Below are 141,467 nucleotides of genomic sequence, written 5' to 3' on the forward strand. Positions count from 1 at the left end.
AACTAATACATTGTTGATGCCGCCGCCGGAAACAGCATACCTTTTTGTATAATTGTGTAATTGCTGTAAAAAAGGATTCGTATTACTTAATAAATATAAAAAAAAACATATATTGATATGAAGCAGGTAAAGTTTCACAAGAGTGCACACACTGAAATGTCTCGCCTGCTTTATTGACCATTAATTTTATGTCGAAAGTCTTAAAGATAAAGGTTTTACTAAAAGCATCACATTAACATAATATTTTTAAAGATCTATGGCAATGAAGTCAAGGTCAGATAAATTATGTCAGACAGAAATAAACACCTTACACACAAGATATAGGCCCTTTTGCTTATGGTAATTGAAAAACAGACCAAAACACAAAACGTTAACATTGAAACCATGAAAATGAGGTCAAGGTAAGATTTTACCTGCCAGACAGACAAGTGCACCTTACAATTATTCCATACACCAAATATAGCTGACCTATTGCTGTTAGAATTTGGGAAAAGACGAAAACACAAAAACATAACATTGACCAATGAACCAAAAACATTAGGCCAAGGTCGAATGATACCAGCCAGACAGACATGTACAACTACAATCAATACATACACCAAATATAGTTGACCTATTGCATATTGTACTTAAAAACAGACCAAAACACAAAAACTTAACATTGACCAATGAATCATTAAAATGAGGTCAAGGTCAGATGAAACCGGCCCGACTGACATGTATCCATTACAATCATTCCATACATCACATATAGTTGACCTACTGCTTATAGTATTTGAGAGATGGACCTAATCACGTAACTTTAACATTGATCACTGATTCATGAAATGAGGTCGAGGCCAGGTGAACCCTGCCTGACGGACATGTAGAAGATGCAAGGAACCCATATACCAAATATAGTTATCCTATTACTCATAATAAAAGAGATATTCACATGACCAAAAAATATCCATTTTTTTTTTCAATCAGACGCTGAATCATGAAAACGAGGTCAAGGACAAGGGGCACATGACAGACAGAAACTTCGTAACATAAGGTATCTCCATACAAGATATGAAGCATTCAGGTCTTCTACCTTCTGAAATATATGCTTTCTACAAATAGTTTATGCTGCCGCCGCCGGGTAGCAATACCCATGTCTCGCGTAACAAAAATGATGAATGATTGGTCATTGATGTTTAATGCCACTTTCAGTACTTTTGAATATTATGGCAGCCAAGTTTTATTGATGGGGAATACGGAGTGCCGAAAAGAACCACAAAAATCAGGAGGAAGACTGGCAATCCTAGTCAATTAACATTGGAGTCAAATGCATTTGTCATGTACTGGTTCGAAGTCAAAGTTAATAAGCTAGTGATACTGTAGATGGACTACTTAGACCACTAGGCCACCATGGGTCAAAACGACAAAATATTTGTAACCTTGTGATGAAAAACTGCAAAATCATTTTTTTATGTTTTTATATACCTTACTTATATTTAATAGCAATTCTCTGTAACCACCAACCAAGTTGCGGCACGCATAGTCTCGGATTTTTTGGAAATTTTGTTTGTTGGTAGCTATCGACAAACATAACAGAAATAGATTTACAGTAAAATTACTTATGTCGTCGTTGCCATGGTTACGGGTTCCCTTTGATTTGGCTCAAAATTACATTTTTTATGTAGAAAAATTACCATTTCCAGGCAGTAATCATGCGCACATTTCAATTTTGATGAATATTGTAACATTTGTTCATTAAAATATAATATTTAATCAGTTAGATAAAAGATAAAATAATAATTTTGATGAAAAGAGAGAAGGTGGTAACACTGATCATTTTTGTTGATTAAAGTTTTTATCTATTATAATATTTTTGATATCAGACAAAAAACGCAAAAAAAATGATAAAAATCGTCATTTGAGGCCCTGCACTCATAATACCATGAATTTCAGTAGAAATGGGTCCCTACCTAAATTTTAAGCTACAAATCAATCTATCAGTCAGATCTCCGACACAAACAAGTCAGAACTGAATATTGCTTCCATGGGTCAGAAATAAACAATGAATTTATTCAAATAAGCGTTTAAAACAGATAATCAAATATAACCAAAAAAAACCATCAAAACTGTATGCAATTTCCCATAGTGGGCAAATAAAAAATGCAGGATCCACATTGACAGTAGTGTATTAAAAAAAAACATTCTCATTGTATTATTATTTCTAATGCAGCAGCATATGCACATCAATATTTCCAGTCAGGTATGCCCAAATTCAATACACCTAGGTTTCATTGTTGAGGAACCACAAGGGTGATTGGAGAATAGAAGCATGGTCACTCTTGGTCTCCTTCCAACCAGCATTAAAACCCTTGCTAAAGTGGGGCGTCTGTTGGATTGTGCAGGATGTATAAATTCACAGCCACATCATGTTAGAATTGGGATGTTAAATTTGATGCCTGGTGTAAAGAGAGTGCAAGCATTAAGAACCTTTGCAACAACTCTTTGAGGTGTTCTTAAGTCGCCTGTTGCAAGGCTAAATTTGTGTCCATACCTCACTTACCTTCATTTTCAGTGGCAGTCCAAATATTCAGCCAATTGACTAGAAAAAAATCTATGTGAATTGAACTTCTGATGTGGTCACTAATAACATTGAAAATGATTATTCTGTCTAGGCAAAACATCTTGCCCAAAAGCCTAACCCCAATCAAAGAAATAAATTGGTAGTCCTCTTCACAAATTTTCTTTTCTGTCATGTTCTTGAAGATTCGAAGGACTCGCTTAAAATAATATTTGATCTCTTGTGGAGAGTTGTCTCTTTGGCATGTATACCACATTTTTTTATTTTTTTTATTTGTAATCAAATCCTTATTCTTTTTTCAACCTTGAAATTGAATTTGCCATATACCGGTAATTTACTATTCTGGATTAAACATGTGTTCTTTAAAGGGATTACTAATCTAAAGAAAACTGCATGTTTAAATATTTTTTATTTTTTTTATTTTTGTCCCAATGAAACCGAAAATACATTGTTACTAGGCAGTTTTCCGATATAGATAAATGGTTGTTAGGCACCTTTTCAATATAAATGAATGGTTGCTAGGCACTTTTTCACTATAGATGAATGATTGCTTAGGACTTATGTGATGACATCCCCCTGACCTTTTAGGTAATGTCTATGTAATAGTTTATATAATTATGAATCAAAACATGTATGGTTTCTTGGTACTTTTGTATCAAATACGAGTGGTTGCTAAGCACTTTTGACATGACATTAACTTACTGTTGATCTGTAAATAAAGTAGTGGTTTCAAACGCCCTGAACATTTTCCTCATGTATTGTATGTTTCTTTCTATTATCTTTTCTTACAAAATAAAATTAATATACACAAGGTCAGAGGTCAAGGTCGCCAATTGAAGGTCATTTAATTGTTAATAGTTTTCACACTAAAGTCATTCAATAATTATTAATTTTTTGGGGTTATGATAATAACATGGTCAAATTTCAGACGTAAAGAGGCGAAAATGACACATTCTGGTTTTCATAGCATACAACCTAGCACATATGTATGACATTGCTGTTTTGTTTGTTAAGTATCAAGTTCAAAAAAATATTAACAAATATCATTCAATAAAAACTGGTTTTGCTTCAGAATGACTGCGAAGTAGTTGTTTTTTCAATGCTAAATTTCTCATAATGTACGGGAGAACTCAATGACTTTGTGCCATGGCAACCGTTGCCTAGCAACATTTTGGTTGGCATTTTTCCTACTTTTTCACTTGATTTCATAGTAAGGCTAAGTTTCAGGAAAATCGGTGACTATGAGCGCCGACCCCTATATGAAATGGTTGGTGGTTACAGAGAATTGTTCTTAAAATAAGGGAGTTTTCATTGTATTCAAGAAGGCAAATTATAGGCATTTTGCATGAACTAATTACACACTTTAGCATCCACACCCATTTACATTGAAGTTATTAATGTAAACTAACACTGTTGTTTAGTAATAATTTATAACTAAAGGTTTGGGTTCAGGTCGCTAGGGTGGTTGCTTAGGGAACCTAAAAGGGAAATTTTTGGTATTTTGTAAAATAATTTTGAACTTATTAAAATATCTCATAAACTATGACAAATAAAGGGTGAAGTTAATTGGAAAATGTTGCCCGTTCAATGACCTTAAGTTTAATCTCAAGGTAAAAGGTTATTGATGACTTTGACCTTTTACCTTGAGAAATTTTTATAAGGTTTTGTCAGAAATGGTTACAAATATACCCATACCTTGAATAGAAAAAAATGTTCAGAACGATTATTGCTTTAATTTGGAAACAGGGTTAAATGCAAGAGGTCAAGGTCATGTCAAAAATTCTTAGCAACGATCCTTACTTGATATAAAAGTACCTAGCAACCATACATATTTGGGTTCAGACTAATGTAAACTGTCATATAGATCCTTACCGAAAGGTGAGGGATCAATATCGTTACCAAAGACTTAAGTAGCTATTCTAATATAGTTGGAAAACGGCAATCATCAATGTTTTGATCCCTTGTGACAAAATTCCTCTTTGAAACTGCATAATCAAATGTTATTAAACTTAACAACAGTAATAATGCATAACTCGTATTCAGTTACCACCTGATAGACGTTATGACTGGTACAGATACAAATGGAAGACTGAAATTAAAACGATAATTCTTGGCTAAATTTATCGGTATATTATGGTCGGTAGGTGTTGATCTATCTTAAAATTTTCAGAACAGAGATTAAATGTCCTCTTTAAGCAAATTTTACAGTTATTGTACTTGAAAACTATTTAAATAGAAAATCACAAAAATACTTTAAAAAACTTTAAACGACGACTTTATCCAGTTTGTTGGCCTGGCCTATACTATACTATAATATAGAATAAAGGACACTGTTCTATAAAAATATGATTCTGCGTTTTTGCTAGAAATGGTATTCTAATTTTATTGTATCAATTTTACGCAAACATACTTTTTGACTTTTGCTAAAACTTGCGGTCGATAAAGAGAAACTGTACACAGCTAAAACAGTCAGCAAACACAAGATGTTGAAAAACTATAAAACACAGAGAGAGTTGAAACTTTAAACATCAAAGTCAATCAGCTATATGAGATCTTCAGACATGTCAACATGATCAAAATCAGTTTGTCTACTCCTTTGTAGAAATGTTGCCCTTCAGTGACAATTTTCTCTGATTTAAGTGTTTTAATGAAAGCAATATTAGATAGAGTAAATTTGTAATAAGGAACAATGTTCAACAAAATCAGATCTACAAATAAGTCAATTGACAATAGACACATATTGCCATTCAAAGTCAATAATTATCAAAAAAAAATGTTTTAGTAAACGCGTAACTATAACAAGTAAGAATAGGCAGATACCTATATTTTGGCATTGCACAAGGTCATGTTTTTCTCTGATTGTTAATGACGTCTTTACACTAAATCCATTGGATGTTGGTTGTTATTGTTCTTATGTTGTGCTGTTACACACTCTCCCAGGTTAGGGAACGGTTGAGCGCTCACAAACATGTTTAACCCCGTCACATTCTGTATGTGCCTGTCCCACGTCAGGAGCCTGTAGTTCAGTGGTTGTCAATGGTTCATGTCTGTCATATTTGTTTTGTTATAAATTATCACTTTATATATATAGACAGCTGTCAACCTGATCTATCAAAGACGACAAATTTTGAATAGTCAGGGAGAAACAAGATATAAACTGACTTGGCTTGGTATATACAAGGAGTTCATATAACCTCCTTGGTATATACATGTACATGTATCAAATAAGGTAAACACGTATAAATTCAAGTAAAATTAATATTTTAATACAACATAAAAATAGAAAAGTGTAAAAAAATGTTTTTAATATATTTGAAAAAATAATTGTGTTTGTGATTGGCCATGAAAAAAGACATGTTTTCTGAAGTCTTGGCAAAAAAAACAGAATAGACTTGGGGCACAAATCCCTGCCCCACCCCAGGGAAGCAAATTGCTCCCTTAGGAATAATAGAGCTTGAAGATGTTGAAGAAAAAGATCAGATACAATTATTCTTACATAAGAATTGTACACAATTTTCCACCAGCAAAAGATGCAGGTTATACTGTTTCACCGAGGAGATGGATGAGGAAGAAGAAGAGCTTCCCCAAAAAAATTTACAGAAGAAGTAAACGAGCATAACAAGCCAGTGAAGACCAAGATTTTATTAACAACTGTTGAAGCTTTTTTTGTTATTAAATGTTTTACATTTGAACTGTTATTAAATTATCTATACCATGCTTTTAGTTTATGATTATTTGTTACTAAAGAAAATCAATTTCTGATTACCAAAGCAAATATTTAATGATTATGTGATTATATTGGCAAACAAGAATATGTCCATAGTACACGCGGATGCCCCACTCGCACTATCATTTTCTATGTTCACTGGACCTTGAAATTGGGGTCAAACTCTAATTTGGCATTCAAATTATAAAGATCATATCATAGGGAACATGTGTACCAAGTTTCAAGTTGATTGGACTTCAACTTCATCAAAACTGACTATACCTTGACCAAAAACTTTAACTCGGCATGAAGGAAGCGGGACAGACTGACGGACGGACGGACAGACAGACGAATGAACGGACGCACAGACCAGAAAACATAATGCCCCTACTACTATCGTAGGTGGGGCATTAAAATCGGTGATTATGTGATTTCTGGGACCCCCATGAGGGGACTCATAAATTAGGCCGTTAGTTTTCTCAATTGAATTGATGCGTGACCCCCTCTATAGATCACTTTCAAACATGTATGTTAAAGCTATATTTATGCATCGTAAGTGTTAACTTGAGCAAAGTTGACAGTTGCAACGTTTGATAAACAAGTGAAAGTTAAATGGTCAAGATTTAACGACCTATGGTATCGAACATCAGTGCCAGATATTAATGGTGTTGTGGTTTCTACATATTAATGAGTTATAGTAGGCTTTGGGATTTGCTGATTTGTAACAATAAATTTTATGCACATGTCATTTTGACAAATCAGATAAACAAAAATGTCCGTTTCAAAAACTGAAAATAAAACAAATAAAATAAAGACTGTTTGTTAATATTCCCAGGAAATAATCATATTCTTAATAATAAAAAAATATATTATATACTTTTTTAAATAAGGAAATAGATTTAACAATTGCATGTTAATCTTTCATGAGGTCTTCAAAAAATATGTTATGCAAAAGAAAAAAATACAAATACACAAAACAATTAACTCTAGATTTTTACACTGAATAAGCATACAATGGATTCTGTAAACATTGGAAAGTTAGGAAAAGAGTGTATTTGATCTTACGTTCGGGTATTTGTTTAAGCAATTATATATCAATATAAGAATTAAGATTGAAAATACATAATATACTGAGACCAACATTCTTTTGATAAATATATCTGAATTTATGAAATTGTGTTTTAAAATTAAAAATTATTATGAAATGCGGTTCCTTCAACCAACATACGTAATAAATCTCAAGACTTTAAACCGTTTTTGCTAACTAAATAAATGTTTGTGCCTATAATTCAGAATTTTATCAGTGTTTCGGGATTTTTTGCTTAACATTGTTTAAGCATGCAGGTCCCTTTTCAAAAGTCTCCCAACTACTACCTCGCAAGGTATTCTTGTTGGCATGCGTTTATATGCTTTTTTGACCTCGTGTGACTCAATTTAATTAATGAAATCTTTTGTATCTCGAATGTAAAAGTTAAGCCTCTTCAATAATGGTTTTATAATTAGATCAAGAAATCTCTCAATGCGTCTCGTGGGAGAGTTACACTTATTGATAATTGGTCGGTAAGGAACATGTAATGTCTCCTACTATCTGACCAGTTCGCAATGCCTCATTAATTGTCTAGATTTATTTTATGAATTTTTGAAAGAAGGTACATGTGTCCATGTTTTGAATCATTATCATTCTTTAAGAAAGTATACGTCTGGGAATGGACACATGTCCATTGGACACATTCCCTTTTTATTTTCATCTCACTTTATAATTAACACCACTCTCATATTGTCATGATTTACAATAATTTAAAAAGAAAATATCATCCTCCACACACATGGCCATGAAAGCATTGTGAATTAATAAATAACATAAAAAAGTTCTAAGGTTAACGTATTGTCTTCTTTTTTTTTTTACAAGCAACTTGTTTCATATGTTTTCATGTTGGGGCCTTTTATAGCCGACTATACAGTATGGGTTTTTCTCATTGTTGAATGCCGTTGCTTATATCCACTCCATTTCTTTTTATGCCCCCTACGTACAATGTAGCGGTGGGGGCATTACGTTTTACCCTTAACTGAGTTGGTTTCCGTTCTCTAACTTAAGTTTGCCTCAAACAAATGTTATGAAACTTATACACAATGCTTATTACCACAAAATACAGATCAAGTTTGAAATTAGTGGCGTCACTTTAACCGTTCTAGAGTTATCCCACTTTTCAAATGAAAATTGATGAATTTTTCATTTCCATTCTCTAACTTTAGTTTTCCTCAACCAAATGGCATGAGGCTTATACACAATGCTTATTACCACAAAACAAAGATCAAGTTAGAATTTTGGTTGTGTAACGTTTACTGTTCTAGAGTTATGCCCCTTTACAAACATAAAAGTTTCCGTTCTCTTACTTAAGTTTGCCTCAACCATATATTATGAAACTCATACACAACACCTATTACCACAAAAGTCAGATCAATTACAAATTTGGGTAGTGTCACTTTTACCGTTCTTCAGTTATGTCCCTTTAAAACTTTATATGATATGCAAGCAGGGGCATCAAGTGTGTCCCATGGACACATTCCCTTTTTATTTTCATCTCACTTTATAATTAACACCACTCTCATATTGTCATGATTTACAATAATTTAAAAAGAAAATATCATCCTCCACACACATGGTCATGAATGCACTGTGAATTAATAAATAGCAAAAAAAAGTTCTAAGGTTCAAGTATTGTCTTTTTTTTTTAAAAAAGCAACTTGTTTCATATTTTTCATGTTGGGGCCTTTTATAACCGACTATACAGTATGGGTTTTTCTCATTGTTGAAGGCCGTTGCTTATATCCACTCCATTTAATCTTTGGTGGATAGTTTTCTCATTGGCAATTATACCACATATATCTCCTTATTAAGATCTTTATATTAATTGTCATATTAATCAGAATCGACTCATTATGCAAGTTTTTGCTCTCATTTGAAATAACAATATTTCTTTAATTTAGAAAAACAGACAGTTAAAAACAAATTATGGAATCGTATAAAATGCTCGGACGGCAAATATAAAAATGACATTGATTCAATACTATCATAGCGGGTTAAATTTTACTCCGAGTTGTTTAGCATTGAGGGTTGGGATGAAAATAGCGCAGAAAAACTTCCGGATGTATTGACAGGTAGCGGACGGATGATGATAGACAAAATATAGAACGACAAATTGACTTTAATGAATTGACAAATGTTGGCTTAAAAAGTGAGTCCATTTATCAGTCAAATACAGAATTAAAAATAAAATCAAACTTTCTCTTGATACTATTTCTTGGTATTGAAGATTAGCTTCTGTCCAAGTTTCATAAAATTCTATGAAGGTTTACAAATTTAATCCCAAACTGTCTGTAAACGTTAACTGTAAAAAACTAAGTCCATCTATCAGAAAAAAACTGAAAATGAAAATACTTTTTCAAAAGTTTGCTTTTGACATTATCTCCTGATCATAAAAAAGCTTCTGTCAAAGTTTCATAAAATTCTATGAAGGTTTGACAAAGTAATTGATGTGTAACAAACTTTAACACCAGACTGTATCTACTTCTTAATTATAAAATAAATAGGTCCATTTATCAGTAAAATACGAAAAAATGAAAATAAATATTTTAAAATTTTGCCATGGATACTGTATTTTGGTTATAAACAAGCTCCTGTCTAATTTTCATAAAATTCCATGAAGGTTAGACAAAGTTATTGATGTCTAAAATAAAAAAATTAACCACAGACTGAATCTAAATATTGACCCAGACGACGGAATCTAGGATTTCTATGCCTCGCTTTCGCAATGTCCTAGGCTCGACAAAAAACAATTAATACCTATTTTGGGATACGGGGTTGAAATGAGGGGTATACCTAATGAGTGTGAAAAAGAAATAAACTCACTTTTCTTGGATTTTGTTTGGGTCTCTAAAGTCAGCCTTGTCGACAGAAAAGTCTGTTGTCTAGATGAAATTTTAGGGGGGATGAAAATAATCAGTTTGGAAAGTTTCATAAAAAGAAAACATATAAAATTAGTTGATAGAATTTTAGAAAGTCCAACACAAAGTTAGAATGCAATTGCCAAATACTGGCTAAAACACTTTGACAAAAAATTGGTATTGAATATTTCATATGTTCCTGCAAAGATCTAAATAGAATTAATATTAAGTATATGTATAGTGTTTTCGATAAAATTAAGTATTTGGAAAGGTCGGAAGTCCAAAGCGTAATTTCATTAAAAATCAGCATATTGGAACCAAACTTTAACTTGATCTGTAACTTATCGTAGTAGACTCACATACTAAAAATCAGATCAATATATGAAGGTGTTTAGAAAAAAGTCTGTATAACTGTTATTTTCACTAATTTTCGAAGTCCAAAGCCTGTAATTTCGGTAAAAGTCAGCGGAGCGGAACCAAACATAAACTGTTTCCGTTCCATATGACAGACATGAACAAGAGGCACATTTAGAACTTGTGTATTGTTAATACATCTTCATTTACCAACAATCCCCATTATTGATATAAGTTAATTTTATAGTTTATATTTTATACATAATTATATTACTTTTTTATTATATTATTTTACTCACAACAGGGTTATGTTCTTCTCATATATTTCATGATGGTATGATTCTAAACCCCTAACGGGAGGGATTGTACCTGATTTTCATATGATGAAGACATAATCTTTCAATCAGTTTAATTGAGGTCTGGAGCTGGCATGCCAGTAACTGCTAGTAGTCCTTTGTTAATTTATGTATCATTGTCATTTTGCTTAGTTTCTTTTGTTACCTATTCTGACATCGAACTTGGACTTCTTTTAAACTGAGTTTTACTGTGCGTATTGCTATGTGTTTCTTTATTCTACATTGGCTAGAGGTATAGGGGAGGGTTGAGATCTCACAAAACATGTTTAACCCGCCGCATTTTTGCGCCTGTCCCAAGTCAGGAGCCTCTGGCCTTTGTTAGTCTTGTATGTTTTTTAATTTTAGTTCATTTATATGTTTTGGAGTTGAGTGTGACGTCCATTTTCACTGAACTAGTACACAATTTTATTTAGGGGCCAGCTGAGGACCACCTCCAGGTGCAGGATTTTCTCGCTGTGTTGAAGACCCATTGGTGGCCTTCGGCTGTTGCCTGCTCTTTGGTCGGGTTGTTGTCTCTTTGACATATTCCCAGATTCCCCGTTTCCATTCTCAATTTTAATATTTCTAAGTAAAACGAATAATTTGCACACTGTACAATATTAATCACTCCTGTTATACACATGAAACAAAATAATTCTTTTGATGAACAAATTAAAGACTTTTATTCGCATAGTATCGAAAAACAAAAAGCATTTAAATAAATTAAAAATAAAATTAGCTAGTAGTCTATGATATTTAAAAAAAAATGAAGGAAAATAAAATTGAGAATGGAAATGGGGAATATGTCAAAGAGACAACAACCCGACCAAAGAGCAGACAACAGCCGAAGGCCACCAATGGATCTTCAACCTGACAACCTGAGACCAAGAGATTGTATTATTCATGTAGGTCCCAGGTGCGACAAATTGTCATTAAATAAATAAATAAACTATACAAAAAAAAGAAACTTCACTTTGTAAAGGCATAGAATAGACTGAGTCATGCTATTGTTTTAGAGACTACATTTTATAATGGCATTGCAAAAAATTAGTTATCATGCTTTTGTTTTAGGAACTACATTTTGCAGTGGCGTCCTATGAATTTGGTTCTATACTATTGTTTTAAAAGCTTCACTTTTTAATGATTTTTTCTCCCTTTCTGCGTTCGGGGTTCTATTTATAGAACTATAATAGATAGAGATATACTTTCAGAAAACAGATCAAGGAGAAAAGAGTTAAATACGTTGACATTACTGTAATTGTCATCAATTTTTTTGCCATTCTTGAACATTTTAATAGGTAAAGAGAGGCAATATACAGCTTGAACGAGCTTAAAGATAAGATTTACCAATGGGTTAACATTGCTGAAATTGTGAATCAACTTTCTTTATCAGTTATTGCCAGAAAAGAATTATGTTAGCTAAATTTTGAGATTTTACAATTTTTGCCAAAGGGACTTTTTCGATAGAAATAATGGACCACAACTAACTAAGCACCCTTATCATGGTTTTATTTACTTAAGTCATTTAGATTAGACTTTGAATACGTCAATTGCAGATGCTTATTAATGATGAAAGTTTTTGCCAGAGGAGCAATAGCAATGATGAAGATGAACATCAAGTAAATTGCAGGGAGTTGTACTTAAAAATGAGATGAGTCCTAGTCTTATTGGTTTCATTTTTTGGAACTACTCTGAATAATCATGTGACAAGTTACTAAAAATAAACTTGAATGAAATGAAGTGTAGGAGTCTGTTACTCAGTGGTTGTCATTGATTGCTGTCTGTTATATTTTTTTCTTGTTTCTGGTTTTATCATATATCAGGCTGTTGTTTTTTGGTTGTTTTGAAAAATTTTACCTTTTTTCATTTTGAGGCTTTTGTAAGCTAACTATTCGGTATGGTTTTTCTGATTTTTGAAGGCCCTACAATGACCTATAATCACTAATAACTACAACATATTGATGGATAGTTGTCTCCTTGGCAAGTATATCCCATTTCCTTTATACATGTATTGACATTGACATTGCTAATGAAAAGCAAAATTTGACTTTTTTGCAAAACAGATTCTTATAATTAACAAAATAAAAAATTAAATATATCATGAAAATTCTTTAGCAAACTTAACTCTATCTTTGTAATTCAAAACATATAATGAAGGACCAGTACGTAATATCCGTGCACTCCCTAAACACTCATTGTCTTTATAAAACACTGCATACTGTCCAGCTGCAATAGATCTCATTGGCTGAGCAAGGGATACAATTAAACTGTTCCCGCCACTTAACGTTAATGTACAGGGACTAACTGGATGGACATGTTGATATCTAAAACCGACATCGCACATCTGGTTCTGAATAAGATCACGAGGAGGTTTATGAATCCAATGAACTGGTTCAGTAAATAATGTCTCAAAAAATAATGCTGGATGATCTGTTCCTTTTGCCTGAAAGAAAAGAATTAATTTTCATTCAATATTTCCATGTAAACTGATCAATTCATGTATATATGTAGATAGTAATATAGATACATATCCGGTTTTCTACCCATTGATATTGTAAAATATCAGCCACAAGCTACAATGTCAACCTTTTTTTTGCGAGTGAGCACTGCGAAACGATAAAAAACATTGTGTTGAGAGGCTGATATTTTACGATATCTTTATGTAGAAAACCAAATAATCTGTTTATCAATTTATTACTAGTCTTTTCCCTCTCCCTTTTGACAGTTTAACTCTTAACGAAAGTATGCTTGATAATGTCTTTTCACACATTGTAATGTTGCTGATAACTTCTCTTCAGACACTGTGACGTTACTGATAAGTATATAATGTCCGCACACATCTCAAAGCCATGATACGAGTATTACGGAATAACTGAGCAGGGTGATATAGAAGACAGGAAGGACGATAGGGATGTTCCTAAATAAATTTTATAGGGGAAGCAGGGAGCCATTTCTGTTAAAATTTAACGAGGGTGATTAATTTACAAAGATAGCTTGAACAATCATAGGAAAACTCATTTAAATTTTATACAAAGCAGGGTAAAATAAAAAGTGCCACAGACCCCCCTTCTCGTAAATTTATTTCTGGAACAGCCCCAAAAAACCATTAATTCAAATGAAATAACGCTTCGGTCTCCACCCCTTAAAAAATTTACAGCGTGACATGTAATGTCAATATTGCAATATCATCACATTAAGACAGCACTACCATAATGGAGTTTATCTCAGCATCATACTTAAAATAAACTAATAATGAAAGAAGAAAAAAAGATGAAGGTTTGATAGAGTTATTGAAGTCTAAAAAACTTTAACTTTAGACTACATCTTAATGATAACTAAAATAAATGGGGAATGCGTCCATGGGACACAGATGATGCCACCACTTGCATATAACATTATAAAGGGATATAACTCAAGAACTTTAAAAGTGACACTACCCAAATTTGTACTTGATCTGAGTTTTGTGGTAATTAGCATTGTGCATAAGTTTCATAACATTTGGTTGAGGCAAACTAAAGTAAGAGAACAGAAACAAATATTTCAGGAATTTTTCCATTTGTAAAGGGGCATAACTCTAGAACGGTAAAAGTGACGCCACCAAAATTCACTCTTGATCTGTGTTTTGTGGTAATAAGCATTGTGTATAAGTTTCATAACATTTGGTAGAGGCAAACTTAAGTTAGAGAACGGAAACCAATTTTGGGACGTACGTACGTACGTAAGAACGTACAAGGGTAAAACTTAATGCCCCCTCCGCTACGGCGGGGGCATAAAAAACCCCAAAAAGTCCATTAATAGTTGAATACGGAAAATGAGAAAATACATTTGATCCTGAAACTGTGTTCATCATGAAAAAGCTTGTCCAAGTTCCATGAAATTCCATAAAGGTTTAATAAAATTAAAGATGTCTGAAAAAAGACCTTTACTACACACTGAACCTATACTTTGATGCAGACAACAATGACGTAATGTACAGTAGGATCACAATTTCTTAAATCCTCATTTTCCTAACAGGCGAGAACAAAAAATCAAAGCAAATGGGTTGGTATGTATAACACCTTTTCAACATTATACCAATCTGACAATACCAGATATCAATGGGAAAATATAATATACCAAGTATCAATGGGAAAATATAATATAAAACTTATGACCTCATATGATCTTAACCTCTAGTGTCCAAAGTTAGCCAAAAAAAAATGGTTTTAAGGCAAAACCCTTCATCCTTACAAAGTTTCTTGCTCATTCAATTATCCACAAAATAGAATCTTGACTGGTAACTGGAACACTATTTCTTGAAATGTCTTACCACATAAACAGTCTGTGAATCTGTATCTAAAGAGGACACAAAGTATGCTTTATCAAGTCCAGACAGATGTGTTCGTTGTCCTATTGTCCAATAATGTGCTCCTGTTAAATATAAAGTGAAAAAAGGTAGCATTAATTTAAGCAGGATTTTATCTAATTTAAAAATTTTATTAATAAAGTCATTTTTAAAAGTTCTTGCCCACTCAAACCATTATGACTGGGCTACTAACTGTAACTTTGCAACTGCCCAGCATGTCCAGTTCTTAAGCTCTTAAACTATTTTTTACGATGTTTTTTGTTTAGTCAAAGACTTTAGTAGAACTCTCACAGCCAGACAGGGGATAGTACACACCCTAAAAAGCATTAAAATCTATAGTCCACATTTTGGTTGAAATGAAACTTTTAGATTCAGCTCATCTTATTGACACCAAATTTTTTTTTATTTGCATCCATTACCATACAGCTTCTTAAGGCATTGGGCAGTGTTATGAACGTTTAATTATACTTCGATAATTTATTTTGGCCGAAAATATTGTTCCCTGCAAATTTGACAGTTTCCTATTTTGCATAAGAAATTCCCCCAACTTGTTGCATTCAAACGCTTGTTATTCTTCATACATTTCATTAGTAACTGCATTTACCTGCTTTATATTCCTAAATCGGTGTTAAGACAGAAATAGTGCATACTTTTCACATACTCCAATGTTTATGTACACGCTAATTTCAATACACAATAAAATGCTTCGCTGGGCGAAGCTTGATACGACCGCAGAGGTCGAACCCTGAACAGTTGGGGCAAGTATGGACACAACATTCAAGCTTGATACAGCACTGAATTTGGATTGTGATTAAATATTTGACACAGCATAGGTTTCTGACACAGAATGAATGTGGTCTAAGAAATTAAAAATTTTTAATTTACCTATTCAAACCATATCATTATTATTTGCTTTTATATATAAATCAGAAATAACCAATTTAAAATGGAAAATTTTAAAGGAAAAAAAAAGGAAAAAAAGGAAAAAAAAATCCCTCCCCCAAATTTTTTTAAACCCCTTATGATTCATCACCCCCAAACTCAATCCATGCCTTCCCTTTGTGGTATGGTACCTTGCAGTACAATTTTAGAGAGATCCATATACTTGAACACAAGTTATTGTCTGGACACTAGAAAAATGTTTGTTTTTAGGCCCCTTTTTGGCCCCAAATTCCTAAACTTTTAGGGCAATTACCCCCAAACTCAAACCAAGCTTTCCCTTTGTGATATGGAACCTTGTGGTACAATTTCATAAAGATCCATACACTTACACACAAATAATGGTCCTGAAACTTGAAAAATGCTTGTTTTTTGCCCCTTTTTTGCCCCTAATTCCTAAAATTTTCAGCAATTACCCCAAAAGAAAATCTCAGACTTCCCTTTGTGGTATGGTACCTTGCAGTACAATTTCAGAGAGATCCATACACTTGAACACAAGTTATTGGCTGGAAACTAGAAAAATGCTTATTTTTGGCTCCATTTTGGCCCCTTATTCCTAAATGTTCTGGGCAATTACCCCCGAACTCAATTCCAGCTTTCCCTTTGTGATATGGAACCTTGTAGTACAATTTCAGAAAGATCCATACACTTACACACAAGTTATTGTCATGAAACTAGAAAAATGCTTGTTTTTTGCCCCTTTTTGGCCCCTAATTCCTAAAATTTGGAGGCAATTACCCCCAAAATAAATCCCAGCATTCCCTTTGTGATATGGAACCTTGTGGTACAATGTCAGAGAGATCCATACACTAACACACAAGTTATGTCTGGAAGTTACAAAAATGCTTATTTTTGGCCCCTAATTCCTTAACTGTTGGTACCATAACCCCCAAAATCAATCCCAACCTTCCTTTTGTGGTATTGAAACTTATGGTAAAATTTCATAGAGATCCATTTACTTAAACTAAAGTTATTGTGCGAAAACCAGTGTGTCTTTGGACGACGACGACGCCATTGTCATACCAATATACGACCGCAAAATTTTTTTGCGGTCATATAGAAATAACCTTGAACGTTAGCGACCTATTTTCTTAAACGCAAGGATAGGTGTGCTAAGTCGTATAAAAAGGGGATTTCGAACTGTCAAAACGAATTTGAACACAGCTTTACAGATAACTATATGTAAATACTTCACACACAAAAATTACAGAAAACCGTTAAATATTGTACTTTATTTTTTGTAATGATCTTATAATAATATAATTTCTATTCCCTAAAGATAGTTTAGTTGTTATTTTACAAGAAAATACTGGCAAAGCCAAAGGGTCTTATTCATTGATTCGATTTAAAAACTATTGTTGTTCAAATAAAAGGCAACAATTATTACAGGCGGCAACAGTCCTCCCCTCCCCATGTTTTTGTTGTTAAGTATTCAATTAAATAATTACACATGAGTCTAATTGTTTAGGATTATTCCTAGCCTCCAACATGTAAAAATTTTTTGCCAAAATGAAAGATAACAACATTTAACAGAAGCCAAATACCAACCTTTATGGGTGCCAACAATTTTATCAGTTTCAACATCTACAAAATTTCCTGGCTTTTGTTCTATATACTGTAAAATAAGGCACTAATTTGTTATTTCAAATATGTATTACAATTTTCAGCATAAATGTCATAAAGCAAAGATTGGATCTGATTTTTTTTAAATCTTTTAGCTATTTTCTCTAAAGTTTTTTGTCCAAACAATTAGAAAATCTTGGTAGACTATTTTAATTTTTGTTTTGATGCTTCCCTGTATCAATCAGGGATCTGTAAAAATAAAAATTAAAAAATATCCCTCAGCAGACACGTATCTGGACTATAAAGTTCCAAACATACTACATGTATTGTCGAATCATTTATTTTTTTGGGGTTCCAATTTTTATGGATCGAGGAAAACTTGCATTTTGTGGATATTTGATTTTGTGGTTTTGCCAAAGTCTGTATACAAGCCTATATAAAATTTGTAATTTCTTATACATTCAAATTTGTGATTCACCTGTACCCACGAAATCCACAAAAATTGGTATCCAACAAATAGGAATGAATCCACCGTACTGTTTTAAATAAAAAATGTGGGATATAGATCAATATATGAGACAGAACCTAAACATACAAATAACCAAAAGACATCTAGAGATGTCAACTTACAATTTTCAACAAAAGACATGTATACATGAATATACAATATGTCAAGTTCTAAATTGTCTCATGTAAAAAAAAAAGATTTTATAACGCTACTGTTGACATCTTGAAAATCAAATGACCTGAGAATTTTCTCAGCAGACAAACTACTTAGACATCTTCGCCACCGAGGCCCCCAAATATCCTTTCAAAAGTGAGTTCTACTGTTAGCCATTAATGGCAGAGGACAAGTTTTGTCTCTCAAGACAGGTGTACAAATTGGTTAATAATTGGTTAATAATTCAACATATTCTATTTATAGCAATGAAGGTATTCCAGGTTTCCTGATTGATATAAAAATAAGAAGATATGGTAGGTTTGATAAAAACAATATTCAAAGATCTTATTACAGAGATATTACAAAAATATCTTATTCATAATAGAGATATTACAAAAAGATCTTATTGCAGAGAATTTACACAAAGATCTTATTACAGAGATTTTACACAAAGATCTTATTACAGAGATTTTACACAAAGATCTTATTACAGAGATAAATTTAATCTACCTTTACAAAGTTTGTCTTGTCCCTGGATTGGCTTAAGTTAGAGGAGAGGGTTTGGCGCAAAAAAAAAACTAGTTTAACACGCCACATTCTTTATGTGCCTGTCCCAAGTCAGGAGCCTGTTATTTAGTGGTTGTTGTTTGTTGCTGTATATCATATTTGTTTGTGTTCATTGTTTTGTACATAAATCAGACCATTAGTTTTCTTGTTTGAAATGGTTTGACATTTGTCATTTTTTGGGGCCTTTTATAGCTGGCTATGCTGTATGGGTTTTGCTCATTGTTGTAGGCCATACAGTAACCTATATATAGTTGTAAACTTCTATGTCATTTGGTTTCTGGTGGAGAATTGTGTCATTGGCAATCAAATCACATCTTATTTTTTTATATTAACATATATTAATCAAAACAGTTTTCTAAGTGTCAAATTAAGATCAGAATGACATTACTGATACTTCCTTTACTATGACAATGCTATATTCCCCTAGGTACAAGTACATCCTTGCACTAAGTTATATGATTGTAGGTCATTTGATATTCTAGATGTGAACTTTGACATACAAACTTAATATGAGTCAATGTAGCATGAAAAGTAGGTCAGAGTGACCAAATTTTTGTACTGGATATTGCTATATTCCCTTACTTTGTTATGATTAACTTATAATAAAAGAGACAGATTCCCATCCACAGAACTACAAATGTACAATATGGTAGGATTGCCAATTCCATATACACTAAAATTATGCAATCAGAAACAGTCACTTGCTTGAAGTAATTTTTTCAGCTTACCTCTTCTACAAAAGACTGAAAATTTCTCTTGCCTATGAAACATATACCCATACTCTGTAATAAAAAGTATTAAATGTTTAGTATTGTATTTTTCATAGAATTAAACCTTTTTACTTGTGTTACCTTGATTCATAATTGGATATAAACTATGAAAGAAACTCATAAAGGGAACAAAAGATTGAAGGACTTTCAAATTAAGTTTGTGAGTGGTTGCTGGAAAAGTCAGCTACTGTGATGATATTCATTGGTAATCAGTATTCTTAGTATTGCCCATCACTGAACAGTTGCTCTTTGGTCGGATTGTTGTCTCTTTGACATATTCCCCATTTCCATTCTCAATTTTATTCATTTTTGATATGTATCTTTGGATATTCATATAATCTCACTACTCCATCTATTTCATAAATTCAACTGTTGTTACATATCTATTTTTCTACTTTTATCATAACTTTGTATTAACTTTTATTTACTTCTTATATTATGTCAGAGATATGTAGTTCAAGAAATATGGAACAATTAACAAATTAATTCGACTTTTTTTTTATGAATTTGGATGAAAAACAAAACAAGAGTGCACACACTGAAATGTTTTGCTGATAACATGTTCCCATTACAATCACTTTATATCCCAAATATTGTTGACTATTACTTATAATATCAGCAAAACATGATCAGAGAAACTGACTTGTGCACAAAAAATTAACTAAACTTGAATTTGAGTCAAGTGAACCCTGTCAGATAGACATTTACACGCCACAATCATTCTGAAAAGCAAAAATAGTAGACCTATGACTTTTAGAATGAGAGAAACTGATCTTATCACGAAAAGTCAAAAATCAGAAAGTCAACACAAATAAGTTAATTTTTTATCTCAATGTGTGGACAATAGTGAAGTTACCTGTATACCAAATGTCTTTTCAGTGATTATCATTCCAATTTTTCTACTGTAAATCTGAAATAATTTATTGTTTTCTAAAATAACATCAGTTTATTTAGGCCATCACCACTTGTTTATCATTACTTACTTCTTTTTTCTTGGCAATTCTATCCAATCCAATTGACTCTGCTATCTTTTTGACGTCTTTTTTAAGTATATCACCAAGTGGAAAAACCGATTTCTGTAATGCTCTTTGTGGTATCTGAGACAGGAAAAGTGTTTGGTCTTTCCACTGATCTAATGGTAACATTAATTTTATACCTAGTTGGAGCAGGAAAATAAGTTCTATTAAATTTACAAAACCTTTGATTAACTTGAATAATTTTACACACAATCATTTTGTGTTCAAACTAAATCCACAAGTTGATAAGAACAATTGTTTATGTGTTCAATAATTTTCTTGTCACTTTTAGTTAGGTTTGAATTTAACCATGAGCTACTGAGAAAAGTGTAAATAAAAAAAGAATTGGGGTGTACATTAGTAAGAGCAACCTGCAAATTTTTTTAAGATGAGAAGCATTGAAATTTCTAATGATTGACATCGATTAGATAACCTCAAATCAATTATCATATTATAGAAGGTCTGAAAGAAAATGTGGAGGGGGTAAAAATTTTCCTGTCCAGGTCAAAACCTGAGGACTTTTTTCTTCTGATTCAACCAAGTCTGGATAGGAAAGAGTCATGTTCTATTACATTTATGAAAGACAACTCAGATATAATTGATGAGACCAGTTTAAAAAGTTTATAGCTTCTTTTTGGTTCTCATCTAATTTTTATATATTCTGTCGTATCGAGGTTGGAAGAGGACTCTTATATGTTTTAAGAACTGGTGTGTACTGAGAAGGTCAGTTCTTGCATATTTCAACTTTTTAGTTTGTTTTTTTTTTGTTCTCCAGCTGGTCAATGAATTGTTTCTTTCAGGCAAACCAGAATACTTACAGTAAAAAATGAAATTGAATATGTGAATCCAAAATATCTTTAATACGAATGATATATATCTTTGTCATGTTTGCTAGCTTAATCAATATGTCAAGGACTTAATATTACCAAATGCTTTTAATAACTTCAATTTGACCATAAAAATATACCTTCACTGGTATCAGGATTTTCTAAGTTTTCAAACACACTTGTTTTGACATAATGTCCTGTTGCTATGGCATCAGCTCCAATGTTATTTATAGCATGATCAAAGAAGTATTTAAACTTTATGTGCTTGTTGCAGAGTATATCTGGATTTGGTGTGTAACCATTCTCATAACCTTTTATCAAAGTACTGAAAAAAACAAGAACATGCAAGCAATAAGATAGTGTTACCAGATATTTTGAGAAATGATCAGATTTCATGTATGGACACCTTAAGAGTTTACTTCCATAATCATAATTATTAGAAATTTTCCACATTGTTTTTGCATTGCAACTGACAAGTGACATTGTCAAATACCTCCAGGTAAGTGCATGAAATGCCTATTTTCCATTATTATGAAAATTGTTCTCAATAACACAAGAATTTTTTTTTTAATTTACATTCAAATTCAATGTTATATATATAACTGTCAAAACATTTTATTGAACTCCTGACCCTATAAACTTAAGAGTAATTATAAATAAAATTTACTCATTCTGACACTGCCCTTAAGGCCTTTGTGAAATCGACTCACAGTGCTAATTATCTAATTGCCATGTTTATAAAATGTATCTTCTTTCTTCTTGTTATCAATAATTTCCAATATAATAAGTAAAACTGTGAGCTACTGCTCACTGATGATACCCCTGCCGAAATATTTCGGTGAAAAGGAAGTTGTTAAGTGATGAATCTAAAAACTCATCACACAGTGTAACGTACTTATATAAACCCTGAAACCAAATTTCAGAAATCCTTGTCAAGTAGTTCTTGAGAAAAATGTGACGAAAGTTTTCAACTTGGCTATCATGTGTAAAATAATACAAGTGTTCGGTAAACAGGAAGTTGTTGAGTGTTAAATCTGAAAATGCATCACACAGTGTAACTTACTTATATAAACCCTGAAACCAAATTTCAGAAATCCTTGTCAAGTAGTTCCTGAGAAAAATGCAACGAAAATATTCATGGGACGGACGGATGGACTGGCGGAAGGACAGGCAGAGGTAAAACAGTATACCCCCCTTTTTTAAAGCGGGGTATAATAAATATATTCTACTGATGTTTACAATATGTTCTTATGTTGTGCTGTTATACCACTCTCCCAGGTGAGGGGAGGGTTGAGCACTCATAAATATGTTTAACACATTTTTTATGTGTCTGTCCCAAAACAGGAGCCTGTTATTCAGCAGTTTTATTATAAATTAAAATCAAAATTGCAAACATGTAGCAGAAAAAAAAACCCTTCACCACCCCCTTCTATCCTATTGTATTCTAATTCTAAATGGGGCCTCGGTGGCCAAGTGGTCTAAGTAGTTGAACTACTGTATCACTAGCCAGTCAACACTGAGGTTGTGAGTTCAATTCCCGCACGGGGCATGTTCACTTTACTGACATCTTAATTGACTAGGATTGTTAGTTTTCCTACCGAAGGTTGGTGGTTCTCTCTGGGCACTCCAGCTTCCTCCACCAATAAAAACTGACCGCAACGAAATAGCATAATAGTGTTGAAGGTGGCGTTAAACACCAATCAATCAATCATTCTAATTCTAAATGACATTTTTTTTTCTAAAATACCTAAAAACTTCATTCCAATACTCTTTAACAAAATTGACATCATGTAATGGGATCTTCAGACGGTCACAGACATACTGTGCATCTTCTCTGTCAGCATCAGACGAACACTTTCCTTTTTCATCAGCAATGTCCCAGTTCTTCATAAATAATCCAACAACCTCATGTCCTGAAATATAATAAAATAAATGATAATCAAATTACTATGAAAGAAAAAATGAATATCTGTCTAACTGAACAAATTGTATACCCGCTACACCTCCACTCAAAGAGTACATGGTACAATGCAATGCACTTGTCTGTCTCTACCTTGTCTTGTCCTGTCTTGTCTGGTCCATCCAAAGTTTTGGCTTCTTATTACTCAGCTCATGTATTTAAAAAAAAGATTTGATATGTGGTCATGTACTTTATTATGTTGAGTAACAGTTATCAAACAGGGAAAGTGATTTTCAGATATGGTAACGCAGTCACTTTCTTTCAAAACATAGCTTTGAATTCTCATTATACCTACTATTATAAATCATTTAAAATAAATGGGGAATGTGTCCATGGGTCACAGATGATGCCCCCGTTTCCATATCATATAAAGTTATAAAGGGACACAACTGAAGAACGATATAAGTGACACTACCCAAATTTGAACTTGATGTGAGTTTTGTGGTTATAAGCATTGTGTATAAGTTTCATAACATTTGGTTGAGGCTAACTTAAGTTAGAGAACGGAAACGAAAAATTCAGCAATTTTTCCATTTGTAAAGGGACATAACTCTAGAATTGTAAAAGTTACACCACCAAAATTCAAACTTGAGCTGTATTTTGTGGTTATAAGCATTGTGTATAAGTTTCATAACATTTAATTGAGGCTAACTTAAGTAAGAGAACGGAAACGAAAAATTTAGCAATTTTTCCCTTTGTAAAGGGGCATAACTCTAGAACGATTGAAGCGACGCCACCAAAAGTCAAACTTGATCTGTGTTTTGTGGGAATAAGCATGGTGTATAAGTTTCATAACATTTGGTTGAGGCAAACTAAAATTAGATAACTGAAAAGAAAAATTCAGCAATTTTTCCATTTGTAAAGAGGCATTACTCTAGAACGGTTAAAGTGATGACACCAAAATTCAAACTTGATCTGTATTTTGGGGTAATAAGCATTTTGTATGAGTTTCATAACATTTGGTTGAGGCAAACTAAAGTTAGAGAACAAAAACAAACTTTGGGACGTACGTACAGACGGACAAGGATAAAATTTAATGCCCCCTCCGCTATGGCGGAGGCATAAAAACTTTGTCTTATCTTTCTCAGTTTCTGTATTATAAAAAAAATAATTATTTGATATTTCATCAGAAACTTTATTATATCAATTTGTTTCACATGCAACTCCTTGTAATGGCTTAAAATTCAACATGATCGACTCCCTAATATATACCATGTCTTCAAATTTTAGACATCAATGACTGAGACAGCTAGTTAAAAACACACATTTACTTTGTTTTAAGAGAAGAACAAGAATAAAAAGAGAAAGAAGTAATAACAAGTGGGCAATAAAAAACCATGAGTCGAAAAAAACAGATAACACCTATATATATAGCTAGCTTGCATGGCCAAAAAAAGAAAATGATGAAAAGACACATGTACACAAGCCCACAAAACATTACACTGAAACCCTAGAATTGAACAACATAAACACCAAAAAATAAAGGAGAGGCGGGAATCTCAGGTGCTCCAGAAGGTTAGGCAGTTCTTGCTACATTAGTGTCATAAAATAATAATCAAATAAAGCAACATAAATACAAGTATATTGGTGAGTCTTTTTACTGAAATAAACTCAAAATATGATATTTTAGTGATAATTAGATTATTCATATTATTTATTTCAACTTAATAACTCAACAAGATGATATTTTCTTAAGAATTTTTTTTTTTAAGAACAGAAACCAATTTTTGGATGAACGTATGGACAAGGGTAAACCTTAATGCCCTAAAATATGTTCAGCTTTTACTTCCTTGTAAACAGCTGGTTAACAGGAGTGGGCCGAGTTTGTAGAAAATGGAGAGTTTTGGTATAATGTTGGGTCGAATTGGTCTGTGGCGAGTTGACATGGATTCTTTAAAACTGGACAAGCTCAAGTATGATGACACACCTCTTTTTTTAAGCATATATGCTGCTACTGAACTATCAACTCCTCCTGACATTCCACACACAATTTTTTTTAACCCTGTTCTCATCTTTTACTTATTTTTGGCACGTTTAGTGATTAACATGTGTTTAACCTCACAGTCACATGGAAAGGTGTTTGACGTTTGTTCGAAAATGAAAATGAAACGAACAATTTCATTGGATACCTTATTTTCCAGCCTTGAAAATAGCCAGTCAAAATTGTTGTTTCAATTTGCTGACCTCTTGAACCTGGAAAAGTAAATATGGACGTCCACGAAAACAACAGACCAAAACAAATGTGTTTGGTGTGATTGTATGGTCAAAGTTTAATGTTATTGACTATGACTTCGTCATCAAATGAAACAGTTTCAAAAGAAGACATTCACGCATTGTTAGAACATAGTGTCAAAAACACGCATAAAGTGAAAGATGGAGACATCAAGGTCTGAATCAGGATGTTTATATTGTCTATTATTGATATACAGGAAATAAAAAAAATCATTTCGATTTTAAGCAGGGATTTATATATATAAAGCTTAGAAGGGTTCTTCATGGAATTACTGTTGTTCTTTGTGGAGTGACAGTCGCTGATTATATTATACTTAACTGCTTAAAAGCCCAAACAAATAGACGTATTTACACTTGTATCCTATGCAAATTTGACCGCTTCTTAAAATCACACAAGTTCCCGTAAAATTTGACATCACTATTTAAAAAAATTTGACGTTATAATTTAAAAGTGGTTGTTGCTTGACGTCAGAAGGTTATTCGGAGCAGATCTAAGGTCATTAGGAGACAAAATTCAGCTAAATACCAAAAGTGTAAATACGTTTATACAGATCCTGTGCCCATTTTTTGCCCCCTGGCCCTTCGCAATGCGTTGACGGGGGACTTAAAAATACTGGGTATCCATCTGTCCATCCGGTCTTATTAGCGCACTCACATGTACAATTCTTGGCAGAATTTTATAAAACTTAAATCATAGGTTGATATCAGCAATGTCTTGGACGAGTTTGAAAGTCAGTGCCAATGAATTATTTAAAAAAGAGTCTTGCCCCTTGGAAACATTTATTATATGGAAAATTGCATTGTTAGCGCTTTCATGTGTACAATTCTTGCCAGATTTTTATGAAACTTATATCATAGGTTTCTATCACTAATGTCTCGGACAAGTTCGAAAATCAGTGCTGATCAATTATTTTTAAAAGAGTTATGCCCCTTTAAACATCATTTATATGGAAAGTTGCATCTTTAGCGCTCTCATTTGTACAGTGCTTGCCAGAATTTGATAAAACTTATATCAAAAGGTTTATATTAGCAATGTTTCAGTTGTGAGTGCTCTCATGTATACAGTTCTTGCTAGATTTTCATGAAATTGATATTATAGGTTTTTATCAGCAATTTCTTGGATGAGTTCAAAAATCTGTGCAGATCATTTTTTTTTAAAAAGAGTTAAGCCCTTTGGAAATATTAATTATATCGAAAATTGCATCATTAGCACTCTCATGTGTACAATTCTTGTCAGAATTTTATGAATTTTAAATCATAGGTTTATATATATATCAGCAATGCTTTTGACAATATTGAAAATAAGTGCTGATCAAATAAATTAAAAGAGTTATGCCCCTTGGAAATATTAATTATATCGGAAATCACATTGAATTTGCTCTGAAGCATTCATTTCTCTTAGATATTTATGAACAATTTTAAAGAAGAAAAAAAAAGTATTTTATAGTAAATGCCCTTGTGCCTTGGATAGATAAAATATGTGCAACGAGGGGGACATTGGAACTCTGTTCTTTTATTTGCTTGCAAGGATTTTACAACTCTCTGTTCTACTTTATACCTAGCGATGTTTTTCAGTGCAGGATACTTCTGGTTCTTCTATATCAGACTCTAATTCTTCCTCCATTGGTTCGAAGAATGGAAGTTGACGTCTCTCCCTTCTAATGTGATGTCTGCAATTGTAAAAAATTATATAATGTCTTGGTCTTCCCAGTCATATGCAACTATTCCAGTCATAATTACGTTCGATAACTCTGCATGTTACTGGTTTAATTAGGATTATGTAAAATTTACTAGTTACCCGATGAATGATTTAAAGAAAATTGAAAAATATAGTTATTTCACCTCGGTTAATATCCATTCGAGGTCTTCTTTTATAAATATAAAATAATATCTTAATGAATTTCATTGAGAATCTGACAACACTAATCAACATAGGTATTGTCAAAACATACATCTACATAGGTATTGTCAAAACTTACATCGTGATTAGGTGCCATGTTTGTTTTCTTTGATTACGTTGATGTTATGACTTAATATCTCCTTAGTCTAGCTATGTCCTTGGCTATCATTATAGTGACAATGACGTGTCATATTTAATTGCAATATAAACAGTGAAATTAAATTGAATTATTTGCATGGACAAAATAAGTGTCGAACATCGTCTACGTTTGAAAATTATTTGGTCGCCATTTTTTTTAATTTTTATAAAAAAAACAACAGCTGTATCAGCTTTATCAAAAGGAACCAATGTTTGATTCTATGCAGCTTTAAGGTAAGACAATGACTGAAAACGCGAGCATCCAACAGTTATTTGATTTTCATTGTAACAATCTTACAAAATATATTTTTACCAAGTCGGCCCACGCTGTCAATGTGGTCGCCATCTTGAAAAAAATACCCGATTTTCTGAAAATAGCTAATTTTCAAATCAATTTGGAAGGGACGTAATAAAAAATTAAACTATTGCATGTACGATATTTCAAATATTTATGAATACAGTACATATTTCCACAATTTTTCCATCTGTTTTGTTTAAATCGCAATTTTAGGTTTAACACGACTGAAAATCCAATATTTATCGGAGTTGGGTGATTTAACAGTGTGAATTATCGAGGCAACAAGATCAATTTTCAAAAGCATTTGGAAGGGAGAAGACCAAAATTTAAACTTTTCCAAAAGGCATAAATATATTTCTAAATATATGAGGAATTACTATATATTTCCACACTTTTTTTATCATGAACTGCATTTCTATACATTTTACTTGGGCATGATACGGGTGATGTGTGACGTCGCCAATGTCACGTGATGACTGCTATAGTTGGATATGATTTGTTTAATCTGTTCTTAAAGGTGTTAAAAGTTGGGGTCATTACAATTTTGTCCAATATTTGACCACTCTCAGAGCAGGCCTGGGGTAATGGTAATTTGTAATTGTAATGCATTGTAATTATATTACATTTTTTTGATGTAATGCAAAGTAATTTGTAATGCACATTTTCTGCATTACAATTACATGTAATGTAATGATAACTTTAGTTAAAAATCAATGTAATGCCTCCATTACTGTACATTACTTTTCATTACAAATTGGTAAAATACATAAAATTGAAGAATATAGTAAAATAAAAATATTAACAAAAACAAAAGAAAATATTGAATAACATTATTATCACAGTTAATTACTGTATTAAATCATTATAGATAGTTTGCCCTTAAAAAATCTTCTAAAAATAATTATTAAACAAAACTATATAGATGAATGGACAAAATATGAAGATGAAATTTTTTATTAATTCTATACCCACCTTACATGTATTTCAATGAAAGATTGAATATTTCAATCAACATTTTTACACCAAACTGTGGTTGTTATTTTACCTAATTAATATCAAAATGTTTTTATTGCAATCAAATCTTCTCAACTTATGTTTGTCCTCACAGAGCCCTTAGGCATTTAACAAGATAATCCTTTAATTGCACATTTAATATATCCCTTTTAAACCCCTAATGATGTCTTAATGATTAAGTGATCAATGTTAGAAACAAAATTATATGATTATTTAGCACATACTTACAACTTCTCGTCCAATCAAATTGCTTATATTTGCCTTCTAATTTTCATAGTACATACTTTTCCTGTGTACTAAGTAACTACGCATGAATGACCACAAGGGTAAGATTTCATTGTATCGTAATCAAGATATTTAAAACAAAAATTGCCACTGGCTATTTTGAAATAAAATGCTGTGTTCCAAATTAAATTAAATAGTTTGTAATTAGTTTTCACGTTGATTTTTAAATATTCTGCTATTAAAATCTTTGGATCTAAAAATTGTTTTTGACAATTGCAAATTTTATTATTTAAATAAAGGGTAATACATATGGTTCTTTATACCTTGATTAGAGTACAACGATATCTTAAAATTATGATAATGTATCATCCATGCAATTACTTTGTACACAGAAAAGTGTGTACTATGAAACCTTGTGCAGGAAAATTAAAGCAACTTGGTGATAATTTTTTAAACTTTCTTAAAGAAGGTGATCTATTTCATCATGAATTAATTGATTTATTGATTATTGGTTGCTTAATGTCCAGTTGCAAATATTTCATGCATGTTCAGGACGATGTCATGAATTGAAAAACTGTGATTATGTCTGAAGATAATGTGCCACCTATATATACATATAAACATATTCTGATAAATCTTTTACATGTATAGTAAAACACCGCTTTATATCAGTATACATACTTACACCAGTCGCTACCATCTTTTCATTCTGGAGTGAAGGGCCTTTTGAAATCACATATTTTACAATAATACTAGTGAGTAGATTTACAAAACTTCGTTAATGAGCTCCTTTTTACAAACACCTGTGATACAAGTAGTCAGCCAAAATAAACTATCAATAGACCAATTAAAAGATTACTCGAGTTGTAAATATGTGCTAAATTGGATAGTCTATGAAAAGGTATATACTATGAAATTAAGAGCTCGGGGCAAGCCCCTCGCTCTAAATTTCATAGTATATACCTTTCCATAGACTAACCTAGACTTATTTTTCAAGTATTTGAAGTCTATGTCAATAACACTGTATATATATGTACATATACCCCGGTCATATTTATCAATTTCTTATAAAAATCTGTTTTTTAAATGTTTTTATATTGAAAAAGTAATGTGTAATGTAATGCATTACACAGGCAAAGTAATTGTAATGTAATGCATTACATGTGAGAAAAAATGTAATTGTAATTGTAATGGAAGAATCACAAATTAATTGTAATGTAATGGCCCCAGGCCTGTCTCAGAGCAAACAAATTCTTCCTTAACGTTAACGATGTGACTGGCTCTCTGAGGATAAAGATTTAGTGAGTAACCTCTGATGCTCGATCTGGCTAATAGACATATCGTGTCAGATCCTCTGGGTTTATCATATGAATGATAAACACCTTCAAAAAATTGTAGGCAGGGATTTCATTAATCACAAAAGAGATTAGACAAAAATTTATCTGAATAGACGTATTAGGTCTTGATTAGGGATTCTGAGGGCGGCCAAATCAGAAAATCACTCCATATTGGGGTTTCTTTGGCTGATGTTATAATTACCAGAACAGATAGAAGAACAGAGTTTTGTCAGATACTTGTTAGGAAAACAGTTGACACATGATTTTAATCAGATTGGTCCCCAAAAAATGATGAATGTTTCGATTAATTCTAAATGTAGTTCAAGTAATTATGGGGGCCTCGGTGGCCTAGTGGTCTAAGTAGTAACTACTGTAATCACTAGCCAGTCAACACTGAGGTTGTGAGTTCGAACCCCGCTCGTGCAGGTGCACTCGAATCCAATCTTAATTGATTGTCAGTTTTCCTATCGAAGGTCGGTGGTTTTCTCAGGGCACTCCGGCTTCCTCCACCAATAAAAACTGGCCGCCACGAAATAGCCCAAAAGCGGTGCTTAAAAGTGGCGTTAAAACACCAAAAAATCAAAATCAAATCAAATCAAGTAATTATGACATCTCAGAAGGATATTTTTTATTTCATTCCAGGAAGGCGTTTAGCAAAATTATTTTAAAGCTGCATGTACATGACATTATAATCGATTTTGAACTAAGAAGGCTTCTTACAAAAAATATAAAAGCCTTGCCATAAAACTTATCAAAGAAATAGTGTTTTGTGTCGTTAGGTTAGACTATGAATTCGATTTTCCACTGACTGATTTGGTCAAATTTTTAATAATATTGACCAATTTCTAAAACCAAGTAACAAAGTTGTCACTAAATTGTAAATTGCAAAATGTCCATAATGTATGCAGGAATTTCTGTATTGTAGTGTAAATTGGGACAAGACTTGGAGAAAACAAGGCTTCTCCTGATTTTTTAAAAATTTTGGATAATAAATTGTTCTTTATCATGTTTATTAAGTTTTGATTTTTTATCATAAAATCAAGATACATATGTTCATGATGTTTTTTATTCACACATTTACATTCTATGTATCTTAAGATTATTACAAAATGTTTCAAATTTATGGATTTATTTTAATGGATAAAATTACTTTATACTTTGTACATGCTATAAGCTACATGTAGCTCCAGCATAAAAAAAAATTCTGTGGTGATCCCTGTTGATTATGCATGAACTATTTTTCCCTGACCATTAATTAAAAAAAAATCAATGGTCGTTGGATATGGTTGAAATTTATGTAACTTAGCTTTGGATGGTAATTGTTCATCCATCGATTATTTCTCCAAATTACCTCAAGGAGTCAATCACTAATTAAACAGTTTTGTCTTTTTGCAGGGAGATTTCATCATGGAAAAGTGTCTGTTGTTGTTTTCTAAAGATTACAAATATTCTGTAAGTATTTTATAAACTCAATGATTAGACAAATTACATATAAATTGTCATTAAGATGGATGTTTTCATATTCAAGTCCGATTTTGTTTTTAAACTAGTTTGTAGGATATAACTATGGTAATATAAGTGTTTGATTTGTCCCAACTTCTCATAAAACAGAAAGTCGGTCATTACACTTGCTATTTCCTAACAACCTTTCTGTAGCAATTGGCTGAATTTCATCAGCTGGTCAGTTTGAAGAAATGAATTCAAACTGCAACGCAACTAGAAACTTTTCTTTAACCAATTGGTATTGTGAAAAAGTTAAGACTGATAAAAATAACTCCAGAACCTTTTCCCTCTTGAAAAAATTTTAAACTGCTTTTAAAACTTAAAAAATTTTCATGTATGCTTACACATACATAAAACGACAGCACACATGTTCAATGTACATGTATATATATGTGAATAAAAGGACACTCGTATTGGTTACGGTATTGAACCTCAATGAGGCAGCAACAAATAAAGGTTTTAAAATGGTTCACCATACAACTTTTAACAATGGACAAGTGTCATATCCACTTGCATACATCTTAGTTTCTCTATTTTTCTTTTAGTAATGAAACTTCTGTTCGAAGTTGTAAGTTCTCCTGCTCCAAATAAACTACAAGTTTTGCATGAATTTAATAAAGATGATTGAAGACTCAGGGCTTGACATCAACATCAAGCAGCTAAAACCAAAATATGACAAATATTTTACAGAGACAGTGACGACCTCTAATGTATATGATTTTTAGTTCTGCATTATCTATGTTTCAGGTGATAACTAATTTTAGCGGAGAACTGTGCGGACATTATCCTTCCAAAATCATATTATTAGAATACCAGTTAACTGAAGGTGACCAGAAAAAAGATAATTTTCATGGGTAAGACCATTAAATACACAGACAACTTTAACAGAATAAAAAAAACCAATGAAACATTATATTCCTAAATTGTATCACATTGATATGAAAATAACACTTTATTAGATGCATGCGTCCTATACACATGTCTGGATTTACCATTATATTTTAATGTTACAGTTTTAAAAATATAGTATGTTGTTGCTTATTTCAGTTCTAAAAATTAAGAATTACATGGGGTCACCATGCTTGATTAATATATCCCGCTGCAATTGCAGCTGGGGTATATGGATTTATTCTTATCCCTTGATCTGGAAGAAATTGGTTGACCTTTGTGGAAGGGCTGCTACGAATGATTCCGACAACAAAGATAAACTTATCATTAACCATTTTGTAGATAATTAAGTGCAGTTTTATGACTTACAAAATGTAACATGTTTTTAGTAAGATAGACAACTGTGGAATCAAAATTTAGTGAAAGTTCTCAACTAAGTGTCATTTCTGACTTATGCAAGATTGATACCTTTTCTCGTTTGAATTGTTTCACATTTGTCATTTTTTATAGCTGATTATGCAATATGGGTTTTATTCATTGTTGAAGGCCATAAGGTGACCTATAGTTGTTAATTTCTGTGTCATTTGGTCTCTTGCGGAGAGTTGTCTCATTGGCAATCAGAACCACATCTTTTTATTCTTGTATCCAAGGGTTATCATACAATCTTCAACAATTCCTTATACTCATAATAGTGTTGAAAACTGATAATAGATAAAAACTAATTGTCAGAAAGTTGCACATTTTTTTTTACCCTTAAAATCAAGATTTTAAAAAATATTCTGCTATTTGAATTTTTCAGAGTTGAGAGTGTATATGACACAACTCAGATGAGAGAATTAATTAAACAAGCAAGATATGCCAGATGTAGATCTAGATTTGCTGTGCCTGTTATTATGTATGAGGGAAAGGTATGTCATAGATGTAGATCTACATTTGATGTGCCTGTTATTATGTATGAAGGAAAGGTATGTCATAGATGTAGATCTAGATTTGCCGTGCCTGTTATTATGTATGAAGGAAAGGTATGTCATAGATGTAGATCTAGATTTGCTGTGCCTGTTATTATGTATGAAGGAAAGGTATGTCATAGATGTAGATCTAGATTTGCTGTGCCTGTTATTATGTTTGAGGGAAAGGTATGTCATAGATGTAGATCTAGATTTACTGTGCCTGTTATTATGTATGAAGGAAAGGTATGTCATAGATGTAGATCTAGATTTGCTGTGCCTGTTATTATGTATGAGGGAAAGGTATGTCATAGATGTAGATCTAGATTTGCTGTGCCTGTTATTATGTATGAAGGAAAGGTATGTCATATATGTAGATCTAGATTTGCTGTGCCTGTTATTATGTATGAAGGAAAGGTATGTCATAGATGTAGATCTAGATTTGCTGTGCCTGTTATTATGTATGAAGGAAAGGTATGTCATAGATGTAGATCTAGATTTGCTGTGCCTGTTATTATGTATGAAGGAAAGGTATGTCATAGATGTAGATCTAGATTTGCCGTGCCTGTTATTATGTATGAAGGAAAGGTATGTCATAGATGTAGATCTAGATTTGCTGTGCCTGTTATTATGTATGAAGGAAAGGTATGTCATAGATGTAGATCTAGATTTGCTGTGCCTGTTATTATGTTTGAGGGAAAGGTATGTCATAGATGTAGATCTAGATTTACTGTGCCTGTTATTATGTATGAAGGAAAGGTATGTCATAGATGTAGATCTAGATTTGCTGTGCCTGTTATTATGTATGAGGGAAAGGTATGTCATAGATGTAGATCTAGATTTGCTGTGCCTGTTATTATGTATGAAGGAAAGGTATGTCATATATGTAGATCTAGATTTGCTGTGCCTGTTATTATGTATGAAGGAAAGGTATGTCATAGATGTAGATCTAGATTTGCTGTGCCTGTTATTATGTATGAAGGAAAGGTATGTCATAAGAAATTTAAAATAGATGTCCAAATACATTTGTTCTTACATTATTTCACTTTATTTACAAAGTAGGTCAGATATTAGTCACTTGAAATGCATTAATAAAACATATAGCCATTACAAATAGTTCATAATGTATATACTTCAAAATTGAAAATGGTTTACTATTTAATTCATTGTAGTTTGCTTCAGAAGGGTAACCTATTTTCATAAAATATGAAGCCTCATGTAAGTACAGGCTAAAAACAACAAAGCACAGAGATTTCATTCATATTGTCTAATTGTTTTCTGTTTTATCAAAGATTGCTTTAGATGATGATTGGTAATATCCATTTCATCCTTTGATAGCAGTAAATCAAATCCAATGGCAAGGCACCATATCAAGATGTAAAATATGCAGGCAATACAAAATTTTCATCTTACCTTGCATCAATTCCAAGCCCCCTCTTATCCAAGCATTACAAGATAGCACTTGATACAAAGTACTTTAGCTATCTAATAAAATAATTATTTATGTATTTCAGCATGTATGTAGATCTGCTACATTGGCTAGTGGTGCAGAGATGTATGGTAGATCCGGTTTAGATTTCCTCTTCTCAGGTACTCGTATGTTACAGATATCACCTGAAGCTCATGATTTGAGGAAGACATTTTTATACGACCGCAAAAAAATTTTGTGGTCGTATATTGGTATGACGTTGGCGTCGTCGTCCGAAGACACATTGGTTTTCGCACTCTAACTTTAGTTTAAGTGAATGGATCTTTTTGAAATTTGACCATAAGGTTAAATACCACAAAAGGAAGGTTGGGATTGATTTTGGGGGTTATGGTACCAACAGTTAAGGAATTAGGGGCCAAAAAGGGGCCAAAAATAAGCATTTTCTAGTTTCCAGACAATTACTGTGGAACGGTGTATGGATCTCTCTGAAATTATACTACAAGTTTCCATACCACAAAGGGATGGTTAGGATTTGCTTTGGGGGGTTATGGCTCAAACCGTTTAGGAATTAGGGGCAAAAAAGGGGGAAAAACAAGGTTGTCCTGGTTAATGGACAAATACTTTAGTACAAAACATAATTTAAAGCAGTGTAAGGGAGATAAATCAAATACATCATTGAAATTATCTCCCTTACACTGCTTTTAAATTATGTATAAAGTAATGGTTAATGAACAATAAAGATAATTTAAAACAGTGTAAGGGAGGTAATCCAAATACAACGTTTTGATTACTTCCCTTACACTGCTTTTAAATTATGTTTAAAGAAATACATATTTATAAAGGAAGACCAGTAAAAATATCTGCAAATGTTGCATCTTTTTTTTTTATAAAAAAATCCATATGAAAGATTTGACACTATATTTTTAATTCTATTATAAAATAGATTAAGTTAGCACTATGGTAAATTTAAATGGGTAATTATGGTTGCCAACTCCATTGGAAATTTGAATTGAGATTATGACCATATCTTGAGGGAAAGAATTTTTTTGGGGAAAAAAGGGGGGGGGGGATAAAAAGAAATTGTGGGGGGTCAATTTTTTCTCATTTCAGATTTCAGAAATTAAAAAGAATTATTCTTCAAATATTATTTTTTTTTCAAATTTCAAATATTGAAAAAATTCAAGAAGTAATCTTTAATTGCACAGTATGGCGCATTAGATTTGTAAAATCTTTGATCACATTTATTTATTTGTTATGCCGAATCTAACAGTGTATTTAGATTTTTAATTTTGGGTCCAGTTTTCAAATTGGTCTACATTAAGGTCCAAAGGGTCCAAAATTAAACTTTGTTTGATTTTAGCAAAAATTGAATACATGAGGTTCTTTGATATGCTGAATCTAAACATGTATTTAGATTTTTGATTTTTGGCCCAGTTTTCAAGTTGGTCCAAATTGGGGTCCAAAATTAAACTTTGTTTGATTTCAACAAAAATTGAATATATGGGGTTCTTTGATATGCTGAATCTAAACATGTATTTAGATTTTTTATTTGTGGACCCCGTTATCAAATTGGTTCATATTGAGGTCAAAAGGGTCCAAAATTAAACTTTGTTTGATTTCATCTAAAATTGAATTATTGGGGTTCTTTGATATTCCAAATCTAACCGTGTATTTAGATTTTTAATTTTGGGTCCTGTTTTTTAAATTGGTCTACATTAAGGTCCAAAGGGTCCAAAATTAAACTTAGTTTGATTTTAACAAAAATTGAATTCTTGGGGTTCTTTGATATGCTGAATCTAAACATGTGTTTAGATTCTTGATTATGGGCCCAGTTTTCAAGTTGGTCCAAGATAGGGTCCAGTATTTAAACTTTGTTTGATTTCAACAAAAATTGAATATATGGGGTTCTTTGATATGCTGAATCTAAACATGTATTTAGATTTTTGATTATGGGCCCAGTTTTCAAGTTGGTCCAAATTGGGGTCCAAAATTAAACTTTGTTTGATAGTAACAAAAATTGAATATATGAGGTTCTTTGATATGCTGAATCTAACCATGTATTTAGATTTTTTATTTGTGGGCCCCGCTATCAAATTGGTTCATATTGAGGTCAAAAGGGTCTAAAATAAAACTTTGTTTGATTTCATCAAAAATTGAATTATTGGGGTTCTTTGATATGCCAAATCTAACCGTGTTTTTAGATTTTTAATTTGGGTCCCATTTTTTAAAATTGGTCTTCATTGAGGTCCAAAGGGTCCAAAATTAAACTTAGTTTGATTTTAACAAAAATTGAATTCTTGGGGTTCTTTGATATGCTTAATCTAAACATGTGTTTAGATTTTTGATTATGGGCCCAGTTTTCAAGTTGGTCCAAGATAGGGTCCAGTATTTAAACTTTGTTTGATTTCAACAAAAATTGAATATATGGGGTTCTTTGATATGCTGAATCTAAACATGTATTTAGATTTTTGATTATGGGCCCAGTTTTCAAGTTGGTCCAAATTGGGGTCCAAAATTAAACTTTGTTTGATTTCAACAAAAATTGAATATATGAGGTTCTTTGATATGCTGAATCTAACCATGTATTTAGATTTTTTATTTGTGGGCCTCGCTATCAAATTGGTTCATATTGAGGTCAAAAGGGTCTAAAATTAAACTTTGTTTGATTTCATCAAAAATTGAATTATTGGGGTTCTTTGATATGCCAAATCTAACCGTGTTTTTAGATTTTTAATTTGGGTCCCATTTTTTAAAATTGGTCTTCATTGAGGTCCAAAGGGTCCAAAATTAAACTTAGTTTGATTTTAACAAAAATTGAATTCTTAGGGTTCTTTGATATGCTAAATCTAAACATGTGATTAGATTTTTGATTATGGGCCCAGTTTTCAAGTTTGTCCAAGTTGGGGTCCAAAATTAAACTTTTTTTTATTTCAACAAAAATTGAATATATGGGGTTCTTTGATATGCTGAATCTAACCATGAATTTAGATTTTTTTTTTGTGGGCCCCGCTATCAAATTGGTTCATATTGAGGTCAAAAGGGTCTAAAATTAAACTTTGTTTGATTTCATCAAAAATTGAATTATTGGGGTTCTTTGATATTCCAAATCTAACTGTGTATTTAGATTTTTAATTTTAAGTCCCGTTTTTTAAATTGGTCTACATTAAGGTCCAAAGGGTCCAAAATTAAACTTAGTTTGATTTTAGCAAAAATTGAATTATTGGGGTTCTTTGATATGCTGAATCTAAACATGTGTTTAGATTTTTGATTATGGGCCCAGTTTTCAAGTTTGTCCAAGTTGGGGTCCAAAATTAAACTTTGTTTGATTTCAACAAAAATTGAAAATATGGGGTTCTTTGATATGCTGAATCTAACCATGTATTTTGATTTTGGACATTGGACCATAATAGGTAAATTAAAAAAATTCAAGTTCTTAGACCACATTCTTTCTGTGTCAGAAACCTATGCTGTGTCAAATATTTAATAACAATCCAAATTCAGAGCTGTATCAAGCTTGAATGTTGTGTCCATACTTGCCCCAACTGTTCAGGGTTCGACCTCTGCGGTCGTATCAAGCTGCGCCCCAGCGAAGCATTTTATTAAGAATGCATCAACATGAATAGTTCCATGAGTATATTACCTTTAGTAAAAAAAGAAAATAGCACTATGGTTATTCTTATATGAATTAAGAAGATGTGTGGTATATGTTAAAGAGACAGCAACTCAAAAACACAATCAATCCCATAAAAAAACCTAAAGGCCAACAAATAGTCTTTAACAATAGACTCGTGTCTGTACGTTATATCAAGCTATAAATACCACAAGTATAAAAAAGTTTGAATTAAATTTAACAAAGACTTATCAAATATCTGCCATCAACACCAAATTCTCTAAAAGACAAAAACATTAAGTTAGAAAACAACCACTGTTGAGGTTCTCTTGTATTAGTCCTAACAGTATGATAATTTCAGGTGGGCACAATATTTATCATCCAGAAAAATTTAAGATTTATGAAAAATTCTTATTTAGCAACATTCTATTGCTTTTAAGCAAGAAAAGTGTAATTATGTTTATTTTTTTAAAGGGAATTTTACACAGAATTAAATGGCTTGTAAAAGTTTTCATTTGTCATGCTTTGTGATACTTTCAGCATATAAAATTAAACTCTTAGGATTATAAATATTGTAGGTCCTGAGGCAAGCTTAGGGCCCATGTCTAGTCCAGAGGAGGAAGAACCAGAGCTGCAGATGTTTGACAGACTACGTGGACAAGATAAGAAGTTATTAAAAAATCTCTCTGTAAAATACATCTGTGATTTAATGGTAGAAAAGAAAAAAGTCAAATTTGGAATGAAGTAAGAGTTCATGATTAATTTATTTGGTCACTGTAAAACAAAATGATGAGAGCACATGAATTACAGTGAAAACACCTCAACCTAGCCCTTATTTTCTTGCAAATAGTCCAGTTTAAATTTTACAAGGAGCTGGGGTTTTTTTTTATTGAAAATAGACTTAATCAGGCAGAAATTATGTAAATATATTTTGAAGCTACCTCAAGCTATTTATGTGACAATATTTTGTAAGTCTTGAGATCTGTAGTAAGAATATACTTCTATTAAGCAATTTAGTGTATATTTTTACAGATTGTAAATATGAATAGAACTAGAACACGCCAGCAACATCGCGGGTCCATGACTGAATTAAACTACCTACGCATTATTTTCAGCCTGGAATTTTAGTATTTGTATTGTCATTTGATAAAGTCATGCTGATTATAAGGTGCACAGTTTTCTCTGCTTCCAAATCTTTCTATTTGAATCGGTCCTGGTTTTCTTACTACAACTGGAAAATACTTGTATTTTTTTGGTCAATGATTAAATTTAGTGGTGTCAATCCCTGTATAATGACGATGTCCTATATTAGTTATATATAAAGTTGAATTCTTTGATTCGTCATTTTTTATACACCCGTTTACGGGACGTATTATGGTATACTGTTGACCGTCCGTCTGTCCCTCCGTTGTCAACATGTCTGACATTAATTCAAAAACTCTTTCTCCAATATGCATGATACTTTGGTGAATTGTTTATATCTATTGACGTGAGCTCCCTTTCGTTTTTTATAAATTTCAGATTTACCATTTCTGAGTTTTGGGGTTTTATTCATTAAAAAAGGGGGGATTTTCCAGTTTTCGGACGATAGCTCAAAAACAATTTCACCAATTTGCAAGAAACTTTGGTGAATTGTTTATTTCTATCGACATGAGCTCCCTTTTGATTTTTATAAAAATTTCAGACCATATGTTTCCGATTAAAGGGGGATTTTCCAGTTTTCGGACAATAATTCAAAAATGCTTTCAGCATTTTTTATGAAACTTTTGTAAATTGTTTATATCTATTTTTGTAAGCTCCCTTTTGATTTTTATAAATTTTCAATTTCACATTTCCGAGTTATAAGATTTTATTTGTTTATAGTCTGACATCAGATTTACTAAGTATTGCGCAACAGCACAGTGTATTGCACAACAGCAAGAAATCTTTCATATAACCAATTTCAAGTTCTTTGACTACATTTATTCAGAAACCTATAATATATCAAATATTATATTACAATTCAAATTCAGACCTGTATCAAGCTTGAATATTGTGTCCATTTTTGCCCCAACTGTTCAGGGTTGGACCTCTGCGGGCGTATCCAGCTTCGCTCAGCGAAGCAGTTTATTACGTCATGCCGGCTAACAAATTGGACCTCATTATTTTAGTAGTATGGATATAAATCAGTTATAACAAAACAGCAAGTTTGTATTTGCTATGTGACCCCCATCCAATATTTCATTGTAATATGTATTGGTACCTGTGAAAAGAGATTAAAATGTCTACCATAGTAAATAATTAAAAATTTGAAGGAATTGCATTGAGTTAACCTATCATGACTATTGTTGGGATACTATATGTTCTTATTATCAACAATTATTATTATTAACAATTATCAATGAATAAATTATTCCAAAAAATTATATGGTCCTTCTCTGGCTGCAAAGTGTACATTTCTTATATGTGATATAAATCAAGATAATGTACTTTCAGCGTTACTTCATCAGAAAAAGTGGACAAAGAGAACAGATATGCAGATTTCCATATTTTAACCACACCATATCCAGGTATCTGATAGCTGAATTCACTCATACCAATTTGATAAATAAATTTCATAATGCTTCTGCTGTTAGTCTCCTTTTGCATTATTGTGTTTGTTACTTATCATGAATACAGTAGTTATGTCAGTATCATAATGCTAGTCGCCTCTCTGTGCTGAGGTAAAATGCCATTTGTTCCTGTCTCCTGTTGTATTTAACTATATTTTTTTTATTGGCGAATCTTGAAAAATCAAGAGCATCTGGTAATTCATATATATGCATGATCAAATTTATGTAATTTCCAATGGTATGACAACTTTTCACTCAATTTTGTTCAATTTGAGTACTTATTTGACTAAAGTCAAAAGAAATTGGATTCCAAGTCTACTCTAACATCACGAAATGCTATTTCTTAATTTTTGGCAAAGCAATAAAATGTTTTGGGGATGGTGATCAAACATTGTGTAGGTCGGGAAGCAGACAACAATTTTTGGTCATAACCTGTTCAGATTTCACAGATTTAACAACTAAAGAATTTTTCTTTTATATCCGTATACAAGTGTTCAATTTAGTTTCTGGTTATACAGTTATTCATTTAGAAAGTTTCCATATCAATACACACAATACAAACTTTGTTGCTAGAATATGTATGTTGGAGTCGTACCATAATCCTATATGGTTGAAAATTATTAACTAATGACATGTCCATTTGTAAGCTTTATTGGGACTTTTTCTCTTCGAATAATGTGTCAGTTCTAGTTTCCTTTTAGTTAAGTGATTACTCTCTTACAAGTATCCTATCTGATATAAAAGTACATTTCAGGTTGTGAATTCTTCAAGGAATGGAAGGATAACAGCTATACAGGGGAGACAATGATGTTTGACTGGAGTCAGGTTGGTATAAAACATCAATCTTGTAATGGGGCCTGGGTAGCCAAGTGGTCTAAGTAGTTCCTCTACTGTATCACTAGCCTATCAACAATGATGTCGTGAGTTTGAACCCGAACGGGGTAGGGGCGTTTAACTCCAATCTTTATTGACTTGGATTGTCAGTTTTCCTGCTGAAGGTCAGTGGTTATCTCTGGGCACTCCATATTGCTCCACCGAAAAAATATGGCTGCCGTGATATTGCCAATAATGCTGAAAAAGGTATTTAACACAAACAATCAATCATTCTATTCTGGTATATTTATACAGGAATCTTAACTAGTGCATTACAAGTTACTAAAACTGAATATGAGGTCATTTAAAATAAAGAACAATGAGACAACTATCCTTCAAGATCAAGGGACAAAGATGTGAACAATTACATGTCACCTTATGGCGTTCAACAATAAGCAAAACCCACACAACAAAATTATAGTAATCTATACAAGGCCCAAGAATGAGAAAATCTGAAACAGTTCTGAAGAGAAAACCAAGGGCCGATTCATAATACAACAAAAAATGAAAAATTGTCATGACAGAAACAACAACGACGAACACTGGATTACAGGCTCCTGGATTTGGACAGGCATATAAAAAATTATATATATGTAGGGTTAAATATTTTTTTAAGCTAACTCAAACCCTCTTATTACCATTGAGATTGTGGCGTAACAACACAATATAGCTGATTATAAGATGTTATTTTTTGTACAGATTTTCATGGATTGAGAAAAAATTATATCGTGGATATTTGATTTTGTGGTTTTGTCAAAAGTCTGCATACAAGCCTATAGAAAATTTGTACCTTGAAGAACATTGAAATTCCTTGTTCACTTATATCCACGAATTCCTTGAAAATTGGTGTCCCAGATAATAATGAATCCACAATATTCTGCAAAAAGAATGTATGACCTATTCCAGTGTGTTTTATTTTGATTATAGGATTTTGTGGATGCAGTGTTAGATGTACCAAATGATCCATTGTTTGCACAGTTAGGTTTAGATTGGACAAAGTACAGAGTAAATATTTTTTTTCATTAAGATTACTATAGTATGACAGGGATCACCACAACCTATTTAAGGATGGCGGTGCACCACGCTAAAATTTCTAGCACCACGTTAAAATTCCCAGCACCACGCTTATTTTATTGTCCGCCACACTTGAAAGTTCAATAGATTGAAGTTAAATTTCAGATATCCCTAATCCAATTATCATGTCAGTGGCAATTAAGAAGTCGAATTATTGTTAATTGCCTCAAGGGATGTACACTGACAGCTGATTATATTATTTACATGGTCTCGCGTGGTTGAACAAGGTAACAACCAATGAACAATCATGACCCAGTTTCTTCAATTTGAAAAGTAAAACTTGTTTGCAAACTACAGTTATTTTATAGATGCATATGTTTGACTATATCTTAAATGGAATGTTTATATCCTAACTAGATTAATAAAAGCAGTAATCCAAAAAACATTCGGATTCCCTGACCACATGGTCCTTTTGTTGACAACAATGTCACATGATCTCTTTTGGCGGGGAAAATACTGGGGAATACCTAAATAACAGACAAACATTGTCTGGTTATTTTTAGACAGTTAGATCTGGTATAGGAGTTTCCTTATCTTAAAACTCATTTAAAGTAAGAAAAAAGTAAAACTGGATATATAATTCCTTTACATAATTGTATTGGAAAAGAGGGGAGTTAATTTAATAAAATTCTACATAACACATATGATTTTATAAACTGCTAGATAGGCTTAATTTGGTTGAAATGACTGAAATTCTGTGACTGAATGTTTTTTTTGTTATTACTTTCTTTATCTTTTTAGACCTTTTTACCATGTGGTTTTCCATAAGACAATTTAGATAAAATTTGTCAGAATATTCCTGCAATCTGGGAAGCCACATCAGTTGTTTACTCTCCCTGTTTAATATGTTCCTGCAAGTGTGGTGACCACTAATAGGACCAACTACAAAATCTGTGTGAGACCCCCTTTCCAAATTAGCTATATATATGACAAATACATGTAAGGCATATAAATAAAAATTCATGCACAAGGAATCAATTCGACTACACAACACAAAATCTCTGATTTGATGAACTTTCTCCCCAACCCTTGATTTTCATTCTGTGGTGAACCCTGTATGATAAACAATTGTATTGATCTATATAGTAATTGTCATAGCTTTTTGTCTGTGGAGAACCTGTTTATTTTTGGTAGGTTATTGATATAAGATAATTTAAGAATAAATGTGTGTATTTATATTCTTGCTTATGATTAATTCTTAGCCAATATAGACTCTCACCTATCAGTTCATTATTTTTTATGCCCCCATCGTTAAGTTTTACCCTTGTCCGTCTGTACGTCCTAAAATTGGTTTCTGTTCTCTAACTTAAGTTTGCCTCAACCAAATGTTATGAAACTTATACACAATGCTTATTACCACAAAACACAGATCAAGTTTGAATATTGGTGGCGTCACTTTTATCATTCTAGAGTTATGGCCCTTTACAAATGAAAATTCTCTAGCTTTAGTTCGAATTTTGGGCGCGTCACTTTAACCGTTCTAGAGTTGTGCCCCTTTACACATGGAAAAAATGCTGAATTTTTCGTTTCCATTCTCTAACTTGAGTTTGCCTCTACCAAATGTTATGAAACTTATACACAATGCTTATTACCACAAAACTCAGATCAAGTACAAATTTGGGTAGCTTCACCTTTACCGTTCTTGAGTTATGTACCTTTATAAAGTTATATGCAAGCGACGGCATCATCTGGACACATTTTCCCATTTATTTGATAAATTACATGGTTCTGTTGTTCTCAAGATCATTTCTTCATGGGTCAAAATTAAAATATGACATTAAATTTTTCTAATTTTGAGTTTTGTGCCTCGGTTATGGTCCATTGACTTGGGAACTTTTGCATAGTGATTATGGTTGTTTTAAGGAACGCACTAATGCTAAGTCAGTGACATCTAGAATGCAGTTGTTCAAGCATTGGCACATCCCATTATCAAGGAGATTATTATTAAATTCCGTTTTTTTGTCATGGTCCATTGACTTTGAAAGTCATGCATTGTTTACATGTTAATTGGTGCTAGATAAACATTTGCATTATACTATAAAATAAAATAACATATACAGAGACATTTCTATGTGTCAACAGTTTATGAAGTGTAGTTTTTTATTTCAACATATGATTTTTAAGTTTGTTTAAATTACCTGATTTAAATGTTTGATAATATATGTTGGTAATTAAATTGCAAAATAAGGACATATACTGAAGTTTTCTTTTCTTTTTTGGCAGAACTGGGATATTATGCAATTAACACAGAATTATTTATTATTACTGTTACATATTTTAAAAGAAGGTAAGTATACTTTTTCGTGTTTATAACCTTATGAAAACTATAGTATCCTTTTTTGTTTACCAGGTTGACTACTGTATAAGTTTTTTTTTAATTGTTCAAAAACAAGCAAAATAAAGTTAACAACCATATATCACTGTACAGCCTTCAACAATGAGCAAAACCCATAATGCATAACAAGCATAATTGTCTTTAATAATTGATAAAAATGCTGATTTCTTGTTATGGTTATTAATTTTTTTTCTAAGATGAATAGTAGATGTAAATGCATGAGGAAATCAATAGCAACCAAGTCATATTAGATATTTGATTTGTTATCTGTTAGTCTTTTGAATTAGCCTAATTCACATATTTGATTTATACAAAATAAGTTCAATCACATGGTTTATAATGTCAAGTTGCCAACATTGACATCAATTATTCTTCTTGTTTCAAAAATTATATCAACATTTTACTTCATAGGATATGATGAGGGCCTGTTCAATTCCATCACTTCAACTACGATATGTGATATACAGATTTAAAAGCCTTAATCTTGCATGATACTTATATGATCTTCTATTTTTAGGAGACAGTGGTTTATTAGTACATTGTATATCTGGCTGGGACAGAACTCCAATGTTCATATCACTCCTGCGTCTTTCATTATGGGCTGATGGAATTATTCATGCTTCCCTCACGCCCACGGAAATATTATACCTCACACTTGCCTATGATTGGTACTTGTTTGGGTGAGTAAGAGAGTGAGATATGTACTATTAGTATAGGAGTGTTCATTTGACTTTTTTGTATATTTATTTGTCTTAATTCCCTGAATGTAGGTTAGAGATGTGGACATCTGAAATTCAAAGTAGTAATATTTCAATTAAATAAGGTGAAAGATATTAAAAAAAAAATATAAGCATTTAACAACTTCAATTTTTGTAGAAAAATTAAGATACCATATTTTTCATATAAAATGCATGACTTTTGACTATTTTTATGCCCCTGTCGTAGCGGAGGGGGCACTTAGTTTTACCCTTGTCCGTCTGTACGTACGTATGTACGTACGTCCCGAAATTGGTTTCTGTTCTCTAACTTGAGTTTGCCTCAACCAAATGTTATGAAACTTATACACAATGCTTATTACCACAAAACACAGATCAAGTTTGAATTTTGGTGGCGTCACTTCAACCGTTCTAGAGTTATGCCCCTTTATAAATGGAAAAATTGCAAAGTTTTTAGTTTCCGTTCTCTTACTTAAGTTTGCCTCAACCAAATGTTATGAACCTTATACTCAATGCTTATTACCACAAAACACAGATCAAATTTGAATTTTTGTGGCGTCACTTAAATAGTTCTAGAGTTATGCCCCTTTATAAGTGGAAAAATTTGCTAAATTTTTAGTTTCCGTTCTCTAACTTTAGTTTGCCTCAAAAAAATGTTATGAAACTTATACACAATGCTTATAAACACAAAACACAGATCAAGTTTGAATTTTGGTGGCGTCACTTTAACCGTTCTAGAGTTATGCCCCTTTATAAATGGAAAAATTGCTAAATTTTTATTTTCTTCTAGATATCAAGTAATTTTTAAAATTGGAGTTATCTTCCTTTGTCCATGATTATAGTTGAATCAAGTACAATCAATGCTTTATACAATGCAATGTTTAATTTTGACTTCCACTGATAAAACACAGATCAAGTTGAATTTGGGTAGTCACTTTAACCGTTACTGAGTAATGCCCCTTTATAAATTGAAAGATTGCAAAATTTTTAGTTTCCATTCTGTAACTTAAGTTTGCCCCAACCAAACATTATGAAACCTATACACAATATTTATTACCACAATACTAAGATCAAGTACACATTTCAGTGTTCTCCATTTTTCACTAAGGTAAGGTGGGTGTTTTGAAAAAAACACTTGCAACTGGTCGTATTATTTTTTTTATACTTTTCCAACCAGGTTTTTTTACTGTGGGTGTTGTCACAAAAAGAATGGTTAGTATTGTATTCACATTTTATGAAATTAAATATCAAATGGCTTTTGCAGGACTCCCTCCTCCTGCCAAGTTTCTGTCCTGTTCCTTGTTTTAGTGCTGTATTTTTGGCACACAGAACAGTAACATCCTTCTTCTGTGATGATTAGCCATTTGAAGTCCTGTTCATATTTCTCAGCTTGGGAACAACCCCTCAATGTAATGACTATCCCTTTTATGAAGGGTACTTTTCAAGAGATACAAATGAGCACATATTTATTTCATTTACAGAAAATTTTTCCAAAGAACTATACATCTATTTAGTATTGTACGGTCAAAACATGTCCAAGAATTTTGTAATAATCCTGGACTTATATCTACTTTATCATTAAAAATAAAGGGACCCTCTTTGAGAAAAGTTGTTCCAAATATTATATAACTGTACAATGTCTCATGTTTGTTGCTTAGAGTTATACTATCATAAATTATTGTTAATTGTAAATGTCCCCGTGGGACCCTGATTGGAATAACAAAATATTTGATTTGAATCGATTTTATAACCTTTTAAGTTAAAAAATCTTAGTTTTTCTTTTTTCTTTTCTTCAACAGTAAGACGACCTCTGGTCTCTCATTTAAGGAATATCCCTCATAATTTAGAGGGATTGTTCCAAAACCTGCCAGTTTACATTCTCGATCGCTCGTGTGCCTTTTCCGTTGTTTTGATACTTTTTTTTCAATTTTAACAATTTCAATACAACTATCCGTTTTAGTTGACTTATTTTGCCTAGAATTTTCCTTATCACCATCGTCATCTACCTTTTTCTTCCCCCGATTAATAAAAGAAAACATTGAAATTTGACGATCCGCCATTTTTGTCAATGAAAACAAATTAGCGAGGCGCGATTAGTATTTAAATTTTTACGGTGCGGAACCAAAAAAAAATCCAGAATTTGAAAAATAAAAGCCGACCACCTCCTAAAATGGAAAGGTGGTCGGCTTTCAAAAGAAGGTGGTCGGCACACCCGGCTTAAATGCCGAATGGAAAACACTGCATTTTTTGTTTCCGTTTTCTAACTTTATTTCTTGTCAGATTGTTTTGTGAAAATAGTTTCAGATCTTTAGAAGGAATGACAAGAACTTGAGAATATTTTATCAGATTTTCTTATTATGTAGCTTTCAAATGAATAAGAAATTCAGAGATTATTAGGTAGAAAAATGTCTGGCTAGGAAAAAATCAGAGAGTTTGCAAATTTAAGAGTTCACAGAAAATTTACATATGTGTAGTAAAAATCCATTAGATTTATTTTTGTGCATCAACTGTATTTACTCCTCATTTTTGTAGTTAAATTTTTGAAAATTTTGTCAAGCATAAGAAATTTTAAAGAATGCTTTTATTTCCAGACACAATCTTCCAGACAGGGTCCATAAAGGAGAAGAGGTAAGAATGATACGTTGTCCTTTAAAAATATTTATTTTATATCGGTTAAGAATTATCTTCTCTAATTGAATAACAAGGGGCCGCATGACATGCTTTATTCTTTTGTAAAAAAAATCCATCGGTCTAACAGAAAAAAAATGGACCAGAAAACCGGTTGTTAACGGACTTTTACATGTTAATGACCAGTGGGGCATGGTTTCTCTGTTTAGAGTGATGTCCCTTTAATAAAAGCAATTGCGATTCAGATGTTTGGAACATGGCTGAACTGGAAGGCACGTCTGCTACAGACAACTCAAATGATTGTTTTGCCGTACTTTCCGATGCTGATAGAGACTCAGCAACAAGAATCATAAAATTATAGAAAACTTTATTTTGTATTCATATACTGAAAAATTGCACTTAAATGAATGGCAGTGACCTATAGTTATCACTATGACTGGCCTTCACTCTTTCCTATAGAAATGGAAATCGTACAATAATTCGAGTTTGCTTTGAACAATTTGAATTTATGAGAATTTTTAAAAGCATGGTTCCTCAATGAAATAAACATAATAGTTATTGAAGAACTGGACATTATCGTGATACATGGACTGCCCGTAGGAAAATAATAGAATACAAATTTATAATGTCTTCCAAAAATATTGGAAGTGAAATTGCTCTGAGTTGAAATATGAAGCTACTACTGTATGCTCTAGAAGTCATTTTCCAAAACCTTGGATATATTTATGCCTTGCTAAAGATAGAAAGGTGTGATTAAGTTTTCCAGTCTTTGCATCCATTCATCCATTCTGTTTCAGGGGTTCAGGTACAAATTTTGGTTTAAGGTAATTTACCATGAATTTGTGGGCACATCAACTTTAAACTTAGTTCAAATATTCATTTTGATATGAAGTTTTGAAGAAGAAAAAAACATATTCCAAACGATGGTTTTGAACCAGATTTGGCAGTTCACCAAACATTGAAATGGGATAGGTTGAGCGGGGCATGGAGTCATATGGACATTTATTATTGTTTAATAATAAAAACAACCAAAGTATGAAATTGACATAATTCCAACCTTTAATGGTTTTCCCATGCCTTCAAATAACAAAAAGCGATTAAATAACAACACAATAGTAACAACTTTGTGTTTATGTTAGTCAGTTTTATTATTATATTCAATTACTATGTGACTCTAAGATTTGTATAAAATGTAGAATTTCAGTTTTCACACTATGTTCCTTATTTAAGCTCATTTATACATTAAAAAAAAGTTAAGTCATTATAGGCTGATTTGATGAGTCTTAATATATAGTTAAAAATTGTGTTAAATATTTCAAAACAAACTTCAGATGGTTTCAACATAAAAGATAGTGTTTATTTCAAAACAAAACTTAAATCAGTTTCAACATCAAAATGTATGTATGAGATATTTACTTTCTGTTTCATAAAGGAGATGAGGTAGGAATTGTCCATTAAAATATATATTTGAAATGTTATTTGAAAACTGACCTTTTGGGTATCTTACAGTGACCTATAGTTGTTTAGATCCTAGCCCTTTTGTCTCTGCTGGATATTTGTCTCATTGACAATAAAATAACATCTCCTTACTTTTATACTCATAGGTAAAAATCAAAGTAAGAAGATGTGGTATGATTGTCAATGAGACAACTATCCATCAGAGACCAATTGATTAAGATGTAAGCAACTAACTACTCCACTAAAACAAGAAAAAATAGATAATCATGTTTTTTTATATATATCTAGTTTGTTAAACCAAATATTTCCACTACATACTTATTCCTTTTTCAGACTGGGTATTTATCTGTTAGTAGCTTAACATAAACAAATGACACCATTGGTTTTCTCTATTTCAGATTTTATTTTTCTGTTTTAATTTTCTGACTCACATTGCATCAGATGATTTTTCTGCAGTCAAGAAAAGGTAATCAACAGAACTGTTTGATATGAGTATGTGTATTTTTGTCGAGCCTGCGACTGTTGTCGCAGAAAGCATGACATAGGGATAGTGATCCGGAGGCGGAGGCGGCGGCAGCGGTGTTAGCTAACTTCTTAAAAGCTTTATATTTTAGAAGATGGTTCAGTTACTACTCGAAAAAAAAGTTAAGATTTTTTGTAATGTTAATTTCTCTCTTATTATGAGTAATAGGATAACTATATTTGGTATGTGCGTACCTTGCAAGGTCCTCATGCCCGTCAGACAGTTTTCACTTGACCTCGACCTCGTTTCATGGATCAGTGAAGAAGGTTAAGTTTTGGTGGTCAAGTCCATATCTCAGATACTAGAAGCAATAGGTCTAGCATATTCGGTGTATGGAAGGACTGTAAGGTGTACATGTCCAACTGGCAGGTGTCATCTGACCTTGACCTCATTTTCATGGTTCAGTGGTTATAGTTAAGTTTTTGTGTTTTGGTCTGTTTTTCTTATACTGTATGCAATAGGTCTACTATATTTGGTGCATGGAATGATTGTAAGGTGTACATGTCAGTCTTGCAGGTTTTATTTGACCTTGACCTCATTTTCACGGTTCATTGCTCAGGGTTAAGTTTTTGTGTTTTGGTCTGTTTTTATATGACCGCAAAAATTAAAAAATTTTTGGTCGTATATTGGTATGACGCTGGCGTCGTCGTTCGTTGTCGTCGTCGTCCTGCGTCGTCCGAAGACACATTGGTTTTCGCACTCTAACTTTAGTTTAAGTGAATGGATCTCCATGAAATTTTACCATAAGGTTCAATACCACAAAAGGAAGGTTGGGAATGATTTTGGGGGTTATGGTACCAACAGTTAAGGAATTAGGGGCCAAAAAGGGGCCAAAAATAAGCATTTTTGTAACTTCCAGACAATAACTTGTGTGTAAGTGTATGGATCTCTCTGACATTGTACCACAAGGTTCCATATCACAAAGGGAAGGCTGTAATTGATTTTGGGGGTAATTGCCTCAAAATTTTAGAAATTAGGGGCCACAAAAGGGGCAAAAAACAAGCATTTTTCTAGTTTCATGACAATAACTTGTGTGTGAGTGTTTGGATATTTCTGAAATTGTACTACAAGGTTCCATATCACAAAGGGAAAGCTGGGTTTGAGTTTTGGGGTAATTGCCCGAAACGTTTAGGAATTGGGGGCCAAAAAGGGGCCAAAAATAAGCATTTTTCTAGTTTCCAGACAATAACTTGTGTTCAAGTGTATGGATCTCTCTGAAATTGTACTGCAAGGTACCATACCACAAAGGGAAGGCTGGGATTGAGTTTGGGGGTGATGAATCATAAGGGGGTTCAAAAAATTTGGGGGGGGGGGATTTTTTTTTTTTTCTTTTTTTTTCTTTTTTTCCTTTTTTTTTTCTTTTAAAATTTTCCATTTTAAGTTGGTTATTTCTGATTTATATTTAAAAGCAAATAATAATGATATGGTAGGAGATACACACCAAACAGGATGTGTAAATTATTATATTATAAGTATTGTGCAATAGCAAGAAATTTTCAATTGCACAGTATTGCACAATAGCAAGAAATCTTCAATTGCACAGTATTGCTCAATAGCAAGAAATCTTCAATTGCAGAGTATGCGCAATAGCAAGAAATATACAATAGCACAATATTGCGCAATAGCAAGAAATTGTCAATTGTACAGTATTGCGCAATAGCAAGAAATATTCAATTGCACAGTATTGTGCAAAAGAAGATACTTCGTATAAATTGCTTATTTCTTGATCAATTTCAATGGGGTTTTATTCTTGAATTCTTGGGGTTCTTTAATATGATGAATCTAACCCTGTATTAAGTTTTTGGATTTTGGGCCCCGTTTGTAAATTGGTCCACATTGAGGTCCTAAGGGTCCAAAATTTGACTTTGTTTGATTTCATCAAAAATTGAATTATTGGGGTTCTTTGATATGCCGAATCTAACCGTGTATTTAGATTCTTAATTTTTGGTTCCGTTTTCAAATTGGTCTACATTAGGGTCCAAAGGGTCCAAAATTAAACTTAGTTTGATTTTAACAAAAATTGAATTTTTAGGGTTCTTTGATATGCTGAATCTAAACATGTATTTAGATTTTTGATTATGGGCCCAGTTTTCAAGTTGGTCCAAATCGGGGTCCAAAATTAAACTTTGTTTGATTTCAACAAAAATTGAATATATGGGGTTCTTTGATATGCTGAATCTAACCATGTATTTAGATTTTTGATTTTTGGGCCCCGTTATCAACTTTGTCCACATTGAGGTCAAAAGGGTCCAAAATTAATCTTTGTTTGATTTCATCAAAAATTGATTTCTTGGGGTTCTTTGATATGCTGAATCTAACCATGTATTTAGATTTTGGATATTGGACCATAATAGGTGAATGTCCAATTTAAAATTTTTAAGTTCTTAGACCACATTCATTCTGTGTCAGAAACCTATGCTGTGTCAAATATTTAATCACAATCCAAATTCAGAGCTGTATCAAGCTTGAATGTTGTGTCCATACTTGCCCCAACTGTTCAGGGTTCGACCTCTGCGGTCGTATCAAGCTGCGCCCTGCGGAGCATTTTAACCTAATACTATAAGCAATAGGTCAACTATATTTGTTGTATGGAAGGATTGCAAGCTGTACATGTCTGCCTGGCATGGTTCATCTGACCTTGACCTCATTTTCATGGTTCATTGGTCAATGTTTAGTTTTCTTGGTTAAGTCTGTATCTTAGAAACTATAAACAATAGGTCAACTATATTTAGTGTATTGAATGATTGTAAGGTGTACATGTATTTCTTTGTTTGGTTTATATGACCTTGACCTCATTTTCTTGGATCATGTCAAGTGTATGTGATAGTTGTAGTAAAGCTTTATATTTAGGATCATCAACATAATATCAATGATTAGTAAAGAAGGCAAGACATTTCAGCGTGTGCACTCTTGTTATATTTTCAATTCCCTTTTGTTAAGAAAATAAATTGATGAATAAATGTTTCTCAAATAAACTTTTTCTAAGAAAGCTTGGCAAATTCATTAAACAAAAGATATCCCTTAACCAAAGAACACACACAATTTAGATTTAGTATAACCTGAGTTGGTACAAGAACTATCTAGGAAGGGATATTTTAATATAATATAAATAACTCATGTTTCATTTAAATGTAAATACTGCAAATTTTAGATAGACCTTACACTAAAAGGTTTTGATTGAAATGGGAGGGGGGCAGGGGTATTATCTGTTTCCTGAAGTTGACATGTATTGTTGATTATTTTACTTTCAAACTTTTTTGATCTGAGCATCACTGGTTAGTCTTGTGTGGACGAAATGCGCGTCTTTCATATTAAATTTTAATCCTGGTACCTTTTGTTATGTTTTCCCATTTATTTGTATTGTAGTCCTGTCATGTAATGTTGTCATTTTAATGTTATATTTAACATTGCCATAAAAGCGGGAGGTTTGGCTAGCCACAAAACCAGGTTCAACCCACCATTTTTTTCTTAAAATGTCCTGTACCAAGTCAGGAAAATGGCCATTGTTATATTATAGTTCGTTTCTGTGTGTGTTACATTTTAATGTTGTGTTTCTGTTGTGTCGTAGTTCTCCTCTTATATTTGATGTGTTTCCCTCAGTTTTAGTTTGTAACCCTGATTTGTTTTTTTCTCAATCGATTTATGAATTTCGAACAGGGGTATACTACTGTTGCCTTTATTTACATATATCCATTTAATCAATTTCTTTTTATACCTTCAGAGAACCAAAACATGTTTCTAGGAATGTTTCAAGACACAATTCAGAGTGCAATATAGAGGGTGTTTTATTAGGTAAACTTAGAATTTTAGAAAATGTTTTATTACAGAAAAGCTGAAACTTTTACCATTGCTTTAAAGTCTTAAGTTTGTTATTAGGTCATTTGAATGAGAACCACTTATGCTAAGGGCATAAGATACAGAAAAGATCTCTTATTGATTCTTCCTTAAAATTTGGACCAAAAAGTTCAAAATTCAAAGGATCAGAATTGTTTTTCTAGTATTTTTAAAAAGTTATTTCAATTTTTACAGTAAAAATGAAATTTTAAGTATCATTAAATGTAAATATTTAAGGGTTGTATTTATAATTTCAGATAATGATCCTCGACGACTAAGTTATCGAGGTAGTAACACAAGTATAAGTAGCATTGGAAGCAGTAGTATAGAGGGCGCTCCTACATTTTTCTCAACCAATGAATCTGATGACGATTCGGTCAAAACAAATGGGTTTGTAGAAAGAGTTCATTCTGATGCATAAAGTTTGTTTCTTGTTAGAATACTTTGTTAATAGTATTGACATTTCTAAACAAAGTAATGTATTTAAGATATTTACTTAGCCAAAGCAAAAACATTAAAACAAATATGCTACCATCCCACTGACACCGAAAGATTTTTTAAAGAAAGTATGCCATTGACAAAATCATATTTGAATGGCAGTAATGCTTTATTTAATATGAAAAAAAATTTTGCTGTTGATGAGTTAAACAATATGCTTTCATCTCAGATTAGATTCCCCTCAATGGAGACAAAAATTGTGTATTTGCCATAGAAATCTCAAAACTAATGTAACAACTAAACTAAAACAATTAACTTCCTTGTAGGATCTTAGTTACACGTAGACATATCTCATGCATGATTTTTATGATAGCTGTCCTTTATTTATTATTTTAAACAAACTCTTTCTGACATGATATTTTCTGGTGAAATATAACACGCATTTGTGTTCAGTGGGATGTGCGTCACTTTAATTTTTAGCATGGTTTGTATAAAATCATATGTTGATCATTATTTTCTTCGTTATAGTTGATATAACAGATGCTTGATTATGCTTTTGCTTGTGTTATTAAGTGGAAATTTTGTAGAATACTGATATTTCACTGATAATTTTCTTCCAAAATACAAAAAAGATCTAGTTATTACTATTGTAAAATTCAATTTTAAGATTCTAAATTTATGAAGCAGTAAAGATTCTCATTATTTGTTTTATTAATGTAGTCTACTCTTAATTTTTGGAAAAACTACAGTTATGCAAACGAAATTGGTCCTTAGCAAAAATAATTGCAGTGTGAGTCAATATATGTATAAAATTGTTAATCCCTCTGGTTTTAAAGTTATTAAACTAGTATTACATTAATTTTCCTTACAGAATCTCCACTTTGTACTAATGTATAGCATATTTTTCTAGGAATCCTAGTATGATGATTGGTCCACAATCAAGACATAAATTGCCTGTAGAAAGTCCCATCCATTTTAACATCAGTCATTACAACAATACACCATCATCATCTAGTCCAATGGCAGTACCAAATAATCTCAGAAAATACTCAACCATGTCAACAGGCTCTCCTGCATGTGGAAGGTGTGTTTACTGTGAGACAGACTTGAGCTCTAGTTAAAAAAATTATTGCAATGGTTATCCTCCATTAATTGAAAACAAAAATCATCAGACTTTCCAATATATTCAGAGCTGCAGCGACCAAGCATAAAAAATTAGAGCGCGGAGATTTAATTTAGATTAGATTGCAGACTTTCAAAATCATTGATATCTGATGTAATTGGAATGTTACATAATATGTAAATAGGTTATGTTTATTTGTGAATTCTATTTTAAGAGATACAGTAAATTTCTTTTTGAAAAGAAAATATGATCTGTTTTACTTAACATTTTACAACAAAGGTGTGGAAGATATTTCTTTATGTTTACCTACAAATTATATGAGGCTTTATTATTGTTATTGATGTCTTGCAAGAGTTTGATTCTTATAAAAATTAGAAATTTGCATTATTTTTTGAGAAAGGGGTCAGTGCAGGTTTTATAGTGTTTTCATTTCATTACTCCTTTGGATTTGAAAGAAAATTTACAAAGATTTCTAATCTTTTATTGACAATATTTATGAAAGTCAAATAATCAGAAATGGGAGACTTTTTTTGTTAACTTCTACCTTTTTGTAACTAAATGTTGGGGCATGACATATTTGAGCTCCGCCATTTAGTTTTTTCTTCATTTTACCACAATTCCTTGATCTGTTTATAAGTATTGACTTTTAGGTAAACGCTGTAATTATAAATATAATTCCTAGGAGAAGATGGTCTCAGCCATATGATACTTGATCAGCCAATTGTATTCATAAAAGCTACCTTTTTTTTCTCACTTTTGATGTGGTCCAAACCCCATTTTCATTACAAATTCATATTACATCAGCTATTCCATGGTCATCACCTCAATATAAAACATTTTAAAATGTTCTGCATGGGGGTAAATAGTTAACAATCAGTAAACTAAAACTGCTCAATCAAAATGTATGTTTAATTTGAGCACTTTGAACATTGACAAAAATGTTTCATTATAAAAGATCACAATTGTAACATGAACCATAATCAGAAATGACAGATTTCCAGAATTTACCAAACATGACCTTATAAGGCTTTTCATAGTCAATCTTCATTTCCATCATCTATTTATTAGTATTGTTTTACTCAGGAAAAAATTATTTCTGAGTCATAGCTAAGCTAAAGTAATTATTATATGATATATATTCTCTAAACTGAAAGGAAATGCAGTAGTAAGCCAATCCCATATAAATTGGCAAAATGAAAATAATTAATGGTACATTTTAAGAAAAATAAACTAAATTCATTATCCATAAATAATTGAGAATCACAGACACCAAGAACTTTTATGTAAGTAATTTAGGAGAAAAAGATTTTAAAGCTGATACAATGACCTGGAATTGAAACATCTTATCATTTTTACATCTGGCAAAGTTTGGTTCTTTTGCAGCTGAGCATAGTCAGGATTTCGCAAGCCAAGCTTATTTATTTCTAAGGCCAGCTTTCATAGAAAGAAAACTAGTGTTTTCTTGTTTCATTTCTGCAGCAAACATAGAAGGGGCTTTACTTATATTAAGTGTATACTTGGCTTAAGATTGTTATATTGTACTGAATATACAGTTTTTATGGCCATGTCTATTTCTATATCTATTGGCTCAAATATCATCATGTGCTTGATTTCTAGTCTTATATCTATAATAGTCATCCAACCTTTTTTTTACTGCAGTTAACCTTTGGGGTGATAGAGATTTAAAAATGTATTATTCTCCCCAATTGTTTTACCTATTCATAACATAATTTGAAATGCATTATTCTCATTGTCAAATGTTTTTTTCACATGAACAACATAACTTGTACCTGTTATAGTTGGCAAGTAGTATCCAGTACAGGCAGTCTGAGGGGACTTGTATCATCACATGATTCTCCATTGTCAGACAGTAACAGTAGTGGTGGTCATGGTTCAAGTCGGCCGAGCTCGTAAGTTTGTCACATGACTCCCTTATTAGATAGCAATAGTTATGGCTTTGATTCCAGTTAACTAAACATTGAGTTTCTTTTTATACGACCGCAAAAAAATTTTGTGGTCGTATATTGGTATGACGTTGGCGTCGTCGTCGTCGTCGTCGTCCGGCGTCGTCGTCCGAATACATATTGGTTTTCGCACTCTAACTTTAGTTTAAGTGAATGGATCTTTTTGAAATTTGACCATAAGGTTAAATACCACAAAAGGAAGGTTGGGATTGATTTTGGGGGTTATGGTACCAACAGTTAAGGAATTAGGGGCCAAAAAGGGGCCAAAAATGAGCATTTTCTAGTTTCCAGACAATAACTGTGGAACGGTGTATGGATCTCTCTGAAATTATACTACAAGTTTCCATACCACAAAGGGATGGTTAGGATTTGCTTTGGGGGGTTATGGCTCAAACCGTTTAGGAATTAGGGGCAAAAAAGGGGGAAAAACAAGGTTGTCCTGGTTAATGGACAAATACTTTAGTACAAAACATAATTTAAAGCAGTGTAAGGGAGATAAATCAAATACATCATTGAAATTATCTCCCTTACACTGCTTTTAAATTATGTATAAAGTAATGGTTAATGAACAATAAAGATAATCTAAAACAGTGTAAGGGAGGTAATCCAAATACAACGTTTTGGTTACTTCCCTTACACTGCTTTTAAATTATGTTTAAAGAAATGCATATTTATAAAGGAAGACCAGTAAAAATATCTGCAAATGTTTTCATCTTTTTTTTTTACAAAAAAATCCATATGAAAGATTTGACACTATATTTTTATTAATTCTATTATAAAATAGATTAAGTTAGCACTATGGTAAATTTAAATGGGTAATTATGGTTACCAACTCCATTGGAAATTTGAATTGAGATTATGACCATATCTTGAGGGAAAGAATTTTTTTTGGGGAAAAAGGGGGGGGGGATAAAAAGAAATTGTGGGGGGCCAATTTTTTCTCATTTCAGATTTCAGAAATTAAAAAGAATTATTCTTCAAATATTATTTTTTTTTCAAATTTCAAATATTGAAAAATTTCAAGAAGTAATCTTTAATTGCACAGTATGGCGCATTAGATTTGTGAAATCTTTGATCACATTTATTTATTTGTTATGCCGAATCTAACAGTGTATTTAGATTTTTAATTTTGGGTCCAGTTTTCAAATTGGTCTACATTAATGTCCAAAGGGTCCAAAATTAAACTTTGTTTGATTTTAGCAAAAATTGAATATATGAGGTTCTTTGATATGCTGAATCTAAACATGTATTTAGATTTTTGATTTTTGGCCCAGTTTTCAAGTTGGTCCAAATTGGGGTCCAAAATTAAACTTTGTTTGATTTCAACAAAAATTGAATATATGGGGTTCTTTGATATGCTGAATCTAACCATGTATTTAGATTTTTTATTTGTGGACCCCGTTATCTAATTGGTTCATATTGAGGTCAAAAGGGTCCAAAATTAAACTTTGTTTGATTTCATCCAAAATTGAATTATTGGGGTTCTTTGATATTCCAAATCTAACCGTGTATTTAGGTTTTTAATTTTGGGTCCTGTTTTTTTAAATTGGTCTACATTGAGGTCCAAAGGGTCCAAAATTAAACTTAGTTTGATTTTGACAAAAATTGAATTCTTGGGGTTCTTTGATTTGCTGAATCTAAACATGTGTTTAGATTTTTGATTATGGGCCCAGTTTTCAAGTTGGTCCAAGATAGGGTCCAGTATTTAAACTTTGTTTGATTTCAACAAAAATTGAATATATGGGGTTCTTTGATATGCTGAATCTAAACATGTATTTAGATTTTTTATTATGGGCCCAGTTTTCAAGTTGGTCCAAATTGGGGTCCAAAATTAAACTTTGTTTGATTTCAACAAAAATTGAATATATGAGGTTCTTTGATATGCTGAATCTAACCATGTATTTAGATTTTTTATTTGTAGGCCCCTCTATCAAATTGGTTCATATTGAGGTCAAAAGGGTCCAAAATTAAACTTTGTTTGATTTCATCAAAAATTGAATTATTGGGGTTCTTTGATATTCCAAATCTAACCGTGTATTTAGATTTTTAATTTTAAGTCCCGTTTTTTAAATTGGTCTACATTAAGGTCCAAAGGGTCCAAAATTAAACTTAGTTTGATTTTAGCAAAAATTGAATTCTTGGGGTTCTTTGATATGCTGAATCTAAACATGTGTTTAGATTTTTGATTATGGGCCCAGTTTTCAAGTTTGTCCAAGTTGGGGTCCAAAATTAAACTTTGTTTGATTTTAACAAAAATTGAATATATGGGGTTCTTTGATATGCTGAATCTAACCATGTATTTTGATTTTGGACATTGGACCATAATAGGTAAATTAAAAAAAATTCAAGTTCTTAGACCACATTCTTTCTGTGTCAGAAACCTATGCTGTGTCAAATATTTAATAACAATCCAAATTCAGAGCTGTATCAAGCTTGAATGTTGTGTCCATACTTGCCCCAACTGTTCAGGGTTCGACCTCTGCGGTCGTATCAAGCTGCGCCCCAGCGAAGCATTTTATTTATATTTATATAAAACTTCATTAACAGGATGGTCAAAATAAAGGATTTAACACAAGACTACAAATATAAGCCTAAAATTTTATAAATTAACATTTTACTTTAAAGGCATATTTTTACTAAGATGTAACCAAAAGTATTGAATATATCTCTGTCTGTCTGTCTGTTCATCTGTCTGTCTGTATGTCCATCAGTCCTGTTCTTGTCATTGCAACTCTTCTGAAACCAAACAACAGAATTTCATGAAACTTTGTAGTTACCGGGTATTAAGGACATGCTATGTAGATGTGCATATCCATATAAAATTATTTGATTTTTTTTCTAGGAGTTATGCCCTTTTGAACTTAAAATTTTGGCATAAATATACTACTGCAACAGAATTTTATGAAACTTTGTAGATAATAAGGACATAATATGAGATTTTGTTTGCTCTGTAACAATGTAGGGGTGAATGGGTATGTGAGCATGTTAACCAAGGTTCTTTAATTGGAGTTATTATTGTTATTTTTATTAGCAATATTGGTAACATTTGACAGAGTTTAGAAATGTTAAAATTGTGAAAAGAATAAAGAATTGTATTTGATTTGATTTCCAAACATAAACTTATATAACAGATTTTAATGATATGAACTATGTTTTACAGTTTATAGTCTGAAATAATTGCATTTGATGGGACTATTAAGAGTCATTTTTAAACTGAACTTTATGACAGAAGACCCATCTACAATTTTCCAATTGTGAATTTTCCTTTACTTGTAGTACCTGCATTTGTCAGTTGATACATATTCAAGAGTTTATTTTTACTATCAGGATATCCTAGACGGTTTTGCCTTACAAGAAAGATGCTTCCTGATATTATACTAAATCATTTTATCCTGTGTAACAGAATTTTTGTTTTTTGTTTTGTTTTGTTTTAGATGTCAAGAAGCCACAGAGACTGTAATCCCAGAAAGCCAAAGGTGGAACAAACTTGACTCTGTTAGAAGAATATTTCATAATGCATATACAAACAAAATCATTGCTTCCAACGGCAAAAAGGGAGGCATATCAAATTTGTTGGACCAGTTCGCTGAAAAAGTTGGATTTAAGTCTGGGAAAACTTGAAACCATAGACAATGATAAGACAATTTACAACAAAACCAATTGTGATAAAAAAGAAAATAATATATAAAATTTAAAGGGAGTAATGTGTGTTGGTTTTATTTTTATTTTGCTTCACAATCAGAATAGCCAATTTGATTTTTAGCTCACCTGACCTGAAAGGTCAAGTGAGCTTTTCTCATCACTTTGCGTCCGTCGTCCGTCGTCCGTCGTCCGTAAACTTTTACAAAAATCTTCTCCTCTGAAACTACTGGGTCAAATTTAACCAAACTTGGTCACAATCATCATTGGGGTATCTAGTTTTAAAAATGTGTCCGGTGATCCGGTCAACCAACCAAGATGGCCGCCATGGCTAAAAATAGAACATAGGGGTAAAATGTAGATTTTGGCTTATATCTCTGAAACCAAAGCATTTAGAGCAAATCTGACATGGGGTAAAATTGTTTATCAGGTCAAGATCTATCTGCCCTGAAATTTTCAGATGAATCTGACAACCCGTTGTTGGGTTGCTGCCCCTGAATTGGTAATTTTAAGGAAATTTTGCCGTTTTTGGTTATTATCTTGAATATTATTATAGATAGAGATAAACTGTAAACAGCAATAATGTTTAGCAGAGTAAGATCTACAATTAAGTCAACTTGACCAAAATGGTCAGTTGACCCCTTAAGGAGTTATTGCCCTTTATAATCAATTTTTAACCATTTTTCGTAAATTTTTGTAATCTTTTACAAAAATCTTCTCCTCTGAAACTACTAAGACAAATTTAACCAAACTTGTCCACAATCATCATTAGGGTATATAGTTTAAAAAATGTGTCCGATGACCCCGCCCACGAACTAAGATGGCCGACATGGCTAAAAAATAGTACATAGGGTAAAATGCAGTTTTTGGCTCATATCTCTGAAACCAAAGCATTTAGAGCAAATTTGACAGGGGTAAAATTGTTTATCAGGTCAAGATCTATCTGCCCTGAAATTTTCAGACCAATCAGGCAAATCGTTGTTTGGTTGCTGCCCCTGAATTGGTAATTTTAATGAAATTTGTCGTTTTTGGTTATTATCTTGAATATTATTATATATAGAGATAAACTGTAAACAGCAATAATGTTCAGCAAAGTAAGATCTACAATTAAGTCAACTTGACCAAAATGGTCAGTTGACCCCTTAAGGAGTTATTGCCCTTTGTAGTCAATTTTTAACCATTTTTCGTAAATTTTTGTAATCTTTTACAAAAATCTTCTCCTCTGAAACTACTAAGACAAATTTAACCAAACTTTTACACAATCATCATTAGGGTATAAAGTTTAAAAAATGTGTCCGATGACCCCGCCCGCGAACCAAGATGGCCGACATGGCTAAAAATAGAACATAGGGGTAAAATGTAGATTTTGGCTTATATCTCTGAAACCAAAGCATTTAGAGTAAATCTGACATTGGGTAAAACTGATTATCAGGTCAAGATCTATCTGCCCTGAAATTTTCAGACCAATCAGGCAACACGTTGTTGGGTTGCTGCCCCTGAATTGGTAATTTTAAGAAAATTTTGCAGCTTTTGGTTATTATCTTGAATATTATTATAGATAGAGATAAACTGTAAACAGCAATAATGTACAGTAAAGTAAGATCTACAAATAAGTCAACATGACCAAAATTGTCAATTGACCCCTTAAGGAGTTATTGCCCTTTATAGTCAATTTTTTACAATTTTTTCATAAATTTTGTAAATTTTTGTAAATTTTTACAAAATATTTTCCACTATAACTACTGGGCCAAGTTCATTATAGATAGAGATAATTGTAAGCAGCAAGAATGTTCAGTAAAGTAAGATCTACAAACACATCACCATCACCAAAACACAATTTTGTCATGAATCCATCTTTGTCCTTTGTTTAATATGCACATATACCAAGGTGAGCGACACAGGCTCTTTAGAGCCTCTAGTTATTTTCTTTCCCATCATTGATCTATTTGCGAAGAATGGAAATTGATAAAAAAAAAAGAAAAGTATGTCATTATCTTATAACAATATTATGTAATTTCTGCCTCATATTTTCTTTTAAAAAATGACAAAAAATTATTAAGCTTAATTCTATGATATAGCTAACGTAAGATCAGAATGTTCTAGGGAAATTTGAATCTAGCATCATATTGCAGCAACTACTGTTTTTGAAGATAAAAGATTTAACCAGATTATTTATCAGTGGTTGATAAAAAAAAAAAAAGCTTTTAGATAAATCTAAAACATAGGATGAGCCAGCCAGGTGTAATGTGTCAATCATGATGATCTAAATATTATATAACTGTGTTTTACAATATGACAAGAAACCAGTAGTATATACCATTGATATATCACTATTAATGTCTCGTAGAAGAACTTGAATGTGAGGCATAAGAATTGAAGTCTTGCAATCATGAAATGTAGGTTATGGTGACCTAGTTTTATGGAATACATTCATTGAACAAGTAAATTGAAGCTGCAGTGAAATGTCATGTAGAAGAACCTGAATGTGAGGCATAAGAATTGAAGTCTTTCAATCATGAAATGTAGGTTATGATGACCTAGTTTTATGGAATACATTCATTGAACAAGTAAAGTAAAGCAGTGAAATGTCAACTAATTCAATTAAATACAGATGCTCTTAGTAAGTTTCTGTAATATGGACCTAAGTACAAAATTTTAACCAAATGTGAAATACAGCACAAAATTATTACTGAATGAACTGTTTTGTACTGTCTCAATATGTTGTAACCATTAACAAATACACATCTCATATACAAATGAACCCTTCTTGAAAGATTTTTTAATAATACTTGCAGCCGGATATTTAGACATATAGTCTCTCTGAATACAGTCCTTGGATGGTGTTAACTTCCCACTAACACCATACACCAATACACCATTCACCATACACCATTACACCATACACTCTGTGCCATTACATCATACACGTTACACCTTTGCACCATACACCTTACACATTACACCATAATGCAATTTAATTTCAAAGAAAGCGTGCGACTACAAAATTATTTATTTATTTTAAAAAACGAATTTTGATCACAATATTGTAAATTAATTAATGTATAAAATCAAAAATCTGTTCTTTAATATTTTGCATAGTTTTAAATGTCGTACACCATTCATTCACACCATTCCCGATCATCCTTACACCATACACCAAAGCACCATACATCATTACACCATACACGTTTTTTGGGAAGTTTACACCATCCAAGGGCTGTAATACATTTAGACCCTTGGTAATATTATTTATCCACTAGATTTTAGTTTTGACAACTCGGACGTCAAAATTCGAAAGCTGTTATTATTTGTTTTTTAATATTGAGTTTCTTTGAGATATCTTCATGCCAAAGCATTACTCAAGGCAATTATATCACCGAATTTTCCGACCAGTGGATTTTTATCAATGGCATTTTGTGTGTTAAAAATTTGGAAATCAATCCTTTTATCAAAAACACTGCAGGTATCCGGAATATATTTCTTGGAGGTTAATGCATAATTCAATATTCAACAGCATTACACGCTGATATAGTATTTTGAATGCTTAGATCAGTCAAATTTTCAAAATTTATATTGAAACACATGAAAATATTTTCTCATCAATTCTTCGAAAAGGCTTCTGAATTTTCATATATTTGATGTAAAATTATTAGTGTTATCAAAAGGAATATTTTTACTTGACCGGTTGCTAGGATAATCTTTTGACTGATTAACCGGTTTACCAGTATGCAAGTTAATGTTAAGAGAAAATGTACCCGTAAAGGTTACCGGGGGAAAGAAATATGGTCACTTTTGGTCTTCTTCTAACTTGCAGTAAAATACTTGCCAAAGAGGGGCGTCCGTTTGACTGTGTGGAATGTATGAATTCGCAGCCACGTCTGGTCAGAATTAAAAGTCCTCGTGTAGAGAATATTTCGAGCTCTCCAGACTTTTAAAGTCTTTTAATTTCTGTCCCCTTCAAAAATACCCTCATTTTCCAGTAGCATTCAAAATGTCGGACCCATATTGCAGGACCTGCCTATTGCATTAATTGTTAACTTGTTCTAATCTTGAACATGGTGTATGGTTATATAATACAGTCGAACCTCGTTATGTCGAAGTTGAAGGGACAGGACCAAAGTATTCGACTTATCCAAGGTTCGACTCATCCGAGGTCGAGTGTGTCGTCATAAATTGTGAATGCATGAAATACGGTATGAGATTTGTGTAAACTAGATACTTTGAACAGCATACCTTTTTTCGATATGGCACTTTATGATTGTGTGTTCAATCTCCATATTTTTTGGTCATTCATAATAATTAAACACACAAGTACAGATACAAATCATGAACAAAAAAAAATCAATAGTAAACACAATTATTCCATATTGATAAATCTTTAGTAGGTTTTTCTGTATGAATGGGATTTTGAATAAATAAGCATATTCACCTGCGGAAAAAGTATATTAACCGCGCAAAACGTCGCATGCTTTTACGTACATAATTTTGGTAAAAAAACGTTTGATGTACAATTGGTTTTTGTAAATAATTGCCATTACATACATTTCTCTCGGAATATGGAATAAAACAATTACTGTCTTCTGTTTTGGTAAATATATGGTTTAAATGACTTTTGAAAAACTGATATTCACTTCGGCCCTTGGCCTCAGTAATTATCAGTTTTTCAAAAGTCAATAAAACCACATATTTACCTCATCAAAAGACAGTAATTGTATAGTATTTACAAAGGTCAGTAACTATGAACATGCATGAAATATTTTCCACTGGTCATTACGCAAACAAACAATCAACCAACCAATCAAAGAAATATCTGCGGTGTTTTACCATGGTGTATAGTTATATAATACATGTATGTTTAATGTATAAAGTTTATCGTCACGCCTTGCCTTTAAACATTTTGTATAGTTCATGTCAGCCTGGTACTGGACTATTATTAGTCCACCAGGGTTTTCGATATCACAAACTTGTCAAAACATTTAATATTCTATACAAAGCACAAACATTTCGTCATTCACCTCAAAAGCTAACCAAACCTTTAAACAGACTTATGCAGAAGGGATATAGTTACGATACTGTTGTCAGGTCATTAAAGATGGCATTTTTTTTAATTAAACATTGATTCACTCATATGGTCTTTGCATCGAAATAAACACATTTATTCTAAAACCAGTAGTTGGCATGATACTGGTTATGTTTTTCTTGTATATTTTATGATGGTATGATACTAAACCCCTAACAGGAGGGATTGTACTTGATATTCATATGATGAAGACATAATCTTTCAATCAGTTTTGTTGAGGTCTGGAGCTGGCATGTCAGTAACTGCTAGTAGTCCTTTGTTAATTTATGTTATCATTGTCAATTTGCTTATAGTTTCTTCTGTTACTAATTTTAACATCGGACTCGGACTTCTTTAACTGAGATTTACTGTGCGTATTGCTGTGTGTTTGTTTATTCTACATTGACTAGAGTTATAAGAGATATCACAAAAAAAGTTTAACCCCGTCGCATTTTTGCGCCTGTCCCAAGTCAGGAACCTCTGGCCATATTAGTCTTGTATGTTTTTTTTTAATTTCGGTTCATTTAGATGTTTCGGAGTTTAGTGTGACGTCCATTTTCTATGAATTAGTACACATTTTTGTTTAGGGGCCAGATGAAGCCCGCCTCGATCCGGGTGCGGCATTTTCTCGCTGTAATGAAGACCCATCGGTGGCCTTGGCCTGTTGGTGCTTTTTGGTCGGGTTGTTGTCTCTTTGACACATTCCCCGTTTCCATTCTCATTTTTACTGTATACTAAATTTACATTTCACTATTTTTTGTATCCGCATTTCGTTTGAAATATGATCGAGCCTTGGAAGTGGATGTTATGCACCATTTTTATATTTACATTCACTCGATATTAAGGTAAAATAAGATGAAATAAACATATAAATTGTAAAATTTTATCATCTTACAACTGTTCAATGTATAAGGGTCTGGGTAGGGTTTACCGAATAGAGAATAATGGATAAAAGTGCAGAACAAGACCAAAAAATATAAAGAAGAGAGAAACATCGACAAAAAAATAAAGAATAGAAAATAATGGGCAAAAATATATTGAATAGAGAAACATTTCCTAAAGAATAGAGAATTGAAAGACCCCCTTTTTTGTTAAAAAAATGTCCGATTAACCGTTTAATGATTTTGGTATTCGATATTTGGCCCCTCGACGGTTTTAAAACCGAATAATTATCGTTGGCAACACTAAAAATTATGGTTGCTCTGGTCGTATGGATACATAAGCAAGCTCAATCAGAAGATGGTCATGTCAGCATTTGACTTCAATTTATAAATCTGAATAATGATGTTCTGATATTACCAATAACTGTCTTGTCCTGTGGTATTTAAGACCTTAAGAAACACTTTGTCCTGGGGTTTTTAAGACCTTAAGAAGCAAATTCAGAAAATGTTTTTCCTACACGATATGAATAAAAATTAGAAATCGCAGAATGAAGTCAATCACAAGCACTTGGGCACTGTGTTGTTTCAATGTTTTAGCAAAACTATCATATTTTTCTCACTTTTAGTTACATAATTTAAAGTTTATGATTTTAGCCTTACGTTTGTGTAGTACGTTATATGTAAAAGTCGGTTGTCAGAGCTCCCGTATATTCAGAGCTAATTTTTATACGACCGCAAAAAAAATTTTGTGGTCGTATATTGGTATGACGTTGGCGTCGTCGTCGTAATCGTCGTCGTCGTCGTCCGGCGTCGTCGTCGTCGTCCGAAGACACATTATTTTTCGCACTCTTACTTTAGTTTAAGTGAATGGATCTCAATGAAATTTTACCATAAGGTTCAATACCACAAAAGGAAGGTGGGGATTGATTTTGGGGGTTATGGTACCAACAGTGAAGGAATTAGGGGCCAAAAAGGGGCCAAAAATAAGCATTTTTGTAACTTCCAGACATAACTTGTGTGAAAGTGTATGGATCTCTCTGACATTGTACCACAAGGTTCCATATCACAAAGGGAATGCTGGGATTGATTTTGGGGGTAATTGCCTCCAAATTTTAGGAATTAGGGGCCAAAAAGGGGCAAAAAACAAGCATTTTTCTAGTTTCATGACAATAACTTGTGTGTAAGTGTATGGATCTCTCTGACATTGTATCACAAGGTTCCATATCACAAAGGGAATGCTGGGATTGATTTTGGGGGTAATTGCCTCCAAATTTTAGGAATTAGGGGCAAAAAAGGGGCAAAAAACAAACATTTTTCTAGTTTCATGACAATAACTTGTGTGTAAGTGTATGGATCTTTATGAAATTGTACTACAAGGTTCCATGTCATAAAGGGAAAGCTGGAATTGAGTTTGGGGGTAATTGCCCAAAAAGTTTAGGAATAAGGGGCCAAAAAGGGGCCAAAAATAAGCATTTTTCTAGTTTCCAGACAATAAATTGTGTTCAAGTGTATGGATCTCTCTGAAATTGTACTGCAAGGTACCATACCACAAAGGGAATGCTGGGATTGATTTTGGGGGTAATTCCCTCAAAATTTTAAATATTAGGCGCCATAAAAGGGCAAAAAAACAAACATTTTTCTAGTTTCATGACAATAACTTGTGTGTAAGTGTATGGATCTTTATGAAATTGTACTGCAAGGTTCCATATCACAAAGGGAAAGCTGGGTTTGAGTTTGGGGGTAATTGCCCTAAACGTTTAGGAATTTGGGGCCAAAAAGGGGCAAAAAAAACAAGCATTTTTCTAGTTTCCAGACAATAACTTGTGTTCAAGTGTATGGATCTCTCTGAAATTGTACTGCAAGGTACCATACCACAAAGAAATGCTGGGATTGAGTTTGGGGTGATGAATCATAAGGGGGTTCAAAAAATTTGGGGGGGGGGGGGGGGGGGGGTTTCCTTTTTTTTCTTTAAAATTTTCCATTTTAAATTGGTTATTTCTGATTTATATATAAAAGCAAATAATAATGATATGGTTTGAATAGGTAAATTAAAAAAATTTAAGTTCTTAGACCACTTTCATTCTGTGTCAGAAACCTATGCTGTGTCAAATATTTAATTACAATCCAAATTCAGTGCTGTATCAAGCTTGAATGTTGTGTCCATACTTGCCCCAACTGTTCAGGGTTCGACCTCTGCGGTCGTATCAAGCTGCGCCCCAGCGGAGCATTTTATTGGTTTATAATATAAAGATAAGATGTGGTATAATTGCCGATGAGACAACTCTCCACCAGAGACCAAATGACATAGCAGTTATTAACAACAATAGGTTACCGTATGGCCTTCAACAATGAGCAAAAACCATACCCAATAGTCAGCTGTAAAAGGCCCCGAAATGGCAAATGTAAAACAATTCAAAAGAGAAAACTAACGGCCTGATTTATGTAAAACTAGAGGCTCTCAAGAGCCTGTGTCGCTCACCTGACTTTACTTTGGTTTTAGATATCATGTAAAGATAGATAAAAATCATAACAGATACCCAAATAATGATTGAGGCCAAATTTGGTTTAATATTGGTCCCGTTATTTAATAAAATATCCTGGTGGCCATCTTGAACAGTAAATTAGCAACAAAGAAGCAACACTTGGTCAGCACCTCATAAGGAACATTCATGCCATGTTTTGTTTCATTCCATTCAGTTGTTCTCTAAAAGAAGACATTTGTATGTATTTCCCGTAGGGTCCTATGTTAAACTAAGTCACCCACTGGCGGCCATCTTGGATGATGGATCGGCTGCAAAGTAACAACACTTGGTCAGCACCTCATAAGGAACATTCATGCCATGTTTTGTTTCATTCCATTCAGTGGTTCTCTAGAAGAAGTTCAAAATGTAAAAAGTTAACGACGACGACGGACGACAAGTGATGAGAAAAGCTCACTCGGCCCTTTGGGCCAGGTGAGCTAAAAACAATGAACGAAATACAAATATGATATACAGAAAGGAACGACAACCACTGAAATACAGGCTCCTGACTTGGGATAGGCACATACAGAATGTGGCGGGGTTAAACATGTTTACGAGCGCCCAACCTTTGTAACAATACAACATATAAACAAACTATAAAAATCAGTTGAAAAGAGCTTAACTCACCAGATCGATACAAAGCAGAAAAACAAGTAACAAAAACACAGACCGGACGTGGCAGGGCATTCGTACATCACTACAACGACAACGAAAAAAAGACACTAAGTACAGATCTGAGAGTAATCGCAGTTACTGACAGCGTAGTTCAAAGCCAATAACAACAACTGATTTTTACATTTTATGTATGTTTCACGAGAATCCGTTAGTTTGATTGGTTAACAATCGCGCGTCATTCAAAAGCTAACCTTTATATCAAAATGAAATGTTACATTCGTGTTGACACGTGCTTCCACAAAAAAGTGCACAGGTACTGAAATAAAAGAAAAACTTGATAAAATGAGTTTTCTTGGTCTTAGCATAAAAATGTAATTATAAGAAATAAATGCTTCTTTTAGTAATTTGAAAGGGTTGTAAAAGTGTTGATCGTGCACACATTTTTAGAATGAAGCGCTTTCGTGCTTCATACAAAATGTGCTTCGGTCAACACTTTTACACCCCAATAAAATTACAAAAAGAAGCATTCATTAACACAGTCACATCCAGAATCCAATGGATTAAGTGTAAAGACGTCATTAACAGTCACTGTAGCTGGGACTATTATACTAACGGTAATTAGAACAGATCCAACAAGATAAGGCGATACGATTGTCGAGTGGCAAGTCCCGTCAATGCGATAATCCAGTCATTTCCGACATGGTCAGTATATTTAGTTCCTTGTAAAGTTATGTAACTTCAGCATATTTTGGGTACCAGTCACAAACTGTGACAAAAAAAGACTCGTCTTTTCCACAATTTTCAGATGCGTACGTTTTATGACCAAATGAGGAAGTGCCGAGAGAAGACGGCGGAGTTCCCGTTTTTCTTCTCATGTAGTAAGCATACAGAGGAAAGAAATTACCTATTAAATTTGATCTCAAATACATATATAAAGTGTTGTTGTGTAACCCTGACAGAATAATATGGCTATAAATAATGATGATATTCATTAACTTGCTTGTCTTGCTCAGTTATTCAGAAAAAATATTACTATACAATACTACGACTACAGTATGTTGTTATTGGTGTAATTTTCCATCTTGTCAGAGAGACTTTCAATTTCATTTATTTCATTTATTATGATACAATTTGTCAAGTGTTTTTATTGTTCTCATGACATATGTCGATTGTATAAACAATTATAATTGCATAAATGTAGCAATACCCTAAATATCTATCAAATATGTATCAGAGACATATATACATATATGTATGTATGTCTCTGTATGTATTACTCCGATGCAGTCTCTGCTGCACACAAGGATTTTTATAACAAAAATCATTGTGGGTCCAAGGTGTTTATCCTTGTCTATCGTCCTTGTATTGTATGAACTGTCATCCTTAAGTTGTGTTTTTATGTAGTCGATTCCAAAGCTCTTAAATAGCTTTTTTTAGGATAGGCATGTTGAATAGCATTTAAGAAAAGAAAAGGGCCTCGGAAAAATAAGCAAATTAAGATATTTTTGTCAATGATACTTGTTTGTCCTATTCTTTAAAATCATTAATATGTACTTTTTAAATAAAATCAAACCAACCACTATACAAATCCTTGATCAAACTTTTGATTTGGTTTAATTTGACCTGGGACCTTATATGTTATGTACACAATAACGAATTTGTATGATATCATGTCTCCGTCAGATTTGCAGATTTGACTTTTCTTTTTGTGACGTAGTGGCGGGAAAATAGAGTTAGCTCCACCTTGCTATTCGAATGCTTCTAGGGTCTCCCTTCAAGTAGGAGAAAGGACCAAATAAACATTGTTTTTGTGGGAAAATGGCGGAAGTTGACATGATTATTGGTGTTTTGATAATTTTTGTTGTATTTCTATTATTTCTAACAATTATTGCATTGCTTTATGTATCTGGGCTTTTCCACACAATTGAAATAGGCACCGGAAAGCCACCAATAGGACAAGTCACTATAGCATACAAGTTTGTTAGAGGACCTTACAAAGATTCAGGTCAATTTTTTACAGAACTTTCAAGTCATTTGAAACCAGAACAACGCTGTTTAGGCATTTTCTATGACGACCCGAAAGTGGTAAGCAGAAAAAACTAACTTTAAAGAAAAACACTGCAATTGTCACCTGGGCTGAGTTCTTTCTATAGTGAATTTTAACTGAAGTGAAGCAGTGGCATTCTAAAAAAAAGTGGGACTGGGGCAATGAAAACAATTATATGTATAAGTTATTCTGTTAACTATCCCACAAAACTTGATGAACAAAACACTTGGTCAATTAGTTTATCTCCACAGTAAGAGTCGTCCCATGATTGATACAATGTATGTGTATTATAATCATATATTTTGGCCCAAAAATGTATGTTTACGATACTCTTATCGACCCAAATTATCGAGTAACATAGCCAACCCTAACTTTTTTCACTGAAAATTTAACAAATAACATTTCACTCAGGTATTCATTTGCCAATCACACATGGCAACAACATGTATTTGTCAGTACATGTATTGAAGCCTTGTTGACCAGAAGAAGACGATGATATGCTATTGTTCTTGACAGAATTGTACTTTTTGTTCAACTGCTAGCTTAATGCTGAAAATTGTCATCAAGTATTATTTAAAACCAAGTAATAACATATCTGATTAATAAAAATCACTTCAACAAATTCCTGCTTACTGGCAATACCGGATTCAATTAAAAAAACTGGATAAGGCTATTTCTTTGTTTGCCGATCAAAAATATAAACACACAAATATTTTTTTTTGGCCTTCTTAAGATACAGACTATACCATACCGCAGTGGTGTATCCAAAAACATGTACACGTAGAAAAACTGTTCTTCTGCATTATTTGAGTTTATATATATAATTAAGGAGCCAGCTTATACCAGCTTACATCATGTCCAAGTTATGTACAGTTATTTTACACACAATTTGAGTATTAAATGTTTTCCAAAGTGTACATCAAACAAGTTCAAATGGTGGGCAACATGGTAAACCATGGATGTTCAGTCAATATGTAATAACATAATATTATTTAAAAAAAAGATATTTTGGTATACAGACTATGAAAGTACAAATGTAGTTTAAATTCTGTAGTAGCCCTTTAATATTTAGCTTAGACCATTGATAGATATCCAGAATCTTTCTGAACAATGGCATAATTGAAAATGAGGTCCCTTTTTAGGTTCTGTAAACTTGCATAAATTTGGAACTCTATCAAAGATTAAAAAAATATTTCCCTTTGCTTATCATGCTAATTGTTTAATGAAATACATGTATCTGTTTTAAATTCTTTTTGTTTTTTGTCAAGTGTTTAAATTTGTGGTTTTGTTTCCCACAAATTTGAATGATTCCATATTTCCAAAATTATTTAAATGCATCATACATTTGTCAAATGTATGCACATTTCCAAAATTCATACATGTTAACTTATCAATTTAGTGGAGGTGGGCTGGCAAGACTGGTGGTAGTTTGAGTTGAAATACAATAGTTAATTAGAAATATTCATTACATTTACATTGTGTATTATATGAAAGTTAGAAAGGTTCTAAAGGGAAAGAATATACACACTGACTTTTGTCAGATTTTTTGTCATAATTAAGATTGTATAATTAACAGCACTAGACATGTGTCTTTCTCATGTTGTAGTATTCCATTTACATGTGTACATGTACTTGTATGTAGCTTCATTATCAGTTTAGCTCTTGAAATAGCAAGGGGAAATTAGAAAATTTATTAAATGGAGATAAACAACAACAAATACTATGGGGAATAACGTTTGATATGATGCTTACCAGTATTTATAATTATATAGCCTGTGAATTTATTCTTGAAGGCTTTTTGGTGTTTTTCAGGTACCAAAAGATCAATGTCGATATGCTGTTGGAGGTATGATAGCTATGAACGATGATACTCCAGATGAAGAACAGAAGAAATACCTTATTGGTGAAGGATACAAAATATTTAAATTGCCTACTGTGTCCTATGCTGTTAAAACAGATTTTCCATACATAAGCTACATGTCGATAATACTTGCAGTGTTTAGAGTTTATCCTAAACTTTCAAAATATGTTAAGGTATTATATACATGCTTAATCACTGTGAAGCATCACCATCAGATATAGGAACCCCCCCCCCCCCCCCCCAAAGCAAAGAGAAACAATGATAGCAAAAAGTATCTATTCTATTCCCTGTACAGTAAAAAACTATTTGCCTTACAATTTATCTGCTTTGATTACATAAAAATCTTAGAAAATAGTGGCAGATCCAGGGGGGTTCCAGGGTGTTTGAACCAAGGGTCCGGAAATGGTCATATTTGCCAGTCATGTCCTAAGATGAAACTATTTGTCCTAAACGAGTAATTGGGATTTAGGACAAATTTTATTTTTTTACAGAAGTAATTTCGGTCATTTCTTTGACTCAATGTTTGAAATCGGATTTCTAAATCACCATTTTGCACTTGTGATCACTTGTTTTTGTTTATAATCCCTTTCCTGTAATAAAACTGCCACTACAGAAGTTTGATAAACCTGAGGGCCCTCCTAATATCTATATCAATGCCTCCGGGAAACATTGGCTAATGATCGCTAATCACTTTTTACCTGTGGTTTTAATTCACACCTGACAGTGATCACAAGCTCAGAATAATATCTTTAAACATTAAAGTTCCCTGACAAGTATATTCATTATTTATTTACTTTTCATCAAAGACAGTCATCAATTCTGATTTAAAAATTAAATCTAAATTTACGTAGAAAAAAGTATTTTTCATGAGTAACACATGTGCTTTATTTACTATGTTATACGCATGCATGAAATTGTCTTCAGCAAATTTAATATTTAATCGTAAAATACAAATTGATTTCATGCTAAATTAAACGAGTGCAACTATTATCTGTTATATTCAAACACTTTTAAAGGTAATGAAATAAAAAAGCCATAAAAAGCCGGTGATTTCCTGTCAATTTGATAAACAAAACAAATCCCGGAAATGAATCCGGAATTATTCGTACTTTAAAATATCGCAAACTTCCGGTTTTAACTTTGTCAAATCGAAAGAAACGTAAGCAATGTCTGAGAAATTAACCATTTTGAGTCATTAAAATCATTTCAATTTTAGACTGTTGCCTTCCCTAAACTGTCCTTCATGGTAATTAATGGTAAGACTTTTACTTAGTAAATGCGATGAAACAGCAATACAAGTTCGTCATGTTCATTGATGCTATGAATATAGTCGAAATTGATATCGACAATTTGAAAACGGGCACCAACTTTTGAAACATCTCAAAATGTTAATGACCGAAATTGTCTGGAATAATTTCCGGATCCTTGGTTTGAACCCCCCTTTTTTTTGACGATCAATGCATTTGAATGGGGACATATAGTTGGAACCCCCCCCCCCCTTTATCCTGGGTTGGGAACCCCCCCCCCCCCCCCCCCCCCCCTTTTTAAAGATGGCTGGATCCGCCCCTGGAAAACATCGAAATATAGTGTTGTTAAAGTTTTAATATGATAAAATATAAAAACTTCAAATGAATAGTTGAAGGATAAATGAGTTTTAACTGGTCACATGCTTCTTTCAACAGGTACCACCTGGTCCGTATCTGACGATTTGAAGAGAGAGAGAAAGCTAATTAAGGAGCATAATCAGACTTAAATAGTAGCTACATTATTGGGAATAAATATCACAAAACTTTACTGCCTGGCAGCTAAACATAGAATATAATAAGAAATAAGAAGATTTTGACCTTACTGGACTTCACATTTGTTTTTTCCACCCCTTTGGGGGTACCTGTATCAGGTTGTGATGCTACACTGTGATAATATTATGGAATAGTTTTCAATATATCATTCTTTATTATTGGTTAAATTATATTGACCCTGTTCAGTGATAGGCAGTTCACTGGTCACTCTGTCTAGTGGACCGTTATTATTTACTGGTCAGTACAATAATTATAATATTACAATAAATTCCAAACCTTTATCAGATATTCTGTGTCGTAAAACTTTCATTTAACTTGTTTGGCAAATGTTTTACTGTTTAATCAGTTATTCATCAAAATGGTATAAAACTAGCATAAGGATACAGTTATGTAATAATTTTTTACATTGGCCCTGTTATTAACTTTTTTATCACCACTAGCCCATTTACAAATGTAAACAGCATTTTGTTTTCCAGTCTGTGCATCTGATCGTCCCTCCTGTATCAGGTAAAAGTTTGGGAAAAGGTAATTTTGAATACTATGTTCACATGATCATTATGATGAGAACTTTAATACATATATGCTTAATTAGGCTTTTGACCCCTATTTCATGGCTCGGTGAACATGGAAATGTTAAAGAGCCGTTGCGGTGCCCTCTATGTGGAAACAAGTCTAGTTTTCAAGATTTTGTTTTTCAATTTTGTTTCTCTGGTGCTAGAAATTCAGTCTGACTTGAGTCAACAAAAAAATTTCTTTTTGTTGGCTGCTATTTTAAATTTTTGATGAGAGGAAAACAAAGTTTTACCCTAGTTTCATGTTTATAAAACTAGATAACATCTGCTCATGTACATGTCATGCATGTAGATACGTTTTTATTCTTTTTAGGAAAAGAAATTATGTGCCCATCCATTTCTAGAAATATATGAAGATTCAAAAATCCACTTTATGGCTCCATTAGCCAAACAGAATGAGTTTTATGTGGAAGAAGCAGCAGACAGTACCATGGAAGACGGAGAGGACCTGGATGAATCTATGTCAGCAGACAACAGCTCATATGGGGGAAGTGTATCTCGCAGTGAATTCTCAGTGGCAACTAGTTATATGGGAAGTATAATTGAGGATTCAGATGATGAAGATGAGGATCTTTTGAGATTGGATGAAGTTAAAGAAGAACCATCAGATACACCTATTAAAGAAATAGATGTAAATGATTCTGCTGACAGGGAGGTTACTCTTGATGATATTCAGAACGTTGTCTTGCCAGAGTTGTCTTTACCTGAAGATATCACAGCAAGCATTGCTAGCTTTCAGGATTCTGGTTTTAGCTCTGAGCAAGTAATATCCCCTGAAATGAGTCCCATGAAAAAGGAAGAAGTCACTGATGCCAAGATAGGTGATGTTCAGAACTTAGATGCCATGAAAAAAGAGGATAGTCAAGATTCAATTGATGGAAATGAATCCTCATCCTCATTTGAGGTTATAGATGATAAAACAGAGTTGTGATTATTGTTTATTAATTGTTTATTTTGTTGATTTGGGAACATTAGTGAAGTACTGGTTGATTTGTTTATGCATTCATTTCCCCAACTGTTTACAAATTTTTATTTATTCATTATATCTTGTTTGGCAAATTAAAAAAAAAAAATAACGATGAAAATTGTAAACAATGAAATGGGCATGCTATTTAGCAGAACATATTTGTTGTGAAATCTTTTAAATTATCTATACAAAAATATGATAGACTAAATACCTCACTCCAAACTTTTAAGTTATTTATTCTCTTATTTTTTTTGTTTAATATTTGTGTTCAAGCTACATGTATTTGTAACAATTACACATTTTGTAAGCAGTGAATTTTGAAGAAATGCACAATACTGTGTGTTATGAATACTCCCTTTTAACCCTTTCAGGCAAATGATGCCTTGAGGTAATGCTGTTTATGCCTGGACCAATGATGATATGCCTCAAAGCATCTTCTGTCTGATGCTAAACAATCCCATCAGGTATTGTCAATTCGTTGAAATACTTGTTTCCAATGTTTTTCAAGCAAACTTATTATGAAGCAGAATAGTAATTATTTTTCTGAATTGATATATCTAAAACAAACAGAATTTGAATTTTCTACAAGTCTCATTTTGCAGCTGATCAATGTCCACTCAAGTATTAATTAAATTATTTATAAAAATGTTAAATACATTGTACAAATGCTTATATGCTTCCATGTATATCAAGGGATTGTACATAATGTACCTGCAAGTTTTATGATGAAACATATCAACTATAATGGTAGGCGGGATGCACATATGTCTACCATCTTCCACCTTCCATTTTGATTGGTGGAGAAAACCTATCTAATCTGTAATGTACAAATACATATATATTTACACATTTAGTTGATTGATTTGCATTTTTGCATTAAGGACAAAAGTTTCTCAATGTGGCATTTTCAAATATTTTAATGCTCCAAAAGTAATGGCCAGGATATAAAGTGTTACCCATGTCTTCTGAAGTGAAACAGCTGTCTTAGAACTTTTTTCATTATACATGTACCTGCAACTATTGCTCGGCTTTTTGATACATTTGTGTATAATGAATGATGTCTTACAGATCGAATTTTGTGTTCAGGTTGACATAATTTTCATAGAATTGTGACCCTTTGAGTTCTTGAACATTGTAATTTTCCTGACTTTTTTGTAATACCTGCAGATCTGGAGCTTATTTGTTGTACATAAGTGTATAACGATGACTTACAGATAGAGTTTGAATTTTTATCTTTTTATGCAAGCAGATATCATGGATATGATTTCTTATTAACTGATATCATAAAAAAAATGTAATCAGAGAATTATTGTGGTTAATTTTGGCAGAGTTTGTATGAAATATATTTTTTCCCCTCTATTTATCATTTTTTTCTATTAACTTGTATGTACACTATACCGAAGCAGGGTATCAAACATGTGATTTGGGCAGTACATTAAAAGGCAGCTTGTCTGATTTTTAATGATTGCTGGGTAATCTGTTAAAAGAGGAGAAGAATATACTGTTGAGTGCCATTTAAACTATGCGGGTTTTTTTGTGTGTGCTTTATTGTATAGTGTTTAAAAGTCATAAATCTTTGATAGTTACTGAGTTTTTTTGTTTTATTTTTTAGAGTCCTTTAAATACTAAAAAGTCTGCATGATTAAGTTTTTCACATATACATGTATTTAATACTGAATCCATATAGAACAGGTGAGATTATTATACATGTGTTAGAAATATTTTTACAGAAAGGAATCGAAAAAATCTTCTATTTTTCAAGTATGATGGCATTTGTCACAACAAAGTCCTTACATTGCAGACATTTAGACCAAAAGTGTGAGGGTTTTCTCATGACTAATTGCCTTCATAGTTAAAAGAAAGTAATTAAATTTGAAGTGCTGTGTCTTCCTGTTTTAGAAAATATTACCTTTAAGATAAGTAAATTAGAATAGAGATGTAACATGTTATTTGGAGGTTGTAGACGGAAAAGATATAAGTGGGAAGGTTTATTAAACGAGATTATGTACTTTCAGGAAATAAAAAGAAAAATGGGAAATACTTCTTTTTTTTCTTTTTTTTTACATAAAAGATTAAAAACTGGTTGATTTACAATAATATTGGCGTACAAATTATACCACTGTTAGTTGAATACATGTACATGTATATGCTAAAGTTACCTACCTTGATTAAATCACTGATTCATTGAATTGTGAATTAATCTGTTGTATTGCAGAAGTATATTTTAACAAACCTGTCCGAAGTTAGACATCTAGCTATTGGTTGTCTTTTGTCTTCTTGTGATGTGCTTTTTGTCATTTTGGGTATTATTTTGTTAATGGTAGAATGTTGATAGTCTCTGCTAGATTTTGTTTTCTAGACTGGATGTTTTAGAGCTTCTCATTTTGTATCGACACCTGTCTATTGTTATAAACTGTGCGTTGACCTGTAGATGTCTATTTAATTTTTTGTGCTGTTTGGTTGTTGTCATTGATTTTGGCCCCATGGCCAAATCTCCTTTTATTTATATTTGAAGAATTAGATCAGATGTTTAAGTCTTTGATATTTCCAAGTTTGATAAATGATATGTACCAACTAATGAAATAAGCAAAATACCAAAGATGGCAGCCCAAAAGAATGCTCTTTTTGTATGCTAAATTAACAAGGGTTGTCTACCTTAATTTGCCTTTCTTTCCTAGAAACCGAGAAGGTGTTATTTATGCATTGGTATTTAGTTTATGGTCTTGGAATATATGATATTTTAGATTATCTCCCCTATGTGTTTTTCAAGACATATCCATTAGTAGGATCAACGATAAGTTAAAGTCCCATGTTGTATTTATTAAGTGTTGTGGTAATTAGTATTTTTTCTAAACAGTTGGTTGCAAGAAGTACAAAAGACTATTTTCATTCTGACATTTTTGACGTTGTAAAACATGTTTTTAAAGGCAGTGCTTTAATGCCTTTCTAGTTGCCGGGTTAATCCTTCCTTCCGCGATATCCAACTTATCTACGTGGGGGGTCATTAAACTCTAAGTAGATCCGGAAATGTTGAATTCTCTCCTCTTCTTATTGCGATATAAAATGTTTTTTGTTTCATTTCATTTACATTGGGAAATAGAGAAACGATCATTGTGTTTTGTTAGTTTTAAAAACTTTTGATATATTAGTATTTTGCATTATAAGCAGTCAACCGATTGACAAACTAGAATTATTTGAATTCCGTGTGGAAAGAGCTCGGGTTAATTTCGAGTGTTATCTGCAATCTAGATGTTTATAAATCATTTCAGTCGTTGATATAATAATTAAAGGTCGACTGAACATGAATTATATTATACAATTTAAAGCGCATTTCTGTTTATGCACGTGAACCCGTCTAACGTTATTTTCGCAGTTATATAAAGTATCAAATTATCGATCCTGAATAGGTGGCGCCGTGGTAGCGGATCCTGTTCCTCTTCTTCCGGTTTCTGCACTGTGCAACTATTTCAGTTATATTTTTAATTAACGATGCCAAGTACTTGTTGTTGTGTACCTGGATGTCATTTAAGAGGAGGACATGCATTTCCAAATGACTTAAAAAGAAGGAAAAGTTGGATCAACGCCATGGCCCATACGCAGATTGGACGAAAACACGATGATATCGTGGAGTCCATCTCAATCAGCTGTTGTTTGCAAGGCACGTTTTACTGAAAAAGACTACGTGCAGGAAACTATTCATGGTAAAACTCTATTTTCTTTGTGAAATATATAGTTATATATGTAATCGCCATGCGAATAAACCAAAGTCTGTTTACAACCGCAATTATCGTTTTAGAATAAAAGGGGGTGGGTAATTCAAGACGTCATAATTTTTTGGATTACGATTCAATGTGATCTGTTTGAGATTTTTTGGTGATTGCTACAATTATAATGATTTCTTACAAGAGGTATATCATACTGAGAATTATTTTAGCAGTAATTATGCTAATGTAGTAATGACAGGAATGCATAAGCTATGCCTCATAGACTTTCTTGAAAAATATCAATGACAATGTTAACAGGAACAAAACAATGACATGCTCTCATCTATATTATAGTTATTTAGGTACAAACAATGTACGTTTGTTGCATAAGTCTCTCATTGTTTGTCCTTTGGATTTACATAACATACATTGAATCAGGCAAACATAGTTTTATCCAGATTGTAATGAATAAATCTAGTTAATATTTCGCCAGGTAGTACAAAGTATACATTGCTAATGGAAGTTCATTTAATTATAAAAAAACTAATGTTTTATAACCTTTTTCAGGGCGCAAACCCACCATACAGAGACTTAAGTCTACTGCAATTCCCAGCCTATTTTCCTGGACCAAGCAAGAGACTGAATCGTCCGCAAAAAGAAAAATCAGGGCAGTTTCCTGTGAAAACAAAAGAACTAAACTTGATGAATATTGTAGTAGAAATCTAGAGGAAAGTTTTGATTGTAAAGTTGGTTTTCCTGAAGAAGTCATTCATACTGCAGAAAGGATTTATGACTTTCCACCACCAACTGCTGAGCTAATGTTGAGCTTCACAGATGGAATTACGCAAACACCATCAATGCCTATGTTTTTAACAGAGAATTTTGAAATGAATACACGTGACACAGCCATGCATTTTTATACCGGTTTAGAGTTGTATACTAAATTTTTATTTGTTTTGACCACACTTGGTCCAGCAGCACATTGTTTGAGATACATATATTTTCAAATTGATAGGGTGTCAGTTGAAAATCAGTTTTTTTATGACTTTGATGAAATTGAGGCATCATACAACCAACTTTGAACTGTCTAGATTCTAGATTGAATCTAGTGTTAAGAATATTGTGTATACATAGATTGTTTTTATGTCTAAACAGTGGTGTGAGGCTAACACTTGGCCATCTAGTGGTTTAGTCAGGTATTTTTCACCATCCAACTTCAAATTAAAGTTTCCTACGACTTGGATTATTATTGACAGCACAGAATATCCCGTGATAAAACCTAAAGCTCCTAGAGCTCAGGCAACCTTTTCATCAAATAAAAACAGAAACACTGAAAATTCTTGAATGTTCGACACCTGGTGGTTTAGTCAACTATGTCTCTATGTCACATAGAGCGAATCATTGGACTTGGCAAAACATACAAAATTCTAATAAATCCTATGAATGGAACTGAAACAAAACTTTCATCTGAAATAACATTTAGTTGTTTTATGTTGTGTAATTTTAGAACTTGTATTGTGCCAAAGGATGCATAAATAAAAGTGACCCAATGAATTTTGTTCTGATATATATATATTTACAATTACATGCACATGTAAATTGTAATGCATATAAAAATAAGGAGATGTGGTATGATATTCAGTGAGTTTATCAAACTAAAGTGCATAAGAAATGGGTTTAAGCAGTTACAGGTGTTACTGTCACCGTACAATCTCCAACAATGAGAAAAACTCGTACCCTGTAAAAAATTTCAGAGATCTTACAACTAAGTTTTGTTGTCTCACCTTGACTTTGGTGAATTTTTTATATCTGTTGATGTAAATATAAAAAAGAAGATGTGGTATGATTGCCAATGAGACAACTCTCCACACATGCACAAGAGACCAAATGACACAGAAATTAACAGCTATAGGTCACAGTACGGCCTTCAACAATGAGCAAAGCCCATACCGCACAGTCAGCTATAAAAGGCCCAGAAATGACAATGTAAAACAATTCAAACAAGAAAACTAACGGCCTATTTTATGTAAAAAAATGAACAAATATAACAAATATGCAACACATAAACAAACGACAACCACTGAATTACACTTTTATAGGCTTCTGACTTGGGACATGCACATACATGTACATACAGAATGTGGCGGGCCTAAACATGTTAGCTTGATCCCAACCCTCCCCCTAACCTGGGACAGTGGTGTAACAGTACAATATAAGAAAGAACTATAAAAATCAGTTGAAAGAGGCTAAACTCATCAGATGGATAAATACAAATACAAGTGGACGTGGTCAGGTAGTTGTACATCCAAACAACAAAAAGACACTAAGTACAAATCTGAGAGTACTCGCAGTTACTGACAGCTAGTTCAAAGCCACTAACAACTGATAAAAAAATCTTGCATCTAAGACTAAATTATCAATCCGTAAGCTCCCTTTAGAATTTTATAAATTTTAGATTTTACATTTCTGAGTTATGGGGTTTTATTCATTAAAAAAGGGGGGATTTTCCAGTTTTTGGACAACAACTCAAAAATGCTTTAAGCAGTTCACATGAAACTTTGGTGAATTATTTATAGCTATTGATGTAATCTCCCTATTGATTTTCATAAATTTCAAATATGACATTGAGAAGAAATTGAACTTTATTTGTTTATAGTCTGGCAACAGATTTATTAAGTATTGCACAACAGCACAGTGTATTGCACAACAGCAAGAAATCTTTAATTGAATATAAATTCAATTCATATAACCGATTTCAAGTTCATTGACTACATTTATTCAGAAACTATAATATGTCAAATATTTAATTACAATCCAAATTCAGACCTGTATCAAGCTTGAATATTGTGTCCATTTTTGCCCCAGCTGTTCAGGGTATTACCTCTGCGGGTGTATCCAGCTGTGCTCAGCGAATCAGTTTATTTCTTAATTAAGAACTCCTTTTTATACGACTGCAAAAAAATTTTTGTGGTCGTATATTGGTATGACGTTGGCGTCGTTGTCGTCCGGCGTCGTTGTCCGAAGACACATTAGTTTTCGCACTCTAACTTTAGTTTAAGTGAATGGATCTCAATGAAATTTTAAAATAAGGTTCAATACCACAAAAGGAAAGTGGGGATTGATTTTGGGGTTTATGGTACCAACAGTTAAGGAATTAGGGGCCAAAAAGGGGCCAAAAATAAGCATTTTTGTAACTTCCAGACATAACTTGTGTGTAAGTGTATGGATCTCTCTGACATTGTACCACAAGGTTCCATATCACAAAGGGAATGCTGGGATTGATTTTTGGGGGTAATGGCCTCCAAATTTTAGGAATTAGGGGCCAAAAAGGGGCAAAAAACAAGCATTTTTCTAGTTTCATGACAATAACTTGTGTGCAAGTCTATGGATCTCTCTGACATTGTATCACAAGGTTCCATATCACAAAAGGAATGCTGGGATTGAATTTGGGGGTAATTGCCTCCAAATTTTAGGAATTAGGGGCCAAAAAGGGGCAAAAAACAAGCATTTTTCTAGTTTCATGGCAATAACTTGTGTGTAAGTGTATGGATCTTTATGAAATTGTACTACAAGGTTCCATATCACAAAGGGAAAGCTGGAATTGAGTTTGGGGGTAATTGCCCAAAAAGTTTAGGAATAAGGGGCCAAAAATAAGCATTTTTCTAGTTTCCAGACAATAACTTGTGTTCAAGTGTATGGATCTCTCTGAAATTGTACTGCAAGGTACCATACCACAAAGGGAATGCTGGGATTGATTTTGAGGGTAATTGCCTCCAAATTTTAGGAATTAGGGGACAAAAAGGGGCAAAAAACAAGCATTTTTCTAGTTTCATGACACTAACTTGTGTGTATGTCTATGGATCTCTCTGACATTGTATCACATGGTTCCATATCACAAAGGGAATGCTGGGATTGATTTTGGGGGTAATTGCCTCCAAATTTTAGGAATTAGGGGCCAAAAAGGGGCAAAAAACAAGCATTTTTCTAGTTTCATGGCAATAACTTGTGTGTAAGTGTATGGATCTTTATGAAATTGTACTACAAGGTTCCATATCACAAAGGGAAAGCTGGGTTTGAGTTTGGGGGTAATTGCCCTAAACGTTTAGGAATTTGGAACCAAAAAGGGGAAAAAAAACAAGCATTTTTCTAGTTTCCAGACAATAACATGTGTTCAAGTGTATGGATCTCTCTGAAATTGTACTGCAAGGTACCATACCACAAAGGGAAGGCTGGGATTGAGTTTTGGGGTGATGAATCATAAGGGGGTTCAAAAAATTTGGGGGGGGATTCTTTTTCCTTTTTTTTCTTTAAAATTTTCCATTTTAAATTGGTTATTTCTGATTTATATATAAAAGCAAATAATAATGATATGGTTTGAATAGGTAAATTAAATTTTTTTAAGTATCTTAGACCACTTTCATTCTGTGTCAGAAACCTATGCTGTGTCAAATATTTAATTACAATCCAAATTCAGTGCTGAATCAAGCTTGAATGTTGTGTTCATACTTGCCCCAACTGTTCAGGGTTCGACCTCTGCGGTCGTATCAAGCTGCGCCCCAGCGGAGCATTTTATTTCATTCATAAATTACTTTATGCTTGGAAATATAATTTTGCTTGGAGTTGAAAGAGTTGACATGATGCAATGTACATTTACTCTACATAGTTCTATGGTACCAAATCAAAAGTTTATATAAAGAAAGAAGTCAAAGGTTTCCCATCATAGTTTAGTTACATACATTTTTTTTGTACCTGAGGTCGTTGAATATAGATCATTATATAAATAAGGAGATGTGTTATGATTGCCAATGAAAAAACTAAGGATTTTCTTATCCAAGGAATAGATTACCTTAGCCGTATTTGGCACAACTTTTTGGAATTTTGGGTCCTCAATGCTCTTCAACTTTGTACTTGTTTGGCTTTGTTACTATTTTGATCTGAACGTCACTGATGAGTCTTATGTAGATGAAACACACGTCTGGCGTATTAAATTATAATCCTGGTACCTTTGATAACTAATTTGACTATAAACATAGATAAAAAAGGTACAAACTGGACATAATGCACTAGTTCATAAACAAGTGAGAACAATCGCCTTCATATAGTGCTCAGAATATGACATTCATAAAACTTATTTAATATCATTAGAGAACTCTAAATCTTAAATACTGAAAGCCACCTCTGATAAGTACACTGTACTATGCAAGATAATGATATAACTGGACTTAAAATACACACAACCTGTAATTAACTGCCTTTACAGCGCTTTCGTGCTTTGATTGATTACATATGTTGTGTTTCTTTTAGTCGACAGGTGATGCAAAAAATGTTTTCTCTTGGTTTAAAAGCAAAATATGTAAAACTTTCTCCCCTTTCCACCACAAACTGCAATCTAATCCCTATGGTCACTGGTTGGTTAGCTTTATTTCAGACATCTTTCTACCTGTAATCATGAGTACACACAGTGCATTATGGTGAACATTCTTTAGATCCTATTCATACCCTTATCAAAGGAAATTATTTTGTGTATGTCTATCCTCATACTTGTCAAAGAGGCCATGTTATTCAGAATTACACAAGTTGCAACAGATGGTGCATGAATTCATCTGTTTCTACCTTCAAATATGGACAAAGAGAGATAACTCAATTCAAAATTTTAGCTTTGTGCGTGTCTTTGCTTAATACAAAATATTATTTTATTCAATGTTCACAGTTCACACAGAAAGCAGTCTTTTATGCCTGGGCTCTTATCAGCACTTTGACTAACTTTTGGTTTCATTATCTGCTTATCTTTTTCTAATAATTATATAGATAATATATAAGTTTGTATTCCATATTATATGTCTAGCATTTAGTATACATGGTATGTGGATTATTTTTCATATGGGTTTACATGTTTTGTTATTGACATTTATCCTCACCAAGTATTTGTTATTATAGCCTTTTATTGTGTAATTGTAATTGTTTTATGTATAAAGGAATTCTGGAAATTCATCATATTGCTATATATGTTCCAAATATATTTTTGATAAATGCTGGAAATATTGGAAAACAAAATATTATTTTTGATTTTTGTCTTGCAATGGTGAAGTAAAAAACGGAGACTTAGGCATGCTGTTTTCCACAGCAGTAGCGGCATTAACAATTGAATAAAGTTTGTGATTAGGTCAGTTTTAGGGGAACCATTAATGGTAGGTTGATGATATTTGATATGGAGCTTTATAAGCATTGGCACATTTCATTATATGGAGCTTATTTGACACAAAGTATCATGAGTATTGCTTTTTTAATTTGAACATTTGCATTTAACTATCAAAATTACATACAGGAGATACATATCTGTGTCAACAATTTATTTTTCTTGAATGTCAAATCATTTTATACAGATTGTAGTTGTGATCTTATCTTGAAGAATTTAATTGTACATTTAAAGGATGAAAAGAGGATAAATCTTGAAAAGAATTAATGTGATAAATATGAGGACGTGTGTAAACAAAATATTTTAGTTTTTCTGCCTTCAAAATGTAAACTGAACATGCTACTATTTCCAGATCTAGAATATATATCAAATGACAATTTATTTACTAGTAGATTTTGAAAATAGGAATTTTTATATGATAAAAAAGATATAAAAATGTGATATTATGCAGTAACTCCTATATATATATGTGGAAGAATATCATGATTTGGATAGCCAGAAGCTTTACACATTTTATCTCACAAAGTTATGAATGTTGAAAACATTTTCTTTATTTATTTTGTAAAATAAAAAGTCTGGTATATGCTTTTGTTTAAGAAGTAAAAAGAAAATATTTTCATTAAAATATTCTTCAGTTTAATTTTTACAAGGCAGTCTGCGAGGACCAAGCTCAAATTTCATATAAACAATCAGTTTCAATCTGTCCAAACAAGGATGTTTGAAATTTTAATGAGCCCAAGACTCAAGAATAGGGCAACTGTTTAATCATTGTTTTCGAAAGTAGCAATCTGAATTCAAAATTGAAAGAGAGTTCAGTGGAGGAATCAGTCATGCTTCAGTGATTCCCTATATAATCAACCAAAATTTTCCCACAAAACGGGGACATGGGCCCCCTGAGGGACCCCCCGGATTCGCCTATTGCGTTATTAATGGTAATCCAGATGTACTTGATTATAATTATCATGTTATGATGTTTTTCGAAAATACCAGTTGAAATACATTTTCAATATTTTTAGAAATCATGCACAGTGAACCTTGTGTAAATTGGTAACCAGTTTAAATTGAACTCCTGTGTAAACTGGAAACTGGTCTAAATTGAACTCCTGGGTAAATTGAAAACCTTCGTATTATGAACACATTATTATTTCACCTTTAATAGGTTTCTAGCAATTGTCTTAGGTGCTGCTTTACTTCAGAGATTTCATTTTATTTTAAACTAGTCAAAAGCTATGCTTTTAGGATTTACTTTAAATCAAAATTTTGATATTAATTACAAATTGATCTGTTGATGTTTAGTTACCATTTTGAGTTCATAATATATATACCAATTGTTACTTAATTATTTAATTTTGGAATAAAATAATTAATTAAAGTTAATGCATTCTTATGTTGCCATAATTCAAGTTGAGTTCTTATGTGTGAAATGGCCTAATGGAAGTGTTACAAAAAAATTGTGGATGCAAGACATAAATGTTGTTTCTGTGGCATCAACAATTGGTTACAGATTTTAATTAGGTCAGAACCACTTGTGATAAGTTAATGTTATTTGGAATGCAGTTTTATTTACATTGGCACATCTCATTTTGATGGAGATTATTTGGCCCTGCACCTTAGTCATGATTCATTGACTTTGAATGTTTTACATAGTTTACATGTTAAAGTAGTGTCATTTTGATTTCAACAGTTGCATTTCACTATCAAAACTAAAAACAAGCAAGACATATATCTGTGTCAACAGTTTATGATCATTTTCAAGGTGCCATAACATATGCTATTTCTTGAGTGCTAATGTATGCTCTCTAAGAATGAATCAAGTCCAGTTTCATACAGCACCAGAACACATATAAAGGATGAACCAATAATAGCTCCCATCAAATGCTGGTTGAGTTCAGGCATGTTTAGGTTTGATGATGTTTTAAGAAAAATATGTCATCTTAACAAAGAGGGTTAGTTATGTAGAATCTTGGCATTGAATAAACAAAAATCAATCACTTGTAAAATGTGTAGTAAAGCTGGGTATTTGATTACAGTCTATAAAAGACCTATAGTATTCCCAGATTAATGCATTTTTGTCTCACCTTGACGGAATCAAAAAGCGAAACTTAGGTATACTGTTTCTGACAGCAGCAGCTGTATCAACAATGTATTAGCTTGTGCTTTGGTCAGTTTAAGAGGAACCACTAGTTGTAGCTCAATGATGTTTGGTATGTAGATGCATTAGCATTGGCACTTCTCATTTCCATAGAGATTATTCAACCCCGCCCCCTCAGTCATGGGCTATTAACTTTGAAACTTTTGCTTACTTTTCATGTATAAGTTTGTGATAAGGTCAGATAAAGGGGAACCATAAGTGGTAGGTCAATGATATTTGGTATGCAGATTCATTAGCATCGTACATCTCATTTCCATGGAAAATTATCTGGCTCTGCCCCCTCAGTATTGGTCTATTGGCTTTGAATGTTTTGCATAGCTTAAATGTTAAGTTTGTGATTAGATCAGTTTATGAGGAACCACTACTGTTAATGATATTTGGTATGCAGTTGTATCAACATTTGCAAGTCTCTTTTCCATGATGATGATTATATGGCCCACCGCCTCAGCATGGTATATTTAATTTGAAACTTTTACATTGTTTACAAATTAAAGTTTGTGTTTAGGTTTTTGTACAGAGAACCACTTTTGATAAGTCAATGGTATTTGGTATACAGCATTGGCATTTCTCATTTCCATTGTGTTATTTGGTCCTGCACCGTAAGTCATGGTTCATTGACTTTGAATGTTTTGCATAGTTTACATGTTTAAATATTGCCATTTGGATTCAATATTTGCATTATACTATTAAATTACAAAAAGGCGAGACATATCTGTGTGTCAACAGTTTATTAAGTGTAGTGTTAATAGGTGATTGTCTTATTAACAATTACTATGTATTCTTTTATTGATTAATAAACCAATGCTTCATGACTGTAAAATGTATGTTTCACTGAGGTTCTTTTCAATCATCACTCTTTTCATATCTTCTTTAATTTACCTTAAAGACTTTTTGGTCATATAGCTTCTCAAATTATTCAGGTAGTTTAACATCTTTGGCTTCAAATTTCTGGGTTTAAGCTTTCCTGATGAAGGTAAATCCAGAAAAGTGATTTAGACGTACCAAATTTTATGAAATGTTATTGTGATTTTCTCAGATGGAAATAATCAGAAAAAACAGATGCATTTCCCTTTACATAGCCTCTCTTATGTTTTAAATGAACAATTACTTCATTATATACAGTTTCCTTGTCAGGAAGTTTCAGATATTGATTTCATTTAAAGGGAAGGTGCTAATTGAAATTTTCTTTGTAAAGTTCAGTTAGTAATATATAGTCAAGGGATGGTTTCCATATGGAATATCAATTATAGATGATGTAAACTTTATGCATTGTGGCTGCATCTACTTGAGCGTTATATAACTTTTTACATTCAATATTAACAAAAGCACACATGGGATAAACATTGAAGAGACAGTAACCCAACAATATTATAAAAGGTAAAAAGGGGTTAAAATATAATGATCAGCATCTATATGTCAGCATCTGTTCTTCAATATCTGTTTTTGGTGTTGATTTTTCGAAGTTTGATCGTCGTGAACATGCATGAAATATTTGCCACTGGATGATAATCAATCATTAATCAATTAAATATTTATTGCAGAATGCACATCTAGTGCAGCAGAACTGATACAGTCTAATGTTAGTTGCAATACCTGCTACAATTTGATTTAAACAGGCCTGTCTGTGATTTAATCACTTAATAATTAATGTAATTCTGATCATTAATTTATAACATTATCATAATTTTTTGGGGAATTTGATTTCATGGCATTGAGTGTTTCTGATCCTTATGAAAAAGCACGATACGTATCTCAATGCACTTGACATGTGTTTCTGTAATAACCATCATGTACGCTCCAGACCCTCTGCTCAAGACCTACGTGTCTCAATGCACTTGACACGTGTTTCTGTAATAACCATCAGGTATACGCTCCAGACCCTCTGCTCAAAACCAAAAGTGGATATCCTAAAATAAAGTATTGTTATCATGAGTGTGATGTGAAAGTTACTTAAAGACGTTTTTTTTCTAGGTCTTTGATTTGATTATAGGTGTGTTTACTTAATGCCTCAAAACCGAAAATTTTAACGGTCCCTTATTTAGTGTCTATCCAATCTTAAATCCGCAAATTAGGTTCTTGGATGTTTACTCAAATAATATCTTAAAGCATAATATCACATAACATTATGCTTGTCCACAGAAAGAAAAATAAAGCATATTTGCTTTCAATAAGTTTAATCTTGTATACCGCTTTGAACTACTTCAATACCTTGAAAAGAAGGTAACTAAATGCTAATACATCAATATAAAATAGAATTTTAATAACATGTATATATGAATTTTATTTTAAATCTTTTTTGAATGAATACTGACTGATATCTCTTTATCAAAACACTTTAAATCTAGATAGATAGATGAATAATTCATCAATTTTGTTGTTGGTGTTTTCAAAGCTTTTCACAAATGCATTTAATTATTTTGACGGTCAACAAATATACACATTTTCAAGCATATAAATACTCAAATTTGAACTGAAGTATTAAATTCTCTATCTAAAGCATGAATGTTTAATCTTTAGTACTTTCCATATAGAAGACTTTAAAACATTTAAATGTTACATAATAAATAAGTAAACAGTCACTGGTTTGAATGACAGACATAACAAAATAGAATTTCATTAGTATATATATATATTCACCAAAGTTTATTGATATAGGACAGAGACATACGTATTATATGTCTCTGTATAGAGAATACATTGAATTTTACCTATAGAAATTCACTAAAATTAATTGATATTGGCAAAAAACTTATTTGCACGTCAACTTGCTATTCAAAGATATAAATATATGTAGATAAAATTCATTACAAATGCTGCACTTGAATGTCATTGAAAATACGCTATTTATATTTTTGCAGCTGATAAATTAATTGTTAACAATTTACTATATTAGATTTAAAAAATTCGTATTTCGCTTTACCAAATTGTTTTGTACAATTTATTAATAAGAGTTCATGAATTGATTTATAAATATGAAGGAATTAAGACGACAATTCAGATTCTTGTCTGAACATCTATAGGATAAAGCTTATAGTTAAACTAATATATTCACTTATATCTACATACAGATAGAATAAATAATAGTGTATAATTACCTTGAAGTTTACTTACAATATTATTTTATTTATTTAGGTGGCACAAAAGATTGACCTTGTCAATATTACATTTTGAAGCCAGTATCCCAATATTTTTATTTATACCTAGACATTTAGGGCTATGCAGTCCCAAGTACACATTTTCACCAAAAGTATGGAATGCAAAAGCTGTGTTACTTCCAGCAAAATAATTTCAGTAGCTAATCACTTTATATTCAAAAGAAATTTTCAAACCTATGGTGGTCTCAAGTGCTCTGGAAAAGTAAGCGGATCCTGCTCCACCTGTGACAATCGTCGTGTTACTCCTAAGAATATTCTGATGAGTTATGTCAAGTGATTAGGCAGCAAGCAATAGCGGATTGGTAATTGACTCTTATCGGTGTTCCCACGGTCTAGATCACTCTGCTCAGCTAGCTCTTCATAAAATTGCATATCACGGCTTTGTGATGTCAAATACGTTAACCTACTCAACATGTGGCACCTGTAAGTACACACTCGGGGATAAGTCTAATTTGATGATGTCACAGGAAAAGAGGACGGGATTGTGATTACGACAATAAGACGATTAGAAATTATCCGTCAGCATCTGTGAAACAGAATGAGATATTCCTTAAAAGTTAACCATCTCGTTATGGCGTTTGTGAAATTTTCAAAGGGAAGACTTCAACGTCGACACTATTCGAACCCATGATTTAATAGCTTCCTTGTAAGCAGCAACCCTTTATAAAGAAAAGCATGATGGGAAACACAAGCTCTGAAATATCGTATCAACTGGGAGGTATATACTCCATATGCAGGCGTTGCTGGAATGTTTGCTACTTAGAAATGGAAGTAATTAAAAATTGGGAAGCTGAAATCATCTCTTTTGTCGTAAAGTATTTTTCTCATTCGATCCTCTTTGTCAGTTTCTAGATGTAAGTCAAAATATGAGGCAGATTCAACTTATCTGTTGTATCCTTTGTTTCAAGTTCAATGACATAGATAGATGCGTTTTACATAGTCACATCACTTTGAATTATTAAGCGAAAGGACATCATCTATTAAAATAGCAGAACGTGGACGTTAAAGGGTAATGGCTAGCTTCTTTTCATTCTTCCTTAAAAAAAACCCTCCTGTATGAAGTCGACCTCGTATAAACCACGGAACAAGTCGGCAAGAATAGGATCACAGTTGGTTCCCATAGAAAAACGCGTCATCTAATCGTAACAAATATGTTATCATTCAAGAAATTAAACATCTTGATAATGTCTCAGAGATTTTCTTTTAATAAGAGTGGGTTTTTTTTACAAAATATAATTTGTCCTTCCCTAAAACAAGATATTTTGCATCTACGTTGGCCATTTTTTTATGAAGCTAAGTAAGACCAATTCGTTTAATTTGTCTTTAAGTTTGGAATTAGGAATGCTTGTAAAAGGGAAGAAAAGTCCAATGTTTTATACTATTGTTAGGTAGGGAAAATAGACTTATATTGTATGCACTCTAACAGATCTTTATGTACCCACGTCCGATTCACAATGCCCCTGGCCTGGACCAAGCATGTAGACATCAAATGAGGCGAATTCCACATGTGCCTTCCTTAATCGAAACCTGCATGGTTGTCTTCTCAATATCAAAGCGAAATGTTACGCTGCACTTGTACGTCGCCTTGTTGAGTATGCATCAACAGACTGGAGCCCGTATAAAACTGCAAATATCAAAAAGTTGGAACAGTTCAAAGCCAGATATGTCTGCAATGACTTCAAATTTTAAAGCAGTATAATGCTCGGTAAGTTGAAATGGGACTCGTCGTATGGACGACGGGCAAGATGTTAACTTGTCATGATGTACAAAAAGCAACATCAACTTGTTGCTATTCCAGCTACAATTTATCTTCAAACATCCACTAGATCGACTCGGGGTCATGACACACGCTTTCTACAACCACATATTAGAATACATGTGTATTTACACGCATTCTTTCATACGGCAATTCGACTCTGGAACACATAATCAGGAACGATTGTAGAATTCAATCTCTGGAACAGTTCTAAGAGACATTACAGGAATCAAGACAACATTACGCTTGTGCCAGATATTATTAGTTTGTAACTTGCATTGTACAGTTTTTGAACATGTACACACCACAACTTCTGTATATAGTATGCTTCCTTTTCTGACATGAGCGCAAGTGAATACAATAGTATTAAATTTTGAAGCCTGCGTTGTAGTTGGAAGAATAAGAATAAGAAATTTATATGTTACACATGTCAGAATCTATGGTTAAATTCAGCATTGCTTTACCTCCTATTTATACAGCTTTAACCTTTAAGAATGGTGTACACGTGTCTTTTTATATACCATAATGGTGTCCGTTACTACGAGAGTAAAAAAGAAAAATGGTTTGTAGAATAATTCATTTGACCAACTTTTGTTAATTTTATCAAAAGTAATGACAGACTACTTCAATCTTTGGAGATGGCTGCACTTCGTAGTCTCTATATATAAACAGAAATGTCCTGTTGCATAATGAAGTTAGGATGTTATTGGTATGATTTTTTTAATGATACCCCACTCCAAAGAAGGGAGGGGGGTATACAGGTTTAAGTCTGTCCGTCCGTCCCATGATCTTTATTAAAAGATCTTATGGGAAAAACACAAGTTGAACTGTGAGCTATTTCTCACAAATCATACACCCGCTATAAGTATTGGGTTAACAGGAAGTTGATGGGCAACGAATTTGAAAACTCATCATACGGTATAGTATACTCACCTGAGAATTGATTCCAAATTCCAGAAAGCTTTGATTTGCAGTTTCTGAGAAAAATGCTAAGAAACATGATTTCCAGCATGGCCAAGTTTTTGTAAGGAATAAGTATTCAGTAAACAGGAATTTGTTGAGCAATGAATCTGAAAATGCATCACACGGTAAAGGTTGCTAACACGATGCGTTACATACAATTTCAGGAAGCTATGCTAATAGTTCCTAAGAAATTATGCGATGAAAATTTCATGATAGTAATCGATAAGCAGGAAGTTGATAAGTATTAAAACGCATCTCGTATCAAGCTTGCTACCAAATTCAGGAAGCTTTTATTTGCAGGTCCTAAAACAATTTTCCAAAAAAACATTTCATGGGACGAACGGACAGACTTAAACCTCTATACCCCCCTTCTTTGGGGTGGTGTATCATTAAAACACACCAACCTGATATCTGAGATGGTCACCCATTGGTCAGAGAAAAAAGCTTTGTCGAATACAAACTAAGGCAACTATAATTGTTAATCGACTATAAAAGGTAAGTACACTGACCTCCACTGACCCCATACTGTTTTACTAGAAGCAGAAGATAATGGGCATCTCTGGGCCAGTTTTAACCATGTATATCTTACTACAAGTTTTATTTATTTGGTATGATCAGACCAAAAGCTGTTAGTAAAAACTAAAAAGGGTAAGAAATTTGACCACACGAAATGGATTAAAGGTCCATTTGGAATAATAATGTCCGTAAGAAGTTTAATCTCCTATTTGTTCTCTTCCTTCGTTCATAAAATTATTCAATTGATGAAAGATTTGAGGTGTCATATCAAACGTTGCTGATTAAACATCTTTTAATGATCAATTCAATTGACAAAACAGGTAGGTCATAGGTAGGGTTACACAGAAACACGCAATGCCAATCAAAAATGTATTTAAACTCAAATGACCCGGACATTTCATGAACTAATATGTTATTCTTAACTATATATCCCTTACATAATAACAAAATCTGACCTTTTAATGTTTAATCTGTTTTTTAATCGAACTTTAAGTCACAACTGATCTGAACTGCTTCGTGGATAGTTATCGAAAATATTGGGCGAAGACAATGTGATCTATGGCAGAACTTAACCCGCTATGGTATGAGGAATTTCCCGCAATAATCCAGCTTTAGCTGCCAAAAGTGTGCAATACAACCCACGCGTTGTGTTATACATATCTTCTTCCGCAAATGGTACACGTGTACAAAATATACTTTTTGTGAGGATTAGTAAGAGTGTTCTGACCAAAAATTTCGATGTCCATATCGAAACTTATCGGAAAATTCTTTGGATGTTTAAAGAGATAAAACTTATACGAACAATATTATTATAGCAGCTTATACTCTTTATCTATTACGGATATTTTAAAATTTACAGACACCGCCTATAAACGTCATTTGAACTTTTAACAACGTGCAAATAACATGAAGATGGAATTTCACTTAATGTATCGCTATACATGGATACACAATTATTTCAGTATCTTAAGAATTAAATGACAAAGAAAAATCAATCATTCAACTTTACTTTATATATATGACAGAGAAACTATTCATCTCACCTGAACAACTACTATTTGGATCTTTAAAACGGAAAATATTTTAGACTCACGCATATACAAAAATTAAATGGCAAGAAAGATTATAATTATACATAACCACGATTTGCAGCTTTTAATATTAAATGTATAACTTGTTCATACAAGTTTGAGATATTATTTATTTATTTTAAACCAAATCAAATTAAAAAGTAAATGGACTGGACGTGTATTTGAATTTATAGTGTTCGTTGTGTATGTTCAAATATCAAGCAGGATATGAAATAAGGAATATTGTTTATGGGATCTATAAATTTTAAGTGAAAAATCACCTGTTATCTGCAGTTTATTATGCAACCGCTATAAAAGTGTATTGCCTACTTATATACCCGAGAAATACACAATTGTCAACAAATCGATCTTTAATATGTACCTGAAAATAACAGGTATACAGATCGATATTGGATCTTCTCAGTGTTAACTTTATGGCGAGTGATGGATTGTATGTAATGGCTGTAAGTGGGATTTATGGATATCATGCAACTAAAACTGGTCCGAAATGTTCCCTAGTGTGGATGGCCAGCTGTTTTGTCATCCCGCCGTCTGTGCAATGTCGAAATATAGGGACTTGGGATGACATCTCCGATGATCTTCATCGTCTTGAATATGGTGACAGTGAAAGTGATCATGTTATGCCACGGATGCTGACTCATGCAGATTTACACAGCGAATCGCAAAATAATGTCAATGAAATCTATCGGTTATCCCCTGAACCTTACCGAAGTGATCGGGATGGAAATTCTGATCAAGAAAAAGACAGAAGCTTCGAACATGAAGACCCGATTGATGACTATCTTGCAGAATATGCTCAAATTATTTCATCTAAGGACGAGGAAGAGGAGAACTATACAGAGGAATATATTAGACCATCAGAGACAAGTTTTCAGACACATGACGAGAAAAGGCAAAAGTTTGCTCGACGGAAAAGTTGTTCGGATGTAAGTAAAAAAGCAGGTTTGTCATTTGGTTTAAGTGTTCCGAAAGACCAAACTGCCGATGATTTTCATGTGCACACGTCTCAAACGTCTGCTACAAAATCATCTAAGCCAGAAAAGTTCGATTTGAAAAACATAACTGCAATGGCTCGAAGAATGTCTATTCCAATTTTAGACAAATCTGAAGACGTTGACCACGGAACAAAAGTTTACGGTGAAAAGTTGATCAAGAAAAGTAAAACGACAAAACAATTCCGAGAGGCCTTTTCAGAGGAAACGGATGATTATATTCCTCACAGAGCTCCCAAAACGTTATCAAAGTCCTTAACCACTACTGAAATAGAAAATGCGTGTGATGAATTAAAGAATGAAAAGCCTGGGAGTATGAAAAATATTGTCGCAGAGTTAAAACTTAGGGGCCAAAATTTCAATGAAAGTCATCGTAGCAATGAAAATCATAACGACCAAGACATTAATTCATATCAGAAAATGTCGAAATCTTTAACAATGACCGAAATAGAAAAAGCAAGCGACGACTATAAAATAGAATCCCCGGTTCAATTCAGGAGTGTAGTGAAAGAACTCCAGCAACGCACCGAAGAGGTAACGGAAGATGGATATCATCACGACGAATCTTTTGGAAGTACCGGTAATAGTCTTGATCAGTCTTTTACAGGGTCACATACCTCAGATAGCTCTCATACAAATAGTTTACGCAAAAATAGATCTGACGACAGTCGCAGAATGGAAAAAAATAATTACATGACGAATAGATCAAGTGATCCAGTCCGAGGATATTCTAACAGTTTACAAAGCAATAGGGCGTACAATACTTGTTCTACAGAAATGCGCAATAATCGCACAAACAGACATTTCGACTCATTGCGGGATAGTAATTTTTCCAAGACACTTCCTGCTAATTTTGACGGAAATATCAACGGTGCTAGCACTCCAAGGAGTTTTCACTATGAACACAATTCTAAAATAAACTCGACAAAGCAAAAAAAAGAAGAGCCTGCGTCAGATCTTATGAAGAAATTAAACAATCTAACGGCACAAACAAGAATGGCAACGAGACCTAGTCTTGGAAATATAGAAGGATACGAACCTTCATCGTCAACAATGATGCGATCACATTCTGTAATGAATGTCTCTTCGCCACTCTCACCGAGATATGACCGCAATCCTTTATCAAGTAGTTTAAGTTCGTCTGCTTCTTCTTCTTCTGATATACCTGCAATATCTTACCACAGTGTTGTCGATCCGTGTCACAGATGCTGGAAGACTGTTTATTCATTGGATAAAATTGGACCAATCAGAAAAGTACTGTATCATAAACAGTGCTTTCGATGTGTCACGTGTAATACGATGCTTTCACTGAATACTTACAAACACAATGTGAATGACAAGTCGGACGTGCAAATTTACTGCAAGAAACACGTTCCGACACTAGAATCACCTCACATCGACTTAGGGGCGAAAAATTTAAATGTGATGATGCATCATCCAAAACTGGATAGTGTGAATACAAATATCAGAGGGTCATTAGAAGATAAACGTAAAAGTAGGAATCTTCATCCTTTAAGTATAGGACGTGCCGTCAGCACTCCTAGACTAGATTTAATTTGTGGACCAAATGATAACTCCGAATCATATGGTGATTCTAGTATCGACAAAAATGGCAATGTTAGTTTGCGAGAATTGAAAATGGACGATACACCGAGGTCTGTTTGGTCGAGGTCGTCCTTCTCCGCTGCTAAATTGGATCTGACGGTACCAGCTTCCGGTAGGACAGGTTCGTCGCTATACCGAACAGTTGACACATGGAATTACCTATGAATATTATGGATATAACGCAATATTTAGTACATATAGTCAATGTGTTCAAATGAAGTTATAATGGATAATATTTATCTCATTTTAATCTTTAATCAGTTTTTATAGTTTACATTTCATCATCAGTTGTTTGTATCGTTTGGTCAAGACAGCAAAATATTTTCAAAAGTTAGGAGTGCCGGTTTTTGATACTAGGATTGACACACCAAAGAAAGCTTTGTCATTTACAAAATATGTTGGTAAATGCTTCACTCATAGTCGTTAATTTCAGTTTTATACTAGTACATGTATATGTTTTATTCATATAGACACGATATATCTACATTTACAGAGAAACAAAACATTTATAAAGTAGACTCGAAATGAGAAACATCATTTGTTAAATATGCAAAATGTTTCTCTATTTATGATATTTGAAATACCATGAAATGTATTTAAGGTTACGGTATACAAAAATATATTTTTCTGGATTTAATCTATGGCTAGTACACTTTTCCCCCTTTATTTTAACGGTTTAAAAGCCTTGCCTATTACTGTGCTAATGTGTTTAATTGATATATCTACATATTTGGGGGTTTTATGGATTAAATTGGCATAACACCAAACATTTAAATACAAACAAAACAAAAAATCACGCCTTAAATGATTCAAGATTCAAAGAATATTATGTTTGTTTAAATTTTGGAATGATCATAACTTATGTCTTTATAAAAGTGACTAACAAAATTTCGAACACATCATCGACATGACTTATTACATAACATTTTTTCTGTTAAGTTTTATGATGACTAATTTTTAATGTTTAAATTTTGCAGTCAACCCATTTATTTAATCGATAGCTTTAAGCGTACATAATTTGGTCCGTTATTTATTTAGACAAAATTGTACACGAGAATGTTATATTGCAATTAAAAGGTACTTATATTTTGTAATAAATATATATGTAGCAAGCATTTATTTTTTCCTGATTTATAAGCCAATAATTGTTCAACCAATTAGATACATGATATTAATAAGGGTTGAAGGATCTGTTATGCAAATGGCTGGAAGGAGGGTCAAGATGAGAATGGTGAGCAAATAAAAATTAAAATTAAAAAAAAAATGGGCAAAAGAATGAAGAAAAGAGAATAATGAATAAAAAAATACGAAAAACGGCCTAAAAGTTCAAGAATAGAGTTATCCAGACCCTTCGTAACCGACGACTTCATTTCCTATAAAATAAATCATAGGATTATCTGCTTACTCTTCCGGAGGATATGGGATCACCCAAGTTTTGGTTGGGGTTACGTTACGTGTTGCTCAGGTTTTAGCTTTCTGTTGTGTTTTGTGGACTGTTGTATGTACATTTGTCGTGTTTCGTTTGTTTTCTGGTTTTGTCAGTTTGTCTTCGACTTATGAGTTTAACTGTCCCTTTGATATCTTCCGCCTCCTTCAAAATTGGCCATTACAATCATGGATTACAAGTGTTATATCAAGCAGTTGTGCATTTTTAGAAATGCAGCGTTTCCTGTTAATTGACATCTTGTCCTTCCAGTTTGTTTTTAGTTAATCGTCTTAAATGTACAAGAAATGTTTGTTACTGAACCTCCAGCAAATAACAATCTATATTTGGTTAAAGTTCAGAAACGCCGTATGTTGAGTTTGTGAGTTAATAGAAATACGACGTGAATATAGAGCAACACACATGGACGATAAAACTTGTATTTTCTTGTTAAATAATACATAAAAAGGAAAACAGAAATCACCAAAAATACAAGACAGCATGACAGACCACATCAACTAACAACACCAGTTCCCCTGAAAAGAAATAGACGTATATAAAAAGAAGAAAAAAAAACAACAAATGGCATAGATTGTTTTACACTAGTCATTTTGGGGCCCTTTATATATAGCTTACTGTTCGGTGTGAGCCAAAGCTCCATGCTGAAGGCCGTACTTTGACCTATGATTGTTAACTTTTATACATTGTGACTTGGATGGAGAGTTGTCTCATTGGCACTCATACCACATCTTCTTACTTATATTTATAGATAACCTGACTTTGTACAGCCACAAACTGTAGTGGGATTAAAGCAGTATACTCCTGCTTAACTTTTCGGGTTAAATTTCAGCTTTGAATATAGATAAAACGAGATGTTGCTTATACATAGATATATAGGACATAATCTACAGACACAAAAACCTAGCTGAAGTCTAGAGGTTAACTTACAGTTTTAAATAATTATAGACAATTTTCTAAATTCGTGTCAAAAAGTGTCCGTGACGTCGATTTAAAAGACTTAAAGCTCAGGTTTAATGACATTTTTGTTAGGTTTATGTGGTTGGAAAACACCTTGAATAATTATTTAAATTTAATGAAACGTCCACTCATCTTTCTGTATATATGTTAGTTGAATGGGCATAGTATTTATTTTGACAGCAACATTTTAGTTTTTTTTTTTACATACACATGGGTGTGCTTTCCCCTTTTTCAGCGCCTTTTTTTTGTGAAATGCAAGGTCAGAGATATTGACCTAAATTTTTATTTAGTTGTCATGTTGTTAGGACGATTGCATTCAAAGTTGACCTGGGTTGAATTTGGTGATTCTTTTCATGTGCCTTTTTTTGTCATGTAGCTCCTAATGTTCCTATGTTATCTATAATAATGCATGGCTTTCAAATGATTTGGTGTAAGCATTCCTGGTGAGGCGCTTCGGACGCACGAACTTTATAAAGTGTTATTTCTATTTGCAGAAATAAATTTTAGTTCTGGTCGATAAAGTTTTTAAAAAGTAAGCATATTGGACAGACAGATTTTAAATAGAAAATTGTTTCTGTTTTTCTTTTTTTCAATGGGATCAAAATGTGACATTAAAATTCGGGTCTTGTGTCGGTCACCGGATTATAAGATGCATCGGATTTCAATTCGTGTTGGCTTCCGACTTACCATCACCAATAAATGTTTTTAAAAAAAATACGAATTGTAGACCAAATTTTTGTTGCACAGTTAAGTTATATGAAGTTACAGATACAATCTGATTAAAATTCAAATCTATCTTAACAACTCTTATATATAAGCTCATATAAGGATAACGAAATCAGAGATTTATATTTTAGTTAGATTGTTACAGATAGAGTTTGATTTTTATGTACTTTGTCACAAAAATGCACCATTTGACTAGAAAATTTTATAAATAAGATTGTCCGCACAGTTTCGTTATGGATAGAAATATTGTCTAAGTTTAGATACTATTTTCATTTTGGATAGCACAAATTAAGTTCGAATTTCGATCTGATTGCCTTTATTAATAAACGTCAACTTCACTTCTCTTTGCAATTATGCCAATCTTGGAATTAGTTCTATAAAGTTGCAAACGTCAAAACTTGTATAACCGATTGCGTTATCTGCCCGAGTGATGTTATAGATGTCCTCATTAATAGAACTTTCAAATATATGATACATGCATTAAAAAGAGAGTGAAGTTGACAATAAAAACACAAATTAAAGCGCAACAGACAACACGATGACAAAAATAAAAGAAAAGAGCAGAAAAGCAGCAGTCGAATTAGCGACACGAACCCAATAAAAAACTGGATGTCATAAAAGGATCAGCAGTTCTGGCTCCAATACTGACATCCGTCGTGTCATATATCTTCAGAGGAAAAAAAACTCTTCGAATGTTTGTTATTAAATTACAGTTTCATGTAGATTATGAAATTACCCAACATTAATCAAAAAAAAAAAAACATTCTATAGTTTCAATTTTATATAAAACATATCGAACCTAAAATATGTTCTCCAATTATCAAGCCAGGAACCTCCGGCGATAAAAAAAAAATGCGATATAATAAAGTCATCAATCTATCGAAGGCAAAACGCTGTTATCGCTGATCTTCATCTAGTATTGACAGTTTCTATAAGAGGTTCTATGAACTTTAAACCAGGAACTCGTCTTACGGCAAATTGTTTGTTTCATAAATGAAATTTCACATATAAATACATGTAAATTGTAACATTTTATTGCTCTGACAGATATTTCAACATATTCAAAATTAAAAAAAAAACCAAAACCAGTAAACATGCTTAATGAGACTTTCACCGCATATGTATTTACCACTAGCAAGACGACAGGCGCCACATCTAATTATCCACCGGGGGCACCGGTACCTTAGATAATTTTTAGACTCGTTTTTCGGTTTTTGCCATACAGTCGTTGGGTTTCCTTTAAATTATGAATTCCGAATGGTCCTTTTGAATCTTCTTCCTTATTTTAATGTTATAACATGAACGATACCAATTTTACTGCATCAGATTCGCATTTGAAAAAAAAACAATTGCCTCGAGCTATATATTCCTTATTTAATCCAATATATCTACATTGTCGGAAATATAAAATGTATGTTTACAAGCTTTAGAAACAGGACGAAAAGCGAGGCTCGCCGAGCTTTCCTATTGTTTCGTAGCGAGTACAAATAAATTTTATATTTCCGACAATCTACATATATTGTATATACAAGTCTAAATTGAAAACAACGTTCAAACCTATGAACATATATTGTATATATATATATACCTCACTAATATCTCTTTTCATTCATATTGGACTGACGAATTGATATACCTTATAGGACAGCTGAAAGATGTACCCATTGGAGTATTAGATATCGGACAACCTTTGTTTCTATGATAAAATGTTCAGCATTTACCTGTCTAACCTGTGAAACCATAGAAGATGAAACCCACTTTCTACTATACTGTCAAAATATCTAAAAGAAAAACGAATACATCTGTTTCGGTAATATTACTAAAGAGAATCCAATATTTTCCAAATCTTACTGAAGATAATAAAAAATGTGGTCCTGTTAAATCTTTCAAACTACATAAAGTGAAAAGAGCAGATTGATTGCTTTTCTATAATCAGAGACATTTACGATATGTGTATATGTTATAATTCAGTGTCACGGGTTACAGCTGAGGACACGGGTTTTGGCTTAATTATTTTTTATTTATATGTTTTTAATATTTTTCACAAGTATGTAATTAATGCTTATAATTATGACAATAATAATTATAGGTAAAGACGGATGGCCTCTCCTTTGAATGATATTTCAAAGAATCTTTTTTTCAATGGGATCAAAATGTGACATTAAAATTCGGGTCTTGTGTCGGTCACCGGATTATAAGATGCATCGGATTTCAATTCGTGTTGGCTTCCGACTTACCATCACCAATAAATGTTTTTAAAAAAAATACGAATTGTAGACCAAATTTTTGTTGCACAGTGAAGTTATATGAAGTTACAGACACAATCTGATTAAAATTCAAATCTATCTTAACAACTCTTATATATAAGCTCATATAAGGATAACGAAATCAGAGATTTATATTTTAGTTAGATTGTTACAGATAGAGTTTGATTTTTATGTACTTTGTCACAAAAATGCACCATTTGACTAGAAAATTTTATAAATAAGATTGTCCGCACAGTTTCGTTATGGATAGAAATATTGTCTAAGTTTAGATACTATTTTCATTTTGGATAGCACAAATTAAGTTCGAATTTATATATACCTCACTAATATCTCTTTTCATTCATATTGGACTGACGAATTGATATACCTTATAGGACAGCTGAAAGATGTACCCACTGGAGTATTAGATATCGGACAACCTTTGTTTCTATGATAAAATGTTCAGCATTTACCTGTCTAACCTGTGAAACCATAGAAGATGAAACCCACTTTCTACTATACTGTCAAAATATCTAAAAAAAAAACGAATACATCTGTTTCGGTAATATTACTAAAGAGAATCCAATATTTTCCAAATCTTACTGAAGATAATAAAAAATGTGGTCCTGTTAAATCTTTCAAACTACATAAAGTGAAAAGAGCAGATTGATTGCTTTTCTATAATCAGAGACATTTACGATATGTGTATATGTTATAATTCAGTGTCACGGGTTACAGCTGAGGACACGGGTTTTGGCTTAATTATTTTTTATTTATATGTTTTTAATATTTTTCACAAGTATGTAATTAATGCTTATAATTATGACAATAATAATTATAGGTAAAGACGGATGGCCTCTCCTTTGAATGATATTTCAAAGAATCTTTTTTTCAATGGGATCAAAATGTGACATTAAAATTCGGGTCTTGTGTCGGTCACCGGATTATAAGATGCATCGGATTTCAATTCGTGTTGGCTTCCGACTTACCATCACCAATAAATGTTTTTAAAAAAAATACGAATTGTAGACCAAATTTTTGTTGCACAGTGAAGTTATATGAAGTTACAGACACAATCTGATTAAAATTCAAATCTATCTTAACAACTCTTATATATAAGCTCATATAAGGATAACGAAATCAGAGATTTATATTTTAGTTAGATTGTTACAGATAGAGTTTGATTTTTATGTACTTTGTCACAAAAATGCACCATTTGACTAGAAAATTTTATAAATAAGATTGTCCGCACAGTTTCGTTATGGATAGAAATATTGTCTAAGTTTAGATACTATTTTCATTTTGGATAGCACAAATTAAGTTCGAATTTATATATACCTCACTAATATCTCTTTTCATTCATATTGGACTGACGAATTGATATACCTTATAGGACAGCTGAAAGATGTACCCACTGGAGTATTAGATATCGGACAACCTTTGTTTCTATGATAAAATGTTCAGCATTTACCTGTCTAACCTGTGAAACCATAGAAGATGAAACCCACTTTCTACTATACTGTCAAAATATCTAAAAAAAAAACGAATACATCTGTTTCGGTAATATTACTAAAGAGAATCCAATATTTTCCAAATCTTACTGAAGATAATAAAAAATGTGGTCCTGTTAAATCTTTCAAACTACATAAAGTGAAAAGAGCAGATTGATTGCTTTTCTATAATCAGAGACATTTACGATATGTGTATATGTTATAATTCAGTGTCACGGGTTACAGCTGAGGACACGGGTTTTGGCTTAATTATTTTTTATTTATATGTTTTTAATATTTTTCACAAGTATGTAATTAATGCTTATAATTATGACAATAATAATTATAGGTAAAGACGGATGGCCTCTCCTTTGAATGATATTTCAAAGAATCTTTTTTTCAATGGGATCAAAATGTGACATTAAAATTCGGGTCTTGTGTCGGTCACCGGATTATAAGATGCATCGGATTTCAATTCGTGTTGGCTTCCGACTTACCATCACCAATAAATGTTTTTAAAAAAAATACGAATTGTAGACCAAATTTTTGTTGCACAGTGAAGTTATATGAAGTTACAGACACAATCTGATTAAAATTCAAATCTATCTTAACAACTCTTATATATAAGCTCATATAAGGATAACGAAATCAGAGATTTATATTTTAGTTAGATTGTTACAGATAGAGTTTGATTTTTATGTACTTTGTCACAAAAATGCACCATTTGACTAGAAAATTTTATAAATAAGATTGTCCGCACAGTTTCGTTATGGATAGAAATATTGTCTAAGTTTAGATACTATTTTCATTTTGGATAGCACAAATTAAGTTCGAATTTATATATACCTCACTAATATCTCTTTTCATTCATATTGGACTGACGAATTGATATACCTTATAGGACAGCTGAAAGATGTACCCACTGGAGTATTAGATATCGGACAACCTTTGTTTCTATGATAAAATGTTCAGCATTTACCTGTCTAACCTGTGAAACCATAGAAGATGAAACCCACTTTCTACTATACTGTCAAAATATCTAAAAAAAAAACGAATACATCTGTTTCGGTAATATTACTAAAGAGAATCCAATATTTTCCAAATCTTACTGAAGATAATAAAAAATGTGGTCCTGTTAAATCTTTCAAACTACATAAAGTGAAAAGAGCAGATTGATTGCTTTTCTATAATCAGAGACATTTACGATATGTGTATATGTTATAATTCAGTGTCACGGGTTACAGCTGAGGACACGGGTTTTGGCTTAATTATTTTTTATTTATATGTTTTTAATATTTTTCACAAGTATGTAATTAATGCTTATAATTATGACAATAATAATTATAGGTAAAGACGGATGGCCTCTCCTTTGAATGATATTTCAAAGAATGAACATATTGCTGTAGGTTCATATTAGACGAGTGACATTAACCATACAATTGTATTTCTAATGCACCCACCTAACATATGGCTAAATCATATACCATTCGAAAGCATATCATCTGTACTACCTTTTTTGTCCTGTCGTCAAATATTCGTACGGTGCAATTTTCGTCAAATCACGATAAAAAGTCAAGGTGGCACACTTTCTAATTTTACAGTATGTCAGCATTTTTGCATACTCTGTCTTCTGAATAATAATATTTTGCATGTAAATATGAAAATCTGTTAGAACAGATGTTAACAAAAAAAATCACTTATCAAACGCGCTTTAAAATATTAATGACGGATTTTTATTAAATAGGGCTGTTTTCCAGAAATTCCAGTAAAAATGATAAAATTGCATTGAAACAAAAAAAATTGTCTGTTATTCAGTTATGATTCACCATATAACCAAAAAACGTATTCTATTTAGTGCTTGTGAAGTTTTTGACATCATCAAATTACTGCAATTACCCTTCATGCTAACTAAACAGCCAATTATAGCAACTCGTGCAGTTGCCCAAAATACCACCATCTGCAAAAAGATAGCTTTTTTGCTGTTCTATATTAACAAAATTTGTATGTTGTCAATATGAGATTAAAAAACTAAAATCTAAAAGACAACAACCCGACCAAAAAGCAGAAAACAGCCCAAGGCTACCAACGGGTCTTCAACACAACGAAACAATCATGCTCCAGGAGGCAGGCTTAAGTTGACATCTAAACAAAAATGTGTACTAGTTTAGTGAAAACGGACGCACACATAACTCCGAAACATATAAGTGAACTAAAGTAAAAAAAAACACAAAAGCTCCTCACTTAAGACTGGCGCAAAATTGTGGAGAGGTTAATAGATATAGGAAGATATGGTATGAGTGCCAATGAGACAACTCTCCATCCATGTCACAATTTATAAAGGTAAACCATTATAGGTCAAGGTACGGTCTTCAACACGGAGCTTAGGCTCACACCGAACAGCAAGCTATAAAGGGCCCCCAAAGTTACTAGTGTAAAACCATTCAAACGGGAAAACAAACGGTCTAATCTATATAGAAAACGAAAAACGAGAAACACTTATTAACCACATGCATAAACAAACGACAACCACTGAACATCAGATTTCTGATTTAGAACAGGTGCAAGCAATTGCTGCTGGATTAAACGTTTTAATGGTACCAAACCTTCTCCCTTTTCTGAAACAGTAGTATAACATCACAACATAGAAAGACACACTATAAAATGTCAATTGGAATGACTTAACTCAATCAAAAAACGAAGTGACACAAATAAACACACAATGAACGAACAAATTCAAACATGTTTGTGAGATCGCAACCCTCTCCTATACCTCTCGCAAATGCAGAATAAACAAACACACAGCAATAAGCACAGTAAAACTCAGTTAAAAAGAAGTCCGAGTCCAATGTCAGAATAGGGAACTGACGAAACTAAGCAAAAATGACGGTGCAACATAAATTAACAAAGGACTACAGCAGTTACTGACATGCCAGCTTCAGACCTCATATATCTTCATCATATACAGTATTTTGTGGCGATCAGTTTTTATTGGAGGAGGGACCCGGAGTGTCAAGAGAGATCAACCGACCTTCAGCAGAAAACTGACAATCCCCGTCAATTATACAGTTATCATATTTGTTAGTATGAATGACGAAATTACTGTGTAGGTGTCACACAAAAATTCAACCAATCAGAACCAATGGCCTTTTGTAAAAGTAGGCAACCTCTAAATAAACAAAACAGTGTTGATGTAGATGTTTTAAATAACTACAGCTACATGCTACAAATAAATTTGAGTTTCCCTCGGAGTACGGTATTTTTGTCAATTTTCTTTCAAGTAGATCATCTGTCGTGCATAATTTAAACATGGACATATATAAGAATGAGACAGTCTAAAACCATAGTCATAATTTTTCATTTTGGTTTCTAATGATGCAAAGATCTCATAACAATAAGATATTATTTGACGTGAAAAAAAAACACAAAGTGGTATGCATTAGTGTAAATTGCATGGGTTAGAACAATCTGATTTAAATTCAGATCTGTTACAACTCGCATGCTAGTTTATCATATGAGGATAACGAAATCAGAGATCTATATTTTAGTAAGATTTTTTAAGATTTTGAAATAGCTTACAAGCAGAGATGTAATGGTACATTTGAATTGCTAACTATTTAACTCTATTTGTTTATCCTGAAAAAAATCCCTTCATGTACAATCTCCATATGTGCACTTAAAGACAAACGGACGTAGGGACACAAGGTTTATATCTTACATCGATATCTGAGCTTGCAGGTTTTCTTTGCCTTGCCTTAAAGAAAATAACAATGAGGCAGTGTCAAACCATGATAGTTGAAGAAAAAACACTATGAACAAAGCGAAAAAGTCGGGTAAACAAACTATAGTCCTTAAAACACTACACAGAAATGTGCCAACACTACCTAAAACAGGTGGTAAATGCAGTTGCTCAGTAAGGATATTCAATCTTCTAGAACACTAATTTGCAGTCATATTTAATAAAACAACTAATAAAATATGTAATAATGAGCTTACATTAAAAAAAAGCAGCCGGATTTGTGAATAAAAAAGCCCATTGTGCGAACAATATTAATTCGAATATTGAATGAGAATAAAACTTCGTCTTTCGACATCGAAAACTCATTTTTACTATATATACCTTGTTTATTCATCAAAGCACTTTCAATACCCCTATTCCAAACCGGTTAATCATTTTCTTTCGATATTTACTATATTATCTAGCCAAAAAAAAAAGCAAAATGATCAATATTTGTAGATGATGTTTTTAAAGGGCAACTGCAAAAGTTGCATTAAAAGGTCGCATCTTAACCTATATTACATTAATTACAGTTTACAATGATGCAAAAAATCCCTCGGCTTATAAACCATTAATTTATTATCTTTTTGACATATAGATACTGATACCTCAAGAAACATTTAGCGTTTAGTGCAATAATATCATTTTTGGAATTTTTTTTAAGAATTGCAATTTTATGTTAATATTGCGCTATTAACATTTATGTTTGCATTTGATTTGGAATTATGGTATTTTGTTTTATAAGGTTCAGACAAAGTTCATACAGGTACCAGAAAAGGGCATTTTGTTTAACTGTAGCAAAATTTTGGAATATTCATTTTTGACCTTTAACCTTGATTTAACGAAAATTGCACCGTACGAATTATTGACCGGGCAAAACAGAAAGTACAGAAAACAAGCTTTCGAATGATATATAATATAGCCGTATGTTAGGTGGGTGCATTAAAGTCGTTAACTAAGCGTCTTTTTGAAAAATGTCACTCGCTTATATGTAGTATCGATGTGATAATTAATGTACTTAACTATTTTCAATTGGAATCTTATGCCCAGAGGAAAGAGGTATTAAAATAAACAATCGTTTATGCCTTTATGCGTACGATAATAGCATTGTTTGGTCTTAATTTGATATCTCTTGGTGTATTTAAGGCTTGACAAAATTTATAAGCTAATGTACAATCAGCGCTGCTTGGAGCAGCAACACTATGCGAATTAACACTACACCATAAAGCTACGTGTAGCAAGTTGTAAGTATCTTATTAAGATTTTCTTTTTATCTATCTGAAAGCAGGAGTTGTTGGACTGACGAATTGGTATACCTTATAGGACAACTGAAAACGATTTCTTATTGGAGTAAAAGATACCAGTTTTGCCTCGGATGAAACGTGTGTTTCTATGATAAAATGGTTAACATTTACCTCGAAATCAAGGAAAGTGTCCTTTGTTATAAATTTGGCCGTTTTCTCAATTCAAGTTTTCTCATTTTTCATGTCGGGACCTATTATAGCCGACTATACAGTATGGGGTTTTCCCATTGTTGAAGGCCGTACGTTTGCCTATAATTGTTTACATCCACTTCATTTGAACTTTGGCGGATAGTTGTTTCATTGGCAATCAGACCACATCTCCTTATTTCTATATTTACCTACGAAACCATAAATGATGAAACACACTTTATTATATACTGTCAAAATAACTAAAAAATAGGAATAAATCTGTTTTATAAATATTACTAAAGAAAATCCTTTTGCTTTAATATATTAATCAGAGACATATACGATATTTCTCTGCTATAATTTCGGTGTCATGATTTTCAGACACGGGTCTTGTATTGGTTATTTTTGTATTCATATATTTTTGATGTTTGTCATAAATATGTATTTAATTTTGGGCATGATTCAGTCAGATGTGGAAACATTTAGGCCTCCATCTGATGTAGGCAATACCATGGAAGTATATATTGTCAATATAATACTTCCATGGTAATAAACTTATCTTAACCAATCAATAATCATAGTTGGGGGATCACCAGTAAAGTCTTAGTCAAGTGGAAGACGGCTCTTATCTTAATGCTTTGATTGAATTTAGAACCAGTGTACGAAGTGAATTTCCGTAGTGTAAAGGTGTCAGACCACCAATTAAAAATCCCTATCTATTCAACCAAATTTTGCAAATTTCACAGCTTTCTAAATATTTTACCATATAAAGCTTAACTTCATAGAAACCAGGTATATCCTGAATTGCACATGTATCATCTTTCTACATGCCAATTTTCAACCTATGTTTAAAGTCTTGTAAGGATATACTATATATACTGCTAAAAATAACCCCTGGTTAAATTCTGGAAATCTTAAATAGAGTTGGTGAATTGGTGGTCTGACACCTAAACAACATTCCGAAAAAAAGAGAACATTTTAGAAAATTGCTTTTGTTTCTTTTAACTACAAATAGAAAATACAGAAGTTATCCTTGCACCACTACCAAACGCAATAATTGAGATGACGAGAAGATGTCATGTCGATTTTCTAAAAAGAAAAAAAAGTTTGGCATATTCGATCCGATTAATAACGAATATTATCCATCATGATTCAAAAACATCAGTTAACAAAATTGGGTCTCGTTCATCTTTTTTAAGAAGGTTTATTCTACCTTATACATGTATCATAAATTTTGCATACAGGTAGAAATTAATGTCCTGTCAAGGATTTTTCGGCAGTCTATGGCGACTTTTAGTCTATTTGTGGTTGAATATTTTAATTTATCACTCGCTTGATTAAAGAATGGGCGAAGTTTGATTGATTGATTGATTGATTGGTGTTTAACGCGACTTTTAGCACTATTTTGCTATTTCGTGGCGGTCAGTTTGTTTTGTTGGAGGAAGCCGGAGAGAACCACCGACCTTCGGTAGGAAAACTGACAATCCTAGTCAATTACGAATGGAGTCAAACGAACTTCCACGTGCGGGATTCGAACTCACAACATCAGTGTTGACAGGAATTATAGTGATATAGTAATTCGACTACTTAGACCACTCGGCCACCGAGGCCCAATGAGAAGAGGTGAAGGTTATTAAACTATGCATTCAGGTGAACAGTATCTACTTGAACTTGCATTGTTTGAACATGCTCTTGATACTGTTTTTCCAGAATGCAATCGAATGAAGTACAAAGAAATAATATCAGACAACTTTTTCGTATTTGATGTAATTATATTCCTATTAATATTTAATTTTGATTAATCTATTGTAGATGTTCATAGGATTTTTCCAAATTTTCTCTGTTCTCATGAAATATATGGTTAGCCACAAGCGGTTGGGACCAGCCGATTTCAGAATTGAGAGTGTCTGCGAAAAAACCTAGCAATAAAAAAGAAATCTTAGAAGTGATAGATTTGGAGAATCACGACTGGGATCTTCAAGGCCAAGAAACCAATTTGAGACCATGTCTAGCGAGAGAAAAAAATTATTCGCCACCTGGCAACAGGCTTGCCTGCGGAATATATTATGACAATCATTTATATCGACCATTTTAATGTATATATATTATATTTAATTACAACTAAATTTTGTAGTTTTTGTTTCAGTTATTGAAACCGTCCAGCTTATTAATAGAAAGTACTTAATACCAGTGCTAAACATTACTAACATTCGGGACATAATGAGTATCAGTACAACATCATTTGCTGGTAGAGGTTAACCTTATATCAATTATACTAAACTCAAATCAAAAGAAATATAAAAGAAATTCCTTAGAATATTCCAAGTTATTGTTTTCTTTTCTTGCAGGCTAAGAATGAAAAAAAAATGACTATCATGATTCTCTTGGTTACTAACTTCTTTCGCGTTTTTGTCCTTTTATTTAAGGCTGAAAGGTTGACTTTAATCAAGTTAATGAAATTACCACTACAAGATTCAATTGGTTGGTCACTTTTGTCATTGATCTTGCTCCTTTCTATCACTACACGATCCAATTGGTTACTTTTGTCATTGATCTCGCTCCTTTCGAACACTATACAAGATCCAATTGGTTGGTCACTTTTATCATTGATCTTGCTCCTTCCGAAGATTTTGTTAACCAATTACCAAAGGACATTGCAGTCATTTTTATTAGTTCAAAGAGTTTCTGAATTCTACACTAAGCCAGGTTATGAGATGTGTTTTAGGAGTTAATCAGTCTAAAAGAAGAATACAGATGGCTTACTGGAATGTAAACCATTCTAAGTGGCCTTAAAGAATACGATAAATTGCAACACAGAAATAAGCGTGCAGGTCTTCCATTCGTAGGTCGTATTGTGAGTTTTCTCTTTGGTCCAGTTTCGAGCAAAGATTTACGCGCTATAAATAACAATATACGAGTTTGGTAGAAAAAAACGAATTTCGCATGTCTTAAGTGAAAGTCTCACAATCATTTCATAAGACTTTTCGAAAGTTTAACATTGATAAAACCCGCCACATTTTTTACCCTGCAAGAGCTTGTAATTGAGTTGTTGTCGATGGTTGTTGTCTTTCATATTTTATTTTCGTTAATTGTTTTGTACATACATCCGGCCATTGTTTTTTTCTCTTTTAAACTGTTTTACGCATTTTGTTATGCCACGGTCCTTTATAGCTTACTATACAGTATATGGCTTTGCTCATTATTGAAGACTGTACGTTGACCTAATGTTGCTCATATTTTCTGTAGTGAATTGTTGTCTCATTGGCATTTGTACATCTCCTTATATTTCTAAAGTTACCAAAAAGATTTAAAAATAGATAACATACAGGTTTTGGTATATTGAATTCACCAATTTAACCATTTATAACCTATTGAGGAAGACTTTGGACCACCCGATTGGGCTCATGTACTAGTATTATAATTTATTTTGTATTCGCCTAAAGGTCTAAGAATATGTGTTTAGCCAAACGTGGCCTTGGAAGAGGGTTCAAATAGTCACAAGATACCTAGGTGGCAATAAAGTGGCGTCAAAAAAAGTTGAGGGCGATGAAACCGCATCAAAAGATAGTAAAACAGCATATGCGTCTACTGATATACATGAGTTTCCCGGCATGCAAATCAAAACTCAGTCAAAACGGCACAATTGGCATGCAGTAGCGGATCGAAGGGGAGGGGGGGAGGGGGGGTAAGAGGGCGATTCCCCCTTTGATCGTCCCCCGAAAACAAATTCATGTTTTTCACGGTATATGTAAATTTTCAGCACAAAATTGCCCAAACAATCTATATATTCAATTTTCGGGAATTACGCCACCGTTGTCAAAAATCCTGAATCCGCCCCTAATCGGGAAAAGGACAAAATCAGTAAATTTACAGATCAGACAACTGCTCTGGTGTTTAAAAATCTAAAGATTACAATAGGTCAAAGCCACGTTCCCATCCTATTTTCCTCGATTATGACAACCTCATATACGACTAAGTTATTCAGTCAAATTCAACTTTCAGTGATCAACGCCACAGTTGCCACTAGTGGAGCAGGATCTACCTTTGGTCATGGTGTTGTCAGTTTTTCTTTAAGTAATGACTTTTAATTGTGCCGTGATTGAGACGGGAAAATCTATTATCGATACTTCAACGCGAAAAGACGCCAAATCATAAACGACTTATAATTACCGAGAGCGGATTTTTTTTTAAACATTGATTTAACAAAAACTAGACATAAATTGTGATGTATGTGGAAAACACATCGAAATCTTAAAAGTCCGTATGGCTTCTACAAGCGCAAAAATAATACTAGAAAGAAATTGTATTTAAGAAGTGTTAATACAATCTACCATGGTTATTGAAAAATTCTAACGAAATTGAATTCTCTACTGAATTTTCAATATGGAGTATCGGAAAAAGGGTCTTTCAACATCAACTTAGCAAGAAATGTCTCGTTTAGCTAGTTGGGTCATTTTCCTAAAAGTCATATTTATCCTGACATTCATTAACCTTTTTCTTTGTGGTAATGAGTGATACCAAAAAGTATTAGTTGGATTGTTCATCATAAGTAAACTTCCATGTTGTAGCTCTACTGTTATTGAATCAATTTTTCGCTTTGCATGTTTGCCCCTGGAGTCTGCATGTCTAAAAACAAAGTCACGTGGCTGACCGAGTGAAAGGGAGGCTATAGGATGTCCTGGTACCAAGTCATCTTCATCGTCCCTGTGTTCTCCCATATGATCATGACCATCTTTGTATCTGAGATATAATAATATGAATGTGTTTCAGAAATCTACATAATGTAAAATGATACACAGTGATTGTAAAATTTCAGTTGATAAAATATGTACATAATATGAAAACTAAACTTTGAACTCCCTCAAGAGTAGTTGACTATAGACGACTTAAGTTGTTTCTGTCAAATGGTCTTTTTTCCAGATCGTTTTGATGTCCCTAAACATTTATTTCACGGTATTTGATTATTTCAGAAACATATCATGCGACTAAAATAAGTATCATTTATTTATTTTAATCTTTTTAACTCTTGTGTATATCAAATTTATATCATTAAGAAAACCCAAAAGCTCGCTTGTTTTTGTTCCTGTTTTTATGCCCCGCTTACGATTGTTACTTTATGTTTTCCGGTGTGTATAATTTCATTATCGACTATGTAGCGTCCTCTAATGATAGGGCAGGGCGAAACAGTATGCAGTTCGCTTTGAAACTTGGTCAACTAAAAAACCAATTTTAGGAATATGTACCTGTTGATGAGAACAAAGTTGAATTCATGTTTTGTTACTTCACTTATTTTATCTCGGATTTCTTTCAGAAATGGTATCCATGGTCGTGCAGGAACAATTGTGCTGGAAAACTTGTATGATAAACCAGCATCTCCATATGCAACCTTAAATCATATAGGAAACAAATTAACAAATAAATAAATGGTTTCAAAAATCAACATGTACGCTTGTCAATGTACTATATTTGTTCCGCCTAACAAACGTTCCACTGGAAGCTTTGTTATAAACAATGTCATAACATCTGTTCCTGTTGGAACAAATATTCTATACCATTCAATCCGTTAGGAAAATATACTGTAATATTTATTCCAGTGGAAATAATATTCCAGAATATTTTTTTTTCCATTTGGAACTTCTTATACTATAAAGGATCTTCTTTTTCCTGGCAATCTTTAATAACGCATTTGTGAAAGATTATTTATCCGAATGAACCGAAGAAAAAGAAGATACTAACAGGGCAACAAATAACACAAGTCCAATAAAACAACCAACAGCATGGTCCAGAAGAAAAAAACGACAAAAATTCAAACTGCAGTCCACAAAACATGACAGAAATCCAAAGATTGAGCAACAGGAACCCCACAAAAAAACGCATTTGAACTTAGGAGCATCAAAGCAACAAGAGCGGGATATCTGGATTTTGTCTTTCTATTAAAAAATTACACACATCTTCTATATATATATACTGAGTTTCAATAGAAACGCAACCCTACAATCCTTTTCAAACTGTAGGAGCTTCTTTGCAAGTTGACCAATCGTTATATGATTTTAAAGACGTCTCAGGATATGCACACACAACTTTTCCAGCAATTTTCAGAGTTTTTCGAGTTTTATATTTTAACGTTATTCCTCATTCATGTCATTTTTATCCAAAAAATTGAAACTTACACTTTTAATGGCAAATTTCAACCATAATGAACCCCCTAAGCACAGATTATCAAAATATAATGCAGATTAATAATTTTTCGTTTGCCGCGATGATTTGAATGGAAATTTGTGAATTTGATTTTCACTCTAACGGGTATGATGGGACTAATCGGAAATTTCTGAACTGAAAAAAGTCTACACGAGACCAGTTACATGTAACCAAATGTTTAAGGAATGCATTGAAGAGACATTTTAGTATTGTTATTTTAAAAGGCAGTCAAAATCATGGATATTATAAAATCACTAATCAGTTCAGTGATTACACAAAACTCCTGAAATTTTAGGGATTTTACAAATTTACTGTAACGTATATATTTGTTTGGCCTAAGGTCTTATTTAAAAAAAACATCACCAACAAGGTAAATAACTGATACTTCAGTGAATTAATAGACAGTGGCAACTTGTCAGATATCTTAATATAATTTTAAAATGCGGAAAGGAGTTAGTCCTGGCCATGGTTTATGATTGTGTATTCCATAAGTTGTATTCCAATAAATGGTCGACAGTGTCTATAGCGACAACGACACGGCTAATCCTATGCGATAATTAAATTTATTATATACTCGTAGTAAATACAGATAAATTGTATGTGTAATACAGTCATTGGCAAGCGTGCTGTATCAGCCACCCGTGATGATATCGATATCAGCACGGTTGCAAAGGCTTTAACACACCTTTAATCTGTATGACGTCACGTCATCGATTGCAGTCACTGTTGCAAAGGCTTTATCAAACCCCTAACTTGTATGACGTCATGTCAAACCTCTAACTGTATGACGTCATTTCAAATTCCCTTATATGTATGACGTCATGTCACATAAAAACATCTACGTGAGGTACATAGAGAATATCATATGGCTTTTTCAATATCACACCTGTATCAACCCGAGACACCAATATAATCCCAAGAGCTCTGCTCTACGTATAGATTCTACCACTGCATCGAGTGTGATACGATATTTATCCACTCGAGACAGTTAAATTTTCAAATTTAAAACGCGAGGCTCGCCGAGCGTTTTAAATATTTAAAGTTTAACTGTCGAGAGTGGATAAATATCGTATTACACGAGATTTGGTGGTGGAATGTGTTTCTCTAATGATCTTCAAACAATACGCAGGCAAATTTATTCCTTCTTTTCGAATGATCTGCAAAAAGATGTGTTCTTTCTATGTGACGTCATCAGGCATGGTCGCCTATTTTCATGCCGACACAATAGGAAATTCAGAGAAAAGCAAGAAAATTCGACGTCATAATCGGATTTTAACCAATGAAAAACTGAGATCAAACGAACCACACGTTGATTAAATTTTTTTTATACAATGGGTGCAGAAAGGGATAAATTGACGAAGAATTAGAGAAACTTTATTATATACATATACCTCACGTAGATGTTTTTTATTTGACATGACGTCATACAGGTAAGGTTTGAATTGACGTCATACAGATTATAGGTTTGGCATGACGTCATACAGATTAGGGGTTTGATAAAGCCTTTGCAACAGTGACTGCAATCGATGACGTGACGTTATACAGATTAAAGGTGTAATAAAGCCTTTGCAACCGTGCTGATATCGATATCATCACGGGTGGCTGATACAGCACGCTTGTCAATGATTGTATTACACATACAATTTATCTGTATTTACTACTAAGTATATAATAAATGTATATAATAAAGTGTATATGATATGGCTTTTTCAATATCACACACCGTATCAACCCTCAACCAATATAATCCCTCGAGCAGAGCTCTTGGGATTATATTGGTGTCTCGGGTTGATACGGATGTGATATTGAAAAAGCCATATGATATTCTCTATGAACATCCTTCTGAATATTAAAGATAGTTTTTGAAAAAAAAACCAAAGAAACTAAATGGGCAACTTTTGTAAATATTGAAAAAAATTGTCGAGTTCTTATAATGTTCAATAAGAAAATAACGGGGTATTAAATAAATAAGAGCTGTGAATTTTTATCAATAGAAACAATAGTTTTATGAGATGGCTTCAATATCTGTTTTAGCACTGTGTGCTTGTATTATATGTCTCTGGTGGAAGTAATAACATTTAATAGCCTATGTAACTGAATTGACAAACTAGTAACTCATAGAATTATCTCCCATCTGACATACCTGTTTTCGTGGAATATCATGCCATTTACCAAACACTTTCACCTTTGCTAACTGGCCTGTATTGTATTCCAAAAGTTCAGAACATTTGATCAACAGCTCATCTGCCTCTTTCTTGTTATACAACACAGTATAATCACAATCCAAATTCTCACCCGAAAGCTTTCGCCACTTCAAATTGTTTAATTTAGCGAGTTTGTATATTTCTTCGCTGTCTTTTTCACTATCGTCCCTCTTACGTTTTTTCCGCTGAACGAAAGCATCCATAAAGATAAAGTAACGAATTTATGAGCAATATTCAAACGATAAAAACACCTTGCATAATCATCACAAAAGGCGGAAAACCGAAAGTAGACACACGGTTGTTTCCCTTGAAATGTTTTTTTGGCGCAAAAATTTGATCGAAGTAAAGGTCTCGAAGATTAAGATCTGTCCATTTTTCGGAACGATTTGAATATTTCATAGGGGTTTTGACTACCAGACTTAGGAGCGATTAGGTTGTTCTCAATATTTTAGTTACATTTATGTCTTATTTTATTTACCAATGCATAATTGTCGATGCATCCGATCTATGGAAGGGAAAATCCGCCATAACTATACCAGAGATATATATATATATATATATATATATATAGTGTCTAAAAATAGCAACAATCAACATTCAATCTATCTAGGCGTGGATCAGTTTGTAAATAAACTGATGCAGTTACTACATTAAATTATATAAGTGCCTAAGAATGTAACTTTAACACACTAATGAGTGTCATAAAATTAGTTGTTATATTTTATATTATTCACGCAATATTTCGCTAAACAAATTAGCTTCATCAGGCGTGTGCATATCTCAAGGTGAAATCGGATGCATGACAAAAAAATATTTTTGTAGCTTGAACTACACAAAATTTGAGTAAAAGTTTAACAAAATTTATTGATGTTCTATAAAAAAGATATGTTTGTAAATTCTCAGAAAAATATTTTTGCCGCTTATTGTTAGCTTGAACTACACAAAATTTGAGTAAAAGTTTAACAAAATTTATTGATGTTCTATAAAAAATATATGTTTGTAAATTGTCTAGAAAATTTTGTTTGCCGCTTATTGTACATAGCAATTTAAATCAAAACAAATAGTTGTTTTAGTTAAATTAAATGAAGTTTAGGATTTTGTAGTTCAAGCTAACAATAAGCGGCAAAAATATTTTTATAGACAATTTACAAACATATAATTTTTATAGAACATCAATAAATTTTGTTAAACTTTTCATAGGTTTGAACGTTGTTTTCAATTTAGACTTTTATATTTTTTCGTTTGGGCTTGTATTATATTTGCCTTGGGGTTTATATGATCCGTTCATCCTATTTTGACTCTTTCAAAATTCAAGAGTCTATCCTAAATTGAGGTAAATTATAATGGGGGGGGGGGGGGGGGGGGGGGTTATGGTTTTATCATAAAAAAATATTCTGATCCCCAGTTTGATGAAAAAAAAAATTGTGGTCAAGCAGATGACAAAACAAATTATTCTGAATCCAGATTTACCCCATACTTTATAGTGTTAAATTTTGAAAATGATAATTTGATTGATAGCGTCGAAAAACTAAAAAAAAAGTTTCTGACTCAGAAAAACAAACATATCCCCCACCCATTTTGAGGTTAAATCGTTGCTCCCTAACATGAATTTCCACTGTGACATTTTTTGATTTGTGAAATGTAATTTCTAAATGTTTAAATGCAATTTCTAACAGTCAATGACAAGTTCCGTTTCTCAATAAAACTACAAGTTACTAATCAACATATTACAAATCAAGAATGAAATCAAGTTGAAAACACCGGTTCTCGCCCGATCACCGAATTTAAGCAACGTCGAGCTCGGTTAGTACTTGGATGGGTGACCGCCTGGGAATAATGGATGTTGTAGACAATTCTTTTTATTTTACAAAGTTAGTCAAACTAAGTATTTTCCCCTTTCTACTGTTCTGTAAAGAATGTCATAGAGACGGCTTCTTAAACTGAGGCTATGTGTTGGATTTGGCCCGTCAGGACTGGTAAGTGATTTTTATTGTTTCCTTTCAGAACTTCTCTACTGGTTAGACCACTTTTGATTAGCTCAGTTAGTACCTGGATGGGTGACCGCCTGGGAATACCCGGTGTTGTAGACATTTCTTTTTTTTTTACTTATAATTTTTCACATTAGAAAAGTGAAGGAGTTTAAAGATTTTATTACTTGTGATTTTTATTGTTTCCTTTCAAAACTGCTCTACCGGTAAGGCCACTTTTGACACGTCTCTGTATTTCTTTCAAAGCTTCGGTTTATATCATGAAATAAGACTGCCCCTTTTTTACTGGACGAAATAATATTTCCCGCTTAAGTTCTGTCTGCATGATTTGCTCGTGAATTTCGTTTGACACAAAATTTCGGCGGATCCACACCCCGCTGTGCGATTTGTTTAGTGGACTTTTTTAAATTGAAATATACATTTTTGCTTCTTTTTTTAAACCTAAAGATTTTCTTATTGTATGTAAATTCTGTTGAGAAAATGAATGCTGAATATACGGCTTTCGTCGGCTCCTAACTTTATATATTAAAAATTTCAACAGTTCTGAGTCTACGAGCATATCACGTTAAGCGTTGTTTTCAATTAAGACTTGTTTGTATTATTTCGTTTGGGCTTGTATTATATTTGCCTTCGGGTTTATATGATCCGTTCATCCTATTTTGACTCCTCAAAATTCAAGAGTCTATCCTAAATTGAGGTAAATTATATGGCCTTCCAATACCGTTTTGATTCCTAACATCACTGAAGAGACATTAATTGTCGAAATCCGGATATGGTGTACAAACTTTTGCACCTCATGTTTGCGGTATACCATCTTTTCCGCAAGTTTATTGTTTTCTGTTTGGTAATAAATTAGTTATAAGATCTATTTTGTTGCATCTTGTGATCCGTTTATTTGGCAATCGCCAATGGCAGTCAGCAGGGTTTGAGAACATCAGTTGTTCGACTTGCAAGTCAAATGCGTTTTGTTAAAATATACCTTTTCACTCATTTGGTCTTTTGGAAAATGTTGTTTGTGCTGTATTTAGACCCCTCTACCAAGAAATTTGTTTTGCATGCACACGTATAAAAATTGCGTTTTTTATCCAACGCAATCATAGGTTTGAACGTTGTTTTCAATTTAGACTTGTTTATATTTTTTCGTTTGGGCTTGTATTATATTTACCTTCGGATTTATATGATCCGTTCATCCTAGTTTTACTCTTTCAAACTTCAAGAGTCTATCCTAAATTGAGGTAAATTATATGGCTTTCCAAATACCGTTTCGATTCCTAACATCACTGAAGAGACATTAATTGTCGAAATCCGGATATGGTGTACAAATTTTTGCACCTCATGTTTGCGGTATACCATCTTTTCCGCAAGTTTATTGTTTTCTGTTTGGTAATAAATTAGTTATAAGATCTATTTTGTTGCATCTTGTGATCCGTTTATTTGATAAATCGCCAATGGCAGTCAGCAAGGTTTAAGAACATCAGTTGTTCGATTTGCTAGTCAAATGCGTTTTGTTAAAATATACTTTTTCACTCATTTGGTCTTTTGGAAAATGTTGGTTGTGCTGTATTTAGACCCCTCTACCAAGAAATTTGTTTTGCATGCACACGTATAAAAATTGCGTTTTTTATCCAACGCAATCATAGGTTTGAACGTTGTTTTCAATTTAGACTTGTTTGTATTTTTTCGTTTGGGCTTGTATTATATTTGCCTTCGGGTTTATATGATCCGTTCATCCTATTTTGACTCTTTCAAAATTCAAGAGTCTATCCTAAATTGAGGTAAATTATATGGCCTTCCAAATACCGTTTCGATTCCTAACATCACTGAAGAGACATTCATGAATTATCGAAATCCGGATATGGTGTACAAATTTTTGCACCTCATCTTTGCGGTATATTATCTTTTCCGCAAGTTTATTGTTTTCTTTTTGGTAATAAATTAATAATAAGATATATTTTGTAACATCTTGTGATCCGTTTATTTGGCAATCGCCAATGGCAGTCAGCAGGGTTTAAGAACATCAGTTGTTCGACTTGCTAGTCAAATGCGTTTTGTTAAAATATACTTTTTCACTTATTTGGTCTTTTGGAAAATGTTGATGCCACTGCTGGTGGACGTTTCGTCCCCGAGGGTATCACCAGCCCATTAGTCAGCACTTCGGTGTTGACATGAATATCAATTATACAGTCATTTTTATAAAATTCCTGTTACAAAATTTTTAATTTTTCTAAAAAAAAAACTGGATTTTCTTATCCCAGGAATAGATTACCTTAGCCGTATTTGGCACAACTTTTTGGAATTTCGGGTCCTCAATGCTCTTAACTTTGTACTTGTTTGGCTTTATAACTATTTTGATCTGAGTGTCACTAATGAGTCTTGTGTAGACGAAACGCGCGTCTGGCGTAATAAATTATAATCCTGGTACCTTTGATAACTATTTACACCACTGGGTCGATGCCACTGCTGGTGGACGTTTCGTCCCCGAAGGTATCACCAGCCCAGTAGTCAGCACTTCGGTGTTGACATGAATATCAATTATATGGTCATTTTTATAAATTTCCTGTTACAAAACTTTGAATTTTTCTAAAAAAAAACTATGGATTTTCTTATCCCAGGAATAGATTACCTTAGCCATATTTGGCACAACTTTTTGGAATTTGGGGTCCTCAATGCTCTTAACTTTGCACTTGTTTGGCTTTATAATTTTTTTTATCTGAGCGTCACTAATGAGTCTTGTGTAGACGAAACGCGCGTCTGGCGTAATAAATTATAATCCTGGTACCTTTGATAACTATTTACACCACTGGGTCGATGCCACTGCTGGTGGACGTTTCGTCCCCGAAGGTATCACCAGCCCAGTAGTCAGCACTTCGGTGTTGACATGAATATCAATTATATGGTCATTTTTATAAATTTCCTGTTACAAAACTTTGAATTTTTCTAAAAAAAAACTATGGATTTTCTTATCCCAGGAATAGATTACCTTAGCCATATTTGGCACAACTTTTTGGAATTTGGGGTCCTCAATGCTCTTAACTTTGCACTTGTTTGGCTTTATAATTTTTTTTATCTGAGCGTCACTAATGAGTCTTGTGTAGACGAAACGCGCGTCTGGCGTAATAAATTATAATCCTGGTACCTCTGATAACTATTAACACCACTGGGTCGATGCCACTGCTGGTGGACGTACCGTCCCCGAGGGTATCACCAGCCCAGTAGTCAGCACTTCGGTGTTGACATGAATATCAATTATATGGTCATTTTTATAAATTTCCTGTTACAAAACTTTGAATTTTTCTAAAAAAAAAATGGATTTTCTTATCCCAGGAATAGATTACCTTAGCCATATTTGGCACAACTTTTTGGAATTTTGGGTCCTCAATGCTCTTAACTTTGTACTTGTTTGGCTTAATAACTATTTTTATCTGAGCGTCACTGATGTGCCTTGTGTAGACGAAACGCGCGTCTGGCGTAATAAATTATAATCCTGGTACCTATTGTTGATAACTATTGTTTGTCCTGTATTTCGACCCCTCTACCAAGAAATTTGTTTTGCATGCACACGTATAAAAAATACGTTTTTTATCCAACGCAATCATAGGTTTGAACGTTGTTTTCAATTAACGACTTGTTTATATATTTTTTCGTTTGGGCTTGTATTATATTTGCCTTCGGGTTTATATGATCCGGTCATCCTATTTTGACTCTTTCAAAATTCAAGAGTCTATCCTAAATTGAGGTAAATTATATGGCCTTCCAAATACCGTTTCGATTCCTAACATCACTGAAGAGACATTAATTGTCGAAATCCGGATATGGTGTACAAATTTTTGCACCTCATCTTTGCGGTATACCATCTTATCCGCAAGTTTATTGTTTTCTGTTTGGTAATAAATTAATAATAAGATATATTTTGTTACATCTTGCGATCCGTTTATTTGGCAATCGCCAATGGCAGTCAGCAGGGTTTAAGAACATCAGTTGTTCGACTATCAAGAAATTTGTTTTGCATGCACACGTATAATAAACTGTTATCACAGAGATATGTCTCGCCTTTTTGTAATTTTGATAATGCAAATGTTGAAATTAAAATAGCAATGCTTTAACATGTAAGTTATGCAAATATTCAAAGTCAATGAATGTGCTGGAATTAGCATACCTATGTCTCGCTTTTCAACCTCGTTATGGCGAGACAAACATTCTATTGCTTGGCTTTGTGTCCAATACAATTTAATTTTGTTTGTTATATATTTTTAAAATGTACTAAAGTAATTTATTCAATGTATAATATCAGAATAAATCTCTGTTTGATATTTTGTGTCAATGGCATAATGTTGTAAATGATATCTGCATTAAAAAAAGTCTGGCAAGTTTTACATGTACAATGTAAATCAGTTTATTAAACACTATAATGAAGAAATATATCTGTGATAAGAACCTGCACTTACTGAGATGACTTAAAGTTGATATAGGTAATAAGATGTGTCATTGTCCATATTGAAATCCTTGTGAAATTTGAACACTCCAATAGAATACTGTTAGATAGATGGTTCCATAGAAATGCTATCCTTGTTGAGATGAAGTATTGTCAATTATGGTGCAATGCAAGAACGTTAATGTCTTTGAGAATTTGGTTACACTCCAAAATAGACTGTTGAGGAGATATCACATGAATGCTGACCTTTCAAGCAAGTTATAACTGATAGTGTTACACCACCGAATTATAAACCTTGCAAGCTGATGAGATATGTATAATCAGTGGATTCTCAGGGCAATATGAAGACTACATCACAAATGATCCAAAGTTAAGAGCAGATCAATTTCCTCCAGAAAGTTGATATTGTAAGACAAGTATAACTGATAGTGTTTCAACACCGAGATATAAACTTGAAAATGTTGCAGAATATTTAAAATAAGTTTTGCATGGAACAATAAGTAGATAATCTCTGTACATGTAATCCATAGCTGTGATATAAAATAAACAAACATCTTGTTTTCTATAATACACTTTTGTAATGTCATAATATCTAAAATCCTATTGCTTGGCTTTGTGTCCAATAAAATTGAGTTGTGTTTGTTTAACAATTTTTAAAAGTAATAAGGCGCTTGTTTGGATGTATCCAATCAGAAAAAACACTGTTTTGACATTTTCAGTATCTTTATATCTTTAGTGCTATCCAACATGTCCAAAGAGGTTTGTGATAACTGAAATATGATTCTAGTATACCAAAGTTTATAGAATTCATATTTGTAAATATCAAATATATTGTGGTTCTACCATTTGTAGTATAGTCATTCACCAGTTGTTTGAATCCACATGATATCATATACTTAAGTAATGTTTTACCTCGACTACCATTCTTTGAAATCTCCAAAAAATACTGATGGAATGTCCTGATTTAAATTATGAGTCAAATGTTTCATTGCATTTACTATTTGAGCAATAGATTCTTGTGGTCGAGCATAAACACAAAAACATTGAAGGAAAGGAAAATCTAACTTTGTGATTTCAATGATACTGAAATTTTGTTTGATTTTGTTTGGATGAAAAGCATCTTTAATACATATTACTATCCCATATGATGTCCTTTCTATACTAAAGTCATTTCGATATAACTGAAATCCAGGAATTGTGTAATCACTGTCTTTGTCCTTTTTGCATAATTGAGATTCAACAAACATATTCACATCTGAAGCAATAAAATTGTCATCTGCTTTGACATCATATATATGTAAATATAGTGACTGTGAATTATGAAAGCATATTTTAAATTTTGAATCCTCAATGGCGTACAAAGGTGTATAACTCATTTCTAAGTCTTTTCATCTCTTGAGATACACTTATTTTTTTCAGCATTCATATCACCAATAATATATATATCCTCTGCTTTCTGTGCTCTGCTTAAGGCAACATAGTGCATATGACTTTCTCTCCTTGTAGGAAATTCAATGACAACTTGCTGTAAAGTATCTCCTTGAGATCGATGAATCGTTTTTGCTGCAGCAAGTCTAATTGGAAATTGTTTCCTTGCTACATTACAACTTTTGTAACGTTCAACTGGAAATTCACGTAAAACTTTTCTGACAGGTGTTAACAATGCATTTTTGGCATTGTTTTTAATATATTGCGATCGTAGACCCTTTCCAACTATTTCGTCTTCGAATTGAATCCAAATTTTATCTACATTGTTTTTCAAATATTCAATTTTCTTAACAATGCCTGCACCATTAACAAGTCCATCATTCAAATCCAGGTTTACTGTGATTTCTACCCTCATTTCGACAGCAATACAACATACTTTACTTAGGCTCATTTCTAAGTCCTTTGTATTGTGTTTAATTTCTTCTTCTATGTTTTGTGCTATATCCCCAATGACAATGTCTATAGCCTTTATGGTTGCTTTGTCACCTTTCGCCTGTTGAAAAAGATTGTTGTTATACAAATCTACTTTTAGTAAAGTAAAGTAAATGTGTAGCATTTGTAGGGTAAGATGGATTCTTAACGTCAATTGTCCTTGTTTTGAAAAAATCTACATCAGCTTTTGTGTGATTTCCCTCTCTGATTCTGTTCAGAAGTTCAGCAAATGCTCTATCATTTTTCTGCCTCATAATGTCAGTCAATTCAAAGAGTGCAAACTATTTTTCCCAAAGGTTTTCAGATAAAATTTCAGTTGATTTTCCACATGGCTTTTTAAATATCCATGAGTCCATCACTGGTTTTAATTGAAAAAGGTCTCCTATGGCAATAATGCTCACACCTCCAAATGGCTTTGAAATTACAGTAATCTCTTGTAATCTTTGGTTTGTAAAAACAAACCATTCTAGTTTCACACATTGAAATTTCATCTATGATAACTAACTTAAGATGTTCCATTTTGCATCTCATTGTATTCAAGTACTCACACTTCAATGGGCGATATTGGAAACCTTGATTTGCAGGAAAGTGGAATGCTGTATGGATTGTACTTCCATTTAATAAATATGCAGCTTTTCCTGTGGGTGCAGTCAAGAGTACAGTAGTTTTTTTTAGGATTGTTCCCTTCATTAGTGTTTAAATACCGAATTAGTGCTTGGTGTACACATTTCGTCAATCTAGTTTTCCCAACTCCTGCACCTCCACTGAGAAACAGCATTAATTGATCATTAGATGTTTTGACTTTCTTAAGAACATGATAGAAGAATTCCATTTGTTTTTTTGTTCAATGATTGTGCCATTTTCCTAAAATCTTCATCAGATACTCTATTTTTGATGACCTCTTCAGAGACATCTGTACCTACAGAATTTAAATCTTGTCCTATATCATATTCTGTAAACACAATTTCTCCAATTTGAATTAAATCCTGTTCTTCTATAGCATTTTGGTCGTGTAATTCAATATGCTGTGTGTTTGGAGCAACTTCATCATAGCTTCTTCATCTAATTCATTTTCTATTTGTTCTTCTGCTGCCTCTATTTCCTTTATGTGATGTTCAAACTGTTGCTTTATATCATAAATCTGATCTTTGCTTGCTTTGTGTTTTTCTTCATAGTTGTCATATGGTTTCATGAGATTTTCTTCTTTTCTCCAGGGCATAAACAAAAGAAGCTGTTCACGATAATAGTTCTCAGGATCTTTTTCTTTTGAATACCTAACATAACGTATTATTTTTTTCTTCTTTCTACGTCTCATGTGAACACCATTTCTGTATTTTAAGGTTTGAGGATGGTCTTCATTTTCATGTTCATCACTACTGTAAGCACAATCATCTGCATTATCTTCATCATCAGTTTCAATCAATTCTTTTTTATCGTCCTGTACTGTTTCCTTTTTGGATTCATTCTTCATATCATACCATGTACCAAAGTCAGCTAGACACATGTTTTCAACGTATTTAGGTCTTGAAGAATAGCGTTTGAAGATGTTTCCACATCGTATGTCTGTACTATTTTCTGGTAATTTTTCTAACTCTTCTATTGGTTTTACAATGAATGGTCTTTCATCTGGAGGTGAAGTGTTAATAAAGAGATGACCACAACTTGAGTTTTTCAATCGCATTTGTAAGCATATATAAACAGCTTCTTGAGCTGAAATTTCCTGATGCTTAAGGAACTTGTTCCCAATTACTGCAACTTGTTTCTTGTTGTCACTATTTCCCTTTTTTGCTTCCTTACTTGTTTGCCGAAGAAGTTCACTCATTACTCTCTGTCCTTTACTAACATAGTTCACTATGTACATTAAGCAAGCATAGGCATTTTTTATGAACTGTATGTCCATATTTGCCTTCCAAGCTGTTATATCCATTTACACGTATACAACTGGGATCTCTTTTCAAAAATATTTTTGTCTCCTTTAAAGACGAACGTACGGCTAAAATATAGTTTTCATTTGATAATTTCATATTACTTAAAAAAAATCCTCAAAAAAATAAGTTTAAAGTTGTTTTATTAGATAGTTCATCTTCAATACGTTTGACATTTTTTTTTGTGCAATTACTTTTCCTTGGCATTCATTTTTGATGGTAAAGGATTCAAAACTCTTGTGTTAGTCATTGGTGGTAAAGGAAAGTTAAATCTGCATGTCTTTTTAGATTTTTTCCTGCAAGTGTGTGTGTGGCGATGACACTGTACTCGGACAAAATCAATTGCATTTTTGTCAGTTGGTAACTGTCTATCTGTAGTTATGTATTTTGATATGAATTTCTCAATTTCACTATTTTCATTTTCATGAAGTAACGGTGCATCATTCAGCCAAAGAACAGAATAAACATGTGGGGAACCCCTCTGTTTAAATTCTATTCTGTAGAAAAATTCTTTGATCGATCCGAGTGGTTGAATTGCAGATGATAAAAATGCATGAAAAAACGTCTGCACTTTGTAATCAAAATATCTTGATGTTGTCACTCGGTCTGATCGAATTAATCTGCACTTTGTTTGCCATGTCATGTTATCTATATCAGTGTCAGATATTTGTTTTCCATCTATAATCTGGGCTAAGGACTTCAAGAGTGGTTTCCAGTTAGTCCTATAATATAAGACTTCGGAGTTTCATATCATTTACATTCAACGTTTTTTATCGGATATTTTTTTTTTACTATCAATGTTGAAACCCGAAGTCTTATCGATAGATGCTATTTTCTCGTAGCATTTTCCCAACGAATTTTTGTGGGAACTTTGAACAGCAATTTGACAATGTTTTCAACAGTTTTAAGTTTACTTATATCATTATTCTTATAAATAAACATCTCAAATAAAAAATAAAATGTCTTACCTTATTCAATGACGGAGGTATATCCTATTTTCAAACACTGTTGTAACTGTCCTCTCCCCCCTCATTTTAAATTGTCAAGCGGATCACGTACGAGACGTTCCGCATGTCTTTCCGAACGAATAATCAGATGTATATATTTCAGAATTCTCCTTGGAAAACGAATTTTGTTTTGAGTTTTGGATGATAACAAATGGTGAAATGATCGTGAATAAGTGACTGCAAGCCAATCACCAAATATTTATATACACTTACGAGGCGACCATAGCGTATTCATAAAAAGGGCAAAGAATGATTATAGAAAGGAATATTTTTTCCTGATAATAACAAGAATCGGTTGAAAATGAAGTAGAATGGTGTCTAAAAATAAAGGACAATAGGGAAATAATTGTTTACATGAATTTCAGAAATTATTTAGCTGTTGGTTTTCTCATTGTTTCATGTCGGGGCTTTTTAAGCCGAATATACGATATGTTTGTTTTCATGGTTGAAGGCCGTACGATTGTCTTTTGCTTACATCAACTTCATGCTGTCTCATTGACAATCATATCACAGCTCCTTTTATTTTTTAAGGTGTGAACATTAGTTGTAAAATATTTCCCTTGAGGCGATGCACATTTTTATAAAAAATAAAATAAATGGGGAATATGTCCATGGGACACAGATGATGCCCCCGCTTTCATATAATGTCAGTGTATAGGGACATAACTCAAGAACGGTAAAGGTGACGATACCGAAATTCGTACTTGATCCGAGTTTTGTGGTAATAAGCCTTGTGTATAAGTTTCATAACATTTGATAACAAATGTCGGGACGTACGAACATACGTATGTACAGACGGACAAGATAAACTTGATGCCTTCACTACGACGGGAGCATAAAAAATCGAAAATTGACTGCAAGCCAATCACCAAATATTTCTATACACTTACGAGGCGACCGTAGCGTATTCATAAAAAGGGCGAAGGATGATTATAGAAAAGAATATCGAAAATTGAGAACGGTAAATTAATGGGGAATTTATCGAAGAGACAAAAATTTGACCAAAAAAGCAGAAAACAGCACAAGGCCAACAATGGGTCTACAACACAGCAAAATCCCGCACCCGGAGTCGGGCTTTAGCCGGCGCCTTAACAAAGAATGTATAGTTCAGTGAAAATGGGCATCACACTCCGAAAAAATATCCCCTGTTTCCTTTTTTTTTCTTCTTCTTATTTTATATATATGTTTTAAAACTTTACGTACAATTTCCTATAGATCTAAGCTTATTTTCATGTTGTCTATCTGTTTCATTTACGATCCAATAATATCAGTATTTTAAGCCCACCCTCTCTTATTTTCTACTGACATCGCCTGAAAAATATTGGCATTGTTGAATCGTAAAGATAATTACAACAACACGTTTAAAATTGGGAAAAGAAGTTTAAATATTAAATGTGTGGTTTGCTTCAATGAAATAGTAAATCAACAACAAAAATATTTAAAGAGAAAAGCATACAATTTGACCTTACACAAGAATACTGCAAGCTTCAGAACATCCAAAATCAAAATAAAGTTCCAGTAACAAACAAACAACCAATCGAAACCCAATTGTCTTATCTATATAAAGCGACCGTTAGGGGGGAAATACTTTAAGTAATCAACATTTTTTAAATATAAAAAAGAAGATGTGGTATAATTGCCAATGAGACAACTATTCACAAGAGACCAAATGACACAGTAATAAACAACTATAGGTCACCGTATGACCTTCAACAATGAACAAAGCCCATATCATATATATATATATATATATATATATATATATATATATCGTCAGCTATAAAAGGCCCCGAAATGGCAAATTTAAAACAGTTCAAACGAGAAAACTAACGCCCTAATTAATGTTACAAAAAATAAATGAAAGAAAAACAAATATGTAACATAGCAACAAACGACAACCACTGTATTACAGGCTCCTGACTTGGGACAGGCACATACATATAGAATGTGGATGGGTAAAACATGTTAGCGGAATCCCAACTCTCCTATAACCTGGGACAGTGGTGTAACAGTACAACTTAAGAACGAACTATGAATATCAGTGGAAAAAGGCTTAGCTCATCAGATGGATACAAATAGAAATACATCTAACAAAAACACAAATTGGATCGGTGGCCGGGTACTTGTAAATTTCCACAACAAAAGGACTCTAAGAACAGATCTGAGAGTAATCTCAGTTTCTGACAGCTATGTAAAAGCAAATAACAACTAATAAAAAAAATCATGCATCTAAGACTAAATTATCAATCAGTACACATCCAACATCCAATGGATCTAGTGTAAAGAGGTCATAAACAGTCAGAGATAACATGACCTTGTGCAATGCCATGATACAGGTATCGACAGATTGTAGATCCATGAATGTGCATATGTTTATGACAATATTGTTTAGTATAATAAAACCGATTTTTCCATTTTCTATATCTAAGTTACTAGTAAATACTCTAGGAGTTGTTAAGTTCAACAAAAAATAATTGTGAGAGTGGACCGTGACAAGCTGACAAATTCCTTTCCACATACGAGTTATTACAACAGTGGTGAGCTAGCCAATAGTCATTCACCAGGTGTTCTCTGGTCTAAGTTGTTAAGCATCATCATTAATTAATTTAAAGTTGTAAAAGCGGGCGAGACGATGCAAGTTTCTCAATATACAAGTTCATACAACTTGGATGAGCGAGCCAATCCTCATTATCAATAATTATTGAATACATTTTAATTACAGAGTTGATTTATATATAATAGTTCAAGAAAAACACAAAAATTATTTTTTAAACGTATAAGTGTTTTATTATTTAAAGAAAAATAATCTCAGAACTGAATAGTGAGTTTTTGTCCTGTGACTTTTTGTCCGTGACATTTTGTCTGTGATTTTTTTGTCCTGTGACTTTCTGTCCTACATTCCAATTGAAAACTTGCAAAAGGGGTTGTCCGTTTAGCTGTACGGGATGTATACATACGCAGCCCCGTCTGAATAGAATGGGACGTTGATGCCTTGTGGAGAGAGAATACCACGCTTATAGAACCTCTACAACAACCCCAGACAACAACCTCATTGAGGGGTCCGCATGTGGCCTGTTGCAAGGCAAAATTTCGGTCCCTATTCAATGTACTCTCATTTTCTAGTGTCAGTCCAAATTTCCTAGATATGGCAACATTTTGTGCCTTATATGAAATTTCCCGGACATGCATCCCAGTTGACCATTACTACAGAACATACCCATTGTATGTATTGGTTATCTTTTCTCGTTCTCAACATGCATGAACTATTTGCCACTTGCGCTAAGCTAAGCTACCAACAATAAATCATCCTTTCTTGCACAAAGCCTTCTTTTAATATTACCGTCAAATTCGTTTTCTTCACGCATTCTTAAAAATATAGAATCGGCACATGTTTTGAAATAAAATGGCGACATGAAAAATGTTTGTCAGCTTCGAAAAAAAAAGGATGAGTTAGGAACATAATTTTGCAATCTAAAGACGGTAAGAGATACTTTTCATACATTTTAATGTTGTTCCTATTAGTTTTATTAGTTTTTGGAGTGGGTTATTAATTTTAAAATTTGCTACGAGAAAATAGCATCTATCGATAAGACTTTTTCAACATTGATAGTAAAAAAAAATATCCGATAAAAAACGTTGAATTTAAATGATATGAAACTCCGAAGTCTTATATTATAGGACTAGGTTTCCAGTGTGTTTCAGCAGCTGACATTGAAAGAAAGAAAGTTTGTAAGCCTAACTGCCTGATCATTGCAAACAGATCTTTTTTTGCACATTCCCAATAAGGTGGCGATCCCATGAGAGTCCTAAAAATACGATAACCATCATCCAGTCTAACTAGTTTGTCTATGTTGGATTCATCTTTCATATCTTTTGCTGTAAGATGGTGTCCACTAGTTTTAACTCTTTTTAAAGACAGCCATACTTTATCTTGTATTTGCTTCATTTGTAGTTTTTTTGCTTTAAAAAAAAATATTAGTTATGTTCATTGCTGCTCTTCTGTTTTGTTGTCGTAACACAGATTTACAAATTTGACTGTATTTTACTAGAACAGTTCTTTTCTTATTTTTTGCACGCGTTTCACCACAAAAGATTGCTGGAAATGATAATTCTTCAATGTTGTCTGAAAATGCACTGACTGGAATATTTCCTTCACTTGGAGCAAAAGATTAAATGTTACGCTGTGCATCTATATTTTCAAGATATAACATAGTGTCATAAACCCCATCACACTCTGCTAGTATTTCATCATCTATATCATCATTTTCAGTCCAGTTGTCATCACTTTGCATGTCTATCATTTCTTTTTTCAATACAAACCTCCATTTCTTTTGATAATGTATTATTATTGGAATTATTGTGGGGTTTTTTTCTGTAGGACAATCTACTCTTTCTTTCTTACTAAATTACTTACTTACTAAAAACTAAAATAATAGGTATTATCTAATCCTGTTGTATGACTTTGTAGCCATGTTTTGTCTAGACCATCAGTGACATAAGTTTCAAATAACGGTTTTTTGGGAAGAAGCTCTGTAGCAATGCAATTATTTGGTCTTATATTTTCGAACATCACATGAGATTTGTATCGAAGTCTTCGCTTCAGTTTTACTGGAATTGTTTGTGCTTTTGAGAGATGGCGTGGTAGCATTTTAACTGTAGATAAATTGTCAGCTGGCACATTCACCACATTACCCAGAATTCCATGTTGACCTCCACTTGGCAATTCACGCATTTGAAAAAATGTAGACACAGGAGCGACAAGTTTTTCTTCAAGTGAGTTTAAATTAAGTACATCTGGTTTCTCAGGAAAATTCAGTTTATTATAAATTGTAAGTGTAGGTAATTTCTTTTTTTTTTATTGTATTTAAACAAGTAAGGCATAGGTATTCAGAACCATCAAAACTGGATTTTTGTCAAATGCATTGTGAATATAAAGGTTCACTTATGTTACATGCCCTGTAAACACCAACTGCAGACTCTTTTAACCACAGCTGTTCACAGTAAGTGCATATGTAATTGCATGCAGAGGAAATATCTTTACTGAATGCTTCTATTAGTTGTTCAGCAACAGAAGCTTGGTTATATATGTTTTTAGATCTTTTTCTCTGGATATCATGGGACTGTTCCTTTTTCTTGTATTCAGAGTTCAACCTTCTGATTTTGTTGTAATCTTTTTCAGCATCACAATATGCTGGATCTAGCCTTCTTTTTCTTGTATGGTTGAGTTCAAAGCGAACAAATTATGGATCTGCCCTTCTGGTTTTGTTGATGTGTTTTTCAAACTGAACAAATTTTGGATCTGCCCTTCTGGTTTTGTTGATGTGTTGTTCATACTGAACATATTTTAGATCTGACCTTCTTGTTTTGTTGTAGGCTTGTTCAAATTGAATAAAGTTTGGATCTGCCCTTCTGGTTTTGTTGATGTGTTGTTCATACTGAACATATTTTGGATCTGACATTCTTGTTTTGTTGTAGGCTTGTTCAAATTGAACAAAAAAGTTTGGATCTGCCCTTCTGGTTTTGTTGATGTGTTGTTCATACTGAACATATTTTGGATCATCCCTTCTTGTTTTGTTGTAGGCTTGTTCAAATTGAACAAAGTTTGGATCTGCCCTTCTGGTTTTGTTGATGTTTTGTTCATACTGAACATATTTGGATCTGCCCTTCTTGATTTGTTGTAGGCTTGTTCAAATTGAACAAAAAAGTTTGGATCTGCCCTTCTGGTTTTGTTGATGTGTTGTTCAAACTGAACAATTTTTGGATCATCCCTTCTTGTTTTGTTGTAGGCTTGTTCGAACTGAATAAATTTTGGATCTGCCATTCTGGTTTTATTAAAGTTTCTTTCCAAAGTAGAATATTGAGGATTTGATCTCTTCTTTTTTTTAAATTTATTTTCATTTAATCTAAATAATTCATTACTCCTTTGTTGCTGTTTATATTGTTTCAGGTATTCTCCCCTGGTTTCAAATTTACTGTTCCCCATCTTTGTTTCTTTATTTGTTTTGCTTTTTTGGTTGATGTCAAATGACAACAATGGAATATTAACAGTTGACGTAGAGGTTACTGTATCATAATGATTACCATTTGTATGGTTTAAATATATTGCATTGTTATTAGGAATAATATTTGGTTGAATATACTGAGCAGAAAATTCCATCCATCTATGTAAAGGTGAGTATACAAAAATTGAAGTTTTCACCATGTCATCAGTGGCAAAAATTTCAACTTCAGTTGCCCATGTACCATCTAAATTCATTTGACTCTGTTCTATATAATAATGTGCAGTTTCACCATTTCGTAATAAGGAGGTGATTTTAGTTCCTAAATTAACAATATGTGTCATAACAGTTTGTCTCAAATTAAAATGATAGTCTTCACAGCTTGTCAGTGCAAATGAAATTGCTCTAAAAAAGCAATTGCCATCTCCCCTTACATGTCTCAAATCTTTTGGTGTTCCTATATCTCTCTGATTTAATACATCATATAATGGCATAGATGCAGCCTCTTCAGGAATATTCAGAGATGCACACATATTCATTTGCCAAGTTAAATCAGTTGGTGTAAAGTAAAATAGTTCCATATAAGCATTTGTTTCCTGTACTTCATCACTGGTGTTCTGTGTTGGAGGTTTTACTGTTTCAGAAGACAAAGATGGATTTATATTCAAAGATGTATTTATATTACCATCAAATAAATCTTTTGATGAAGTAGATGTCAAATTTTTGGCCGAAGAAGGCATCTTGCAAAGATGGGTTTTATAACCCTGAAAGGTAGTGAAAATGTGATCACATATTTGGCAATATTTACATTAGTGAGTCTTCAAACGCTGATCTGTACTGTAAGTCATATGACATTTTTTACGCATGAAAGTTCCTTTACAATCAGGTCTCTTAAAGCATTGAGTTAAGAAAGAACTGCATTGCAGGAAGTTTCTGTTGATGAAACTGAAGTTGCCAAACTTGTATGTGTGGAAGGAATTTTACAAAGATGTGTTCTGTAGCGCTGAAAGGTGGTGAATATGTGATCACATATTTGCCAATATTTACATTTGTGAGTCTTCAAACGCTGCTTAGTACTATAAGTCATATGAAATTTTTTACACATGAAAGTTCCTTTATAACTATGTCTCTTAAGGCTTTGAGTTGAAGAAAAAAACTTCTCCACAGGATGGACATATATTACACGAGTGATTCTGTAGTCCCATACTTGTCTTGTATGTTTTACCACACTTGGTACAGCAATGTATATTTCCAAAATACATACGGGCACCCTTGTTTGACAGAAGGTAATGTTGTTTTCCTGAAAATAAATATAAAATACATCGAATTTTATTTATGAGGTGAAAGAATTTGTAATCTTTTTTTCAGAACATAGTGATTATTGTAAATACTGAAAGTTGAATGTTTTTGTGGTATGTAAAACATTGTCATTATTGATTTTTTTTTCATCCAGGAAATTTTAAACATTGAGATTAAACAAATTAATATATCTTTACAGAAAACACCTTTAAAAAATAAATATTATGAGCATATGAGGAGTATATAACTGTATAAATAAATAATATTGATACATGTTTCTCAAATGTATTCCATCTATTTTAAACATTTTGCAATGGGCTTACGTTATACCTCATTCTAGGAGAGTTGATTTTTAACAATGTTAAATTACTCACTATAATACCCATTTCCAATTGTGCCTCTTCCTGCTTCTACTGCAGAGGTATTAGATAGATCAACATCCATTTTGAATAAGCATAACGTTATATGTGTTTCCTACTGCTCTATTGACCTGTTTTTGGTAATTTAAACTCTTTTAGAGCTATTTTCCAAATGCTTGTAGTTTAAACGTTTGGTTGGCTTGCATGCTTTGTTTGTATAAATATATGCTCAAGCATTGTAATCAAGATTGACATCTGCAATCAAAATTATAGGCGGGGCTTCAGCTTGTATACATTATACTTAACACCCAATAATGTTTCAGTATTAAAAAAAATAAATATGAAAATAGCTCTAAGATGATACATCTATAATCTTTAAAATTTAAAATTTCAGTTACGGATCCCAAACCGTTTTAACTAAGAGCAAATTAAATCACATATAAACATTAATTGTTGTGCATTTCTGAGGTAAAATATAAATAACACCTGTAATCCTATGTGCAAAAAAAATGAAACAACAAATGTTAATGAAAGTAATAATTTAAATTTGTTAATACTTTTTAAGTATTTTCCATTTGCGTTCATCAACATTTTATTTGCACTAACTATTATATTCATTTGTGCCATTTAAAGTAATGCATTTGCAACAATCTTTTCATTTAGCCATGTCAAATTACAATACAGATATATCATCTTTCAATCAAGCAAAGTACAATCGTACTATATTTATAATGTGAACTTAATAAAAATATGTTAAGTGAAAATTTACTTTTATGATCTAATATGATGCAAATATAATCTCAGATGACATTCATTTATAAAATGTGACTGCTAGTTATAGTGAGGGGAACAATAAACAGATTGAAACTGTTATAAGTAACAGATATTAACTTACTTACGTACTCTGAAGGTAAGACACCCTTTATAACAATCATAATAAAATAGTATTCACTATTTCCACATAATTATTACTATTATATATTAGTATATTAACTTGTTGAATCAAAGTTTCAAAGTCAATAGACCATGACTGAGGGGACGGAGCCAAATAATCTTCATGGCAATGAATTGTGTCAATGCTAATACAATTATATATTAAATATCAATGACCTACCACAAGTGGATCCCCATAAAAGTGACCTAACACAATTAATACATGTAAAGTAAGCAAACCATTCAAAATCAATAGAACATGACGGAGGGGGTGGAGCCAAATAAAACCCATGGTAATGAGTAGTGCCAATGCTAATACAACTGTATACAAAATATCAATGACCTACCACAAGTGGATTCCCATAAAACTGACCTAATCACAAACAAATACATGTAAAGCAAGCAAACCATTCA

General features: G+C 32.7%; 5 protein-coding genes, 2 long non-coding RNA genes and 1 pseudogene across 19 annotated transcripts; 6 read left to right on the forward strand and 2 right to left on the reverse strand.

Annotated features, from left to right (window-relative positions):
* Positions 1-12,930: 12,930 nt before the first annotated feature.
* LOC127700047 (mitochondrial tRNA-specific 2-thiouridylase 1-like) lies at positions 12,931-25,640 on the reverse strand. Its single transcript, XM_052203502.1, has 8 exons — positions 25,476-25,640; positions 23,336-23,501; positions 21,729-21,913; positions 20,729-20,901; positions 19,704-19,757; positions 17,733-17,799; positions 15,210-15,310; positions 12,931-13,343 (listed from the first exon to the last, which is right to left on the reverse strand). Exons 1-8 carry the CDS (start codon positions 25,558-25,560, stop codon positions 12,999-13,001), a joined length of 1,176 nt encoding a protein of 391 aa, XP_052059462.1. The 5' UTR covers positions 25,561-25,640; the 3' UTR covers positions 12,931-12,998.
* An 81-nt stretch (positions 25,641-25,721) lies between these two features.
* Positions 25,722-62,330, forward strand: LOC127700046 (myotubularin-related protein 14-like). Of its 13 annotated transcripts, XM_052203488.1 has the most exons (18): positions 25,723-25,935; positions 32,088-32,144; positions 32,943-33,049; positions 33,883-33,991; positions 35,545-35,620; positions 39,648-39,813; positions 41,545-41,618; positions 42,415-42,485; positions 43,461-43,538; positions 45,831-45,894; positions 46,460-46,622; positions 49,250-49,286; positions 51,143-51,210; positions 54,989-55,059; positions 55,359-55,491; positions 56,450-56,623; positions 58,462-58,572; positions 62,061-62,330. In XM_052203488.1, the coding sequence occupies exons 1-18, from the start codon at positions 25,822-25,824 to the stop codon at positions 62,245-62,247; spliced, it is 1,860 nt and encodes a 619-aa protein (XP_052059448.1). In that variant the 5' UTR covers positions 25,723-25,821; the 3' UTR covers positions 62,248-62,330. The 13 variants fall into 13 exon arrangements, with proteins under 13 accessions (XP_052059449.1, XP_052059448.1, XP_052059461.1 ...); XM_052203489.1 differs by lacking the exon at positions 56,450-56,623 and having other exon boundaries at positions 25,722-25,935; XM_052203501.1 differs by lacking the exons at positions 25,723-25,935; positions 32,088-32,144; positions 32,943-33,049; positions 33,883-33,991 and adding an exon at positions 34,133-34,162.
* A 49-nt stretch (positions 62,331-62,379) lies between these two features.
* LOC127700048 (uncharacterized) lies at positions 62,380-64,247 on the forward strand. The gene is made up of 2 exons (XR_007981415.1): positions 62,380-62,695; positions 63,197-64,247. It is a non-coding gene; the product is annotated as an uncharacterized LOC127700048 (long non-coding RNA).
* An 8,895-nt stretch (positions 64,248-73,142) lies between these two features.
* LOC127700049 (testis-expressed protein 264-like) lies at positions 73,143-80,174 on the forward strand. Its single transcript, XM_052203504.1, has 3 exons — positions 73,143-73,427; positions 75,202-75,423; positions 77,935-80,174. Exons 1-3 carry the CDS (start codon positions 73,161-73,163, stop codon positions 78,550-78,552), a joined length of 1,107 nt encoding a protein of 368 aa, XP_052059464.1. The 5' UTR covers positions 73,143-73,160; the 3' UTR covers positions 78,553-80,174.
* A 1,336-nt stretch (positions 80,175-81,510) lies between these two features.
* On the forward strand, positions 81,511-83,846 carry LOC127700050 (uncharacterized). The gene is made up of 2 exons (XR_007981416.1): positions 81,511-82,289; positions 82,860-83,846. It is a non-coding gene; the product is annotated as an uncharacterized LOC127700050 (long non-coding RNA).
* Positions 83,847-97,519: 13,673 nt separating this feature from the next.
* LOC127700051 (uncharacterized) lies at positions 97,520-101,833 on the forward strand. Its single transcript, XM_052203505.1, has one exon. It carries the CDS (start codon positions 98,535-98,537, stop codon positions 100,881-100,883), a length of 2,349 nt encoding a protein of 782 aa, XP_052059465.1. The 5' UTR covers positions 97,520-98,534; the 3' UTR covers positions 100,884-101,833.
* A 15,244-nt stretch (positions 101,834-117,077) lies between these two features.
* LOC127700052 (DNA oxidative demethylase ALKBH2-like) lies at positions 117,078-121,486 on the reverse strand. The gene is made up of 3 exons (XM_052203506.1): positions 121,131-121,486; positions 118,033-118,175; positions 117,078-117,529 (listed from the first exon to the last, which is right to left on the reverse strand). The coding sequence occupies exons 1-3, from the start codon at positions 121,392-121,394 to the stop codon at positions 117,208-117,210; spliced, it is 729 nt and encodes a 242-aa protein (XP_052059466.1). The 5' UTR covers positions 121,395-121,486; the 3' UTR covers positions 117,078-117,207.
* A 1,438-nt stretch (positions 121,487-122,924) lies between these two features.
* LOC127700065 (5S ribosomal RNA) lies at positions 122,925-123,043 on the forward strand (annotated as a pseudogene).
* Positions 123,044-141,467: the final 18,424 nt, after the last annotated feature.

Source organism: Mytilus californianus, unplaced genomic scaffold, assembly GCF_021869535.1.
Source record: "Mytilus californianus isolate M0D057914Y unplaced genomic scaffold, xbMytCali1.0.p SCAF_47, whole genome shotgun sequence".
NCBI lineage: Eukaryota > Metazoa > Mollusca > Bivalvia > Mytilida > Mytilidae > Mytilus > Mytilus californianus.

What these genes read in the sequence shown, in the direction of transcription:
- LOC127700046 (XM_052203488.1), top strand. Translation starts at nt 25,822, where the DNA reads ATGTTATTGACTATGACTTCGTCATCAAATGAAACAGTTTCAAAAGAA. An exon ending in AAAAAAGATAATTTTCATGG is followed by an intron (nt 33,050 to 33,882) that starts GTAAGACCATTA and finishes TGAATTTTTCAG; the next exon opens with AGTTGAGAGTGTATATGACA. An exon ending in GGTTCAAGTCGGCCGAGCTC is followed by an intron (nt 58,573 to 62,060) that starts GTAAGTTTGTCA and finishes GTTTTGTTTTAG; the next exon opens with ATGTCAAGAAGCCACAGAGA.
- LOC127700049 (XM_052203504.1), top strand. Translation starts at nt 73,161, where the DNA reads ATGGCGGAAGTTGACATGATTATTGGTGTTTTGATAATTTTTGTTGTA. An exon ending in TCTATGACGACCCGAAAGTG is followed by an intron (nt 73,428 to 75,201) that starts GTAAGCAGAAAA and finishes GGTGTTTTTCAG; the next exon opens with GTACCAAAAGATCAATGTCG. An exon ending in AACTTTCAAAATATGTTAAG is followed by an intron (nt 75,424 to 77,934) that starts GTATTATATACA and finishes TATTCTTTTTAG; the next exon opens with GAAAAGAAATTATGTGCCCA.
- LOC127700047 (XM_052203502.1), bottom strand. Translation starts at nt 25,560, where the DNA reads ATGAGAACAGGGTTAAAAAAAATTGTGTGTGGAATGTCAGGAGGAGTT. An exon ending in TTCAGTCTTTTGTAGAAGAG is followed by an intron (nt 17,800 to 19,703) that starts GTAAGCTGAAAA and finishes CTTATTTTACAG; the next exon opens with TATATAGAACAAAAGCCAGG. An exon ending in ATTCACAGACTGTTTATGTG is followed by an intron (nt 13,344 to 15,209) that starts GTAAGACATTTC and finishes CTTTTCTTTCAG; the next exon opens with GCAAAAGGAACAGATCATCC.
- LOC127700052 (XM_052203506.1), bottom strand. Translation starts at nt 121,394, where the DNA reads ATGGATGCTTTCGTTCAGCGGAAAAAACGTAAGAGGGACGATAGTGAA. An exon ending in ATGATATTCCACGAAAACAG is followed by an intron (nt 118,176 to 121,130) that starts GTATGTCAGATG and finishes ATATGATTTAAG; the next exon opens with GTTGCATATGGAGATGCTGG. An exon ending in AACTTTGTTCTCATCAACAG is followed by an intron (nt 117,530 to 118,032) that starts GTACATATTCCT and finishes ATTATATCTCAG; the next exon opens with ATACAAAGATGGTCATGATC.
- LOC127700051 (XM_052203505.1), top strand. Translation starts at nt 98,535, where the DNA reads ATGGCGAGTGATGGATTGTATGTAATGGCTGTAAGTGGGATTTATGGA.